The following is a 144,179-nucleotide window of genomic DNA, read 5'->3' on the forward strand; positions in this document are numbered from 1 at the left end:
TGGCATAGCTTTGCATTTTGGATGGTGCTATAGTAGCCAGAATACCAAATGACATAATTGATGTAAAGTGTTTTGCAAACCTTAAATCACTACATAAATGTCATGTAGAATACTAAAATAATTATATACACACATGTATGCATATATGTACATGTTTGTATGCACACACATATATGCACATATGTGTGTTTATGTATATATACACACAGTAGGAAGAATGGGTTATTTGGAATCAAAGGACCCAGGTTTGAATTCTGACTCTCCCACTTACTACTTGTGGTTCCTGGAGCAGGTCACTTAACTCTTCTAGGTCTCAGTTATGGGTAGGGACTAGAACTGGGCTTTCATATTGTAGCAGCAATTTAGATTTGAAGATCTTTCCCACCCATTAACAGGCCATGTGACCTCCTTATGTCACAGGAAGCCTAATTTACATATGGTGGGAGGAGCTTCCTGACAGGAAAAGGAAGTTATGTCACAGGAAATGGGGACGGAGAGAGAGAGAGAGAGAGAGAGAGAGAGAGAGAGAGAGAGAGAGAGAGAGAGAGATATTATGGCTGCTAATGGCCGCCCTTGTGATTGTTAGAACTGAACAGGCTGACTTAGCTGTACTGTGAGTTTGTTTTAGGGAAGACCCCAGCAGGGAGTCGGAGAGGTTTTGGGATGCTTAGGCTCCAGGTTGTGATAGTGTGTGTGGAATGTTTTACTGCTGTGATAGACTGGATAAATGGCTTGTGGGACATGGTTCTCTGGTGTCTGAATAAATGGTTTACTTCTTCGATGTGATACAGAACTACATAGGCATTTTGACAATTATCACCTACATTGTTATTATTGCCTAACTGGTACACCTTTACATAGAGAACTCCCAGATAAAGAAGTTTCCTCTACCAAAGCAAGTCAGCTCCTTTTCTCCAACTCATAACCTTAGAGCAGCAAGAGTTGCCTAGAACACCGAGAAGTTATGGGATGTGCCTGGGGTCTCAGATACAATGTGTCAGAGGCAGCACTAGAACCCAAGACATAGATTCCTGGATATAGAATGGAAAGCGTCATTAGAAGTCAACTAGTCCACCCCCTTACTTTACAGATGAGGGAACTGAGACCTGGAGATGTTAAATAACCTTCTCCAAGTCTTTCAAGTCGTAAATGGCAGAGCCAAAGTTCAAACTCAGATCATCTAATTCCAAATACCCCATTCTTCCTACTTCATCATGCTGTCCCCAAGCTGACTTGAGGTCTCCCTTCTGTCCTCTCATTTATCATTAACACTATTATCACTACTACTACTACTTAACAGAAGTGAACTGCACAGAAAAGGCATAAGGGATCTCATTGGAGATGCATAACCAGAAAAGGAATGAAAGCCAATCATGGTGAGGATGTTGGATAACTGATAGGTTGGCAAAGATACTGGAGTGGTTTGCCATTTCCTTCTCCAGATCATTTTACAAGTGAGGAACTGCGGCAAACACAAGGTTAAGTGACTTGCTCAGGGTCACACAGCTAGTGAGTGTCTGAGAACAGATTTGTACTCAGGAAGATGAGTCTTCCTCACTCCACGTCTGGCACTCTATCCACTGTACCACCTAGCTGCCCATGATCCAGTGAAAGCTGCTGTTAATTTCACCGAACCACCATATTTAATAATTAGAAGTGACCTCAGTGGATCTACTTCTTCAAGAATTGCAGTACTTGATTCAACCAGCAATTTGGAACTGCACCCAAAGGGCTATAAAAGCCATGCATACCCTTTGACCTAGCAATACCAAAGGAAAAAGACCTATGTATACAAAAATATTTATAGCAGCTCTTTTCTGGGGGCAAAGAATTAGAAACCGAGGGGATACCCATCAACTGGGGAATAGTTGAATAAATCATGGTATGTGATTATGATGGAATCCTATTGTACTATAAGAAATGATGAGCAAGATGCTCTCAGAAAAACCTGGACTTATTTACATGATCTGATGCAAAATGAAATGCACTGTGTACAAAGCTACAGCAATATTGTAAGATGATCAGCTGTGAATGACTTAGCTATGCTCAGCAATACAATGATCCAAGACAACTCTGAAGGTCTCATGATAAAAAAAATACTATCCATCCCCAGACAAAGAACTGTTGGTGTCTGGATACAGACTGGAGCATACTTCTTGAGGTTTGTTTTGGTCTATGTTTTCTTTCACGACATGACTATTATGGAAGTGTTTTTCATGTATAACCTATATTGAATACTTGCCTTCTCAGTGGGGTTGGGGTGGAGAGGGAGGAAGGGAGAGAATTTGGAATTCAAGGTTTTAAAAATGAATGTTAAAAATTGCTTTTACATGTACCTGGGGAAAAATAAAACACTAAATAAGTTTTTAAAAAGAATGGCAGTACTCTATAATTTGTAATTGTGTGGCATCACCCAAAGAACATAGATGGGCTTTTTAGAGAAGATTGGTGTAAAATTAACAATGCTATTTTCCCAGAGTTGATTTTCTCCTCCTATACAGTTCTGGGTCCAATTCATTATCCATCAGCAGTATTTCTACAGTTGTCCATCTAACCACATATAACATGGACAATAATCACTCTTCGGTCAATTGGATTTTTCCTCTCATGTGCTTGGTAAGGCCAAACTTTCTAAATAACCTTAACAGATGATTCTGTTATATTCTGGGGCTTAAGCCATCAACACAATGTCATCTACTAATGGGAGTATCTGGAGGGCTTTATCATATAGAGAATTTCTCTTCAATTTATACTTTGCCCTGGATACTCTTCATGATTGTGGCAAATACCTTTGGTAAAAATATCTTGTTTTATTACTCTCTTGATATTAACAATCAAAGGGACATGGGCTCACAAATCTTAAATTTTAAAAATTAAACTTATTTCCATCCACCCACTGGCAAAAAGTATGTTACTGAATTTTCCAGTTAATAGGTTAAATGATTTATCTGGCTAAATCAATCAAAAAACAGTAATTTATTAAGTGCGTATAGTGTGCCTGGTACTATGCTAGGTGCCTGGGAGAAAAAATAAAACAAATCCCTTTTCTCTAGGGCCTTACATTCTAATTGGGGAGAAAATATGTGTGCATATACAGAGTAAAAAGGTACAGAATAAATACAAAACTATACAAGGTAATTAAAGGGAACACTAATAGTATTACCAAGAGTAAGGATGACCCTTATCAATGCATTGAACTTTCACTTAGATGTGCACAGCTGTTCCATCAAATTTTTCAATGATTTTTTTAAGCTTCAGTATTTTATCAACCATAAAACTTCAGTCTAATAAACAAAGCATCAATCTCACCATCCAAGTATTTAGAAAGAGGATTCATATATACAAACTTTACATTCTTTAAGGTAACTTCAGGCATGTAAAACAAACCTAATGGGATAAAATAGTATTTCTTTTCTTCCAAATTTTGCACAGAAAGTAAAAAGCTTCAAAGTCAATGAAAAATAATCATTTGAAAATAAAGCTTTATTAAAAACATAGCTGTTAATCTAATATAAAGAAGCAGTGTATAAAACTATAAACCTCAGTTGTCTCCTAAACTAATAAAGCATAAACTTGGAGAATTAATACATTCTTAAAATATCACAGACCAAAACACCAATTTCCATGGACTAAAAATACAAACTTGGAAAGCAAAATACTTCCCATGTGTTTAAGAAGTGATAGGTAAGGGATTATATAATCCTTAAAGTTTGTTTGTTCTTAAATAACTGGATCCCCTATTTCATGGATTAAGTACGTAACCCTGTCTAGTTCCCTCTGCTTGGCAGAGATCATACCAGTCTGAAGACCACGGGTTTCTCCACAACTTTTTTATGACCCATGATGGCTATTATTAAGGTAAATTCATTCCATAAACTGAATTTTGAAGTTCTTTTTCTTTTTTTATTTGAAGGTTTAGATCGTTGGGTTCTCTGGGTGCTGTCTCTCCATTGCATTTATTACTAACTCCTAGGTTCCCCATAGTGTCTTTCCTTTTACATGAAGACTTCCCCTTGTCCAGGTACCAGTTAGCTGGATTATTTTACTCTGTATCTTCAATATAACCTGGACAACAGATCATCCAATTTAGGAAAACCAAATAGAAAACAGCACCTTTTGAAAAGCTCAAAGCACTTTAATAAGTTTAGAATAACATGATGGAACCAACTCCAACTTCAACAACTGTTTATTATGTGGCTAACAGGTGCAAAGCACCTATTCTCTCCATTTTACAGATGCAAAAATTGAAGCATTATTTTTTGTTCAAGGATGTACAACTGTGACTGATTAAGTGTTGTAGTCGATGATTTTGCCCACTGTATATTTTATTAGATGCCACTACGTCACGCACGAATGTAGAATACAGACAAAACTAGTGTGTTTGAAGTTTGGTATTACTTTATAAAAATACATAACTTAAAGGCAAATAACAATCTCCATTCAAGACATAAACACTTGCTAGATTAAATATTTTTAGGTATTTCATTTCAACAAAAAGCAAAACAGATAAACTCAACCTAAAGACATGAAACAAGGTTATGCATGACATTCACATTTCAAGAGGGAACAATACCAGAAGGGTAGTCATCACAGAAAATGCTATGACTTACTGGAACATGTTCATTTTCCAAAAGAAATAATTTTTATCAATATGGCCTTTATTTGCATGGCTTGAAATTGCAAGTTTGGTTTGCTGGAGACAATTTCATTCGTGAAACATCAGAAACATGAACTCCTTCCCTAGATAAAGTAAGCATCTCTAAATTGGTTTCAAAATATAACTTTAAACTTCTATGAAGTATGAGCTATGCTTTCAAATTCCTATATTTTCCTTTGCAGAAAATTGGTAATGAAAGGCATCTTGCTGGATCCTGTCTGGCTGAGAGTTCCAATATATGATATACTCTGTTTGACAGTGTTGACAACAGTACTGAAATGGAGAAATATTGAGTGTTAAATTACAGTCATAATATCAAGAAAAAAGATCTATAAATGTTAAGGTATTTAGGTATGTTGTTAGATTAATGCAACATCTCTCTTGAGCTTTGTAAACAACTGCTAAAATATTATACCCTTGTGACCTAAGAGGGAATGATTTGTTTTCCAATAAGAACTTCATTAAACTATTATTTTTATCCTTATCCCCTATGAAAGACATCAAGTCCTCTGAAAAATACCCAATCGGCTCAAGAACTCTCACAAGGTTGAACTACTGTATACATATTTTCAGCAGGAGGTTGTCAGATTTATACAAGGAGGTCTGCAGGTTTTCCCAATAGAAAAATAGCTTAATAGCCAGTACTTGACAAACTATTATTTCATAGCAAAACATACTCTGTTGTTCCTTCAAATCCTGCTCAAGGTCCACAGTAGTAACTGCCAGGATCCTGAGCTTAAAATAAAACAACAAAACAAAAAACTCCAAAACATAAAGGGCGCAGAATCTCAGTATGTAGCAGCTACATTTCTGAAGTTGCTAACTGTGGAAAACAAAGCCCTATGGATCAAGATTGAGCTTTAAATCTCAATGAATCACATTTGCATTGAAAAGATAATTGCTGAGATGCTCACTGGAATTCTACCCACCATATTTAATCATTCATGCACTGAAGCTGGGGTAAAGTGACCCATCTATTATTGTATCAAAAATGGTTGCTAAATTTTGCTATTTATACTGTGCCAAAGAATTCAGTATGCTCTATAGATATGGCCAATTGGCAAATGATAGTACTAGAAGACTCCCTTATTCACCTGATTTTAGTTCTTTTTACAAATTCCAACACTATATTTATTTAAATACTATAAAGACATATGAAGTGCATGCCAGGCCCATAAGGACTCTAATTTGGCTAAGGGCCTGTTACATAGGTATACTATGTTGGCGACAAACACGCGTAGCTCAGTGAGCTGAGGTTAGCTACGGGGCCAAAGGAAAACCTCACATGAGTTATTTTAAAAGTGATGAGGCTCTAAAACAGGGACTGAGGACCCTGTAATAAAATCTAACCCTAGCTACCTGAAAGCATATGATATCCAATCATATCAGACCCATAATTGTGGGAGGGAAAAAGTGAGAACAATCTTTAAAGCATCACTAAGATAATGACTTCAGAGGTTGGGAGTGATGCTCTGGGTTAACTAAAAACAAAACAAAATGCAGCCTGATTCTAGCAGCATGAAAATATGACAGCTTTAAGATGGATGATGCCATTAGGCTCTGACAACTTGGTCTGTCTTTCCCCATAGGATGTAAAGCAAGTTCTTCTTGGCAAGTCTAGAGGACTAACTAGTCAAGCTTTTTGTACAATAAATGTGTCTACAGACCTCAAAGGCCAAGTTAAACCATTTTTTAGCAGCAAAAGAATATGAGGCATACTCATAATCAAATGTATTACATAAAATTATATGTGAAAATCTTTATTACTTTGTAGAAGTACTTTGTAAGATGAGGGGGATGCCATGGTGGTGAACATGATGGTATTTCTCTAGGCAAACTTAATGTTTGTTTATTGTTTCTGAATAAATATCAGAAAGCACTTCCCTCCTCTCCTAGCCAGACACAGAATCTCTTTTCCATTACCATCCCAACATTCCCTACCAAACCTTTCAGACTGGTTAAATTGGTTTGGATAGCATGCCTAAACAAGAGGATGGAGAATATAGTAACTAGAAGTACATAAGGGAGAGAGAGGATGGTGGTAGCTGAGGAGAAAAGGAGAACTGTCATGGGAAGGGAAAAGGAGGGGTAGATGGAGAAGAATTTAAGGATGCTTGCCTGCCCTTTCCCCTTTCCACCAATTTGTGGAGGAAAAACTTTCAGGCTCAGTTGGGTATTTCCCCCAAAGGGTTAGAGGACATGCCCTGGGCAAGGTTTGTCTCTCTTGTCTAGAGATGTTGCTGCTACAAAGATGTATGGCCAATGCTTGAGCACTGACACTGAACCTAACCCTGTGTGCATGCTCTTCCATTATCTCTGGCCTGTGGCTTGATCCCTGAACAACCAATCCCATGGTACTCTCTATTGGTATTAACTAACATTGACCAAGAAATGACTGCAGTGGCTATGGTGGAACAGGCAGCTGTTGGCATTCCAAGACTTCAACCTGTCCTGGAAGGCTAGGATTTGTTCCTCTATTGAGTGGCTGGACACACTGAAGGGAGTACAGTCTCCTGAGAAAGAGAGAGCTGCCTTAATTCAGAAGCAAATCAGCCCATTTCACTGAAACCAAAGAGATAGATGGAATTCATTAATTCTAAAATGGCAGCTAAAAATACCACTCAGAATTCCTAAACATTCTCCTTTTACTTTGAGAGTAAAAACAAAGAAATTCCTTCATGATGTCATATCATGAGAGAATGTTCTATTCCCTTTCACATTGAGAAATGACTCTCACCCCTGGGAAGCCAGATGGCCTCACCTGAGTGAAGTGTCTATGAAATGATACTACTACTATGTTTATAAATGAAGAGAAGAGAGTTATCAGACTATTTAAAAATGGGCAAACAAAAATGAGTGATATGAAGCATAGCTCCTCACACCTGAAAACAATAGTGCATTTTTTCCTTCAAAAAGTTCTAAAAAAAATATTGATGGGAATCTGAAACTGTGTATACGCAAATGGACAGAACAACAAGCCTTGGTGAGGTCTTAATTGTTTTTCTCTCTGGGGAAAGGAATTCTCTAGTGGAGACAAGCACTTGTCTGTTTCCTGCTGCATCCTAGGTTATTTGATGTTTTTCAGGAGGGCTGTCCGGGCATTCACAACTGCCTTGAAGGCATCTTCACTGCCAGGAGCCATACACTTGTCCGGGTGGAGAAGCACAGCAAGTTTCCGATAAGCTTTATTCACCTCATCCCTGGGGGAAAAGAAGATAGTTATTTGTTATTAACATGGTGAGCCTTCAACCATTTTATTTTGACTTTCAACATTATTTCTTTCAGTTATATTATTTAATTTAAATCATTACCCTGGATGAAAAAATTTTAAAAAACAAATACGCAACACATAGTAACACGAAAATAATTTCATAATAAAATCATGCAAAGTGATGGTTGGGATGCAAAGTTAGGCAGCATGGGGTAGCAGAAAGGACTAGGAGTAAGAAGACTTGTGTCTGAGACCTGGACTTGCCACAAACTCACTATGTAATTCTGGGAGAAATACTTAATCTTTCTGGACATTAATTTACTTGTGTAAAAAAGTGAGAGAGGTGGTATCTCTAAAGGTGTATGATTAAATAATCAGAGTGGGGCCGAGTTAATCAGGGATGGCTTTGTGGAGCAGGATTCTGAAGTAAGGGAAGTTTATGGATTAGCAAAACGGTAGAGATTTTGCATTTCACTTGGGTTAATAGCAAGTACAAATGTACAGAGGTTAGAATGAATAGATTGTGGGACAGGTCATGCAGATCTATGTTGACAAGCAATGAGAAGTAATGTTGCTCCCCAGAGACACAGCTGGGGGTAGGCAAAGTAGACAGCACCCCAGGGTACAACATGCAGGGCTGCACGGTGAGAAACTCTTCCAAAAGGATTTTGCACAGCTGAGTATGCTTCTAACGCCTGATAATTTCATTCTTCTCTGCACAGAGGCCTTCATTTGTGGAAGGCCAGGCTACACGCTGCAGGAAAGGCTCAAAACCCAGAGTCTGATGACTATGACTGTGAAGCGAAGACAGAGTAGACCCTGTTCTGAACCACCTCGGCCCCTGAGGAGCTGAGGATGTCAGCAGTAGCCATCAAAGCACCAAGGATGCAAAGACAGACTGAGCCAGACAAATGCAGTTTTCCAGCATTCTCTGCATTATGGTGACTGACCTACTTTCTCCCAGGCTCTTAGATTTTGGTGATCTGAAGACATATTGATACTCATTTAGCCTAGTCATCTGATTTACGCCTCCTCTCCCCCCGACTCAGAACTCCTTCATCTACCTTGGGAGATAACCCTGTTGGTGTCTGCCTAATTGTTAGCAGATTTTCACAGTGCAGTATAGCAGAGAATCATACCTAGATTCAGGAAAGACTTGGGTTCAGATCCCACCTTTACCATTTATTAGTTGTCCATAAGCAAGTTACTGAATCTCTTTGAGCCTCAGTTTCCTCCTCTGTAAAATGGGGATAATAATCTTGCACATTTACCCCACAGGATGATTATGAGGAAAGTGCTTGGTAAACGTTAAGGCACCATACAAATGTGGGCTCCTAGTGGAGCCAGGGGCCTAGCCCCAGAGAGCACTGGCACCCCCGGAGTCTGCTCTTAGTTGGCAGAGGACCTACCTGGGTCCTGGGTTCAGTTCGAGTTGTTCAAGGACCTCTCCCACCAGGGACCCTCCACAGCCTCCGACCAGGAGGCCTTGGTCGTGTCTTGCACAGTGAGGCAGACTGTCCACTGAGTCACCTCCTACCTTACTGAAAATAGCTCCTTACTGAACAGTGTGTGTGAAGAAGGGTTTCTTTCGGGAGCTGGAAGGGACTTTTGACATTCCTCTAAGGATGAAAATTGCTGGCCAGATGATATGCTAAAAAGTTAATGTGCATAAAACGTTTTGTAAACCTTAAAGTACCATATAAATGCCAGTTGTTATAACCATTTATTATTATTATGTGCCAGCTCCAGAAAGGACAAGGGACCATGAAAGAATATGCCGGCTCCTTCCGTTCCCTAAGCTGGAACTAGAGATGGAAGACATGATCTGGGTGCATTAGTTCTTGAAATGCTTGGCTATGCCCACATGCAACGAATTAGTCCAGGCAGATGTGAGTACCAATCAATGTGCCTACATTTATTTGATAATATTTGACATCAGGCTCCACATTGTCACGGCAAAGCTAGTCACATGATGGGGGTAAAGGGTATACTTAAAGGTGTCATGTCCAGCCTAGCCTTGCTGCATAGAAATCCATCCTGGTAGGGAGTGAAACATGGAGTAACCTAACTAACCTGCCACTACGGATATGACTCTTTCTATGGCCCTAGAGACTGATATCATCATGTTTCATAATCTACCTATTTCTGACTGTTGAGTTTGAACTGACAGTCCCACAGGTACAGTAAGTCTGAGCTTTGGTGGAGTCTGGAAGCTTCTGCCAACTTTATGGATTTGTTCTTGGTCCAGATATCTGTATTAGCCCACTGTTTTAAAATGATCAGTAGACATCCACTACAGTTTGAACCTGTGACCCAGGAGACTAAATAGATATATTTAGATCTAAATAGAAACCATTTTCAGGTATAACCCATCAACATTATTTCCAGTAGTACTAGGGGTCAGATGGCTAGGAGACTGAGAAGAAGTCAGATGAATAAGAGAACCAGAAGAGAGAAGTGTTATGGAAGTGATGGGAGGAGAAAATGTCCAGGAGTAGGGAGTGGTTAACAGTGTCAAAAGTTGCAGTAAACTCAACCCCCATTCTTGACTGCTAATAAACTGTTAGTGTTGGTGAGTGTAGAGATAGTTCCAGTTGAATGGCAGGAATGGAAGCTAGTTGGCAAGGAATTGAGGAATAAGAGGAGAAAAACTGGAGGCAATGAGGATAAATGCCTTTGTCTGTGAGTTTGGCTGTGAAAGGGAGAAGAGATGCAGGATGATAGCTTAAAGGGACAGGAGGATAAAGTGAAAGTTTTTTAAGAATAGGGGTGAGGTTGGCATATTTGTAGGTCACAGGGAAGGAACCAAGAGATAAAGAGACACTGAAGATGAGAAAGAAATCACCCAATGGTCAAGCTCTCAGAAATATGACAGGATGGGATCAAAGGCACAAAGCAGAAGGGTTGGTCTTGGCAAGGAGAAGTGTCACCTCCTTCTCAGAGACTATGGCAAAAGCAAAGGGTGTACTACATAGAGAGGTGTGGATATACAGTGTTGAGAAGAAAAGGGAGCTCAATTTTCTCAATAAGCAGGTGGTAAAGTCCTGTTAAGAATACAGGAATACGGGTAAAATAGAGAGCATGAGACTGAGGAAAAGAATTAAAATAGCTACTACTTCAGGGAGAGTTACAGAAACTGGGTAGAAAAAGGGATTGCTGTGCAGCAGTTGAGACTAGATCATGTAACTCTGTAGTGGTTTGTGATATCCTCCAATGATAATGAACAGCACACAAGTCAAAGATGAGAAGGCAGGTAGTGAAGATAACCCAGGGTTCAGTTAGTAAGACATAAGGGGCATGAGGACAAGGGGGTGAGGGATTTAAGGGTAGAAGCGCCTGAGTAACTGTGCTGGTCAACTATATGGTCAAGTATTTAAAAGGAGGAAAGTGAAGCTGGAGAAGGATTGATAGAGAGGGAGACAGACCAGGGCAAAGTAGAAGAGCAGGAGGTTATGGTTACAATGAATAGGTTTAGGCAGAGTAAGGCAGAAGCAGAGATGAAAGGGTAAGAGGCTAGTAACTAGAGATAAATATTTCAGAGCTCAAAATTGTGGAAATATCACAGTTCTGGGGGAAAGAGAAGTTTATGGTATGACTGTCTCTGTGGAAGGCCGAGGTAAAGGGAACATATGACATGGAAGTTGAGGAGGCTGATGAACTGGGAAGACAAAGTGTTTGAGAAAATGTCACCACATAGGTATACTGAAGTTTCCACACTTGACAAAAAGGCTGGGGCATAGGAGAAGACTGTTACCAAGGAACCAAAACAAGGATGAAGAATGGCCTGGAGATTGGTATCACAAATAGGACAGGACCACAAATTTAGAACCAGAAACGACCTAAAAGGCCACCTAGTACAATCTCCTCACTTTACATCTGTGGAAAAAGAGGCCTGGCAAGATCAAGTAACATGCCCAAGGTCACACAGGTAGGCAGGACAGAACCCAGGCCCTCTGATCCCAGGGTACATGTTGTTTCTGTGGCTTAGCAGAACATAGCACAGTGCTTGGCACACAGAAGGCACTTAATAAATGTTAGCTGGCTGACTGCAACAAAGATCTAGACAGAATGAACTGCACAGGAGAGCTTGCTGAAAGAAGGAAGTTTTTCATTATGCAGAGTTTTCTCTGCATAAACTGGGTGAAGTACTGGACAAACCTATGATTATGTGACTAGGGCTTCCACTCTCTAGGGCCCTATGATGATAGGGATAGGGAAATGGGGAAGAGAAATGATGTCCATCTGTTCCTTCTGCAAACACCAACAAAGAAGATAACAGGCCTACAGATAGACCAGGTTAGACATCTAGATCAGTTAATAACTACTGATATGGTCCTTAGGAACCTAAATGAATTCACATTTTATACCAATTCCCTCATCTCACTGACCAGTGGCAGGCTATGATGCACACCCAAGAGATACCTTGAAATTGCAACATTAACTAGGCTCCTGGATGGGCCTAGTCTCTGAGTCCCTGGTCCTAAACAAGGTCTGGCAGTGAGAAGGCTGGTGTCTGGATACTTAGCTATATTTATAGAGAGTTACAGCTAAGCAGAGAGAAGTGGCCAGTACCTCCACATTTCACAGCAGGTTTTGTGACATGAAGGCCCTCAAAGGCAGGTAGGAGAATTAAAAGGGCAGTGTCATGAAAACCCAGAGAGCACCCAGGAAGAGAGATGGAACAGTGACAAATGATGCACAGAGACCATGAAGATACAAACTGAGAAGAAGCCAATAGGTTTGGGTAATTAAGAGTAATAGTAACTTTGGAGAGAGAAGTTTCTGCTGAGTAATGAGGTCATAAATTAGATGACAAGAGAATGAGAAGAGAAAAAGTGAAGGCAATGAACACAGACATGCCATAAAGGGATGAACTGATAGAACTAAGGAGATGGAGAATATTTCTATTCTAGTATCTGAAAGACCACCATGTAGAAGAGTGATTGATTTTTTTCTACTTGGCCCTGGAACTAGAAACAAAGGCTCTAAGGGAGGAAGATGTAGCTAGTCTTGATGTAAAGAAAAACTTCAAAGCAGCTAGGTGGCTCAGTGGATAGAGTGCTGGGCCTGAGTTCAAATGTGACTTCAGACACTTTCTAGCTGTATGCCCCTGTGCAAGTCATTTAACTTTGCCTTAGTTTCCTCATCTGGAAAATGAGCTGGAGACGGAAATGGCAAAGCACTTTAATATCACTGCCAAGAAAACCCCCAATGGGGTCACGAGTCAGACATGGCTAAAACAACTGAACAACAGGAAAGAAAAACTTCCTCACTATTAGAGCTAGAAACAGCTTCCTTGGAGAGAATGGGTTCCTTCTTACTAGAAATCTGGACCAGAGGCTGGACAATGACTTGTGGGGGAATGATGGTTAGATGTGGGTTGGACTAGATGGCCTCTCATATGGTTTCTAACTTAGATTCTGTGCTTAATGTTTAATTAGAATTCTCTTACAAATTTGGCCTATAAGTAATACTGACAGACAATGTGGCAGAATGAACAGACAGCAAACTTCAGAGGAAGAAAGACTTGGGTTCAAATTTCACCTCTGATGGTTTGTGTAAACCAGGGGGGGCAAATACCTGACAGAACCTCAGGTAACTCTTTAAGATTCTAAGTTGAAAAATCTTAGTCTGTACTGGTTGAGTTTTCTACACCAGTGAAATCACTGGTCCATCAAAACCCATCCAATATCGAACAGGTTAAGAGCCCCAGGACGGCACCCAACACCAGGGGTCCTTGAATAACCATTTACCTTGTGGCTCCAGGTTTGACTCCCAACATATCCCAGCTATCTTTGCTGTTTCGAATCCTGCGAATGTTATCAGCTTGCTCTTTGGTGAAACTTATGCTGACGTTTGTTACAGGACGTTTCCCACCATTTTCACAAAAATCAACTATGGCCGAATAAAACATCTGTAAACAAAGCATTATAGAATTATCTTCGGAAAACTGGATTTGGCACTAATTTATCATGCTAATGAGTCTTGTTAAAATTGCTAATCATCTTTATAAGTTATGAATGAAGGTGCTAACAGGTATTAAATAAGTATCTAATTCAGAAGCACAGACAGTGGGGGCTTGCCTCTCCAGCCCAGCCCACCAGCAGAAAAAGGTGCTGTAGGGAACCCTTCTCCCCAACTTTTCTGCCAATGTCACTGTTCCCTTTCCTCCTCCCCAGTTATCCTTGGGAGGAGGAGACCAGGGCCTCTGCTTCATTCTGACCCTTAGACTTGCTTTCACTTCTAAATGGCTGTGGGCTGGCTCTTTTGTTGCTGTTGTTCCTTCATGCCTGAAGAGGATCCGTGACATCACGGGGTGATGTCTCGACTTGAGCAGGAATTGGATTTGAGGCAGACCTGTGCAAGTTGTAAGCCTCACTCTTTCCTCTAGAGTCATTGAAGTCCAGCATCAAAACAAATGTCAGGACAACTGGCAATGGCCTGGGATGCAGCAGCCTGGCTTCCCTAGACCTTCCCTGACACCCCCAACATGGCTGCTCAGAATGCTTGGATGAGCAAGGAGTCACCAACTACAATCCTTTTGGCAATATGGAGATTCACTGGGTCTTGCCATCTGCCTTGTACTATACAGTAATGTCCATCAAGCCTTATCATCTGCTCTGTCGTTGCCATTTGATCTGCCAATGGTCTCTAAAGACCACCAGGACTTTCCATCTGCCCTGCACCTACGCCTTTTTGTATGTGTTTCCCCTAATGAGAATGCAAGCTAGAGCTTTTCTCACTTCTTTACTTCTATTCCCAGCACTTGCAGGGCTTGAAACACAATAAGTGCTAAATAAATGTTTTCTTTTTACATGTTAATTTTTGTTATGCTAAAGTTTGCAAACAACATATAAACACGAATATTTCTGTATACAGTGAAGATCAGCAAAAGAATGTATTGGAAGCTGCCTAGTTCTATCAATGCACAGCTGGTGACTTTGGAGTACTTTGTCCCAAAGCTGTCTTGCTTTTCTGTCTCTGACCTTCCTTCTGTTCTCTCCTGTTCATTTAAAAAACAAACGTATGTTTTATTAACAACTTTTTATTCCCCCAGTATCACTATCACTAGTACTCCTCTTCTTCTCCCCCCCCCAAAAAAGCTGTCTTGTGGCAAATAAGAACAGTCAAGCAAAATAAATGCAAACCTTGTCTGTGTCTACAAGTGGGTGCCTTACGCTGTACCTCTATTCCACCCTTCCTCTGTTAGGAGGTGGGCAGCAGGCCTCTCGGTGGTCTTCTGCAGTCAGTCACTGCTCTGACTGTGTCTTTCACACTTGTTTTCTACTATAAAGCTGTGCTCATTGTACACATTGTTCTCCTGGTCCTGCTTACTTCACTCTGCATTGGTTCACACAAATCTTCCCAGAAGTCTCTAAAACCATTCCTTTCAGCATTTCTGTATTCTAATAATACATTCTTATACCATAATTTGTTCACTCACTCCCCAACTGACAGGAATCTCATTTTCCAGTTTTTTGCTACAACAAAAATGCTACTCTTAATATTTTTGAATACAGAAATCTTTCTTTGATCGTTGGGATATAGGTCTAATAGTGATAAAGGGCAAAGGTATGTATAATCTCGTGACTTTTTTGGTATAGTTTCAAACTGATATTTAGAATGTGGCTGGTATAATTCACGTTTCCACTAACAGCACATTAGTGTACCAGAGGTGCTGCTGCAGATGCTGTTGCTTACCTAGAATATTGCAATTGGTTTCCCTGCCTCAGGTCTCTGCACTCCAGTTCATTCTCCACTCTGTCTCCAAGTTTTGAATTCCCTTAAGCATAGGTCTGACCATATCACTTCACTACTCAATAAACTCCAGTGTCTCTCTAATGCCTCTAGGATCAAATATAAACTTCTCTGTTTAGCTTTTAAAGATTTTCACAGCCTGAGCCCAACCTATCTTTCTAGCCTCACTGTAGATATTACTCTCGTCCCCAGATTCTACAACACAGCCAAACTGGCTTTTTCTTTGTTCCTCACACATGAACCTCCATCTCATGTCCACACCTTTGCACAGCCTGTCCATTAGGCCTGGAAAGTATTCCCTCCTCACCTCTGCCTCACAGCAGCTTTCCCTTCCTTCAAGATGCAGCCGAAGCACCTTCTACTTGAAGCCTTTCATGATCACCTCAAAAGGTAGCATCCTTCCTCTCAAATGGTACTGAAGACTTCTTAGTATTTATTTGTATTTAGATGACTAGATGGCACAGTAGATAGAGTGCTGGGGGTCAAGAAGACCTGAGTTCAAATCTAGTCTCTGACATCTGCTAGCTGTATGACCCTGGGCAAGCCATTTAATCTCTCTCAGCTTTGGTTTCTTTAAATGTAAAATGGAAATAACAGCAAAGATTTCACAGGAGTGTGTGTGTGTGTGTGTGTGTATCTTTGCAAACTAAAGTTCCTTGACTATTTATTCTGTATACACTTATATATGTCCTTGTTGTCTTCCCCAGTAGAAAGTAAGTTCCTTGAGAGAAGGTATTGTTTCATTCACCCAATTTGAATGCCCACCATCTAGCACAGGGCCTAGCACATAGTAGGTGCTTAATACTTGTTGAGTGTCTGTCCTCCCACATTCTAAGAAATGTTTTTTTTTTCCCTTTTTTGCCACCTTTGCCAATGTGACAGTGTGAAGAGGAAGCTTAGAGTTGTTTTAATTTGCATTTCTCTTATTACAGACTTAGAACAATTTTTCATATGGCTGTTGGTAGCTTGGATTTCTTCCCTTGAGTCTGCATAATGTATACTTTAACCATTTATCTTTTGGAGAATGGATCTTGTTTTTACATATATGAGTTAGTTCCATCTGTATCTTGGATATCAAAATTCATCGGAAAAACTTTCTGCAAATATTTTCCTCCTCCTCCTCCAACATCCCACTCTTCTTTCTCCTTCTCTCTCCTTCTTCTTTACTGGGTAGAGTCTCAGAGTGAGAAGACCTAGGTTCAAGTCCCACCTCTGACACATGCTGGGTGCATGATCCTGGGCAACTCATTCATTCTCATTCTAGGCAACTCTCATAGAGTGAGCATCCTACGTTAATGAAATCATAGGTTCAATCTGTATCCTTTCTAATTGTAAGTGTATTGATTTTGTTTATGTAAAAACTTTTCAATATTACATAATCAAAATTGTCCATTTTATCTCCTGTGATCCTCTTCTACTCTTGTTTGGTCGAGTACCCTCTTCCTATCCACAGTTGTGAAATTTCCTTTCTTGATCCTCTAATTTGCGGACCTTTTATAATATGAGTGGTGTATCTATTTGCAGCTTATTGTGGCATAAGAAGTTTGTCTAAATCTAATTTCTGCCAGACTGCTTAGAAGTATTCCTAGTAGCTTTTTCTTAAATAGTATAGCTTTATTTCAGCAGATGGGGTCTTTGTCTTTATCAAATACCATACTACCATGTTTGTTCCAGGATCTTGTATACTTAATCTGTTGCCCTGCTCAACTTTTCCATTTTTTGACAAATACCAAATTATTTGGATGATTATTGCTCTGTAGTAGAATGAATCAATGAAAAGAATTTAAGTATTTACTATGTACAAAGTGCCGTGCTAGGCACTGAGGATACAAACAGTAACCTAGCCCCCCTAAATTCACCCCCAATGAGTTCACACTCTGAAGGAGAGAGACAACAATGCAGGAGTTTACAGGTGCATGTCAGATGAAAGACCCAGAGGTCCTTAGGGTACAGTAACATTATTTTTCTGTCATCTTCATCAATCAAACATTTCAGTGTCTGCCACTGAACCATTTCATAGGACCAAGGACTTTGGCGCTGCGAACTTTCTTATCTAGAACTTCAGTATCTGTGGCTGCTGAGGAAGCACAGCTACAGAGGGAGTTAGTTGCCAGGCTGCTTCCTCCTAAGAGTTATACTTCCCCAAAGGATGGCTACTGGGATAGGCCACAGGGGTAGGGAACATTCAAGGCCACATGTGGTCCTCTAGGTTCTCAAGTGTGGCCCTTTGACTTAATCCAAATTTCTTTTTTTAAAATTTATTTAATATATTTAGTTTTCAGCATTGATTTTCACAAGAGTTTGAATTACAAGTTTTCTCCCCATTTCTACCCTCCCACCCACTCCAAGATGGCGTATATTCTGGTTGTCCCATTCCCCAGTCAGTCCTCCCTTCTGTCACCCCACTCCCCTCCCATCCCCCTTTCCCTTCTTCTCTTGTAGGGCAAGATAAATTTCTACACCCCACTGCCTGTGTATCTTACTTCCTAGTTGCATGCCAAAACTTTTTTTTTGTTTTTGAATATCTTTTTTTAAAACTTTGAGTTCCAAATTCTTTCCCCTCTTCCCTCCCCTCCCACCCTCCCTAAGAAGGCAAGCAATTGAACATAGGCCACATGCTTATCATTATGTAAAACCCTTCCACAATACTCATGTTGTGAAAGATTAACTATGTTTTGCTCCTTCCTAAACTATCCCCCTTTATTGAATTTTCTCCCTTGACCTTGTCCCTTTTCGAAAGTATTTGTTTTCGATTGCCTCCTCCCCCTGTCTGCCCTCCCTTCTTTCGTCTTCCCTTTTTTATCTTCTTCCTCCTTCTTTCCTGTGGGGTAAGATACCCAATTGAGTGTGTATGTTATTCCCTTCTCAGGTCAAATCCGATGAGAGCAAGATTCACTCATTCCCGCTCACCTGCCCCCTCTTCCCTTCCTACACAACCGCTTTTCCTTGCCACTTTTATGCGAGATAATTTACCCCATTCTATCTCTCCCTTTCTCCCTCTCAATATATTCCTCTCTTATCCCTTAATTTGATTTTATTTTTTTTAGATATCATCCCTTCATATTCAACTCACCCTGTGCCCTCTGTCTATATATATAATATATATACATACATATATATATACATACACCCACATATATACATACATAGACACACAGATATGTGTATATATATACATACACACACACACACACACACATATATATATATAAGCATATTCCTTTCAGCTACTATGATACTGAGGTCTCATGAATCATATACATCATCTTTCCAAGTAGGAATGTAAACAAAACAGTTCAACTTTAGCAAATCCCTTATGATTTCTCTTTCTTGTTTACCTTTTCATGCTTCTCTTGATTCTTGTGTTTGAAAGAAATATTTTCTTTTCAGCTCTGGTCTTTTCACTGAGAAAGTTTGAAAGTCCTCTATTTTGTTGAAAATCCATATTTTGCCTTGAAACATGATACTCAGTTTTGCTGGGTAGGTGATTCTTGGTTTTAATGCTAGCTCCATTGACCTCTGGAATATCGTATTCCAAGCCCTTCGGTGCCTTAAAGTGGAAGCTGCTAGATCCTGTGTTATCCTGATTGTTTTTCCACAATACTCAAATTGTTTCTTTCTGGCTGCTTGCAGTATTTTCTCCTTGACCTGGGAGCTCTGGAATTTGGCCACAATATTCCTAGGAGTTTTCTTTTGGGGATCTTTTACAAGAGGCGATCTGTGGATTCCTTCAATTTCTAAATTATCTCTCCTGGATCTATTTTCCAGGTCAGTGGTTTTTCCAATGAGATATTTCACATTGTCTTCCACTTATTCATTCCTTTGGTTCTGTTTTATAATATCTTGATTTCTCATAAGGTCACTAGCTTCCACTTGCTCCAATCTAATTTTTAAGGTAGTATTTTCGTCAGTGGTCTTTTGGACCTCCTTTTCCATTTGGCTAATTCTGCCTTTCAAGGCATTCTTCTCCTCATTGGCTTTTTGGAGCTCTTTTGACATTTGAGTTAGCCTATTTTTTAAGGTGTTAATTTTCTTTAATATTTTTTTCAGTATTTTTTTTGGTCTCCTTTAGCAAGTCATTGACTTGTTTTTCATGGTTTTCTCAAATCCTTCTCATTTCTCTTCCCAATTTTTCCTCTACTTCTCTAACTTGAGCTCTTCCATGGCCTGAGACCAGTTCATGTTTTTCTTGGAGGCTTTTGTTGTAGGCTCTTTGACTTTGTTGACTTCTTCTGGCTGTATGTTTTGGTCTTCTTTGTCACCAAAGAAAGATTCCAAAGTCTGAGACTGAATCTGAGTGCATTTTCGCTGCCTGGCCATGTTCCCAGCCAACTTACTTGACCCTTGAGTTTTTCAGCAGGGTATGACTGCTTGTAGAGTAAAGAATACTTTGTTCCAAGCTTGAGGGAATGTGCCATTGATTTCAGAGCTATTTCTATACAGCCAGCTCTGCCACACCAGCACTCCTCCTTCCCCAAGAACCGCCAACCCGGACCTGATGCAAATCTTAAGCAGGCTCTACACTCCTGCTCTGATCTGCCACTTAATTCCTCCCACCAGGTGGGCCTGGAGCCAGAAGCAACTACAGTTGTAGTTCTGTAGCTGCACCACCTCTGCTGTACTCTGGGCGGTGGCTAAACCGAGAACTCTTTTCACTCTGTTCCCCGAAGCTTTTCCCACTAACCTTCTCCGTTGTCTTTGGTGTTTGTGGGTTGAGAAGTCTGGTAACTGCCACAGCTCACTGATTCAGGGCGCTAGGGCCTATTCTGCCAGCTCCTGGTCTGGTTGATCCTGCCGCTGCCCACGCTGAGCTCCACTCCCTGCTGCTCCATGCACGATAGACCTCATCCAGTGACCACCCAGGCTGTCCTGGGCTGGATCCCTGCTTCCCTCTGCTACTCTGTGGGTTCTGCAGTTCTAGAATTTGTTTAGAGCCATTTTTTATAGGTTTTTGGAGGGACCTGGCAGGAAGCTCACGCAAGTCCCTGCTTTCCAGCCACCATCTTGGCTCTGCCCCCCACAATTCCGACTTAATCCAAATTTCACAGAACAAATCCTTAAGGGGCCAGAAGCTAGGTCATTAGAACAGGAGGAGAAGGGAAATTGGCTGTTCCTTTTGGGCTTACCTGCCTGTCACTAGAGGTTAGCTGGCAGAGTTGGTGAGAGGCTCCTTCTTCACAGGAGTTGCTCCCCTAGTTGACTGCTGTGGTAGTCAGGCTAGAAAAAGAGCTGGTGGTCTGGAGGGTGTTGTTGCTCAGGGATCTTGGGCCAACCTGCCTATCACTGACTGTTGGTTGGCAGCCAGTATAGGTGGTAGCAGGGATAGTAGGCCCTTTCCTCCACAGTGGCTGCTGCCCCAAATTGTAAGTGTGGTAGCCAGACTGGAAGCAGAGCTGGTAGTTTGGGGTGCACTGGTGTTCTTGGGGCTCTTAGGCTTGCTTACTTGCCACTGGTAATTGGCTGGCATCTGGTATAGGATGTGGTGGGCCCCTTCTTCACAGAAGCTGTTTTCCTAGGTGACAGCTTTGTTGACAAGGCCGGAAGCAGAGCTGGTGTTACGGAAAGGGCTGCTGTTCCCAAGGCTCCTGAGCTTACCTGTCCTTCCACGACAGTTGGTTGGCAGTTGTTGTTGTTGAGGCAGGTCCTTATCCCATTGGGATTACTCCCTTGGATGATTGCTATAGCAGCCATGCTGGAATATAGCCTTTGGTCTGAAGGGTGCTAGTGTTCTCTGGGCTTTTAGGTTTACTTGTTTGTTCATGGCAAGTGTGCATGGTGGCAGAGATGGCAGGGCCCTTTCTCCATAAGAGTTACTCTCCTGGGTAGGAGCTGGGGAGGTTGGTTGGAAGTGGAGCCAATAGGGGTTGAGATGTGGTACTATGAAGCTTTCTTCCTTCCTACTTTCTTTCATTATTTTCTTTAGGATTCTTGATACTTTTTTAATTTTACTTTTTTTTTTAGTTCTGTAAAGTAAGACTTTTGTAGTTTGACCAAAAACTGATTAAGCAAATTAATTTAGATAGCAATGTCATTTGTATTATATGGTCACAGCCTGACCATGAACAATCAACCTCCTCAAAACTATTTAGGTCTGCATTTCCTTAAACAGTGTTGGATATCTGTATTCATATAATTCCTGTATGTATCTTAGTAGGTGAACTCATATATTTTATGTGTTTTGCAGCAATTCTAAATAGAATTTGTCTCGTCCTGCTGGGTTTTGTTGATAATATACAGAAAAGTTAATGGTTTACATGGTTTATTTCTTCTTTTTTAAAATACACTTTTTAAAAAAATTCTACACTTGACATACATCAATTAACATAAATATTTTCATATAAAAAGAACAGAAAAAGAGGCTTATATAAGGAATGGAGCATTTCCATCACAAACAACTTGTCCTTTTTTAAAAGCATAAGACAAATTCAATATGTTTGAGAAAACTATAATGCTTATGACTTCCTCTAAATTTCCATCTATTTTCTTCCAAGTTTTAAAAAAATTCAACGACTCCTTTCTTTTTCTTTGCATCATTATTTCTCATTCACTCCCCAAATTCCCTCTCCCATTAAAAAAAAACCAACAAAACTAATCCTCCTCTTGTGACAAATAAGGACTGGCAAGCAAAACGAATCTACATGTTAGCTATATTCGAAAATGCTTATCTGATTCTGTGTCTGATTTCTATCACTTCTCTGTTAGGAGGCAGAAAACATGCTTCATCATCAGTCCTTTGGAGTTGTGGCTGACTATTGCACTGATCAGAGTTTTTAAGTCTTTTGAGGTTGTCCTTCTTTAGCCACTGTAAAAATTTTCTACTCACTTTGCTCTGTATGTATCAGGGGGAAGGCCATTTCTTCATTTTTTTTTATGGCACAATAATACTCTATTACATTCATATGTGGTAATTTGTTTAGCCATTCTCCAACTGACAGGCTATCACTTCCCTCCACCCAAAAACAAAAATAAAAAACATCCCATGAGAAGTTTTGGAAACAGCCCTATTTTTAAAGAGTCCCCCTCACAAATAAAGATGCTAACAATTTAAAAAAACTAAAATACTTTTCCATAAATCTGATAAGTAAGCTATTCCTTGCTTTCCCAAATTACTTATAGTATCAGCTTTTACTCCTAAAACATGAACCCATTTTGACTTTATTTTGGTATATGGTGTAAGACATTGATCTATGCCCAGTTTTTGCCCTATCATTTTCCAATTTTCCCAACAGTTTTTGTGAAATAGTGAATTATTAGCCCAGAAGCTGGCCTCTTTGGGTTTATCAAAGAGTAGATTGCTAAACTTGTTGATTTCTCCTACTTGTGTACCTATCCTATTCCACTGATCCACACCCCTGTTTCTTAACCAGTACCAGGCAGTTTTGATGACTGCTGCTCTGTAGTACAGTTTAATATCTGGTATGGCTAAGCCACCTTCTCTAGCATGTCTTTTCATTAATACCCTAGATATTCTAGACCTCTTGTTTTTCCAGATGAATTTTGTTATTATTTTGTCCAGCTCAGTAAAATAATTTTTTGGTAGTTCGATTGGTATGGCACTGAATAGATAGATTAATTTAGGTAAAATTGTCATTTTTATTATATTAGCTCGGCCTAACCACGAGCAACTGATATTTTTCCATTTATTTAGATCTGATTTTATTCGCATGCAAAGTGTTTCATAGTTATGTTCATATAGGCCCTGGGTTTGTCTTGGCAAATAGACTCCCAAATATTTTATAGTGCCTTCAGTAACTTTGAATGGAATTTCTCTTTCTATCTCTTGCTGTTGGGCTTTGTCAGTAATGTATAGGAATGCTGAGGATTTATGTGGGTTTATTTTATATCCTGCAACTTTGCTAAAGTTGTTTATTATTTCAAGTAGTTTTTTACTTGATTCTCTAGGATTCTCTAGATAAATCATCATATCATCTGCAAAAAGTGATAATTTAGTTTCTTCTTTTCCTATTCTAATTCCTTCAATTTCTTTTTCTTCTATTGCTACAGCTAATGTTTCTAGTACCAAATTGAATAATAGGGGTGATAATGGACATCCTTGTTTCACCCCTGATCTTATTGGGAATGCATCTAGCTTATCCCCATTACAAATAATGCTTGTCGATGGTTTTAGGTAGATGCTATTTATAATTTTAAGGAAGACTCCTTTTATTCCTATGCTTTCTAGTGTTTTTAATAGCAATGGGCATTGTATTTTGTCAAAGGCTTTTTCTGCATCTATTGAGATGATCATATGGTTTCTGCTAGTTTTGTTGTTAATATGGTCAATTATACTAATCATTTTCCTAATATTGAACCAGCCTTGCATTCCTGGAATAAATCCTACCTGGTCATAGTGTATTATTCTGGTGATAAGTTGCTGCAATCTTTGTGCTAGTATTTTATTTAAAATTTTTGCATCAATATTCATTAGGGAAATTGGTCTATAATTTTCTTTCTCTGTTTAGACTCTAGCTGGTTTGGGTATTAGTGCCAACAAGAGATAGAGAGCATTACAAAATGCAAAATGGATAATTCTGATTATGTCAAATTGAAATGTTTTTGTACAAAAAAAAAGACAATGCAACAAGAATTAGGAGGGAAGCGGAAAATTGGGAGAAAATCTTTGCAACTAGTATCTCTGATAAAGGCCTCATTTCTAAAATATACAGGGAACTGAGCCAAATATACAGGAATACAAGCCATTCCCCAATTGAGAAACGGTCAAAGGATATGAACAGGCAGCTTTCAGAGGAAGAAATTAAAGTTATCTATAGGCATATGAAAAAATGCTCTGGATCACTACTGATTAGAGAAATGCAAATCAAAACAACTCTTAGATACCACATCTCTCCTGTCAGATTGGCTAAAATAACAAAACAGGAAAATGATAAATGCTGGAAAGGATGTGGGAAAATTGGAACATTGTTACATTGCTGGTGGAGTTGTGAGCTGATCCAGCCATTTTGGAGAGCAATTTGGAACTATGCCCAAAGGGCTATAAAAATGTTCATACCCTTTGACCCAGCAATACCACTTCTAGGGTTGTATCCCAAATCACACAAGCGGGAAAAGGACCCATATGTACAAGGATATTTATAGCAGCTCTTTTTGTGGTAGCCAAGAATTGGAAATCAAAGGGATGTCCATCAATTGGGGAATGGCTGAACAAGCTGTGGTATATGAAGGTGATGGAATACTATTGTGCCATAAGAAATGGGGATGATGCAGACTTCGTAACAACCTGGAAAAACCTACATGACATAATGCTGAGTGAGCAGAGCAGAGCCAGGAGAACGTTGTACACAGCCAGATATATGGATTCTGTGAGGACCAACCCTGACATACTTCGCTCTTCTCAGCAACCTAAGGTGCAAGGACAACTCCAGGGGACTCACGATGGAGAATGCTATCTTCATCCAGAGAAAGAACTGTGAAGTTTGAATACAGATTGAGGCGCACTACATGCTCGCCTTTTTCGCTTCTCTTTTGTTTTTGTTTTTGGGTTGTTTTTTTTTTCTCTGGTTCTGTTTCTTCTTTCTCATGATTCATTCCATTGGTCATAATTCTTCTCCACAACTTGACTAGTGTATAAATTAATTCAATGTGAAGTTATACATGATAGTTATATGAGATTCCATGCCATCTTGGGGAGGGAGGGGGGAGGGAGGGGAGAAAATCTGGAACTCAAAATTATGTAGAACCGTGTGTGGTAAACGAAAAATAAATAAATTAATTAAAAAAAAACTAAAATAAAATAAATGTTATCTTTATGTACCATCTGAAAGGACACAAAATAGATTGGGTTACCTCCTTTTCTTGACAATAGTATTTCTTATGAAATTTTTATCTGTTAGTTTCTGAGAATATTTTCTACCAGATAAGCATAAAATTTACATTGTTAAAGAAGAATTATGGAAGGTTCTAGGACCATATCAATGCTATGAGCTTGAACTACAATGCTTCAAAGCATCTATAGCCACTGCAGGTGGATTATTTCCTGTTAATGTTGGTTTTCAAGATCGTCTGATAGGAATATTGACTATGAAGTCCTCTTCCAGCCCAGTTAATTTGGAATGAGCCTACTGTGGTATATACTAGGACTTTTAAAGACACAAAATAGACACTACTCACTGACATTCATTTAGTTACCAACTTACTAAGAATCAGTGACCCAAAAGAACAGATCGATACAGTAAAGCTTAGCAAATCATCAATGGTTCTGAAACATGAACATCACGGATGTGCTTTAATTCCCACTCTCTAAGGCTGTGATTCTGGGTCCATTTGGGCCCTATGCAGACATTTTCTTTTCTTGTTCAGGGATTTAGAACTGTAGCATTCAGGTACAGAATGTGACAAAGTTCTGTCATCACAGTAATCAGATGCTGCAATTGTTCCATGAAGGGAGAGTGAGCCCCAGAATGCACTTAATTTTGCTAGCTAAACACTCAGGCTGGATGTGCCTACTTTTGTGCCCAACTTAATCTTGCATACCTCCTATATATCAAGGTTCACTATGATTTTGGGGGGAGCCCAAGCCTCTGAAGAATCATACTTCAGAGTAAGGACAAAACTTATAGGGACCTACATCTCATTATCTCTCTTAAAATGCCTATGGATCCACATCTAAACACTACCTACCTTCTCTCCATCTCTATCCACCCCAGTTTATTCATTGTATAATACATTTTCATTCACCCTCTGACTCACACCACTAATAATTCTAAGTATAATACTAACTTTCCATCCTCTCCACATACTCAAACTCTGCTCTCAACAACACACTTAGTGACATTTTTCCAGGAGCCAGTGCTAGAAGTTGCCCTGGGATGAAGAGGATTATCAATAGCCATTATCCACAAGATCTCAGTTTTTAAGGCACATAGATAGTACCCCTTCCTAATATCTCAGTAAGTTGCTAACTGTCCGCTTAGGGGTCAAAGGAAATCTTTTAAAAAAATTCTTGTCTTATTTAATGGTTTATAATAAGTACAGTGAAAGACAGGTAAATACGAAGAAATTTCCTAACTATCATAAAGGAGTTTACTTTCTAGGAACAATGATTCACTCATTCTCTTAGGAAATACATTTTTTTGGTTTGCTGGTGTCTTAGAATTTAAACTAAAACACAACACGATCAGTTCTGGCACATTCCCTATATGACTAAGTTACCTGGAACATCTCGTTAATTCCTTCTCCAGTTTGTGCTGAAGTCTCAAAATACAGGAACCCTCTGCTTTCAGCCCAAAGGCGTCCTTCACTTTCATCTACACAGCGATGCTTGGTGCAGTCAATCTTAAACAAGAAGGAAGAGAGTTCTATTTAATAATTTTTGCATTCCTACAGAGTAGCTTAACCAAATATTTCATCTAAAATAGGTGTCAGGGAAGCTAAATAATGTCCGTAAATGTCATTAGGAGGAATAAAGGGGGGAAAAGGAGGAGGGAAAACGAAAATGAAAAGGTAATGATGAGAAAAAGGAGGAAAGAGAATGAGGAGTACAGTTTATTGAGTAGCAAGCACTGGAAGTGACTGACAGCTGCTTCAGAAACCACTCAATTATAAACATTCTAGTTTACCTACCCTGTGCAAGAATGAACACCAGTAGTTAAGTTACAGAACAACTGTATGATATATGTGAAAAAGAAAAAATAATTATAATTATTGAATTATAGTAACAGAATCAATGATATTAAGAATGATTACAAATATTTTATTCCTCTTGCTAAGCTTTCAGCTAATATACAACTACCTTTCTAATCGAACATTTAAATGGAATGGTCTCTTGTCTCCTGGGAGACATATCACACTACCTACCAACGGATTTCAATGATTAAGTCAATTGTGGAGCCACAACAAACACACCAAAAGCAGTTAACATGCTTTTGTGCTTTCTGGTATGACTCATGTAGGAGTATATGCAGTAATCAACTTCATGCTTTATATGGTCACAACACAAGAACAACACAACAATAATAACAACATTTTTGTAGCACTTTAAAGTTTGCAAGGGAACAGCTAGGTGGCTCCGTGTATAGAGCAGCAGGCCCAAAGTCAGGAAGACTCATCTTCCTGAGTTCAAATCCAGCCCCACAGCTCTAGCTATGTGACTCTGGGCAAGTCACCGAACCCTGTTTGCCTCAGTTCCTCATCTGTAAAATGATCTGGAGAAGGAATGGCAAACCACTCCAGTGTCTTTGCCCAAAAGCCCAAATGGGGTCACGAAGAGCTGGACATGACTGAAACAACTGAACAACAACCAAGTCTGCAGTGCACTTTACATCCATTATCTCACTTAAACCTCACAACCCTGTGAGACAGGCACTCTAGGCATTCTTATTGCTACTCTGTAGATAAAGAGACCAAACCATGCCCCTGAGCAGTTAAACAACTTGTCTGTGGTCACACAGGTAATATGGAACAAGATCTGAACATAGATCTTCTTGTGCTCTATCTACCATATCATACAACTTGAATATTACAAACCTGGGGGCAATGCCATAGTTTTAATACAGGGTTGCATGTCTGTCCTTCAAAAGCAACACTACCTTGCCTTGGATCACATTGCCCACTGTAATGGAAAGGCTAGGAAAGGTAAGTCAAATAGGGCAAAGAAGAAAGTTAAGCTGCTCACAGATAAGCTGTGCTGGACTAGCAGCAGGTAGTGGAGGATTTGGGGTGACTACAATGATGAAATATTAAATAACATAGTGGAGCCTTGTGGCGGTGTGGGTTGCTCACAGAAAGCTACTGTTACTGACCTTGCGACATACTGTCATTGCTGCCTAGCTCTCTCACATATGTTATGCTATATAACTCCACTCATTATTACTGTGCTGTTCCTACTATCGTCTGAAAGAAGTAAAATCTATCTTAATTTTCTAAATCTCTTTCAACTATTAAACTTAAGTTAGCCAAATCAGCTCTATTTTAGTTTTTAAAATATTAACTCCTATATCTCCCAAATGTTTATAAATCAGAATACTGACTTCAGGATTTTCAGCTCCTTTCTTTCCATTTTCCCCTCTGTTCTTGTTTCCTATCTGTTTTTTTTTTAATTGTATTATTTTTATTTTAAAGATACATTTTTCTTCAGTAGAGCTGGGGTCTTCTCCAGGAGAGGCTGGAGGAAGCTTAGGTGTCCTTGGATTCTGGCTAGAAGAGAAGTCAGGACTGGAGAAGAAGTGGGTGTCTCTGAAGAAAAAAGCCCAGGCAGATGTCAGGAGTGCTCTCAGCCCTTTGCTGGCTCCTGCTGCTGTCAGGTAGGGTGACTTTCTGTGACATCAACATCATCATTATGATGCTACAAGGTACATAATGAGTGACCTCACATCACTAAAGTTTACAGCACCAGTTACAGCATCAATGACACCTCCATGTCCTGGAATTCAGTGACTTCCCTGGAATGCATGAGTTCTTATAGCCAGAATTTAAGTATGTCAGAAACATCCATGGGAATGAAGTGCTGGGGAGAGAGCTGCTGTAAGAACTTTGTGAATTCCTGTGCAAAGAGTACCACCAGAGGAAAGAACACATAGTCTAGCTGATTCACAACGCAAGGATTCACATCTTGCCTTCCGTGAACCTGGATGGTAATGAAGTAGCTGCAGACCAGGGCCCAGACACCAAGGGGTGTCTTACTTGCCAGAACAATGCCAATGGAATAGACCTAAATCAAAACTTTCTAGATCTTAACACCTACATGTACTACAATGAGAATAGTGGGGGGCCCAACCACCACATACCTCTTTCAGACAACTGGAGAAATCAGGTGGAACCAAAGATTTAGGCTGTCATGCAGTGGATGGAATCCATCAACTTTGTTCTTTCTGCCAATCTTCATGGATGTGCAGTTGTAGCCAATTACCCATATGACAGGTCCCACAAGCATCGGGTTTGGGGTTTCCATTATACTGCTTATGAATATATCTCACTCCAGATGATAAGCTTTTTTCAGAAAGACTATTCCCTATGCACATGGATGGACGCGCCTGGGCTGGAACTGTGGAGATTACTTTCCTAATGATATCACCATTGGTATTCTGTCAGCAAGGCAATGCAAAACTTCAATTACCTTCATACCAAGTGCTTTGATACCACTCTGGAATTGAATTGCAATAAGTTTCTGTGCCAGGAGGAACTGCAAAAGGGAGTGGCTTGGCAACCGGGATTCACTGATTAGTTTCCTGGAAGAAGTTCACCATGGCATCAAGGGAATGATTATTAATGAAAATAACAATGGCATTGCAGGAACAGTGATTTCTATTAATGGGATTGTTCATGATGTCACTTCAAGTAAGCAAGGTGAATACTTCCGGCTGCTACTACCAGGTACTTACACTGTCAATGCCACAGCACCTGGGTACAGATCAGAAACAACAACTGTGATAATTGGACCTGCAGAGCCAAAGCAGGTTAACTTTCAGCTCAGGAAAGACCCCTAAAGAATCTACTGAGCAAAAAGCCCCTATCAAGGCTATCAGTGGTAAAATCCTCATAAAGAAGATGGCATTCTGAGAAGCTGGTAAAGATACATGGAGAAGCAGGCCCTGATTGTGTAGCAGGGCTCAGGTCCCTCCTGCCTTAAAACCAAAGTTGTCCAGACCAGGACAAGAAAAGAGGCCAGGAGGCACACTTGATGAGAGCCCATTTTTATGCCTGATATTAAATAAGATGAAACTACCTATTTTGTTATTTGTGAGGCATTTAAATACAAAACAAATTCATAAAAAAGATAATATTTTTGTCTTTTGTTTTTATATCACTTAAATTTCTCCATGACCCTCTCTTCCTCCTCCCAGTGAGTCATACCATATCACAAAGAATGTTTTCTAAAACACAGCAAAACTGATCAAAACATTAAAAAAAAACCTAAAAACATGTGCAATGGTTCATGTCTGTGGACTTCAGATTTCTGCAAAGGAATGGGGAGTGTTTTCTCACATCTTTTCTTTAGTGCCATACTTATTCTTTGCCATTTCTCCTGAACCTATTGTCCCACAACCCCTCCAAAAATGACTATTTTTGTCTTTTGTCATCTTTGCCAATTTGCTGGGTTTAAGGCATAAACTTACAATTGTTTTGCTTTGCATTTCTTTTATTATTTGAGATTTAGATCATTCTTTCATATGGTTGTTAATAATTTGTAATTCTTTGGGGAAATGTTTCTTCATATCCTTTGATTATTTATCTATCAGAGAATGACTTTTGGTTGTCTATATTTCTATCAGTTGTCTATATGTAGAAGAACAAACCCTTATCTGAGAAATTTAAAAACAAAGATATTTTTTCCCCATTCAACTGCCTCCCCTCTTCTTCCAAATGCATTTATTTTGTCTGTGCAGATTAATTTCATGTAACCAAAATTAATCTATCTTTTGTAATTGCCTGTCTCCTTTATTTGGTTAAGAAAACATTTCCTATGTAGAACAGGAAAGGGTATATGATCTGCTTCTCATCTAATTTTTTTTATGGTAAGATCTTTAATGTTTAAGTTGTGCTTACATTGTAGAATGTGGTGTAAGATGTTGATCTAAATCTAATTTTTGCTAGAATGCTTTCCAGTTTTCCTAGAAGTTATCAAATAGGGTGTTTTTAAGTAATTTGTTTTCAGGTTTATTGAATGATGTTACAGAGTTCTATATTTCTGATTTCTCCCAAGCATATTCTTAATATAGATTTTGATGACTGCTTTTTATAATACATTTTGATGTCTAAAATTTTAACTGTCACTTCACTGCTAACTTTTTTAGTATTTCATTTAATTAATAAACAAATGGTTTCTCCAAATGAATGTTATTTGGCATCTAGCTCTATACAGTATCCTTTTGGTAATCCGATTAGTAAAGCATTAAACCTGAAATGAATTGGCAGCACTCTGCACGTTTTTGTTTTTAATATAATCATGTCACTTTAATAATTCTGAAACATCTTTGCATTGTGGTATAAATCTAACTTGGTCATAGTGAATGAATCCTTAGCGCAACTGCTGTAGTCTGATGGGATTATATTTAAAATTTTTCAATCCAAATTCATGAGTGCTATTGGTCCTATGGCCCCCTTCTGCTTTTTCTTTCCCTGGGTTTTGGTATTAGGTTCTTATTTGTTTCATAAACAGTATGGTAGAGTGCTTTATTACTCAAATCTGGAAAATAGTGTAGTCTAGTGGTATTGTCATTTAAAAGGCTTATAGAACTCTCCAGACCAGAAGTATGTTTTTTTTTCTTTATGCAGTTCCTTTGCAGCTTTCCTTTTCTGGGACTGGATTAATTAACATTTCTATTTGGCATTTTGTTGGTTTGAGTGTTTTATATTTTCTAAAAGTAATTCTCTACTTTTTTCTGTTTTCAGCCTTGCTATGTAATTGTGCATAGTAGGTTCTGATAATTCTTTTTATTTCTTTTGGTTGGGCTGTGATTTCATCTTGTTCTTTTTCTTTTTTTTAATTTATATTTTTTATTTAATATTTTTAGGTTTCAGCATTGATTTTCACAAGATTTTGAATTACAAATTTTCTCCCCATTTCTACCCTCGCCCCCTCCAAGATGGCATATATTCCGACTGCCCCATTCCCGAGTCAGCCCTCCCTTCTGTCACCCCACTCCCCCCATCCTCTATTCCCTTACTTTCTTGTAGGGCAAGATAGATTTCTATGCCCCATTGTCTGTATATCTTATTTTCCAGTTGCATGCAAAAACCACTTTTTTTGAACATCAGCTTTTAAAACTTTGAGTTTCAAATTCTCTCCCCTCTTCCCTCCCCACCCACCCTCCCTAAAAGGCAAGCAATTCAACATAAATCACATGTGTATCATTATGCAAAACTCTTCCACAATACTCATGTTGTGAAAGACTAACTATATTTTGCTCCCTCCTATCCTTTCCCCTTTTATTCAGTTTTCTCCCTTGACCCTGTCCCTTTTTGAAAGTGTTTGCTTTTGATTACATCCTCACCCTATCTGCCCTCCCTTCTGTCATCCCCCCTTTTATATCTCCTTCTTCCTTCTTTCCTGTGGGGTAAGATACCCAATTGAGTGTGTTTGTTATTCCCTCCTCAGGTCAAATCTGATGAGAACAAGATTCACTCATTCCCCCTCACCTGCCCCCTCTTCCCTTCCTACAGAACTGCTCTGTCTTCCCACTTTTATGTGAGATAATTTACCCCATTCTATCTCTCCCTTTCTCTCTCTCTCAACATATTCCTCTCTCATCCCTTAATTTTATTTTTTTAGATATCATCCCTTCATATTCAACTCCCCCTGTGCACTCTGTCTATATATATATATAATATATATATATATATATGTATATATATACATATATGTATATTCCCTTCAGCTACCCTAATACTGAGGTCTCATGAATTATACACATCATCTTTCCATGTAGGAATGTAAACAAAACAGTTCAACTTTAGGGAGTCCCTTATGATTGCTCTTTCTTGTTTACCTTTTCATGTTTCTCTTGATTCTTGTGTTTGAAAGTCAAATTTTCTATTCAGCTCTGGCCTTTTCACTGAGAAAGCTTGAAAGTCCTCTATTTTATTGAAAATCCATATTTTGTCTTGGAGCATGATACCTCGAGTTTTGCTGGGTAGGTGATTCTTGGTTTTAATCCTAGCTCCATTGACCTATAGAATATTGTATTCCAAGCCCTTCGATCCCTTAATGTAGAAGCTGCTAGATCTTGTGTTATCCTGACTGTGTTTCCACAATACTCAAATTGTTTCTTTCTGGCTGCTTGCAGTATTTTCTCCTTGATCTGGGAGCTCTGGAATTTGGCAACAATATTCCTAGGAGTTTTCTTTTTGGGATCTATTTGAGGAGGCAATTTGTGGATTCCTTCAATTTCTATTTTGCTCTCTGGCTCTAGAATGTCAGGGCAGTTCTCCTTGATAATTTCTTAAAAGATGATATCTAAGCTCTTTTTTTGATCATGGCTTTCAGGTAGTCCAATAATTTTTAAACTATCTCTCCTGGATCTATTTTCCAGGTCAGTGGTTTTTCCAATGAGATATTTCACATTGTCTTCCATTTTTTTCATCCCTTTGGTTCTGCTTTATGATATCTTGATTTCTCCTAAAGTTACTAGCTTCACTTGCTCCAATCTAATTTTTAAGGTAGTATTTTCTTCAGTGGTCTTTTGGACCTCCTTTTCCATTTGGCTAATTCTGCCTTTCAAGGCATTCTTCTCCTCATTGGCTTTTTGGAGTTCTTTTGCCATTTGAGTTAGTTTATTTTTTAAGGTGTTATTTTCTTCAGTATTTTTTGGGTCTCCTTTAGCAAGTCATTGACTTGTTTTTCATGGTTTTCTTCCATCACTCTCATTTCTCTTCCCAATTTTTCCTCTACTTCTCTAACTTGCTTTTCGAAATCCTTTTTGAGCTCTTCCAGGGCCTGAGACCAGTTACTATTCTTCTTGGAGGCTTTTGATGTAGGTTCTTTGACTTTGTTGACTTCTTCTAGCTCTATATTTTGGTCTTTTCACCTAAAAAAGATTCCAAAGTCTGAGTCTGAATCTGAGACCCTTTTTGCTGCCTGTTCATGTTCTCAGCCAACTATTTGGCCCCTGAGCTTTTTGTAGGGGTACAACTGTTTGTAGAGTAGAGAGTACTTTGTCTCAAGCTTGAGGGGCTGCACTGCTGTTTTCAGAGCTACTTCTACACAGCAAACTCTGCCACACTAGCACTCCTTCTTCTCCAAGAACTGCCAACCAGGATTGCAGCCCAGATCCAGGCAGGGCAAAGCAGGTTTTGCACTCCCACTCTAATCCACTGCTTAATTCCTCCCACCAGGTGGGCCTGGGGCTGGAAGCAACTGCAGCTGTAGCTCTGGAAGCAGCCTCAGAGCTGCACAACCTCTGCCACCCCCCCGGGGCGGTGGCGTGGCTGATCTCAAACTCCTTTCACTCTGTTCCAACATCTTTTCCCACTAACCTGCTCTGTTGTCTTTGGTGTTTGTGGTTTGAGAAGTCTGGTAACTGCCACAGCTCACTGATTCAGGGCCCTACGGCCTGTTCGGCCTGGTTGGTCCTGGCGCAGCCCATGCTGGGCTCTGCTCTGCTCTGTTCCCAGCTCCGTGTGATAGACCCTTCCCAGAGACCATCCAGGCTGTCCTGGGCTGGAGCTCTGCTTCCCTCTGCTATTTTGTGGGTTCTGCAGCTCTAGGATTTTTTCAGAGACATTTTTATAGGTTTTTAGAGGGACCTGGGGGAGAGCTTAAGCAAGTCCCTGCTTTCTAGCCGCCATCTTGGCTCCACCCTTCTTGTTCATTTTCCATTTAGTTGGTTTGATTTTCTGCCTTCTTACAAATCAGATTAGCTAAAGTTTATCAGTTTTTGTTATTCTTTTCAATGAGAAGGATTGTAGTTTCATCAGTTCCGTAATTTTTTCAGTTTCAAATTTATCCAAGTTTGCTCTCATTTTAAATATTTCCTCTTTTGTGCTTATTTTTACCTATTTTTTTAATGCACGTTTAGTTCATTTATTCTCTATTTTGCTAATGTATATTTTTAGGAACATAGTTTTTTCCAAGGTCAGCTTTAGTTGAATGCCAGAAATTTTAGTATGGTGTCTCATCTTTATCACTATCTTTTATATAATTACTAATAATGTTACTTTTTCTTTTTTAATTATTTATTCTCCATTTAGATCTGTCTTTGTGTGTGTATATTTGTTTGCCTTATCAGATTTGTATTTTTATAGTTTATGATCTGTAATAGATGAGTTTAGCAATTCTGTCTTTTAATATTTATTTTTAATTTCTCCATGCCAAAATATATGGTCTCCTTTATTAAAGTGCCATATGATGCTAAATAATACGTATATTCTTTAGTGAGCTTATTCAAAAGTTGCCATAAATTTTTTAGCTCTAAACTTTTCCAAAAATTTGTTCAACTTTATATTTTCTCTTTTTTTTTTCCTGCTAGATTGATCCAGTCCAAAGAGGAGCATTAAATTGTGTCTTCTATGTCTTTTACATCTTTATAGAAGGAAGGTACTAGCAATGGGAGGACCGAGTCAGAAAAGTTAGCTTACTGAAGGTGGGATTTGAGCTGAGTTCTTGAAGGAGGGCAGGAAATCCCATGAGATAAAGGTGATGAGACAGAGCATACCAGACCTGGGTAAGAGCCACTAAAAAGATACAGAGTCATGAGATACAGTAAAATATAAGAAGAGTGGAATGATAGAAACGAATCGGGTTTTTAGAGACTTTAAAATGCAAACAGTGTATTTTATACTTGATATTGGAGATAAAAGGGAACTTACTGAAATAGCATGGAAGGAAGGAGAGTGATGTGATCAGAACTGAACTTTACAGAGCAAGGGGAATGACACAGTCAGAACGGAGCTTTAGGTAAATCACTTCGGTAGCTGAGTAGAAGATGGAATGGAATGAGGAAAGACCTGAAGCAGGGAGACAAACAGAACGCTAGTGTAACAGCCCAGGTGTGAGTTGCTAACATACTATACACCAGGATAGTGGCTGTGTGTATAGAAAGGGAACTTAGATCTAAAAGATGTTGTGAAGGTAGAAATAGTAAGATTTGACAACATACTGTATATGTGAGGTGAGTTGAAGTGAGGAGATGAGGATGATACTGAAATTGCAAGCTTGGGTGACTGGGTGGTGTCCTTGACAATAATGGAAAAGTTTGGAAAATAGGGAGGATATGGGGAAAAAAGATAAGATCTGTTTTGTACATAAGTGCATTTGAGATACTTATGGGACATCGAATTCAAGATAATCAATAGGTAGTTTCTGATGTGAGACTGGAGGACAAGAGACACACAAGGGCTAGATAAAAAGATCTGAGAATCATCTGCATAGAGATGATAATTATGAAATAGTATAAAAGAAGAGGAGAGGGCCACAGACAGAGCCTTGAGGGACATCCATAGTTAAAGGGCATGACCTGGAAAAAGACCCAGCAAAAGAAAATGGCAAGGAACAGTCAGACATACAAGAACCAAGAGAAGGCAAGGTCATGAAAATCTAGAGAGGAGCAAGTATCCAGGAGAAGGAGGTAATGGAACTGGCTTCAAAGAGGTCAACAATTATGAGTGTTGAGAATAGAATATGATCCCCAGCTACTGGTGTAAGAACTTACTGTGACAAAAATTGAGAGGAAAACTGGAAAATAGTCAGGAAAACAAACGAAAACTGGAAGAGAGAGCAAACTGGTAAAACTGTATCTCATACCATATACCAAGATAAGGACCAAATGGATACATGACTTAAGACCAATCCCTCCCCTGCCTCCACCAAAAAAAATCAGAGGAGCAAGGAAGAAATTACCTTTCAGATCTATGGCTAGGATTCACATATAATTAAGGAATAAAGAGGATTATGAAAGATAAAATAGACTTTTAATTAAACAAAAAGTAAAAGTTGCATGTGGGTTTGGTTTTGGTTTTTTTGCACAAACAAAACCAATGCAGGTAAAACAAGAAATGGGTAACTGGGGAAAATCTTTAAATAAATTTCACCAATAAAGTCTCATTTCCAGGACATATAACAAACAGATTCAAATTTATAAGAATACAACTGTTCCATAACTAATAAATTAACAAGGGATATAGCAGTTTTCTTTTTCTCATTATTGTAAATAGTTTATTAGAGTACTGCAATGAAATGTTCTTTGATTGATAGAATTCACTTATTAATATATTTGACCTTGGGATTGTTTTTGGAGTTCATTTATGACTTGCTCAATTTCCTTTTCAGATACTGGGTTATTTAAATAATCTATTCCTTTTCTGTTAATCTGGGTATTTTATGTTTTTATAAATATCCATTTCTTCTAAGTTATCATTTATCAACATATAACTGGGCAAAATGGTTTCTAATGATTTCCTTTTTTCCTCTTTAATTGTTGTAAATTATCCTTTTTCATTTTTGAGACAATTTTCTTTTCTCTTTTAAAAAAATCTGGTTTGCCAACTGTGGATTTTAAAAATATATCCTAGTTTATTTAGGAATTCAATTATTGTTTTACTCTCCATTTTATTATTATTTTATTTAATATTCAGAATCTCTACTCTGTTATTTAGTTGGAAATTTTTGATTTGTTGTTCGAGTTTTTTAATTGCACACCCAAATTAATGATTTGTTCTTTCTTTTGTCAATGAAAGTATTTAGTTATAAATTTCCCTCTCAGAATAGCTTTAGCTGCATGTCACAAGTTTTAGTAAGTTTTCTCACTACAGTATTGCCCTTTATTTCTTTTGTTTCTATTATTTCTTCTTTGACCCAACAGTACTTTATAATTATTTGAGCCCCCAAATACTTTAAAAATTCTTTCTTCAAGGGGTTTTTACTGGCTATAATTTTTTGCTGTGTTATGACCAGCACATGATGTGTTTAGTATTTCTGCTTTTGTACATTTTTGGTGAGGTCTTTATGACCCCCAAAATGATCAATTTTTGTAAAAGTGCCATGTATGGCTGGTGGAAAATGGATGTAAATTCCTTTCTATTTCCATTAAGTCATCACCAGAGATCTATAACCCACCTTCTCCAAGGAGACTTTCATGTTAGTTCCTTCCCTCTAAGACTATTTTCAATTTATCCAGAATATATATCTTTTTATCCATAAAATTGTGTACATTAAATATCTGCAGTTTGTATCCTTCATTAGAATGTGAGCTCCTTGAAAGAAGGGACTGGGTTGAAGTTTTTTTAAATGCCTTTTTTTGTAGCCTCGGAAGTTAATAAAGTATTTAGAACCAGGGTGGGGAACCTGTGGCCTTGAGGCCACATGTGGCCCTCTAGGTCCTCAAATGCAGGCTTTTAAATGAATCCAAACTTCACAGAACAAATCCCCTTAATAAAAGGATTTGTTCTATAGAATTTGGACTCACCCAAGGACCTAGAAGGCCACAGGTTCCTCACTCCTGGCTAGAATATAGTAGGTGCTTAATGACTTGACTAAAAAGGATTTCTTTAGTCTATTCTATTCATTAATTCTCTTCCCTTTCTGTCTGTTCTACATTTTTATTATCTGCTTCATAATCTTTATATTTATTTTTTCTTTAGTTTCTTTGTTGTCTTTATAGAAGCTTCTAAAATACCAAGTTTGAGTTCTCGCTTCTAAACAATTTCTATGTTATTTCATCATTCCCCATCCTCATTTTTCCTCTTGTGCCTCATTCTTAGAAATATCAATTCCTCGGGGAGGCAATGGAATAGAATCATTGCCCTATGATAGAAATGCCCCTTTGTGCCAAACAGTGCGGTCTACTTCTACCCCCTGCCCTCTTCCCAATAAGATTTTTTCCCAATTGCCATGCAGTCTTCTCTCTGACTTCATGTCCTCCCACCCTTCTGAATACCAGCTGCCCCTACAAGCTCTGATCTCCCTTTTTCTGAGGCAGGACACTGTCCACAAAGGTACAATACTCTCTCATAGGAAATAGTCTCCTTGAGCAACAAATCCCTGCAGATTAAACTCATGGTAAAGTCCAGGTCTCTTTTTACCAAATATATCTCTCCACCCATGAGACTGTTTTTAAGAGGAACTCTCTCCCACCGATGAATTGAGACCTCTCCCAACTCTTAATTCCTAAATAATTCAGGAATTATTTTCCCTTCATTGTTAATCAAAAACTTGATTACAGTACATCACACATTTCCTCTACTGAATCTCTCCTCCATCTCCTTTTATGCCCTTTCCAATGCAATAGCTCAGTCCCAAAAAATACATTCATTCACCTGTAAAGGGGGAAAAGGTATAGAGTTTAGGTGTTTTAAGCTTGTTTGTCTATTATCACTTCTATTTCTTAAAGGTCTGTTTTCTTCTTTTTCCCCTTTAAATACTCTTTTAGAAAGAGCTCTCTGAATGATCCCTGTTTTTATTTTTTTTTAAATTTCATGGTGTTTTTCTCACATTTCTTTTTCCTTTTAGAGAACTACCTCATCTAGAAATGGGACAATTTATTTTGTTACATATGTTTTCCTTGACAGTTGTATTTACTTACCTTTCTTCTGTTTCTGTTGTTTAGAGTGTTGGCAAGTAGAACAATAAGCTCATGACTGGTATTTTTGCAAGGGAGGGGATAGGAATACTTCAAATGCCTCTGTTATTGAATATTTTGTTGTTCATGATTTGGGTCAGGTTGGTAGAGTATTATTTTGGGTTGCATCTTGAGTTCCTCTGCCTTTTGGAATATGTTGTTCCATACTCTTCTGTAGTTTCTGGTGAGTACAGAATAGTTTCATGGTATTTGAATTTCCCTTCCTTTATATTTGAATGTCCTTCTCCTTGTCACTGGAATTGTTAAATGTATCCACGATGTCTTGGAAGTTTGAGGTATAGGTTTTTGTTTTGATGAAGGTGATTAGTGGATACTTTTGATCCATATTTTGATTTCTGTAACCAGATGATCTGCACAGTTTTAAAAAATCATTTATTTCATATTGTATTCACATTTTTGTCATGTTCTTCTGGGACACCTATGATCCTTAAGGTGTCTCTGTATACTGTCTTTCAGGTTAATGCATTGATCACCCATTCTTTTAACATTAATGTTTTGCTTCTCTTCTTCCAGATTGTCCTTCACTTCAGCATATTTGTATTCCCAATCTGTTGGTTTTTCTTTCACTATTTTGAAGAGATTTGCCACCACGGATTCTATTCTGCTAATTATTTCTGCTGTGCAGGTTACACACTCTTTGTTCCTTTTTAACATCTTTGTTCCCTTTTATTTCTTTCAAGTTCTGGTTTTCCTCTTGGACCAATCAGGAACGTAATATAGTTCCATGTTCTCTTGGGAATCCACAAGGTCCTTCCTGGGTTTAATAATGTATTGGTTAAATTTCCTTTGTCTTGCAAAATATAGATTTTCCTTCCAGTTTTGGTATCTGCTTGTGTGTTACTTTTTAAAATGTTTGCTTTCTCTTGAGATCTTTAGAAGTTATAGTCTTTTTTTCCTTTTATTTCCCTAGCATTCACTTTCTGACTCATTCCTCTTTGATGATGGGGCTTCTGAGGCTAGACCTCAAAGCTGTTTTAGCCTCTTCGGACAATGGGGAATTCATTTTTCATTGGCCTTTACCACTGCCCCAACTAATTTCTGGGGGGAAAGGACTGGCTTCAGCTGGATTCTAATCTCTTTTCCTTCAGGCTTCAAGCAGCTCTGTGTGATGGCACCCTGCATGAGTTCCCTCTATTCTTTAGTCTCTGGACAAGTGATTGTCCCAGGTAGAGCATGGTCCTACACTCCTATGCCTTCCTTTCTTCCTGAAGTGAATGAGAAAGTTGAAGTCCACTACTGTTGCCACGGAATAGTAGGGTAAGGGTTGCAGGCTCCCCACCCCTGGGTTAGGGTGTTCTGGCAGAGACTACAGCAGCAGCTAAGAAATGTCTGAGTAGGCCCCACATGGCAGTAGATCAGGTAGTAAACTCTTCCAGAGTGTGGAGGCTGGTAGAGTAGGGATCAGTGAGCAGGTTAAGAATTAGGGTTTTTCACTGTTAATTCTTAAAGTTATTACCTTGTTTGGCTTCTTCATTTCCTGGTCTATGGAGTCAACTATAGTTGCTCTATATCTAACATATACTTCCTCATTAAAAGAAAAAGCAGTAGAGACTAACTAGAAAAAAAAATCCAGTCCTCCATCTTGTTGGTCATGTAAGTACATATATTTTTATCAATAAATATGGACATATTTTCATGTGTTGTACCTTTTTGTGTAAAGCATAATACATATTTTATTCAAACATCAATCTGATTGTTTCTATTAGAATCAGAAGTTGATATATTTTTTTCCAAACATACATAAGATAATGTATTTTAAATACTTGGCAAACTTTAAATTGTGACAAATAGTATTTATTATTATTGTTGTTAATATTATTCATATTGAAGTCTTAACTATACATTGCAAGAGGCTTAAAACATTATTTTTGGAGCTGCAGCAGTTACCAGACTTCTCAACCCACAAACACCAAAGACAACAGAGAAGGTTAGTGGGAAAAGCTGCTGGGGACAGAGTTTAAAAAGGAGTTCGTGGTTCGGCCACCGCACCAGGGGCAGAGGAGGTGGGGCAGAACAACAGCTGCAGTTGCTTCCGGCCCCAGGGCCACCTGGTGGGAGGAATTAAGTGGCAGATCAGAGCAGGAGGTAAGAGCCTGCTGAAGGTCTAAGTCCAGTCCGGGTTGGGGGTTCTTGGGGAAGGAGGAGTGCTGGTGTGGCAGAGCTGGCACATCCCCCCAGGCTTGGAACATAGTTCTCTTAACTCTACAAGCAGTCATACCCTGCTAAAAAGCTCAAGGGTCAAGTTAGTTGGCTGGGAACATGCCCAGGCAGCGAAAATGCACTCAGATTCAGTCTCAGACTCTGGAATCTTTCTTTGGTGACAAAGAAGACCAAAACTTACAGTCAGAAGAAGTCAACAAAGTCAAAGAGCCTACAACAAAAGCCTCCAAGAAAAACATGAACTGGTCCCAGGCCATGGAAGAGCTCAAAAAGGATTTGGAAAAGCAAGTTAGAGAAGTAGAGGAAAAATTGGGAAGAGAAATGAGAAGGATGTGAGAAAACCATGAAAAACAAGTCAATGACTTGCTAAAGGAGACCAAAAAAAATACTGAAAAATATACTGAAGAAAACAACACCTTAAAAAATAGGCAAACTCAAATGTCAAAAGAGCTCCAAAAAGCCAATGAGGAGAAGAATGCCTTGAAAGGCAGAATTAGCCAAATGGAAAAGGAGGTCCAAAAGACCACTGAAGAAAATACTACCTTAAAAATTAGATTGGAGCAAGTGGAAGCTAGTGACTTTACGAGAAATCAAGATATTATAAAACAGAACCAAAGGAATGAAAAAGTGGAAGACAATGTGAAATATCTCATGGGAAAAACTACTGACCTGGAAAACAGATCCAGGAGAGATAATTTAAAAATTATTGGACTACCTGAAAGCCATGATCAAAAAAAGAGCCTAGATATCATCTTTCAAGAAATTATCAAGGAGAACTGCCCTGATATTCTAGAGCCACAGGGCAAAATAGAAATTGAAAGAATCCACTGATTGCCTCCTCAAATAGATCCCAAAAGAAACCTCCTAGGAATATTGTTGCCAAATTCCAGAGCTCCCAGATCAAGGAGAAAATACTACAAGCAGCCAGAAAGAAACAATTTGAGTATTGTGGAAACACAATCAGAATAACCCAAGATCCAGCAGCTTCTACATTAAGAGATCAAAGGGCTTGGAATACGATATTCCGGAGGTCGATGGAGCTAGGATTAAAACCAAGAATCACCTACCCAGCAAAACTGAGTATCATGCTCCAAGGCAAAATATGGACTTTCAATAAAATAGAGGACTTTCAAGCTTTCTCAGTGAAAAGGCCAGAGCTGAATAGAAAATTTGACTTTCAAACACAAGAATCAAGAGAAGCATGAAAAGGTAATCAAGAAAAAGAACAAGAAAAAGAAATTGCAAGGGACTTACTAAAGTTGAAATGTTTTGTTTACATTCCTACATGGAAAGATGATGTGTACGATTCATGAGACCTCAGTATTAGGGGAGCTGAAGGGAATATGCATATATATATATATATATATATCTTTATATATGTATATGTGAGTGTGTATGTATGTATATATGTATGTGTATGTATATATATATAGAGAGAGAGAGAGAGAGCGCGGGCACAGGGTGAGTTGAAGATGAAGGGAAGGTATCTAAAAGAAATAAAATCAAATTAAGGGATGAGAGAGGAATATATTGAGAGACGCACATAGGGAGAGATAGAATGGGGTAAATTATCTCACATAAAAGTGGCAAGAAAAAGCATTTCTGTAGGAAGAGAAGAGAAGGCAGGTGAGGGGGAATGAGTGAATCTTGCTCTCATCAAATCTGACCTGAGGAGGGAATACCATACATACTCATTTGGGTATCTTACCCCACAGGAAAAAAGGAGGAAGAAGATAAAAAAGGGGGGATGACAGAAGGGAGGGCAGATGGGGGTGAAGGTAATCAAAAACAAACACTTTCGAAAGGGGACAGGGTCAAGAGAGAAAATTCAATAAAGGGGGATAGGTCAGGAAGGAGCAAAATATAGTTAGTCTTTCACAACATGAGTATTGTGGAAGGGTTATACATAATGATAAGCATGTGGCCTATGTTGAATTGCTTGACTTCTTAGGGAGGGTGGGTGGGAAGGGAAGAGGGAAGAGAATTTGGAACTAAAAGTTTTAAAAACAGATGTTCAAAAACAACAAAAAAAAGTTTTTGCATGCAACTAGAAAATAAGATACACAGGCAATGGGGTGTAGAAATTTATCTTGCCCTACAAGAAAGGATGGGAAAAGGGGATGGGAGGGGAGTGGGGTGACAGAAGGGAGAGCTGACTGGGGAACAGGGCAACAAAAAAAAATTAAAAAAAAGAAAAAAAACATTATTTTTTTAAAGAATTTAGCATTCAGATTGCAGTTTTCCCTCAGTTGCTAATGAGGATTTCTTTATTGATTTCTGCTAATAAGTTCCTCAAAGTTTTATCTTTGAAATATATTCTTTAGTTTCAAACAGCATTGTCATTTTTTAGGGAGTTTAATTTTACATTTTAAGACTTTTGCACATTTTTGTCCAGTTTTGTGATTTTTCCTTTGTTGTCCCTAAGAAGTAATTGGTAAGTTTTTTTCCTCCCTCAATGTTCGATACATTTTTATTTGTACATTTTATCTTTGTAATACTACAGTTTTACCATTATGTGCCTTGGAGAATTAGAGTGAGGATTTCTCTGTGCTTAAGTTCATTTTCTCTACTTGCAGAGTGTCACTTACTCTGTCTACTCTCAAAAATTTTCTGTAATGATATTATTGGATATATTTTCCCTCCATTTTTGATGCATTCTTGGATCCCAATTAATCCTATGCTTGTACTTCTTGTTTTGTCTTATTCTGCCCTACATGTCTATTAGTTATTTAAGTTGTTAAATTCTATATATTTCCTCAATTTTGTTTTTATTATCTATTGATCTTTGCTCAACTTCATTTATTTTATTTGCTATATCCAATGATGTTTTTAATTATTTGATATTACTTTGAATTTTCCCCAATTTTCCCTTTGCCAAGTCTTCTTGTGAATTTTTTAAAACTATGTGAAAAGCTCTCCTCTAATTCCTTTATTGTATTTATTATGCAATTAAACTTATCGTTTGGTATTGCAACTCATTCATTAGATATTTCAATTTGTGTTTATGAATAAATTTTATGCTTTGCCTTTTTTGAGCATTGTAAGATTTCTTCATTGTGTTCTATTTTCTATTTAAGAATGGGAGTAGGAAAAAAGGCAAGCAAGACATAGAGGCTTTACCAGTAGGATAAATGATATGAGCAACAAAAGCAATTTTCCCCAAGCCTCAAGGATGGTTTTAGGGGCAGGGAAATGATGGTGACACACTAGGCTCTGGTCAGGCTGTGGGGGGTAAAGGAAGTTGGGAGGCTACCTACAATTTCATGCTAGACTAATCTGACTCTGGTAATCCACACCTCTGGCCAGCCTGAAGGAATTGTATAAGAGTTGGAGAAAATTTGAGGATAAAGACAGGCTTTTTGTGTGTCACAGGGAGAAAATGCTCTTGACTGTGAGCAGAGGAATCCCGAAGATCTTGTCAGGCATACAGTGAGTCATGGAACTTCCTGGGCTCGGTCAAGTTGGATGATTTACGAAAGGGAGAGGTTGCCCTCTACTAGGTGGATACTGTAAGATTCCCCATATCTTCGCTAAGGCTCAGAGGTAAAGGTGTTAGAAGACTCCCAGAATGCTCTGAGTTAAAGCCAGAAAATCTCTGCATGAGAAGAGGCACTTAGGATAAGATGATCCTCTGACTCTATGACTAAGGAGCTAAAGGGTGTTTTTTTTTTGTTTATTTTAAGACATGTTGGGGAATGGTTCACTACTAGAGTATATAAACAGTCTGCTTAATTGTCTGGAACCTACATATAGGTTGTGACAGAAAAGAGACCAGACAAGATAGAGCCATCATTTAGGATAGGAGATGGGGTGCGGAAAGCCATGGCAGAACATGGCCCTAATACCTGTGGAAACATAAAGACCTGAGACTCTGACAATTCTCTAAAACCAAAGGTCATAGTTCAAAGGAAAGCCAACTTTGAAGGTACTGAATACCTATGCTTTTTACAAGACATATTTTCCCACTGTATAATTCCCCTTTTCTGTAAAGCAGAAATAGACTTATTTAAAAACTGAATCCTCTATCAAATCTTCTCTTTTTAGTATGTACATCTTCTGTTAACCAATTACACATTCAAAATTTACTTCCCTAGTTTATACAGTAAAAACTCAATATAGCTTTCCTTGTAATTGTTTGTATTTAATAAGTTGTTCTGCAAGACCTTGATCTAAAATAGAGTGGAACCTATTTCTTCCATATATCCAAACAGGCAAGAAAATGGAGGCGGTAGATACCCCTGCATGGGGTCCAGATAGGTGGAAAATAGGACATAAACTAAAAGGATCACAGTCAATGTAGAATCTTAGACTCCAGAATAGCAGTACCACATTGGCTAAACAGCAGTGGCTAAAACCACGTGATTTTTTTTTGTCTTATTCTTTTTTTTTTTTCCCACTTAGGACAGGACATTTCTATTTCATTACAGAAATCTTGGCAGAACTAGTTGCTTCTTTCTACTCTACCATCTTACCAAAAGTTTTTCATACATTTTATGTAAACTATTATTTCAGAGGATGACATTTTCTGATCTTCTCCCAGATTATGCATGTTTTACCGGTACTCTAGTAGTTTAGATTGATATTAGAACAAAATGACATAGTCATAGCTTATTCAACAATTAACAAAATGAGATTTACTTAGCAATAGCAGGGGAAAGATATTCAGCGAGGATACGGCATGGAAGAAATCACAAATTTGTTTCAGCTGAGCAAAACTCCTCTGCCTATGAGTTATTTGTCCTTGTCTGTGAAGCTCTCTTTGCTTGTTTGGCACTCAGATGACAAGGAAGTGGTGTCAACAGCTTGAACCATGAGCCAATCAAATCTTGAGGACAGTTTTAATATCTTTTAAGAAAAAGCAACCTAACTCACATGAGAGCAAGGGAAGAGGTGAGAATGATATTGTTCCCACCACAATATGTATAAATCCTATTTAAAGTTATCATCTGCCTGTGCAGCTGTCTATGCCTATGTACTAGATTTGGTTTTTATTAGGTTAGGCATAGTCATGGAAAGGTTCTATGAATGAGCTACTAAATGAATGTATTAGGTCTTGGGCATCTCTCACCTCAAAGACCACAAGTTCCAGAGATGGACAAATTAAATGATAAGGAGAGATTTTGTATTAGATGGACTAAAAAGTCTCAAGTTAAAAGTAGGTGACATGGATTTATTCACTACATTCAGGAATACTAAAACTGGCAGGCAACTTGAAGACTGATGGTCAAACAAAAGCAAAAAAAAGTAATAATAATGAATATATAGATTGCAAAGCCCTTTACAAATATATCTCATTTGAGCCTTACAACAACCCTCTGATGTAGGAACTATAGGTATTCTTATCCTCATTAAGAGATGAGAAAACTGAGGATTAGAGATTAATTAACATTAGTTAATTAGGCATTAACATACCTCTAGTCATAGAGCTATGTGTGACAGAAGGCAGGATTTGAATACTGGCCTCACTGATTCGAGATCAGACCATTCAATATGACATTCTGTCTAAAAACTAGACATATGAAGCCTCAGAAAAACAAAAAATACATAATTTCAGAAAAAGCCTCCTTTCCCTATTTTTCTTCACTTCCATATCTCTAGTAGAACCCCAAAACAATATGGCTTAGTAGGAACAGCCACAAATAACTACGCAATGGAACCCTCCAGCGCAAATGCAGTAATCCACTGAGATGGTCTCCAAAGGCAGTCTTTCCCCTCAATGTACTTTGTTACAAAAACCAAAAAGCCTCAGGTCATGATACAATAGCTTACCAATAGCAGCCATCCTGAGAATCTGTTTTGAAATTGTCTCTGATTCTTTAGAACAGTGCTGTCAAAGTCAAACAGAAACTGCATATTGATCTACAAAACCACAAATTAACATTATATTCTATGTATTTTAATTTGTTAATCTTTTCCCAATTATTTAATTTGGTTCCAGGCACCCTGGGAAAGTATGGGGCCACATGCTGTCCTCAGCATTAAAGCCTGACACCTCTGCCCTTGAAGATCTGGGAGTTCACATACTTCTCCTAAATTGCTGTTGCAGCAGTCTTCAGTTCAGAGGATATGCTCAAATTCATATTCTAGCCCATCTACTGACGGTATCTGAAGCTCTCTCCAACTCTGGGCTTGGGGGATGATCAATCCTCAATATGGTGCCCCATCCCAGGAGGCTGTAAGAACCTTCTCATGAGAGTGTGTGAAATGATTGGCACTTGATGTTCAGGACCCATTCTTCCAGCTTAAGAGTCAGTATCACTGTTACCAGCATCCCTCTCCTCTTCAGAACACTGCTAAGTCACTTAAAATGTTCCCAAATCTCTGGGAAAATATCATACTGATATAAATGGTTTTATCTGTACTTGATTATCAAAGCTAAAGGCAATACTCTCAACATATTATATTTAATCCTTTGATATGTTCGGTTCCAATATAATTACCTTATTGGCGCAGACTGTAAATATAACATTGTCCATGTTTCCATGAGGTCCAAGCTCTTGCTTCATTTCTGCCAGCCAGCCATCAAGAGCCTCAAAAGAGTCCTTTTGGCTAACATCATAAACTAGGATGACACCCTGTGTGTCCTTGTAAAACTCATTTCGAACCTATAAAAAGGTAAAGACATATATTTAGGTTTCTAATCTGTTCTAAAATTTTTCATAGGCTTTACACAAATAAAAGCAATGAAATCAGAATAACAAGAAGAGAAACACAACAGGAAAAAGTCAGAAACTGACACAGATCTAGAAAGTAGTGTGGTCAAAAGACACAATAAGCAATTTTGACAGAAGAAACGTGAACTGTCAATAATGATTTGAAAGAATATTCAAAATCCAAGTTTTGAACTAATGTATTCAAGAATAAAGTTCATATAAAAATTGAACTGATAATGAATTAATAATAGAAAATTAATAATAAAACATTTTCCTCATGTTTTATTACAGTTTACACAGCAATTTCCCCACAGGAACCCTCTGAAGTACAGAGAATCATTAAGAACTTCCTCCTTAGATAAAGAAACTAAAACTAAGTCACTTAATTCAGGGTCACTTGGTAAAAAGGCTTAGAGCCTGAACTTCAACCCAAATCTTTTACTCCATGTCAGCTCTTTATGATGCCTCTGTGGCATATTGCTTCAAATATTGTTCATCTTCAATAGAGCTCCATAAAAAATAGGAACAAACCATAGCCAAGTTATTTCCATCTAAGAGGTTTACAGTATTCTTCAATCATGTCTCGAATTGAAATGAATATGTACAAGAAATGAAACATAGCACTAGAGTAACCAATGGTCTCACTGTTTAACTCTTTACACTAATGTATGGCTGAAAATAAACTCAAAAAAGCATGAGAAGTCTTATATGTCCTGATGTAGAAGGAAGAAAGTAGAGCCAAAACGAATCAGAAATTGAGGGGATGCCCATCAGTTGGGGAATGGCTGAACAAGTTGTAGTATATGAATATAATGGAATACTACTGTGCTATAAGAAATGATGAGCAGGCAGACTTCAGAAAAACCTGGAAAGACTTATATGAATTAATGCTCTGTGAAGTGAGCAGAACCAGGAGAACACTGTACACAGTAATAGCCACACTGTGTGATGACTAACTTTGATAGACTTACCTCTTCTTAGCATTGCAAGGATCTAAGACAACTTCAAAAGACTCATGAGGGAAAATGCTGCCCATATCCAGAAAAAGAACTATGCAGTCTGAATGTAGACTGAAGCATATTATTTGCTCTTTCTCTTTTTTTTGTTGTTTCTTCTTTCTTGTGGTTTCTCCCACTGGTTCTAATTCTTCTTTACAATATGACTAATGTGAATGTAGGCTTAATATCAATGTATATGTAAAGTCTATATCAAATTACACACCATCTCGTGGTGAGGGAGGGGAGAAATGGGGACAAAATTTGGAACTCAAAATCTTAGGGGAGTGAATGTTGAAAACTAAAATTAATTAATTAATTAAAAAAAGAAAGAAAATAGAGCCAAGAGGACAACACACATAATGGCTACAATGATATAAATGAAAACACTAAAATTTAGATTAAATGCAACCAGTCTTGGTTTCAGATGATCAACTTAACTAGTTTTCTTTGTATAAAAGCAGTTTTATGGCAAGGTTATCAGGAAGTAAAAGAGGTAGATTATCAGGAAGTAAAAAAAAGGCAGCAATAAAACATTTTTAAAAAGAAAATTAATAGCATTATTAATAAGTTAAGTGAAATATCATGAAATAGTAGATAGAGAGCCCACCTCAAAGCCAGAAGACTTAGGTTCAAAATCCTACCTCTGACAACATACTAATCCTGCTTAATTTAATTAATTTCCTCATCAAGGAGCTTCCTACACTACTGAAACCACAAATTCAGTCCCTATCTCTATCAGTAAATTGCAGAGCAAGCACCCATGTGCAAAAAGCACCACTCATGCCATTTCCAGAAAAAACCTTTTAACCCCAAGCTTGGCATGCTTACTGTATCCTGTTCACAAAAGCAAGGTTGAAGAATGAGAACAGAATTTCAGGTTAGAAGTCTATAAAATCAAGGGGAGGAAGAAACTTTAGCTTCTGGGCCAGGTCTAATTATCAGGTTAATTTGATCTGGCCTGCTGTAATTATCTAAAGTTAAGCATCTGTCAGACAGTGTTAACTCTATCACTAAATTTGATCAATTAAACTGAATGCATATTTGAAAGCAGGTCAGCAATAAGATATGGTACCAAAATTCTCTGGGGAAAGTTTTTCCCTCGGTAAATCCCTCAGGGTGACATTCTAAAAATGGCTTTCTAAGATATTAGGCAGGTGATCAGAAGTAAGTCCTTAGTAAGTGGTTTGGAAAGTAGGAGTAAAGAATCTACTACAGGAAGTAATGACACTGTTAAATCCATCAACTCTCTACTTGGATATTCTATCAGTACCTCCCACTCAGCATGGCCCAAAAGGAAGTTATCACCTTTCTCCCTGAACCTATTCCTCCTCCAAGTGCTATTTCTCTTGAGGGTTCCTCCACCCTTCTAGTCAGTCAGATTTATAACTCAGAATTTTTTTTGAGTCTTCCCTCTCCCTTTGCATTCAATCAGTTGTCAAGATCTGAAAGCTATAACACAATTTCTCTCTTCTCTTTCCCTTTCTCTGCCCTCCCTCAGCACTGCTCTTACTTTAAGCCCCATATTACCACACACCTGGACTACTGCCAATTGTTTAGAAAGGAAGGTCATATACATTAGCTTTGATAGTGTGGTATCAAGATTACCTGTGAGATCTGACCAAGTATTAGTGCCTTTTTGATACTGTTATAGTAACAGTGGGTTTTCTTTTGGTTCTACTTTCTTTAGTCTGTATCACTTCATACAAGTATTCTCATGTTTCTCTGAACGTTTCACATGCATCATGCACACGACACTCATATATTTTGTTCAGCTGTTCTCTAATCATTGAACAAACATTTTGTTTCCAGCTTTTGCTATTACAAAAAATAATGCTGGCACATTTTATAGTGGCAAAGAACTGGAAATAAAGTACATGCTTACTGAATGGAGAATGGACAAACTGTAGTACAATGAATGTAATGTAATATGACTACAGCATAAGAAACGACAAATATGAAGAACTCAGAGCAGCATGGACTTATACAAATTGAGTGAAATGAGCAGAACCAGAAAAACAACATAAAATAACAATATAAAGAAAGAACAAAAAAAGAAACTGAGTACTGTAATTATTAATGACTAAGCTTGACCACAGAGAACAGCTGATTTCTTCTCCTGAGTGCCTCCTTCCCTTCTTTGAAAAGACAGAGGAGAACAGGCATGGAATACTACATATATTGTCTATATGTCTGCTGTTTTAGTTGGTGCTGCTGAACTATTTTTTCCCCCTTTTTTTGTTACAAAGCATGGATCCCTGAGTAAGAGAGAGAGAAGGGATAGACTTGGAAATGTAGGTGATGGAAAAGCTAATGAGATCACTAAAAACTTAAAAACAAAAATAAATATTGCGCTTCATATTTCTGTACATATGTTCTTTTCTTGCTTTTAATAAGCATTCTTGGGTTATGGTTTCAATAGTGGGATCACTGAGTAAAAGGAGGTGAACAATTCAGCAATTTTTCTTACATGATTCCAAATTCTTTTTCCAGAATAAACTAATTCACTTCTGCACCAGCAGTGACTAGCATGCCTCTCTTCCAAAGTCCCTCCTAGAATACGCCTTCTCATTTTTTTATCATCTTTGCTAATTTTACAGGTATATGCTGAAACCTCAGGGATATTTTAATCTGTGTATTTTTTTATTTTTAGTGATTTTGAACAACTTTTATAAATTAATGCTATGAAATTATGTGATAATTTGTATTATTTCTTTTGAAAACTTGTTTACATCCTTTGACTGCTTGTCTCTTAGGAAATGGCTCCTAATTTTCTAGATTTTATAGTAGCACAAAATTGGAAACAAAGTGGGTTCTGAAATTGTTGAGAGAAGACTTTATTTTTATTGTCCCTTTGGCTTCCTACTTTGTCTATAGGTCATGGAGGTAATATGGCTTGAATGATAAGAAAGAAGGAGTCTAATTAAAATGGGTACCTATACACAGGAGAATGCTTTCACAAGTGTGTTACATAAATAGAATGGTTATACTATTTTGCTACAAGAAATGAGTATTAGGAATATGTAGAAACATGAGAGGGCTTATACAAACTAAGAAACAAAAAGGCAAGTCAAGAAGATACATGTTTAAATCCCACCTCAGGTGCTTATTGCTTATATGCTATATAATCCTGGGTATCACTTAACTTTCTTAAAAGTTTTAGTTTCCTCATCTGTAAAATGGGGATAATAAAGTGCTGTTGTAAGGCTCAAAGGAGATGTATTGCAAGAGCTGTTCAAACCTTAAAGCACTACATAAATGTCAGCGGTTAGTATTATTATTATCTGAGGCAGAGTTAAGTAAGTAGAATAGGAAGAAAGATAAGCCACAACAGCTATAATAAAAGGATATGAGTACTACATCCCCAAAAGATACCATTACAGCCCAGCTCAAATCACCAAACCCTGTGTCTTCACTGAATCACGCCTAGGTAGCTGTGGCTTATTTGACTTAAATAGTACCCTTTCTACTCATCTCCACCCTCAGACATTCCTCCTCCTCCTCTCCCTTCCTTTGCTCAGTCCAGCCCCTAAGGGTATATTTTACTTTTACTGCAATAAATTTCCTACACTTCCCTTACTTAATTCAGATAATAACGTGGTTTATAAGACTCATTCTCCTTGCATCTTCTTACTCTTTGGATGACTTTCACCTGAGGTACGCCAATCTCAAGAAACATTAGGTCTCTTCTCCTTCTCTAGGACATTTTTAGTAAGTTTTATTTATTACTTCCACTTTTACATTTTTTTATATCTACATTTCTGGATACATCCCAGGTCCTCTTAATCCAGAGACAGTGTTCTTCAATGTATTATGAATATGCTCCAAGGAGGGGAGGTAGAGGGAAGAGTCATTTTGAGCTCATAAACCTGGAAAATTTGGGTAAGGGAAACCAGGAGTGTTGTTTTCATTTTTTACTGAGAGAGAACTCACATAAAACTTAGGGCAGAAATCAGGAGAGGTCATTTTAGCACCCTGCTAGGAAGGAAGGCTTGAAATTTATGATTCATATTACTGAGTTCCTAAGACCCAGCATGGATCTGATCATCTTGAAACATTTACATTAATTTTAAAGAGTTAGGAACACATATGAAAGGCAATAAAAATATCTGGTTTGCCTATTTATAACATAACCAATGAACCTATTACTAACCCTATTTCAAGGGATGAAGAAACTTGTACAAGTAATTATTTGTAATCAGGTTACAGCTCAGAGGACAAATGACAAATATAATTTAGGTCAACCTAGCTCTATCTATGTAACATAAATACTGCTTGTTTCCAAACAACTTGATTTTCACTGGCTATCCTTCATGCCTGGAATGTTCTCTTGCCTCACCTCTGCCTCTTGGCTTCCTCAAGATTCAGATAATCTGACATTCTGTAGTAGACCTTTCACCCTTCCTCAATCCCCTTAATACTAATGCCTTCCCTTGAAAAGTGGGAAGCCAGGTGGCACAGTGGATAGAGCGCTGGGCCAAGTCAGGAAGATTCCTCTTCCAGAGTTCAAATCTGGCCTCAGACACTTACCAGCTGTGTGACCCATTTGCCTCATTTTTCTCATCTATAAAATAAGTTGGAGAAGGAAATGGAAATCACTCCAGTATCTTTGCCAAGAAAACCCTAAATGGGGTCACAAAGAGTCAGACATGAATGAAATAAATGAACAACAACATCCCTTGGAAAACATCTGCCAGCTGCATTGTATGTTAGATGTATAGTTGTTTGCATTCTGTCTCCCCCACCAGAGAATGAGCTCCTTGAGGGCAGTTTTTGCCTTTCTTTGTATCCTGAGCATTGAGCACAGTGCCTAGCATGTAGTAAGCATTAATAAGTGCCTATTGATGAACTAAAAACAAAAAACCAAAGATCCCACATTAAGGATACTGCATATAAACCTTTGTAAAAAATTTTTTTTATTTCTTACCTCATAGAAGAATGGATGTCCAGCCATATCAAAGATATTAACTTTGACTTCTCTGTCTTTGACACATACTCTGAAATGTCCAAATGTAAATCATTTCAAAAAGAGGCCAAAGTTTGTGTACAGCATTAATAGGACTCTTCAAATTTGCATGTCATTTATAGGTTTTCTTTTTTAAAAAAATTATTTTGTTTTAATTTTTTTTTAAAAGTCTAGATCTCCCTAAACTAACTGAGCTGGGAATGCATGGGCTACTTGCAATCTTTCTGATTGCCTTGGGAGCTTTGACCTGTTTCTTTTCCCACCTGGGCCAGTTAGCCCTTCCTTAGGCAAGTTCTTTCCTCCCCCATTCCCAGGTGTTAAACAAATTAATACTAAATTTAGTGCAGACACCAAATTGGTTTAACCTTCTACAGTTCAGAACTCCCAAGCTCAAGATCCACCAGCTTCAACTTCCCCAGTAATAGAGATTTCAAGTGAGGACCACCATTCCTGGCTACTTACACATTTTCAAAAGCCAAACTTATCTTTAAAAGTACATATTTCTAGATATGGAAGAACATCTTGCACAAATACAAAGAGAAGCTCCAAATGGGTACATGACTTTGGCATAAAGTGTTATATCATAAACAAATCAGAGGACAAAGGAAGAAATTACCTGTCAGAGCTATGGATAAGGGAAGAGTTTATGATCAAACAAAAGAAAGTATAGTAGGAGGTAAAATGGACAATTTTGATCACATAAAAGGTTTTTAAACAAATAAAACCTATGACACAGCTAAAACTGGAAGAGAAGCAGGGAATTTGGGGAAATTTTTTTCTTGTTTCTCTGATAAAGGTTTCATTTCTAAAATATGTGGGACTGATTAAAAGGTATGAAACTATAATAAGAGCCATTCCCTGATTGATAGTCAAAAGATATGAACAGGCACTTTTCAGAGGAAGAAATCTAAGCTATCAAAAGCCCTATGAAAAAAATGCTCTAAGTCACTAATAATTAGATAAATGCAAATTAAAACAACTCTCAGGGTCCACCTCACATCCATCAGATTGACAAAGTAGACAGAAAGGGGAAAATGACCAATGTGAGAAAGGCTGTGGGGAAAAAAGGTAATTAATGCACTTTTGGTGGAGTTGTAAACTGGTTCAGGGTTTCTGGAAAACAATTTGGGAACTATATCTGAAAGGTTATTAGATTGTGCATATCTTTCAATCTAGCAAAAACATTACTCATCCAGATTAGATCTATACTCCAAAAAGAAAGAAGAAAAGGACCCATATGTACAAAAACATCTTTAGCATCTCTTTTTGTGGTGGCAAAGCACTGGAAACCAAGAGGGTTCCCATCAACTGGAGAACAGCAGACCAAGTCATGGTATATGAATATGATGGAGTACTACTGTGTTATAAGAAATCATGAAGGGGACAATTTCAGAGAAACCTAGGAAGGAGAACAATTTACATAATAACAACATTATGGTAAAAGTAAACATCTTAGAAAAACTTTAGAACTCTGATCAATGTAATGACCAATGATAATTTCAGAGGACTCATGATGAAACATGCTACCTACCTCCTACGAGATTCAGTGAATTCCTAATGGATTCTGTGCACATTTGAGACATGTTTTTGGACATGGCTAGTGGGGGAAAATTTATTTTGTTTGACTAAATAGAGATTTTGTTTTTCTTTCTTTCTCAGTGGGAAGAGCAGGGGAGGTTAGGAAATGGGAGAGAGAAAAGGTAGATTTTCATCAATTGAAAAAAAATTTGTTTAAAAAATATATTACATTACATTTCTTTTAAAAGGAAAACTTTGTTTCCAAGAAAACCCAAGAGCCATTGTTCTTTATTAAATCTGACAGATGACTATTGTGGTTTAAATACAGTGACATTCAAGATTAATGAAACACCTGCAGTCGTGGAGGTAAATATTGTACATTACTACCCTCAAATATTCTGCTCTTTATAAAGTACTCTATATACAAATACACATACTTCTACAATAGTAATATCAAAATTGAACTATTAGTAAAGTCTTTAAGACAAATAATTAAGCAAGTAAGCAATCTGTACTTGTGAATAACATTTAATGAAAATTAAATTTTTTCTAAGGTATCTTGTGCTTTTTCTGGGCCCCTGGGAAATTCATCAGCCAAAGAAGTCATTTCTTAATTGTATCCTCAATATTATGAACCCTGATTCTGGTGGTATTTAATACCATTAATTTGGAATAATTATTACCACTAATACAACTTGTATTGATCTCATCAAATCTAAGACCTAAAAGAAGCAGCTTCTATTGATAATCTCCCAAATGCTCCTGCCCTCCCCTGACAATGGAATTTAGCCACACTACTATCTCTAAATCAGCCCATCCCCAAGAGCAGAGCAAATCAATCAACCAGGAAGTTCTGTTTTGTTTTGGTTTTTTCTTTTCTTTTTTCTAGTGCCTTCCAGGTATCCAAAACTGCTGTAGAAGAGAACAAAGATACAAAAGAGCTATAAATCACAGTTCCTTGCAACAAGAAACAAAAATACAACAATGCCTAACAGATAAATAGGTAGATTAAAGAAAGCAACAAGCCACAGCTTTTGCCAGCAGTACCATGAAGGTGGTATTCCTCTTTGGTTACACTGAAAGAAGCAATTAGAAAGGAGAGCAGTTACATGGTGCCATTTATGGCAGGTTCATGGCTAATGTGCATGTAATGAAGACCAGAAGAAATATATATTTGCCTACAGTTTTACTAATCTGGATCAAGAGGCTTGAAACTGAAAATGTAAGAGAGCTGGATTGCCTATTGAACAGGATTATTAAATAAAGAAAATTACCCACATATACCCACCAAACCAGATACTAAAGAGTCCAATGTGAACAGAAAATCAGTGGAAAGGTCCAATAATTCACAGGAGATAAAAGCCAAGATGAGCTACAATTAAACTCACAGCCTCAGATGTCTACACACAAATGCAGAGAGCATAGGTACTCTATAGGTGAACTAGAAATCTTAATGTAAGAAGGCAAATTCAACCTCATAGTTATCACTGAGGCTTTCTGGAACCTAATTCATGGCTAGACTTGAGCTAAAAAGGATATAGCTTATTCAAAAAGAACTAAATAGCAAAAAGTGACAGTGGAATAGAATTAAATCAGGAAGGTATTACTGTGGGGCAATCCACAAATTTAAGTTAAAACATGATAAAGGATCAATAGATGGAGAAAAGCAATTTTGAAGTAAGAGCATACTAGAAAAGAAGGAAAGAGATGAGTTTGGGAACAGATAACAAACCAAAGAGACATGTTAACAACGGAAAATTATGAAGTGCTTTCCATGATTCCAAGCTGCTTGCAGAAACAAAAACCTATCTTTTTTTTAAAACAGATTTTTGTTTCTAAATAGCCTAGATTTACCCTTGAATCCTTCCCCCTCATCCTCTCAGAGGATCATATCTTATAAAAGTTGTTTTTTTTTTAAGAAAGGAAACGAGGAAGAGAAAAAATTTCAGTGAAATTGATCGACACATTGCAGAAGTCAGTCTGTCAGTCAGCAAGCATCTATTAAACTCCTACTTATGGGGCAGGTGCTATTTGAAGCACTAAGGATACCAAAAACAAAAGACAGTCCCTGCATTCCAGCAGCTCACAACCTAATGGGAAGATGAGCGGCAAACAACTATGTACAAACAAGATATACACAGGATAAACTGGAGATAATCAACAGGGACAAGGCCCTAGCATAAAGGGGACTTAGGAAAGGCTGTCTAGAGAAAGTGGGATTATAATTGGAACTTGGAGAAAGCCAGAGAATCAAAGACATTCTAAGCGTGGGGGACAGCCAGTGAAAATACCCAGAGTTAGGAAATGGAGTGTTGCATTTGTGGAACAGCATGGAGGCCAGTGTAACTGGATCACAGAGTATTTAAGAGGAAGTATGGAATAAGAAGACTGGAATGGTAAGAGGGAGCCAGGTTATGAGAGACTTTTAAAAGCCAAACAAAGGCTTTCATATTTGACTCTGGAAGTGATAGGGGATCACTGAAGTTTACTCAATGAGAAGATGGTATGGTCAGACCCGCACTTTGGCAATATCAATTTGGCAGCTGAATGGAGCGGGGGGGTGGGGAGAAGCTTGAGGCAAGGAAAGCAACCAAAAGGCTATTTAATAATCCATGTCAGAGGTCCTAAGAGCCTGCACCAGGATGGTGGTGGGGTCAGAAGAGAGAAGGAGGTATAGATGAGATGTTACAAAGGTAATATCTTTGTTAACAAGGACTTGGCAACAAATTGAATATGGGCGTGGGAGTGAGGAACTGAGCATGATAACTAGGATGTAAGACTGGATGACTAGGAGGATGGTGGTGCCCTTGATAGGGAAGTTGGGGAGACAGGAGGGTGTGGGAGGAAAGAAAGAGTTTGGTGTTGGACATGTTTGAGATGTCTAATGGGTAGCTAGAGATGCAAATCTAGAGGTTAGGGTTCGCTGAGTAGATTTATGAATCATCAGCATAGAGATAATAATTGAATCCACAGATGAGATCATTAAGTGAAATGACAGAGAGGGAGAATAGAAAAGGGCCCAGGACAGAGACCTGGGGTCAACAACCCAACCGGGGTAAATATCCAACAGAGAGTGAGGAGAAATGGTAGCCACAGAAACTTAGAGAGATGACAGTATTAAGGAGAAGAAGGTGACTGATGTTAAAGACTGAAGAGAGGTCTAAAAGGAAGAAGACTGAGAAAAGTCAGTTAGATTTGGCAATTAAGCAATCAGTGGTAACTTTGGAGAGAGCAGTTTTCAGTTGAATGAGGTCAGAAGCCAGAATGTAGAAAGCTTTACATTATATTCAATAAACCTCTTCTTTTCCTTATTCAAAGTGCCCTATGAAGATATTCAAGTTCTAAAAGGACACTTCTTTCTTTATTCTCTGTTAGAATATTAATATTATATCATCATATAGCCCTTTTCAAGGTTGACCTTAGATTTTCTTTGACTCTTGTGTCTGCATTTGAAAGTTCCTACACAGCTCTCGTCTTTGCCTCAGAAATACTTAAAAGTCCTACATTTCCCCCCTTTAGGATTACATCCTCTATCATTTGTTCTTTGGAACATTTGTGTTCCAAAATTTCCTCTCATTTTTAGCAGAAGATTCTAGGTAATTTATGGCACTGACTGTGGATTTTGGGGTTTTAAAATGCTTCCTTCTGGATGCTTGTATTATTTTTCCTTTGATGTGGAAACTCTGGATTAAATAATAGCTAGTGTTTATATAGTATTTTAATATTTATAAAGTACTTCACAATATTATCTCATTTGCTCTTCACAACAACCCAGAGAAGTAGGTTCTATTACTATCTCCATTTTATCGTTGAGGGAACTGAGGGAAACTGAGGTTAAGTGACTTGCTCAGAAACACAGAGCTATTAAGTGCCTAAGGCTGGATTTGAACTCAGATTTTCCTGACTCCAGCCCCAGCACTTTATCTACTGTACCACCTAGCTATGACATTCCTGAGACCTTTCCTTTTGGGTTTCTTTTAGGAGGTGATAGATGTATTCTTTCTATCTTCACTTTGTTTTCTAGTCCTAATAGAATTGGGCAGTTTTCTTTTTTGGTTTCTTGAAATACATTGCTGAGGTTTGTTGGGGTTTTTTTTGTTTGTTTGTTTTGGTCGTGGTTTTCAAGGAATCCAGTGATTCTTAAATTATCTCTTTTTTGACTGGTTTTCAGGTCGGTTGTTTTTAGTATTAGCTATCTCACCGCTCTTCAGTCTTTCATTTTTTTTTTTGCTGTCTCAAAGACACTGATTTCTTTTTGGTCTATTCTAGTTTTCACAGAATTTATTTCTTGGGTATGGTTGACTATTTTCTCTTCTAAGCTATTCATCCTCCTTCCAATTCTTTCTTCCAGAATTTTTATTTCATTTTTTGGAAATCTCTTGCTTCATTTCTTCTCCACTGATGTAATTCTTGAGCAAAGATCATTTATTCCTTTGATTCACTGCCTGCAGTTATTACAGATTTACTCTCTCTTTTGGGTGATCTTTAGATTTATAAAAAATTTTTTATACTAGTAGATGCTTTCTTTGATTTACTTACTTCAGTTTTATTTCCTGAATTGAGGCTTGGCTTGAGGACCAGGCTTCACCTCCTACTGTGCTTCTGGGTGGGGTAGTTGGCTCTACTTGGTCTAATCCTGGGTCCCCTGGATTCCTATGCTGACCTCCCCCTTCCAAGGTTAGGCACCCCTAGACCTTTTGATGGGGTGCTTGTGCTTGGGCCCTAATTCTAACATCACATTTCCTCTTAGCCTCTGCTTGGGTGCCTGTGCCTGTGGCAGAATTCCAATTTCAGAACACATCTAGTTCTCAAAAACATTCGTTCCCAGGCAGCCTTTCTAGCTAAAGGGCAGTGTGCCCCAAAATTATCTCTGTTTCTTCCTTAGTAAGCAGCTATGCCCAATTATAGTTTGATTCCCAGGTGTTGATAACTGACCATATACTGAGTCTAACATGTATCCTAGACATAGTTCAAATGTATACTCCATTACATTAATCTTGACTAACAAGGCACTTGATGGAACCTAGACAGTATCTCCAGCTAGCCCTGAACTCCTAGTGACTTAGTGACGTTTCACAGGCAAAACCACACCTCCTCCTGGCCCCTCTTTGGGCTATTTCCCAGTGAACTCTGGGCAAGATACCTTCGCAGTAGATACAAAAAGTGCATGTTCCTTTAAAAACTGACCAACCCCTAATCATAACCTGACCACTCCCTAATCCCAGCCCAACACACCTGATTGACAGGTTTCATCCCTAACTCTTGTACTTAAACTTTCCCTGTAGCCCTGTATGGTTGCAGGTACCCCAAGAACTCTTGCCTGCTTTATTTACTTACCGTAATAAATCTTTGCCTTCTTGACTTAAAGAATGCTTGGGCCCACGAACTCATTTCAGGCGGCCTTGCCTTGGGAATTTTGGTTTGGGATTTCTACATCCCTGGGTTCATTTCTCCCTCTACAGCACTACTGACAGAGTCTATAACTTCTTATTTACCTGTTGACTGGGCATTGTCTCTTACTGTTTCCTGATAGAAGGAATAATGTTTCATAGGTCTTTTGTATCTCATCTCTCCATACCTGGAAGGCACTCAGTTAGAAAAATTCATCTAGTCCAGCCCCCTCATTTCCCAGTGAGAAAAATGAAGCCCAGCAAAGTAAAGTAAATGCCTGGCCTCTTAATTCTAGCTAATCTCTCAATCATTCAATCAAAAAACACTTCTAAAGCACCTATTAAATGCCAAGCACTGTTCTAGACACTGGGGATACAAACTCAAAGAAACAATCTATCCTTTCAAATGGCTTCACATCTCCTGACTCCAATCAATGCTATTTCTATTACACTCAGCTGCCTCCACCTCAAAGATATCAGGATATCAGACAGGAGTCACAAATGGGTTACAGGAACTATAAGCAAATCTGGGGGAAGGACATTTCTCCTGGTAGAATTTTTAACCTCTACTGCAACCTTCTTTGGATTGCCCACTGGGCTGGGGAGATGACCCTGGGTTCATGACGATTTTGTTGGGTAGGTCAAGCTCTAGGGGCTCATACCAAGTAAAAAAGGAAAATATGGATCAAGTTGTTACAGAGTACATATATTGTTGCCTAAGGACCAATGGAGCTGAGCTCACAGAGCCTGATCGCTCAAAGGTGAGCCATCAGGTAATCAATGCTTTTTGGCCATAGCAACTCATGAAAACCATCTACTAAGAGGCCACCATATGTATTTGTGCAAGGAGCACTCAGGTCAATGAAATCAGAAACTTTTTAAAGTATCAAATAAGAAACAAATTATAAAGTTTTCCATGTGGTATTTTGGCAGTTCAGGAGTAACAAAAATGCTCTGAAGATACACCTGCTGAAAAGATAACACATGGAAATATCTGTGACTTCTTGAAAAGTTCCATCTGGATATGTTTTACTTGATGACAGCATATTTTTTATTACAAGGAAGGACTTTAAATTTGGGGCAATGGGAGTTGAGTGAGTAGTGGATGGGTAGCTATAATTTTACCAAAAAAATGAAGGAAAAAAATCACAGAAAGCATTAATAAAACACTTAAAAATACACAGACATGAACAGGTTCAGAAGAGGATATAGGCAAGCAAGGCAATTTTGGTACTATTGTATTAGATTTAATATGTAATTTGAAAAGAAACTGTACATAACAAAATAATAATTCACAGTTTCACATGCAATTCTCTTTCCATTCTTTGTATATTGAAATGTTTGCATTAACAGAAACTAAATTTTTTTAAAAGTTCTGTCAATTTACACAGTCCCTATATATTTGGAACGAGCTTTTATTCCTATTTCCTTCAATTATATTACCACAGTTCCTACTTAGAGAGTTAAATCTATACTATTAAGTATAAAGAAACAGGATTTCTGATTTCCTGTGCAATTTATAATCTGAAAGAAACAATATACTCACTTTGTAACTCCATAGTCAATTCCTATTGTTGCTAGGTATTTGGGCACAAATCTCTTCTCACAATAACGTTTTATAATACAGCTCTAAAAATAATAAAATACAAACATGTAGTAAATATATACAGGCACATACATAAAAATATAAAAATCAAAATTCATTGTTATGTTCTAGAAAAGAGTTTGATCTTAAAAGGCAATAATAAAAATACTTGAAGCAATCAAGAAATAAAGTGCTTACAAGAAGAATGTTGAAGAATAACTAAAAAGAACTTCTTTCCTGAATATTATGGAAAAGACTTTTTTCCTATAAAACTGGAATGCATAACCAAGAAAAAAAGGGTAAATGTCTGGAAAACAAACTTCCACAATGTAAAGATTTGCAGTGGGATGATAAAGGGATATCTCATTTACACGCAAGTAATTCAAAGTTCCAATAGCACTTAAAAACTTATTTTATTTAATACTCTATTTCCCAAAGGATGAAGTTTGTCAAATTAAACATAGTAACATAAAAGTCAATTAAAATTAATTAAAAACAAAACAGAACAAAACTAATTCAAAGGGGCAGAAAAATCGATTTTTACCAGGTGCCTGGGATAAGTTCATTATAGCAGCTGAGCACTGAAATTACCACTAAGCTTCCTGACAACTAAAGCAGAAAAGGAAACATGATGAGTTACACAGTTCTTATTGTTTGATAAAAGAATCATCAAGTTTGACTGAAAAGAGAAACTTTTTCCTGCCACTGAACTCAAGGAAAAAATTATCACATAGGAGACAGTGGCTAACAGAATGCAGAATGTCTTTGATTATGTTTTTACAAAATACACCAAAATACTGTTTAAGTGAGTATATCTTATAGCTGCCTTCTATAAACAGCTAAATTATAATATTAAATCTTAATTCAGTGAAAACACATCTCATCAGGGAATTGAGATCATACAGTCTTAACATATTGTCTCATGGGGCAATTAGAAAACTCAGAAGAATGGTTTCTACCTTCACATCTCTACTTCACCATCACCAGAAACTTTTCCACCTCGATGATCTCAGAAATTTCCCTAAATACAATCTCTATTTCTTATTATCTTTCTCTCAGCCTTACTTCTGCTAAATATAGCATTCATCATCCAAATCCCAAGTTTTCCTCTATCTTTCTTTCTCTCAGTCCATCATACCTGTTCTGGACTTTCTTTCCTTTGCAGTCTTGGCTCTATAGTTAACCAGCTAATTATTCGTCTTTTTCAAATATCAGATGTCTCTAACAAACCTCTTGAAAATGTTGGTTTGCAATTAATTCATAGTTGAATGCTGTTCAGAACCAGTGGCCTCCATCACTATCCCCTCCTGTGTCCTGCTCCAAGCAACTGATAACGCGAATTAACAAATATTTCCCCAGTCCTAGCAAACTCCTACATCCTGAACTCATAATCTGAATTATTCACAGTCCCCATCTACTAAACTGAAAACCCCTTTCTCCAACCTTTCCTCAGATTCATTCCCATCAGACCTCCTCCCCAATTCTCATCCTCTGCTTTCTGCCCATTCCATTATGCCTTCTAAAAGCATCATTTTATCACTAGCTAATTCCTTTTTGTCCTAGATTTTTTTCGTTACATTCTATCTTCTTGTATTCATAAAAACCTAAGTCACAGTTTTACCATATATAAAATGAAAATAATACTAGTACTACCTATCTCACAAGGTTGCTTTGAAGAGTAAATATTTTATACACACATACGTAAATATTTTGTAACCTTAGAACTGCAGAAATGTAAGCTATTATTAGGTTCAAGTTTGTCATTTCAAACATATTTATTCATTCCAAATAAATAAGTAAAAGCCTTTTACTGTTAAAGGAGTTTAATTATTAATTTTTTAAAATCCTGTAAGTGTGTTGTTGTTATTTTTAAATGAAGAGAACACTCAAAAAAGCTTTTACTGATAAATCTAGGATTGGGAAAGGGAGAAAAAGCTACCTTTATGACAATGCTGGGGAATAGGAGAAGCAAGGCATAACTTACTTACAGAGTAATTACGTATAATTTTATATATAAACTACTGGCCCTAGAGGGCTTCTCTGGAATGAACCATCCTTGCCTCCCTCTCCTCCTTACCAGAAGTCCAACAACTTAGAAAACACTGTGGCACAAACTGAAAAACACTCTAAGAATTAAAGTTCATGGTACTCCTGATTGTTCTACTATGAATAGGCAATATCCACTGCCAAAACCACAGACTCTGAGGGACATTAGGTTTTTATTTCTCCTTACCCTTATGCTGCTTATCTTAGCACAGTGACTTCTGAAAAGGTGCTACAATCAGAAATAATAACAATCAGCAGTGACAGCATCTTACTTAAGATAGAAAAAAGCTTTATTTTTCACTGAATTTGGCTAAGTGCTAGTATCCACATATAATAACTAAATTTTACCCAATGTGGAAGATAAGATCTGGGCGTGAGGGTGGTAGGGGTGTTGATACTGGAAGGGTTCTATTTATAAAGCTTTTAGATCTCTTAAGGCTCTAAGGTCAATGTTTCCACTAAGTTACATGTAACTATGTATAACATAAAATATTTCTAGTTTCTATCTGTTTTTGAAATTAAGAAGTAAACAAAGACTGCATTTGGAGCCCCCATATTTCTTTTTTATTTTTTCTTCTCCTCAGTTAAACTCTCTACTTCAAATCTCTCTCCTCTCCCTATCATCCAATGTCTTCCTGCTACTTAATGATGTTATCCTATCAAGAAAGAAAAGGACCATTCCTACTGATTCTCCCAAGCTTACCTGCATTCTCAAAGAAACACAGAATGCTAGAACTAGAAGGGAACTTAAATGTCATCTTTTCCTGCTGCAAAATTAGTGACCAAAAATTACGACGGTGAAGAGAAAGCAATACAGCTTAAGTACCCCCACAACTCCAACAACAATCTGAGAACACCAGACTAAGAAGTAATTGCGAAATCAAAGAAAAAATTACAATGGGTCATCTTTCCACCCCAAGATCACAAATTCAACTTACAAAATTCAAGCTACAAAATTTGCAAAATTCAATTTTTAGGAAAGTGACCAGGGCAAGAGATACAGAATAAGGGCCACTAAGACCACGGACCCAGTACCCTGCATTCTGAACTAGGCCAACAGCATGGAGATGCCTAGAACCAAGGTCAGATTCAGTCCTCCTCCAACCCCCCACCCCCACTTCTAGTTCAGTGTCTGAAGCATTAACTCAGCTGATTGTGGACCCCTTCTAGGACAGCATCACAGGGGGCTCCTATAAGGGCCAGAATCATAGACTCAGCCTCTAGAGCTCCCAATCAGTCCAGCAATGCTAGATTGCCCAGAACAGACTGCTGGAAGGACAAATTTTTCAAAAAAGAAGAAGAGCTGTTATGAGACCAGGGATACCTAAGACACAAACTCAGGAGAGGAGAATAACTCCAACATACCTACAAGTGAAGCCTCAAAGGAAAAGACAACTTGAGTATAAGTTCAACCAGAATTCCTGCAAGAAATGAAGTAACACTTCTGTTTGTTTTTTTTAAGAGCTAAAAATTATTTTATAAAAGAAATTAGAGCATTAGAGGAAATGATTGGAAAAGAAATGAGAGTTAATGAAAAAAGAATCGGAAATGGAATTAACAGCTTGGCACAAGAAATATAAAACCTTATCCAAGCAAAAAGAAAAAAGGAAGGGCAGCAGAAGTACTCTGATCAACATAATGACCAAATCATTTCAGAGTACTCATGATGAAACATGATATCCACCTAATCATAGAGATGCATGGACTCAGAACTCAGATTGACACAAATATTTTTTGGACATAGCCAAACTAGGAATTTATTTTACTTGCTTATACATGATTACAAAGGGGTTTTGTTTTTCTTTGGGGAGCGGGGAGATGGAGGAGAAGAAAAAGCAGATTTTCATTGACTGAAACAAATTGTATATTTTTTTATCTTAAAAGAAATATGCCCAGATCTCTTAGAACCACAGGACAAAGTAAAAAGAGAAAGAATCCACTGGTCATGTCCTAAAATAAACTCCAAAAGAAAACTCCCAGGAAAGTCATAGCTAAAATCTAGAGCTTCCAGGTAGGAGAAAAAAAATACTGCAAGCATCCAGAAAGTACCAAGGAATGTCAGTCAGGATCCCACAAGATTTAAGTCATCACTATGAAGGAGTGAGAAAGATAGATTATGACTCTAAAAAGCAAAGGATATAGCCTTAAAACTAAGAATTGTTTATTCTGGCTATAAATCTGACTATCATCCTACGGGGAGAAAATGGATTTTTAATAAAATAGAGGACTTCCAATCATTCACAACGGAAAGACTGGAGCTGATATAAACTATGAACTACAAAGTAAAGAGAAGTAAGGAGGAAAAATATAAATACATAAAATATAAAAAGGCAAAGTAAGTAATAATAATAAGCAAGCAATCAGAAAAGACTTTAAAAGAATAAAGTGGTTGAATTCTAATGGGGGCGTGTGTGTGTGTGTGTGTGTGTGTGTGTGTGTGTGTGTGTGTGTGTGTGTGTGTGATACAACCACTTAAGAACAGTGATGTCATCAGGAATCAGAGTCAAATAAGATACTGGGCCTGAAAGTGGTTTTTGTTAGGCTCTCAAGATCTTAAATAAAAAAAGGAAAAGGAAGAGTTGAAGGGAAGGAGGATGTACTAGGGAAGAAATGGGGAAGAGGGGGATAACATCTCTCAAAACTGGGGAGAGCAATAAATAGAAGTCTATACAACTTGCTGGGGACCGGGGGGAGGGACATCACTTCAACCTAATTTTGAACTGAGGCAGAGTGAAGTAAGCAAAAACAAGATAATTTATACTATAACAACATTATAAAAATCAACAGTTTTGAAAGATTTAAGAATTCTGCTCAATGCAATGATCAGTCAAAATTACAGAGGGCTGATGATTTAGAACATACCTACTTTCTGATAAGAAGGTGACAGATATACAAAGTAAGACATCCAATTTTGGGCAAAGTCAATGTGAGAACATGTTTTTCCTGATTATGCATATTTGCTTCAGGGGCTTTTTTTTTTCTTTTGGGGGCTTGAGGAGGACAGAGGAAGGCAGGTATTAATTGAAAAAAATAATTTAAAAATTATGATGACCAAGATTTACCCCAAAGATGAACTATAGGAAGACATCTCCCCTCCTTCTTTGCAGAGGTGGGAGACCATGCATGCAGAACACTACAGATAATACCAGATTTTTTCAATACGTTGGTTAGTTCTATTTAACTGTTTTCTTTCCTTTTTTCCTTCTTTATTATAACAGAGGACTTTCTGGGAGGGACTGGGGAGTGATACAGTGGGAAAAAAGCAGGTCATATAAAAGCAAAAGAAAAGAAATCATATGGTCCAAAACCACCATTTAACTGGGGCCCAGGAAAGTAAAGTGATTTGCCCATGGTCATGCAGCCGGTTCCTAACAAAACTGGGAACAAGATCAAGGTCTCTTTAATCCTGGTCAGTGTTCACTTTATAATCACTAATTAGGGGCAGGAGGCAAGCAAAAACAAACAAACAAACAAACAAACATTTGAGACCGGCCTCTAGGAAACCTACTTTAACTAGTTTAGGGTGGCTGTAAGGAGCAATAGACAAAGGCAGAAGAGGTCATCTGTTACCAATGGTCTCTTAATTATCAAATCTGATGACTATTTCTTAGTCCTTATCCTTCTTGATTTCTCTGTAGCACTTTGACCAACCTCTGCTCACTGGTACTCTTTCCTTTATGGGTTTTATGACCTAGTTCTCTCTTGGTTCCTCTATTGTCTTGAATGCTCTTTTTCAGGGTCTTTTATTAGATCATCTCTTATATCCTGCCCCCTAACTGGATGTAGCCCAAAGCTCTAGATGGGACTGCAAAAATTATCAATGCCAATTTTTTAAAAAGTAGAATAAAAATGGCTGCCAAGAAATGAAACCCAAGAAAGGTGATGAGAAGGTAAGAAAGCACTCTAAACACCCTCAAGTCCTGATGCCTGAACGAACTACATTTCAGAACATGGAATCAATCTGTAAACGTAATTGTTGAGCCAATGTCTGTGATTGTTGAAAAACTGCAAAGAAGGCTGCAGGACTGAAAAGGGGCTAATGTCCTAATTTTCAAAAAGGAGAAGAAGGTGAATTATTCAAATTACAGTCTGCACCAATCTTGATGCTCAAGCCTGAAAAATTTTTCGAATGAATTCCTAAAGGTCTGTAAGAACTTGGAAAGAGCTGGTGATCACTTTAAACTTACATGTATTCATAAAGAATAAGTTATTACAGACTAAACTCATCTTTTTTTGACAGGATTATCATATCCTTAGATGGGGAAAATGCTATGACATAGTATACCTAATTGCAGGGAGCAACTTGTCAGTCTGTCATTAACAGTATCTTGTGGACAAGAAGAGGAGGGATGGATGATGGATGCTAGGTTACAGTTAGATTTAGAACTAATTCTGTTACCAGATCCAAGGGGTAGGCATTAATAACAGATCAACGTCAAACTGGAGATAGGTCTCTAGTGGGGTGCAATAGGGCTCTTTTTTTCCACTAATTCCTTCAATGACTTGAAATGAAGGTAAAAATGGAATTATTCACTGAATCTGCAGATGATGTAAAGCTATGTTACACTTAGTTTGTTTGCAACTGAGCTTGCAATCCACTTAAAGCCTCAATTTCTTTACCTGTAGTCTTCGAAGGCTTGAGTTACTCTGTTAAGGATGCTGCAGAAAGGAATCCTGCTTTGGGTATAGATTGAACTAGATGACCTCTGAGGTCTCTTTCAAGTGTAAAATGTTATGATTTCATGTTTTTATGGTTAAGATATAATGAGGGAAAATAAGTCCTGATGGGGTGAGGTGGTAGGGAAGTGAAAATGGAATCAAGAGGTTCGTGAAGCACTGGTGGCAGATGGAGAGGGAAGAATGAGAGCAGCCTGAGTGAAGTGAGGAGGAGCATTTGGAGGGCAATTGAACCATGAGCTCCTGAGGGAAGGGAAAGAGGGTCCCTGAGAGGAAAGGGAGGTAAAAAGGGAGAGGTACTAGAGCTAACCATCCACGTACTTCAAAATTTTGCGTTAGGACATCCCTGATTTCTTTCGTCATTCTCTTCCCACTTTTTCTCCCCTCTCTTACAACACCCCTCCCCTCTCCATTCCAAACACAGCTTGTCAGGTCCCCAGTGGGCCTAGCCTAATTCTGTCTGAAGTGTCAAGGAAAGAAGTGGGGGAAAAGGAGAGCCAGCCAAAGTGAAGTGACTAAGGTGAAATTTGCCTGAGGAAAATTTCACAAGGATGGACAAAAATAAGATGTGTACATTAAACTGAAAATTTCAACAAGGGCAGCTCTGTGTGCAGCTTGATGGAAATTACGTACCTGCCCCCACCACCAAAGTTTCCCCCTGCTTCATCCAGAGGCCTCTCTCAGGCCAACCAAGCTCTCTAAGGAAACATGGAAATAAACAGGGAAGAGGCTTATTTCATCAACGATTACAAGAAAAATTGCTAAGACACAGTAACAAATCAATCAACAAGCACTTATTAAGTGCCTACTATGGGCCAGGCACAGTGCTAGGTACTGTGGATACAAATACAAAAAATGAACCCCTTTCTACCTTCGAGGCAGTTGTATTTTACTCAAGAGGTACATGATAAGAGAAAAAGTCAAGAAGCATTTATTAAGTGCCTACTATGTACCACTGCACTAAGCTCTGGGGACACACAAAAGAAGGGCCAAAACAAAAACAGTTCCTGCTCTCAAGGAGCTCACAGTACAATGGAGGAGATAACATGCAAAATGCTATGTAGGAACAGGATAAATATGAGATAATCAACAAAAGGAAAGCACTAGTATTAAGGGGAATCAGAAAGACTTTTTTATGAGATGGGAATTTAGCTTGAAGGAAGCCACAGAAGCCAGGAGACTGATGAAAAAAGACAGAATTCCAGGCAAGGGAAACAGCTGGGGAAAATGAAACAAGTTGGGAGATGGATCGTCCTGTCTGAGTAACAGGAAGGAGGCTGGTCTTCCTGGGTCACAGATAATGTGGAAAGGAAGAAGGTATAAGAGGACCAAGAACTCATCTTTCCCCCAAACTCATCCTTCTTATGAGCTCCCCAGTTGTCCTCCCAGTAACCCGGGTTCATAATCTCAGTGTCGTCTCCAACTCGCACTCTCATTCACCTCACATATCCAGCGGACAAATCTTGTCATTCCCATCTCCACGACATCTCTCACGTCTGTGTCCTCTTTTCCACTCACTCAGTTCAACCGCTACTTTTGTTCAAGCTCTCACAAACTCTAGGCTAAACTAGTGCATTGCTTCCTAATTGGTCCCCCTGACTCAAGTCTTTCCCAACTCTAATCTGTCCTCCATGCAGCCACCAAAGTGATTTTTTTAAAGTACAGGTCTGATCATGTTCCCCCCACCCATATTAAAATCCACTGGCCCCTATTAACTTTAGAAACAAATATAAACTCCTGTGTTTGGCATTCAAAGCTCTTCAAAACTTGGCCTTTTCCTAGTTTTCACATATATTAATACCTTCCACAGATTCTTTGGTTCAACCACAGTGACCTATTTATTGTTCCTCACATTGGACTCTCCGACTCTGTGCTTTTGCTTTGGCTGTCCCCCATGCCCGAAACATACTTCTTCCTCACTTCTACCTCACCTGGTTTCTTTGAAGATTCAGCTCAAACGATTGTGCAAGAGGCTTTTCCTGGTAATTGCAGCTGCTAGAGCCTTCCCTCTATCTTTTATATACTTTGTATCGTGTAGCTAACTACATATACATGCTTCCTTCCCCACCAAAATACAAGCTCTTTGAGAGGGGGGACTATTTAATTTTAGTCTTTGTAGAATAACAATAGTAATAGCAAGCACGTATATAGAGCTTGAAGGTTTACAAAATACTTTGCATTTATTCTCTTGTTTTACCCTTATAAGAACCCTGAGAGTTAGGTGCTGTTACTGTCCCCATTTGCAGCTGGGGAACTGAAGCAGACACACAGAGGTTAAGTGAGTTGCCCTGGGTCATACGGTTAGTGAACGTCTGAGGCTAGATTTGAACTTAGGTCTTCCCGCATCCAGGTACACCACTCTGGACTCTGTGCCTCCAGCTGCCTCAAAGATAAAGCCATGTCCAAGTTGCAGCTTTGCCATAATTATGATCTCCATGGTCTCAGTAAGTCACTTCATCCCCTTCAATTTCAATTTCTTCATCCGTTAAACAGAAATAGCTTTTGTGTTACCTCCTTCACAGGGTTATGAGGATCAAATGAAAGAAGAGCTGCAAAGAACTACGCAGAGTTTAAAGTGTTATATTCTTATCAGCAGGTAACTGTGATTTTTATATGTAATGCAAAGATCACTGGACTAGAAGTCAGGTGGCCTGGTTTTAAATCCTGACTGTGGGACCAGGATTAACTATCGAGTGTGACCATGGCCAATCCCTTCCAACTGATTGGAAGTACAGGGAGGATGATTTAGGTTCAGCAGAAGAAGGTACATTCTAATAATCAGAGCTGTTTCAAGATGGAAAGGACTTCCTTTGTCAGGCTGTCACGTAGACAACACTTCTCACTGGTTTGAAAGCAGAGACTGTCAGGGACGATCCCTACATTAGGAGGGAGGTTCGTAAGGTCATAGAGACCATCCTATTCAAGCTCCTCGTTTTGAAGAAGAGGAAACTGAGACTCGGAGAAGTTAATGTTGTCCAGTCAATAAATGATAAAAGTGAGATTAAACCCAGGTTCCCTGACTCCACATCCTGGGCTTTTTACTTTACTTCTGTGGTTGGTTTCCCTGGCTTCCTTCAAGATTCAGATCAAATCCCACCTTCTGCAAGAGGGCTCCTCCTCTCAGACTGCCTTCCATCTATCCTGAAAATATGTTGTATGTGCCTTGTTACTTATATATTGTCTCCTCCATAGGAATATACACTTCCTTGAGGGCAAGAGCTGTCTTCCTTTGAATCCACAGGGCCAGGCACATAATAAGGACTTAAAAAATGCTTCCTGACAATGATCTAAGACAATTCCAAAAGATTTGTGATGGAAAATGCTATCCACATCCAGAGAAAGAACTATGGAGTCTGAATGCAGATCAAAGCATACTATTTTCACTTTTTTTGTTTTTTTCTTTCTCCTGGTTTTTCCTTTTTGTTCTGAATCTTCTTTCACAACCTAATGTGGAAATAAAAATAAATAAATGCTTGCTGTCTGAAGCAAACTGCTTCTAACAAGACCAGGTTGGATGACCTCTAAGATCCCTCCCAAATTTCCAGATTCTAACAATAACTGTAAGTAATAATTATATAAGTAATAATTGTAAGGTGCTTTAAGATTTGAAAAGCTCCTATGTTAACTCATTAGATTGTATGCCAGGAAGCTAGAGAAGAAGGGGTCAGTTCAAGACAAGGAAGAGCAGAGGTCCAATATTGGAATAGTCAGCCTTTAGAAGTAGTGAGTTCCCCATCACTGGGAGTCTTCAAGCAGAGGCTGGCTGACCACTTGTTGGATATTGTCTTTAGGAGCCGATTAGACTGGATAGCCTCTGAGGTCTCTTTCATCTCTGATATCCTAAGATGCTATCCTAAGCCGAGGCAAGTATTTTATCTTTTTGGGGGGCTGTATTTGAGGGGTTGATCAGCTTGGGGCAGTAGAAAGAGCACTGGCAACGGACTAGGTTTCAAATCTGACTCTGCCATCTGCCACCTATGTGACCTTGGACAAGTCGCCTCTCCATCCGGGATTCAGTTTCCTTTCTATATAAAAGGAGGCAGGTTGAACTCAAAGGTCTATTACTAAAGCGCCTAGAGAAGAACCTCTTCGCGTTCCCCAGGTTACCCGCGGGGGGGGGCAAAAGGGCGGATAGGCCTGAAGCCGTTGAGCGGCCGCCGCGGCAGCCAATGGGCGCCGGCTCTGCCGCCCAGTCCCGCCCCTCGCATTGCCCCTCCCCTCCTGGCGCGCGGTACTCACTTTCCCCACTTCTGCGTTGCCCATGGAGATGACTTTGATGCGCAGGGACTTGCCCGGCTCCTTCCGCTTTGGCATACCGGCCTCCATTGCCCTCACGGCCGCGGGGCCAACGAACAGGGCGTAGTCGTTCCTCTTTCGCTAGGCTCGCCCGTCCCTCGGGCCTCCGCCGCCCAATGGGGGAGCCGCCGCAGATGCCGTCGCCGTCACCGTCGCCGCCCCAGTGACACGACCCGCCATAGCGGGCCAGGCTGCCAAGCAGCGGCGCGCCGTGAGTCTTGGGCTCGCGAAGCGTCTCGCGAGGAGACAGGGGAGGGCGTGACGTCACTTCCCCTCCCCCTACGGGTCGTCTCCCTGGGTCCTGATGGGCCGCGGGTGTTGTTCCTTTCGTGGTCCTGCGCGGTCCGAGGACAGCAGTGATTGGCGAGGGCTTTCATTTTCCTTTCATCAGCTTCCCCTGGAGGCTCAGTTATTTGCAGGCCTCTCTGGAACCACCCAAAGGTGGTTCTTTCTAACAAATTAGAAAGATCGGGATCCCTGGGCCTCCTGGGACCCCTCTGTGCCCGCTGAAGGCCCTCATCGTAGTGGGACATGCCGCAGGCAGGGCTCGGCTTTCTGACCCTGTTTCCTGGACAAAATGAGAGTTAGACTAGATGCAGCCGAAGGGCCCTTCTCCATTTAAACCTGGTAACTGTAACAACATTGTCTCTAGCCCCTTCTCGCCCCTTTTTCCAGCTCACTTTTCATTGTTGTCTTTATAAGAATGTAAGTCCCTTGAGCATAGGGACTTCCAGGGCGCATATTGGGAAACCTCTTAATAAATGTTTTGCCTAGCTGCTGAATTGAGTAAAATAGATTTTGTTATGGCAGGCCCAGGGCCCCTAAAATGCATTATAGCAAGGTAATTGTTGTGTCCGCCCCTTCGTGACCCCAGTTTGGGGGGTTTTCTTGGTAAAGATGCTGGAATGGTTTGCCACTTCCTTTTGAACTCAGGTTTATCCTGACTGTACTGACTACCCACCGCTGTATTCACTGAGCCGCCTACCTGCCTCAGGAGCAAGGCAGGCTAAGGCTTAATTTTACACACCAGCAACCCAACCTTCATTTGGAAACCAAGGTGCCTAGTGAGTGCCTTTCCACTATTATGGCCTGTTACTTCATGGCCTCACTGGACTAGACAGCCCAGTACCCCATAAGCAGTGTAAGAAAGAAAGAAAAAAGCAGAGGACTCAAGGTACAAATTAATAATAATAATAACTGGTACTAGTTTAGCCTGTTAAGATTTACAAATGCGTATGGACCGGAGAAGGACTTAATATATCTCATTCAACCCTCACAAATAACCCAGAAAGCAACTATATGAATCTAATTTTAAAATGTTGCAGGAATAGAGTTAAATAGTTGGAGAAACATTAATTGTTGAGGCAATATAATAAAAATGACTACTATCCGAGGTAATTTTCTCAGTGCTGTACCAATTAAACTCCCAAAAGACTGTTTTATGAAACTAGAAAAATAATAAAACATATATGGAAAAATAAAAGGTCCAGAATCTCAAGGGTAAAATGGGGGGGAAAAAAAAGGTGGGAAGGAAGGGGATCTATCAGTACCAGATCTCAAACTGTACTACATAGTAGTAGTCACTAAAAAACTATTCGGAATTAGTTTAAAAAAACAGACATGGATCAACATCCATGGTAGGTAGATATAACATAGAAGCAAACAAAAATGCTAGCATAGTGTTTAATAAACCCAAAGACCCAGGTTCGCAGGGAAGGACTCACAATTTGACTAAAACTTCTGGAAACTGGATAACAAGTCTGTCAGAAATTAGGTTTTGGTCAATACTTTACACCTTGGACCAATTCTCTCCTCTGATACTGCCACTACCCTGGTATAAGGCCCTCATCACTTCATGCTTGGACTGCTATGATAGCCTGCTGGTGGGTCCCGCCTTACCTCAAGTCTCTCCGAACTCCAATTCATCCTCCAGCCACCAAAATGATTTTCCTAAAGCACAGGTTCAACCATGTCACCTTCCTACTCAAATTCCGGTGGCTCCCTATAACCTCCAGGATTAAAAAAAAAAAAGATCCTTCATTTGGCATTTGAAGCCCTTAATAATCTACTCTCCCTCTTCCAAATTTCTTTCACTTTATTCCCTGCCACCTAATCTTCAATCCAGTGACACTGACCTCTTTGCTACTTCACCAGCAGTACATTCCATCTGGGCTCTAGGCATTTTCTCTGTGTTCCCCAAGTCTGGAATGCTTTCCCATCTCATCTCTGCCTCCTGGTTTCCCTGGCTTCCTTCAAGTGCCAACTAAAATCCTGTCTTCCAAAGAAAGCCTTTCCCAACCCTTCTTAATTCTAGAGCCTTCCCACTTAGAATCATGTCCCTTTTTTTCCTGCATATAGCTTGTTTGTACATTATGTGTTTGCTTGTTGTCTCCTTCATTAGCTTGTGAGCTCCTTGAGGGTAGGGACTGTCTTTTGCCTCTGGTTGTATCTCTTGTTTATCGACTGACTGACTTCAAGTTAGACTTGGCTCAGTCACCACCTTCTAAACGAAGCCTTTTCTTATTCTATCCAACTGATAGTACTTCCTCATCACCTTGTAGCTATTTTTGTATCCATTTTGTATATGCTTATATCATATATACCTATTGTACTCTGCATTGTGGATGAGATTGTTCCAAAAAGTTCTTTATTAATTTACAATAATTCTAAATCTAAACATTCTTCTGCCTAGGAAGAGGAAAAACATCCAAGCTGATAAACACCTTCCTTCCCACCCTGCTGCCATGTCCTTGGATATGTAAAATAAATTATTTTGGAGTTACAGTTATAACACTTCTAGACAATAGACAAAAATTCCACAAGTTAAAACTTAATTACAGCACTTAAGGTAAAGTTCTATTAACAATTTGCTTCAATAAACAAAATAATAGTCACTTAATTTTTGGTATATCCTTGGAGAATAATTTTCCTAAAACTCTTCAATCCCTCTTTGACTACTCCCTTGAGGGATTCTCCTTTCCAGCAGGTCAAAACCACCCAAATTTCCATCCATGGAAGTAAAGAGATTTTTTCCTTCTTTTAGGTTATCTTAATCCCTTATGAAGCATCAAATCACTTTTTCTTCCCTAAATTTTATGAAGAACTGTAAAAACTCATCAGGTTTGCTAAGGGCCTTTGATAGAACAATTCAGTTTTCCGCTATTTAAGTAAAAAGGAAGAAGTAGTAACTTCTCTCTCTACCACTAGATGACTCCCTAACTCTACAAAACATTGAAAAAGAAGTCCTGATATAAAGTTAGGAAATCTGTGAGAGAAGAGCTACAAAAAGATTTTGTTTGTTGATATAGTAATGGGCATGGTGTTTCCCATAGCTGGAATACTCTCCTGACTTCTCTTGCCATGCAAAATCCCTTTAAAGCACAGCCCAGGGGCCAACTCCATCATGAGGCATTCCTGGATCCCTTAATTTATTTGTGCCTATGTTGTTCTATCCACTCACCTTGAGGGGAGGGGTTGTTTCAGTTCAGTCTTTTTTGTCTCCAGGACCTAGAAGAGTGCCAGTACATAAAAGGCCCTAACTAAATGCTTACTGAATTGAATTGATGAATTCAATTCCTCTGCTCTCTGGGATTTTGCCACAGGAATGAATACTAGACTCTGTGTGTAGTTAATGGTTTACTGGTTTAGTAAACACTCCCTGTTCTTACCACATATGCATATACCCACTAAAGCCCAATCATGCCTCACTTTTCCCCATCTTTATGCTGGGTAGCATATGGAAAGTAGAAATATAGGCATATTTCTCATTTTAAGAAGATAATGAAACATGAAGGAGTGAGCATATATATTTCCTCAATCCTTCAAATTTTATTTTCTCTATGATTTCATATTCCATGTCATCTGATGCCTTTATTGGTAGAGTTGGGGGTGCAGGAGAGTAGGTCATCTGGTCATGTGAAGATGCCTCAAGTGAGGTAACCCTTTGAGAAAATAATGGTCCAGCTTAGCAATTCTAGAATGGTCAATTGTTTTTACAGATTCTTTGTTATACCTCAGCATACACTACAACTTTTTCCTATTTTCTCTACCCAAGATTTCTAGATGGTAATTTTTCCAACATGTGTATTCTCTGACTTTTGAGTCTACATTTAACTTTGGTTTTGTGCTACCTTATAACCATCATTTCTATGTATTTTATGGTTAATTATAGTCATATCAATATATTTTGATCACTCATCCAAGATATCCTGTACCTACAGGCCAAGAATCATAAACCAAATCTTAAAGCTTTTAATTAGAACAGAATTGCAAAATAAATTTGAAAAGGAAAAGCCAGCAGTAGAATTGGTTTATGATTCTCTCATGTACTTTAAATTACAGTCAAACTGGACTCTTTGCTATTCCCTGTACATGACATCCCATCTCTTGCCTCCATGATTTTGTACAAGCAGTCTCCCATACCTGGGATTCTCTCCTTATTCAGTTACTCTTGGAACCTCTACCTCCTTTTAAAAGTGAGCTCAAGAGCCACCTCTTAAAAGAGCCTTACTGATTCCCCCTACTCTCAATCACATAGTCACAAAATTGGAGATTTGGAAGTTCTCAGTGATTTCTAGTTCAACTCATATGCAAAAAGAACACAACATACCTGTCAAGTAGTTCTCCGACCTCTGATTGAAGACCTTCAAAAAGGAAAACCTTGACTTTGTGAGACAGAGTTCATTTCTACTTCTAGACAGTTCTAATTGTTAGGGAGTTTTCCCCCTTCACATTAAGCCTAAATTAGCTTCTTTGAAACTTCTACCCATTACCCTTGGTTTTGTCCCTCTGGGGTCAAACAGAATAAATCTAATCCTTCCTTCATATGACAGCCCTTCAAATATATGAAGACAAGTATCATATCCATCCCTAAACTTTTCTTCCTCAGGTTACACATGCCCGCTTTCAATTGATTTCATCCTGGTGGCCCTCCTCTGAACACTTTCTAGTTTATTAATTCTCTCAAAGCATGGCACCCAAAACTAAATATAGATGAAGTCTAATGAGAATGAGGGCAAAGTACAGAGAGACCACCAGCTCCCTAACTTTGGAAACTATTCCCCTTTTAATGTAGTCCAAAATTATATTGGCTCTTTTGCTTGCCACATCATACTGCTGATTCATATTGAGATTGTAGTTCACTAATATCTCAAGATCTTTTTCAGAACAGCTGCTATCCATGCCTCCCCCATTTTATACCTGCGAAGTTGATTTTTGTACCCAAGTTCAAGACTTTACTTTCACCTTACTACCTCAATCCAGTGACACTGGAGTCCTGGCAGTTTCACAAATAAGGCACTCTGTCTCTTAGCTCCAGGCATTTTCTCTGGCTATGCATGAGGCCTGGAACACTCTCCCTCCTCTGCTCTTACTACTGACCTCGATGACTTCCTTTCAATGCCAACTAAAATCCCACCTTCTCCTGCAACTCTTCCCTAACTCCTCTTAATTCCAATTCTTTCCCTCTTTTAATTATTTCCTAATTATCCTGCATATAACTTGCTTTCTATGTATTTGTTTGCTTGATATGCCCCCCATTAGATTGTGAACTCCTTGAGGGCAAGGACTATCTTTTGCTTCTTTTTGTAGTAAGCACTTAATAAATGTTTATTGATTGATTGATCCCCATTGAATTTTATCTTATTCAATTCACCCCACTGCAGCCTGTCAATATCTTTTTGTATCCTAATTCTGTCATACAATATATTAGTTCTGGTTCTCAATGTTTTATCATCTGCACATTTGATGAGTGTGCCATCTATGCCTTTATCCAAGTCATTGATAAAAATGTAATATCATACAGGGTCAAACACAGATCCCTGGGGTTCTCCAGTGGAGACGACCTGCCACATGGACATTAAACTATCAACAAATGTCCTTTAAGCCTAGCCATCTAATCAGTTCTGATTCCATATGATAGTACTGTATAATCAATATTTTCCATCTTATTACAAAAATAGTATGAGATACTTTATAAAAAGCTTTGCTGAAATCTAGACAAATCACTGTGTATTTAGTTTGTACATATTTTGATTTTTCTTATTGATATACTTGTTCTTTCCCCCTTAAAGTTAGCTGAAGGAATGGTTCATTTTTGTCTTTGATTCCCATCACCAGCACAGTGCCTGGCAGACAGCAGACGCTTCATTGAATTGTCCTGAATCATTTTTAGCTCCCTTGAAACAAAGGAATAAAGTCACCTCCAGGCTCCTATGCTGGAGAGAAAAGGGCCACTGGACAACACTTGCTCCTGGTGCAGCATGGTATCTAGAACGCCCTTCATTTCTCCCTCTCTGAGAAGCTCACTGCATCTCGCTGCTGCCCATTCTACTCCATCCCAAAGCTGCGGTTCTTCTTTGCTTCTGAAGTGGCTGCGGCGGCCATCATCTCCTGGAGCCATCATCTGCTGCCATTGTTTCTTTTTCCTTTAGAGAGAATGCTCATGTCCTTTTAGACTCTCCAGCCAACATGCCTGGGGATAATTAACATATTTCCTTCTCTTGCTAGCTTCACAGTCATGCCAGGCGTCACACAGAATGGTATCTAAAAAGTTATGCAGATCTGTTTTTTCCACCTCAACTAGTTAACTTTCCCACTTCTTGCTAACTAAACACTCCCATCATATTCTCCACAAGAAGTCTCTCATGTCTCCCTGATAGGTTAAGGCAAGCTAATTCCTCTTAACTCCCATAATGTCCCTTGCACCATGAAAATCACTTTGACATCAATAAGCCTCTTGGCAACACTGGATAGAGTAAGGAACCTTGGCCCTGCATTCTTGCCACTAAGACAAGGTCCCAGTCTCCCTTACACGAGGATTTTGTGCTCTTTTTTGGCTGCTCCATGCCCTACATTTTTTTTCACTTTCTTCCTGGTTCTCTGCTATGATCTAGATAGCTGAGTCCATGGAGGTGAGGCATTAATTATTCTATCAGGTTAACATAGGTATAATCTCTTAATTCACTATAGATGAATTCTGGACATTAGTTGGTTCATGGTTTGTGGACTTTTAATATTTTAAGACAAAAGTCAAAAACAAAAATTAGCAGCCCAATATTCATCCACGCCTTGAGTCAGGAGGGTTCAGTGTGGTCTGATTTTTTTTTTATATTCTTCAGATTTCCTGATGCTATTGCTGTGATAGTTCCTGGTGTCCATGGAAACCGCACAGAAAATGTGGGGAAGAAGAGCAAGGAAGAGGAGAGCAGACAGCAGCCTAAGGAAAGAGCATCTGTGATCTGTACAGGATGCCTCCCCCTCCCTGTACCTTTAACCAGTTCCTTGCTGTCTCCTCCACTCACCTGCTTTCCTAGTTGCCACAAATAACAATGATTCTTTACCCTCTCTACCACCCATGCCCAGGTTACCTTAACTCAGCAGGTCTGGGAGGAGTTGGAAGTTTAGCATGGATACAAAAACCGAAGGGCTTCCTATGAACCTGGGGTAATCCACATTGACTTATCTAGAACTCACTTCTTATTTTATTGAACAGGAAAAATGCATGTCACAAAATCTATGCTTAAAGCTTATTCACTTTACTCATGGGAGTATCCTCAGTCTAGATCCTCACTCAGAGCCTATTTATTGTTACTTGAGATATAATTTTAACAACCTGGGTCATATGAGTGTGAGCATATACAGACACAAAGATAATATATACATACATGTGCATTTTATATATATACATATATATAAATGTATTGTGCATATGTGCATATATATATATACACACATACACATACATGAAAGCGGTGGGGTACATAGTGGATAGAGATCTGTCTTCAAAGTCAGGAAGACTTCGACTGTAGCCTCACCTCTGAAACATACTGTATGTTTGACCCTGAGCAAATCACTCATCTTCTCATTGCTCCAGGAACCTAAGACCATAAAATGCAGAACAGTTGCTCACTTACATTGATAGAGGGAACTTCCTCAGTAGAAATTCCTTACACTGATAAAATGAAGGGTCTGGCACAAGAAAAAAAATTATACTGAAAATTTTAGAGGCAAATTTGAGGGGGTGCATATGTGAGTCTGACTATGTTATGTCTGAGAACCATTCTGGGTCTGTCTAGGCATGAATCTGTGTGAATAACCATGTGGAAGTCTGTGAGCACACCAAAGTGTGTGGTTATGGTATGTGAGAAAGAGAGCATGTGCAGGTTTGAATTTTGTGGCTCTCTCAGTTTGTATGTATACTTACTGTGTATATGGTTATATGAGGGCATCTGTGGATGAGTTTGCCATCTTCTCATATGCTTTGGTGTGATTGGGCATGGAGTGTGTGACTGTGCCTGTGAACTTGTAATCTGTGAGCGTGCATTTTCTGTGACTATATGGGATGTGTTAGAGTGTCCATGATAGAATTTGTTTGAATTTCTGGGTTAGTCTATGTGTTTGAAGGTATATTTCTTGGTCCAAAAGGTCAAGTATGTTTTTGTCATTGGGTCTTCCTGTATCTTTCATAGTTTCCCCGCTTCCTCCTACTTTCCTGCTTCTAACTCTCCTTATCCTGTGTTCCCTGTATAGGGCTTTGCTCTCAGCATGTTGCTGTTTCTTACTGAGGCATCAATTAGTAGTTTATAAAGGTATCACTCCTACCATGATAGGAATTTTAACTCATTTTAAGGTCAATTTCTCCCACAAATAAAGGTCTAAGTTTTTAATACCAATATTTTACCAATGTAGCATGGTGGCTAGCCATTCTTCTCTAAAGAATTCATAATGAGCATTACCCAGAGGCCAGTGGAGAGGCATGTGGTGGATGTGAACAGGCTACAACATATAGTAAATAAATAACTATAGGGAAGAACCAAAGTAAAGGCTGTCATCAAAGATGTCTGATCAGAAAAGAAGATAGGCTGGTCATTCAGTAAGAGCACGAGGTAACAAGGTAGTCCTGGTGTTTCACTGACCTCCTGATGTCCAGAGAAAGATAAGAAGCCCTCAATGTGTTAGCTGGTTTCTCTGTGGTGACTTTATCGTAGGACATGGACAAGAATAGCTCATGATAGGGAGGTGAGGATGGGCTGAGAACTTCACTGTAGGAGGGAACATCTACCTGGAAAGGATCATATATTTGTTTGAGAATAAGGGATGTTGGGAGTCCAGAAACCTTCAAGACTGCAAGGAATGAGTCCCTAATAATGGAATTTCAAAGGGGAATGGAAAATCAAGAGGCGCTGCCTGCTAGTTCCCATACTCCACCATGGAGGTGGCTATCTAGCTTGACAACTTAGAAGGCTGGTCCTGTGCTTATGTGTGGTGCCTGCCTATGTGAACACATTCCTATTATTTATCTGTCTTTCTCAGCAACTAGGGCCTTCTAATTTATATATACATATACATATATACGTATACATATATACATATACACATAAATGTGTATATACACACACATATACAACTATATATGTTTATGTGTACATATACATATACATACCTATAGATGCACATATGACTATTTTTACAAACATCAATTTCTTTTCCATTGTGACTCTAGGAAAAGAAGATATCTTTTATTGAAAGTTGTGCACAAAGCAGTAAGTTAAAAAACATTTATTATGTATACACTGTATGTCTAGCACTGTGCTAAACATTGTGGATACAAAGAAGACCAAAAACAGGGTCTCTGACATCAAAGAGCTCACAGTTTAATGGGGGAGACAGCATACAACTAACTCAGTACGTCAAATAGAAGATAACCTCAGAGGGAAGACTTTGGGGGAACCCAGAAAGGCTTCCTGCAGAAAGCAGGATTTGATCTGAGTCATGAAGGAGGTCAGGGAAGCTGGGAGATGGAGGTGAGGGGAGAAAGCCTTCCAGGCCTGGCAGACAGCCCGTGGAAAGACATAAGGTTTGAAGATACGATGGTATATATGGGGAATTGCAGGCAGGACAGTGTAGTTGGATTGTAGAGGCCTTGGAGGGGAGTAGATTATAAAAACACTGGAAAGGTGGTTGTAAAAGGCTTTAAATGCAAAATAGAGCATTTTATATTTGATCCTAGAGGTAATGGGGGAGGGCACTGGAGTTTATTGACTGGGGGAAGGACATGGTCTAATCTGGACTTCAAGAAAATCACTTTGTCATTCATCACTAATAAGTAGAGAGAATGGATTGGTGTGGGGAGAGACTTGAGGCAAAGAAACCAACCAAAATTATTGTAACACTCAGCAGTGTGAGGTGATGAGGGCCTGCACCAGGGAGATGGCCATGTGATAGCAGCATTTCTGCTTCCTCAGGGCTCTAAGGGAAGCTGCCTGACTCTGACTCTGACCTTGGGCCCAGTGCTCCAAGTTCCAAATCCCAAGGACTGTTACAAGGATAGGAAGAAGCTTAAATTACATTTATTGTCATTGCCTCCACTGCTCCTAATCTAATGGGATCCTAGAGTTTTGAAGTTGAAATGGACCTTACAATCCGTCTAGTACAATCTGTTATCTTATAGCTTATCAAAACCCAGAGAGGTAAAGCAACTAGCTTCTGATCACACAATTGCTATAAGTCAAAAGTAGGACTTGAACACAGGTCTTCCTGACCCCACAGCTAGCTCTCTGTCTACAATACTAAATTGTCTCTTGTGGACATTAAATAAGATAAAAGGTATTTTATAACTATGAAGTGCTATATAAATGTAAGTTTCTACTATTGTCTGTACCATTCCTTTGGCAACTTAATCATATATCTGACATGAACCTGTCTTTGTGATACACACACACATACACAAAACCAGAGAGGTTAAAGATATGCACATGTATCAGATCTATCATAGACTTGGAGTAGAGAGAGAGACAGAGAGACAAGGGTACAGAGCTGGCCAAATGGAAATCTGAAAGCTAATGAGGAGGCGTGTTGTCTTCCTTGAGCGTGTATCTGACACATGCCTGCAAAGACTCATCAAACCCACTAAGTTCTGCCCACTTCTGCTGATTCATATAGGAACAAATAAAAGAAACCTGGGATGTGTCTATAATGACTTTTAAGTCCTAGCTGCCTGAGGGCACAGGTGAAGTTTTCTCCTCTTTTTTCAGTTAAAGGTCCTGACTTCAGAAGAAAAAAAAAAAGCTGAATACATAGTGTTTCCTAATTCAGATAATAAAACAGACCCATGGCCGAGACTTGCAGGGGACTTCAACTATCCATAAATCAAATGGAAGTCAAATTTTCCTCAAAGAAGTTTTTGTTCTTCAGTCGTTTCAGTGGTGTCCGACTCTTCGTGACCCCATTTAGGGTTTTCTTGGCAAAGATACTAGTGTGGTTTGCCATTTCCTTCTCCAGCTCATTTCATGGATGAGGAAACTGAGGCAAACAGGGTTAAGCGATTTGCCCTGGGTCACACAGCTAGTAAGTGTCCGAGGCCAGATTTGAATTTAGGTCTTCCTGACTCCAGGCCTGGCACTCTATCCACTGTGCCACCTAGCTGTCCCAGCTCAAAAAAGAGTATCTAATAAATTCTTGGCAGGTCTTATTAATAATTTCATTTTTCAAAAGCGAAAGAAATCAATAAGGAGACCTACTCTGGATGTGATTATGACTGGCTTTTGATGTGAGACAGATCAAAACCATGCCATCTTGGAATTTATAATAGCAAAGGAAATGAATGTTGAGCATAGACAGATATGTACCCTAGATTTTAGGAAATTAGATTTTAAATATAGGGCAACTCAAAGACTGGAAAGTTTGTTGCTGCCCACTTTTACATGTAAAAAAGAAAAAACGTAGGTCAGGAGAGCAGAGGACAATGATCTTTCCCTCTAACCTTAACTTCTGCACTTGTCCAGATTCATTTATATTGCAATCATTGAACATTTTGCAAGTGAAGTGAGCTCTGTAGCACAGCTCCCATGCAGCTTATTTCTCATATTCCCATGAAATAAGAGTTTTTGGGGTGGGGCACAAGATCTGTGTAAGAAGTTAAATTATAATTACAAGAACTTTCTAACTCTAAGTCAGATAGAAATTTGAGACAGGGGCTTCAATTCTACTAGAAGTAGGAAGCAGAACAAAGAAGGATTAAAATGCCAGTGGGCTCTAATTAGCTGCTTGGATACTCTGTTTTCCAAAAGAGTTTAGTCCCTATGGCTAAGACTCTGGGAATTGTTGGATTTCTCTCCCTATAAAGACTAAGATTCACAAAACTGGAGTCTATGAAGGCTTTCCTTTCTCACTAAAATTTAAGTTTATACTTTGCATGATGTGCCTGCCCCTTCCCCCATACCTCTAGAGTCTAGAAGTCTAGACTATTAAAAAGAAAGACAGTAAAGGCAATTCTTCCTCTTATGGGGACAAGTTAGTGGGTAGCCCCTCATTAGCCTTGTGTGGTAGAAAGAACCCTGGATCTGGAGTCAGAGAACTTGAGTTTAAATCATAGTTTTGCCATCTTTGTAATCTTGACAAGTCGCTTCACCTCTATTGCCCTTGTTTTCCTCAACTGCAAAATAAAGAATTTGGACCAAATGAAGGAACTTTCTATCTCTAAACTACGATCTCCATAGATTAGTAAGTTAGATTGTGTCCAAAGGAAAACAACCAGGATGGTGAAGGTCTTGAATTCATGTTGGATCAATTGAAGGAACTGAGTATAATTATCCAGGAGAAGAAAAGAATCACGAGGACATGATAACATGGGTGGAAATTGAAAAGAGACCCATTTAGGTTTGATGTCAGAAAAAAAATCCTAACAACTGAAGCTGCCTAAGAATAGAATGGATTGCTTTTCAAGATGGTAGGTTCTGTCTTCTTGGAAGTTTGAATGGCCACTTCTTGTGTACGTTACTGGATGTCCTGTAAATATCATAAATATGTCCAAAATTGAACTCATTATCTTTCCCCCAAATTCTTCCCCTCTTCTAATGCCCTTATTGTTAAGGAGGGCTTCACCATCTTCCCAGTTACAATCTCACAACCTGGGAATCAGCCTTGATTCTCTCATCTCCCCCTCCCCCCACATTTAAGGCCTGTTGATTTTACCTTCATAACATCTCTCATATACTTAACTTTCTCTTCTCTGATACTACCACTACCCTAGTACAGGCCTTCATCACCTCACACTGCAACAGTTTACTGGTGGGTCTGCTTGCCACTAATATCTCCCCACTCCAACCTATCATCCACTCAGCTGCCAAAGTGATCTTCCTAAAGTGCAGATATGACCATTTTATGCCCTCATTCAATAAACTCCTCTGCTTGGCATTCAAAGACCTTCATAAACAGCTCCCTGCCACCTTCCTTGTCTTTTTACACCTTATACAATCCCTACCCTCCCATACTCAGAGATCAAATGACTCTAGCCTCTCAAACGACTCTGGCCTCCTTGCTCTTCCCATTTCAAGGCACCCCATCTTTCTCTGACCATTTTCACTGGCTGTCTCCCATACCTGGACCTCTGTTTCTCTCTCCTCACCTCTACCTCCTGGCTTTCCTGGCTTTCTTCAAGACCCAGTTAAAATCTGACCTTCTACAGGAAGCCTTTCCCAATCCCCCTTAACTCTAGCGCCTTCCCTCTGTTGATTATGTCAGTATATGTTGTCTATAGCTTGTATAATTGTTTGCATGTTGTCTCTCCTATTAGACTACAAGCTCCTTGAAGGCAATGGCTCTCTTTTGCCTTTCTTTGTATCCTCAGTACTTAGCACAGTGCCTGGCACACTGTAGGCTTTTAATTATTGACTGACTGACTACATTAGAGTAGGGTTTCCTTTTGTGCGTAGGTTGGACTAAATGTTCATTGAAGTCCCTTCCCATTCTCAAATTCTGTGGTTCTATGATTATTCTGATTCTGATCCTATTATTTACAGGGAAGGCCCAGTAGGTGGCAGTAACAACAAAAGCCCAGTGGAGAGAAAGACTACTGGATATTAGCAAAAGGCAGGCAGTAGGGAGCAGGTTGAGCTAAATGATGTCACCAAAAAGAATCGGTGGCCCTGTAACATCAGAGGTATGAGCATCCCAAATATCTATGTTCTAGACGTGTGTTCACTAAGTATGTGGTCTCTGTATGTGATCCTTCTGTGTTCACTCTTCCCACTTATGTTATTTAAGAGAGAGTACGTCCCAGGCTTATGGAGGGAATGTTCCTTTGCTACTTTTCTTACTATATTATATCAGTAAATGCCTTACTTTGAACTCATCATGTCTTCTGGAAGACTAGTATAGGTAAGCACATCAAAGGGGACTCTTGAGGTATGATTTCGAATGGCTATAGACTCACAGAGTACCTTGAACCTGGGGTTGTTTTTCTAGTGTTGTAGAGATTTTCCTAGGTGAAACAAAAATTTGGAGATGGGCTAGATATGATCTCCTCACTAGAGATAAAAGAGTATATAGCCAAAGGTTAATGGGAAACTATCTAAAGCAAAATTTGAACTATATAACTTCAGATAATCCTGATGAAAAAGAAAAGAAGAAAGCATCTAAGAAACTCTCGTGGCTTCATAGAACTCTCTTATGTGTTCAAATTTTAAAAAGGACACATTCAAAAGATGGTAAAAAGGGTGTATAATACAAAAGAGTGATGGGAGCCTGCAAGAAGAGTACTATAAATTTTAAAGCCTAGAATGAGAGGAAGATTTTCAAAATATGGACAAGAAAAGGTTTTTAAAGCTACATTTGGTTCAAGGAGAAGAACAAAGAAAGGATAGACCCACTGCTGACAGATGGCAGAAAAAAAGAGTAAAACTACTCATCTCCTAATTTTCCTCTCTAATTAAGCAAGGAGTTTCATCTTCAAACAAGGAAGAACAGAAAAATTATACAAAGGAAATTAGTGCCCGAAATAGGTGAAGAGATATTAAGAAAATGTCTTTTCTCTTTCTCTTAAATGATTTAACATCCCTGGGAGTAGACAAATTGTGTCCTTAGATATTGAAAGAGCTTTCAGACATGATTAAAAACAAAACCCAGACTGTAATTTTAGAGAAATGATAGAAAATGGAAACAGTGCCAGAGGACAAGAGATAAGCAAGTGCTGTCCTTATTGTGAAAAGAGGTGAAGCAAACACTATAGAGTAGTAAGTTTGAAGTCAATATCTGGCAGAACTAAATTTTCAGAGCAAAAAATTGACAAGATGATTGGTGAAGTCTTCAAAAAGGAAGTGCAACTATTGTTAGGCAGATGTCCCAAGAACGTAAAAAAGAAAAAAGTCCTGTATTTGTCAAAATATTTATAGCACTTTTGTAGAAGCAAAGAACTAGAAACAAAGTTAATGCCCAGCAAATGAGAAGTTGTTAAACATGTAATAGATTAATGTAATGGAATATTACTTTCAGAAGAAACTGAAAGAAGAATTTAGAGAAACATATGAAGTTACAGGAACTGATGCAGAGCAATGTAAGCAGAACCAGGAAAACAACATGCACAATGACTACAACAATGTAAGTGAAAAGAACCAAAAAAATGATACTGAAAACTATACAATTATAAAGAATAATTTTCCATATGCCCACATGAGAGCAAAGGAGCAAGAAATAGGTGGGGTGGCATCAGGGTAGACATCCAAAAAGAGTGCGCCCACCAGAAGCAGCCTATAATCTTTTAGAACAAGAAGTGTATCCTGTGTGGGGGATCCAGCTAAAGAGAAGCTGCCAAGGTCCTGAAACATCAGACTCAGCTACAAGACACCTGAAGAAGCCATCAATGATATGATAGATATGATAAGACATATCCCTTCACCAGGAAGGTCCTTTTTGAGGAAGGATCTTGTCCAACATGGTGACTTAAGACGAGGCTGCAGAGGATAACTGTCACCCATTATGACTAGCTGCATTATATCTGTAAATATAACTGATTCAACTGCTACAGGGACATGTCATACCCTTGCCCCTCTGCTTCTGAGATATCTAAATTGGCAACAGCATAAACGGTGGTGATGGCCAGCCCCTGAGCAAGATGGTGAGGTTTATTGTGCTATAGCAGATCACTGAAGTAGATGAGACCAAGAAGCAGTTTTGAGTACTTCCTCAAAGCTAGCGATTAGGTAATGGCATGGAACGTTTGGCCTATCCAGTCCAATTGCCTTGTCAATAAAACATCATTCTCTCACAAAAAAATATTATAATGAATAAGCTTGGCTCCAGAGAAGAGTTAAAAATGTACCTCCCTCCATTTTTTGGTTAGGTGGGGGATTGTGGGTGTAAAACACTTACTATATTGTTAGGCATAGTTGACATATTAGTTAGTTTTGCTGAATTGTTTTTTTCTTTATTTCTCTTCCCACCATATCATTCTGCTGTCCAAAGGAAGATAATTGGAATTCTGATATATATATATATATATATATATATATGTATATATATATATATATATATATATATATATAGAGAGAGAGAGAGAGAGAGAGAGAGAGAGAGAGAGAGAGAAAGAAACCCTGTCATATAAGAAACTGACTCTAACAGAATAGACATAGGGAGACATGATTAGCTGTATTAAATATTTGAAAGGCTGTCATGAGAAGAAGAATGAGACATTCTGTGTTGTTCCACAGACAGAGCTAAGGGAAATGGATGAAAGTTAAAGGGAGCAGATTTTTTTCTCAAAATAAGGAAGAATCTGCTCATAATTAGGTCTACGTAGCAATGGAATGACCTGTTTCTCAATGCAGTGAGCTTCCCATGCTTGGAATACTTCAGTAAAGGCAGATGAACCAGCTGTAAAATGCTGTAGAAAATGTCCCCTATCAGGTGAGAATTGGACTCCTTGACCTCTAAGTTCTTTTACAGTTTTAAAGTTTGATGGAATTCTATAATGTGTGTGTATTTGTGTGTGTGTGTGTGTGTGTGTGTGTGTGTGTGTATGTACACACTTGCGCATCTCAAGAAAAACAAAGATCAGCTAGACATATCCGCTACCTTCTAGGACCTTATGACCAATAACACAACATAGCTAAATTCTATAAGAGAAGCACAAAGTTCTATGAGAACATGCAAGAGAGAAAGATTATTTCCAGTCAAAGGCACTGGGGAAGACTTCATGTGGGAGAATGTAGATCCAGAATAGCAAGAATCTTAGAGACCTTTTTAGTCCAACCCTCTCATTTTAGAGTAGAGGCCTACAGAGCTTAAGTGACTTGCTAAGGTCAAATGGAGTGGCAGAATTGGGATTTGAATCCATACCCTCTGATTCTAGAGTTTTTGTATTTTTGCTTCACTTTATCTTCTAATGATATTTTTTTTCCTACAGATGCATAACTGCTTAATTGGCAAGCATATGCAAATTACAATTATGTCACAAAGCATGGCAATATCACTTGTGGGAATATTTCAATTCACCCGGGTGCATTCACTTTGTACTTAATCTCTATTAAGATGTCTATATTAAAATGGATAGGCATATGAGTAATCACAAACAGCATCGATCAGGCAGTCACTTTTCTCCTAGCCCAAGCCCATGAGAAATTGATGTCGGAAACTGCCAAACCCTGAAATTCCATTAATTCTGATTTTTAACTAGATTAGAAGCTGTGGTGACAGGGATGAGAGCATGGTACAGTGGCAGGAGGACTAGATCTGGAGTCAAAAGATCTGGGTTTGAATCCTGGCTCTGCCACTTACTACCTGTATAATATTGGGCTTATGACACTTCACCACTCTGGGCCTCAGTTTCTTCAACTATAAAATGAGAATGTTAGACTAAATGAATTGAGTCAACAAGTCAAATCAATAAGACTTTATTAAGAACCCATCACAGTAGCAGGCACTGTGATAAATTTGAAGATACAAAGAAAGACAAAAAACAGTCCCTGCTCTCATAGCCTGACAAGAAAAACAGTATGCAAACAACCATATGCAAACAAGATATCTACAGGATAAATCAGAGATCACCAACAGAAGGAAGTCACCAAGGTTAAGGGGGACTTTTAAAGGCTTCTTGCAGAAGACTTCTTAAGACTTTAGCTGAGACTTGATGGAACCAAGAGACCAAGATGAGGAGGGAGAGCATTCCAGGCATGGGGAAGAGTTGGTGAAAATGCCCTGACTTGGGATACGGGAAGAGTTCTGTATTTGGAACAACAATAAAGTCAGTGTCACTAGATCACAGAGTATGTGGAGAGGAGTAAGGTGTTAGACTAGGAAGGTAGGAAGGGGTTAAGTTGCGAAGTTTTGAATGCCAGAGAATTTTATATCTGATTCTGGAGGTGATAGCTGCTGGAGTTTATTGAGAAGGTGGGTGGCTTTTAAGGGCCTTTCCAGATCAAAATCTATTATCTTATGTCTTGGATGAAACACAGGGTTTGGAAGTATCCAGCTCATTCAAATTCTAAAATGGATATGTGATTTATCAATGTGTATGTCCCCTCCAAAACCCATCCAAGTTCTCCTCTTGTCTGCTATATTCTGCATCTCTTATTCTGCCTGGTTTCAACTCCAGGGAACAAGATGCACCTTCAAGGTTGAGCTTGTTACCTCTGATCTCATCCCATGCATCCAACTCAAGCCTTGACTGACACAACCTCTGTCAGCCTCCTCTCCCCTCTGATTGGAAGGCTAAAGGGTGGAATACCTACTCCCAAAGCCTTCCTTCGTAGAGGGCAGAAAGTGGATTTTGTTCACTCTACTCTGTATCTGCTTATAGGCCTGGTTTCAAATCCACAGAACAAGATAACCCCGCCCCAGGCCCCCTTGGGTCTTCCCTTTGTCTCCCCCGTTTCCTGTCTCCTTTTATATGTCGTCTTCCCCTCCCCTATTAGAGTGTAAGTTCTTTGAGGGCAAGGACAGTCTTTCTTTTTAGCACTTAGTACAGTGCCTGGCAGCAGTAAGGCACTTAATAAATGTTTGCGGGATTGGATTGTCCATATCCCCAACATGCCTTCTTCACTTTATCTTCAGTAGAGCAAATGGGTTGTCCATCAGTTATCCCTTGGTCTTGTCACATTACCAAGCCATCTTTTTCACTCAAACATTTCTTTTATGATATCTTCTACTGTTTTTTTCATAGTTGCAGTCTACTCACATCCACCATTCACTGCTCCTTTCCCCTCTAAGTATTAAAGTACCAAAATGAATTGAGGAAGAATCTTATAAAGTATTCTGGCTTGTTTAGGGGTAGGAAGGTTGTGATCCCTCATTCCCCAGGGAGGTCCTTTTGTCTGCTATATTCTGCATCTCTTATTCTGCCTGGTTTCAACTCCATTGTACCTTTTGTCACACAACAAGTAAAGCTGTATCTTAATATTCACAATTTATATTTCTATAGGGTTTTTCCATTTCCACTTCTTCCCCTCTCACAATAAGATGTAGCAGGTAGTGAAAATATTTTTATTCCCATTTACAGATGAGGAAATTGAGTCTCAGAGGGGTCAAGTGAATGGCCTATGGTAACACAACTAGTGATGGAGGTAGGATTTGAACTCAGGCGATATCTGTGATAGACTTTAAAGGATGGGTAAATGTTTTGACAGGCAGAGACAGTGGGAAAGGAAATTTTAGGTAGAGCAAACACTACAAGCAAAGGCAAGAAGGCAGGAAAGGGAAAGGTGGACTCAAGGAATGAGGAGTGGTACAGGTTGATTGAAGCATAGTTTGTGAAGGAGAGTGAGAGACAAGGCTTCTAAAGAAAGTTGGGGTCGGTTTACAGAAGTCCTTGAACTGCCATAGATTTCATTCTGTAACCAAAGGGGAACCATCAATTCTACAGGGCTCAGCTTTCCCACAACTATCACAGCCATACATTACTACTGGAAAAACCATAGCTTTAACTATATAGACCTCGTTGGCAAGGTGATGTCTCTGCTTTTTAGTATGCTGTCCAGATCTGCTGTATCTTTCCTTCCAAGAGGAAAGTGTCTTTTAATCTCATGGCTGCATTTGCCATCTGCAGTGATCTTTGGGCCCAAGAATACAAAATCTGACATTGCTTCCATTTCTTCTCCCTCTGTTTGGCAAGGAGTAGTGGTACCAGTTGCCATGATCTTTCTTCTTTTGTCCTCATTAAGAGGTTTCTTAATCCTTCTTCACTTTCTGCTGTCAGAATGGTATTGTCTGCATATCAGAGATTGTTGATATTTCTCCCAGCAACCTTAATTCTGGCTTATATTCCATTCTTGATGCTGATGAGTCTCCAATCTACCTGTCCTGCCACAACCTCTCTGCTTACCTCTAATCTCACATTTACAACTACCTTTCAGACATCTCAAACTGGATGTCCAGTAGCATCTTTAACTCAACATATCCAAAACAGAACTCATTATCTTTCCTCCTATACATTCTCTACTTCCTACCTTCTCTCTTTTTGTAGAGGGCAACACCATCCTTCCAGTCCCTCAGACTTGAACTAGTAGTCATCTTTGACTCCCTGTTATCTCCAACTCCCCCCCCATATAAAATTTGTTGCCAAGACCTGTTGATTTCAGCTTTGTAACATCTCTCCAATATGGCCCCTTCTCTCCTCTGACCCTGCTGCCACTATAGTGCAGGCCCTCATTATATCATACCCAGACTATTGCAATAGCCTGCTGGTGGGTCTGCCTGTCTCAAGTCTCTCACCACTCCAATCTATCTTCTATTCAACTATCAGAGTGATTTTCCTAAAGCACAGGTCCAATCATATCACCTACCTCCCTACACAATAAACTCTAGTGGCTCTATGATTGAATACAAAATGCTTTCATTGACGTTCAAAACCCTTCATAACATAGTCTCCTCCTACCTTTCCAGTTTTCTCATACCTTATTAACTGCTGGGTACTCTTTGATCCAGTGACACTCACCTTCTGGCTGTTCTACAAACAATACATACCATCTTTCTACTCTGGGCATTTTCTCTGGGTGTCCCCCATGCCTGGAATGCTCTCCCTCCTCAACTCTGCCTACTTTATTTTTTTTCTGAGAGTCAATTGGGGTTAAGGGACTTGCCCAGGGTCACACAGCTAGTAAGTGTGAAGTGTCTGATACTGGATTTGAATTCAGGTCCTCCTGACTCCAGGGCTGGTGCTCGATCTACTGTGCCATCTAGCTGCCCCTGCCTATTTGCTTTAAGTTACCACTTTAAACCTCCGCTAAAATCTCATCCTTTATAGATAGCTTTTCCCAACCCCTCTTAATTCTAGTGCCTTCTCCCTTTTATTTCCTATTTATCCTGTACATAGCATATTTGTATATACTTGTTTGTATTTTGTCTCCTCCATTAGATGGTAAATACCTTGACAACAGGAACTGTCTTTTGTATTCTGTGTGTAGCACAGTGCCTGGCACATAGTAGCAGTTTAGTAAATGTTTATTGATTGATTGAAGGGCTTTGAAAACCAAACATGGATTTTATATTTGATTCTGACGGTGATAGGGGGCTACCAGAGTTTATTGAGGAGGGTGGTGACATGGTTAGATTATGTTTTAGAAAGCTTACTTTGACAGCTGAGTAGAGTATAAGCTAAAATGGGGAGAGACTTATGGCAGGGAGACCAACCAGCAGGCTATTGCAATAGTCCAGGCATGAGGTGATGAGGGGCTACAGTAGGGTGGTGGCAGTGTCAGAGGAGAGAAAGAGGAGTATATGATAGATGGTATGAAGGCAAAATAAACAACCTTGTCAGCAGATAGGATATGGATATGTGCATGAGAGAGTCAAGACGTTGCCCCTCTGCAAGGAATAACCTTTCCACTAAGCATTTGACAATGGCTTTTGCCTTTCTTGTTTAAGTGCAAAAATTGCTAGTTACAGCTCAAAATGAGCAGGCCTTGATACATTTAGTACTTTGCTGATTCAGGAGAAATCATGTTCCTAGTCCTCAGGAATTTACAATCCACATAATAGTGAGTTTCCTTTCTGTAATGAGCTGTTCTGTAATGAAGGGTTTGGACTAGATGACCTCGGAGGTCCTTTTCTAGCTCTCTGAGACTGTGATACAGTGATTGCAATGTAGCTTCTCCTTGCAACAGTTATTGACAATTAGTTCTGTCTCACAACAGTGTCAGCCTCCTGGGCTAGAGTTCTGGAGTCTTAGTCCCATTCCAAGCCTTGCTCTGTAATGAAATTCATTGTCATTAAGTGATATAAGCAAGTGAGGGTATGGGGAAAAGAAAAGGGTAATTCTTAGGGGGTGCTAAACATAGATGAATGATCCGATAGTCATGCTAGACTGTGAATTAGGTGATCTCATTCTCTCCTTGCCAGGGCCATGCAATGGAAAAGAGTAAACCACAACTTATTGGAATAAGCCCCAATTGTTTTCCCATATCATTCCTCCTTTTTTCGTCCATCTTTCTTCCCTTTTCTTTCTCCCCTTTCTGTTCTTCCTCTCTTTCCCTCCCTCTTTCCTTCTTTTTCTCTCTCTCTGTGTATGTCTCTGTCTCTCTGTCTCTCTCTCTGTCTCTGTCTGTCTGTCTCTGTGTGTGTGTGTGTGTTTCTCTGTCTCTCTGTCTCTGTCTCTCTGACTCTGATATCCTTAAATACTCTGATTACATAAGGCAGTGTCTGCTGTCTCTCTATGTATTTCTTTGTCTTTCTCCCCCCCCTCCAAACTTTTCTTCTTCTGTCTCTTCCTCCTTTTTCTTCCATTTCTTGCACCCACACAGTTTGAGTCACAATACTGGGTGAGGTTTCCATCTCAATGGCTAGATGCTTAGTCAGAGCTGCTCTAAGAACTTCCCCTTGCTCATTAAGCTGCTCCCTGACTTTCCCTGGTTGTTAAGAAAAGTGTATAATCAGTTCTTGCTTCCTGTTGACATTTGGACCTTTCAAAAAGGCTGCTGGGATTGTTTGAATCATTTTGCTGAAACAGTTTACGTCTCTCCTGGGTTAGTGAAAAATGGGGATCCAAGTGAGACCAAGAACCAGTAGCCGTGACAGGCAGCCACAGTGAAAGGCAGAAACAGCCAAGGACAGAATAGGGAATTACTAGTAATGTGGAGACTGTGGCAATGGATTTTAAGAGTAATGCTGTTGTAATGGAAGGAACAATTTAGGGTGTCAGGTAAAGAACCAGCAGCTGCAAAGATGTGCTGGTAGTCATAATAACATTTAGTAATTTAGGGTTTCCAAAGTTCATTCCTCACAACAATATCCAAAAGTAAGTAGTTCAGTCTTCTAACAGAAGATCACATATTCAGAGCTGAAAAGGATCTCAGGGGTTAACTTGTTCAATCCTTTCATTTTACAGATGAGGAAACTGTGGCTCAGAGGAGTGATGTGCTTAAGGTCACATAGGGAGTAGGCGATAGAGCTGGGTTTTGAACCAAGGTCCTATTATTTCAAATCTCCCACTCTTTCCGACCCTTGCTTTAAATATAAACAAATTGTCTTGATATAGGCTGGCATTCAAATCAATTATTTAAGCAATTAAATTAGCTGATAACTTTCCCGAGAGTGTCACTCCAATTTTTAGGCAGGCACATATTATGTCTAGACTAGCCCATTTGATCTAATTTCCTTTCATTTTGACTCTTATTTCTCTTTTTATTATTTTATTTTCCACTTAATAGTATTTTATTTTTTCCAATCACATGTAAAGATAGTCTTTAACATTTGTTTTTATAAGATTTTGAGTTCCAAATTTTTCTCCCTCCCTCCCGTCCCCTCCCACTCACCAAGAATGGTCTGCAATCTGGTATAGATTATACATGTACAATCATGTTAACATATTTCCACATGAGGTATGTTGTGAAAGAAGAATCAGAGCAAAAGGGAAAACCAAGAGAAAGAAAAAACAACAAAAAAGTGAAAATAGTATGCTTTGATTTGCATTCAGACTCCTTAGTTCTTTCTCTGGATGTGGATAGCACTTTCCATCATGAGTCTTTTGGAATTATCTTAGATCATTGTATTGCTGAGAAGAGCTAAATCTATCACAATTGATCATTGCACAATGCAGCTGTTACTGTGTGCAATAGTCTCCTGGCTTTGCTCACTTCATTCAGCATCAGTTCATGTAAGTCTTTCCAGGTTTTTCTGAAATCTGCTTGCTCATCATTTCTTATGGCACAATAGTATTACATTATATTCATATACCATAACTTGTTTAGCCATTCCCCAGTTGATGAGCATCCCCTCAGTTTCCAATTCTTTGCTACCACAAAAAGAGCTGCTATAAATATTTTTGTACATGTGGGTCCCTTTCCCATTTTTATGATCTCTTTGGGATACAGACCTAGTAGTTGTATCAAAGAGTATGCACAGTTTCATAGCCCATTGGGCATAGTTCCAAATTGCTCTCCAAAGTGGTTGGATCAGTTCACAACTCCACCAACAATGCATTAATGTTCCAATTTCCCCACATCTTCTCCAACATTTATCTTTTTCCTTTTTGGTCATAGTAGCTGATCTGATAGGTGTGAGGTGGTACCTCAGAATTGTTTTAATTTGTGTTTCTCCAATCAATAGTGATTTAGAGCATTTTTTATGACTACAGATAGTTTTAATTTCTTTCTCTAGGATTCTCTAAGTATGCCATCATTATCATCCCAAAGAGTGATAGTTTGTTTCTTCGTTGCCTATTCTAATTTGTTCAATTTCTTTTTTCTCTAACATTTCTTTTTATTTTTCTTAGTTTTCTCTAACATTTCTCTAACATTCTCTAACATTTCTTTTTTATTTTTCTTAGTTTTCAACATTGATTTCCACAAGATTTTGAGTTACAAATTTTCTCCCCATTTCTACCCTCCCCAACCCTAAGATGGTATAAATTCCGATTGCCCTTTTCCCCAGTAAACATTTCTAGTACAATATTGAATAATAGTGGTGATAAGGGGCATCCTAGTTTTACCCCTGATCTTACCAGGAAAGCTTTTAGCTTATCCCTATTACATATGATACTTGCTGATGGTTTTAGATAGACAACACTTATCATTTTTAAGGAAAACTCCATTTATTCCTATGTTCTCTAGTGTTTTTAAAAAGGAATGGATGCTTTATTTTGTTAAAAGCTTTTTCTGCATCCATTAAGATAATCATATGATTTCTATTAGTTTTGTTATTGATATGGTCAATTACACTGATAGTTTTCCTAATATTGAACCAGCCCGTCATTCCTGGTATAAATTCCACATGGTCATAGTGTGTTACCCTCATGATAAATTGCTGTAATCTCTTTGCTAATATTTTATTTAAAATTTTTGCATCAATATTTATTAGGGAAATTTGTCTATAGTTTTCTTTCTCTGTTTTGGCTCTTCTTGGTTTAGGTATCAGCACATATTTGTGTTATAGAAAGAATTTGGTAGGATTCCTTCTTTGCCTATTTTCCCAAATAGTCTATATAGTATTAGAATTAATTTTTTTAAATGTTTGGTAGAATTCACTTGCAAATCCATCTAACTTTGGAGATTTTTTCTTAGGGAGTTCATTGATGGCTTGTTCAATTTCTTTTTCCAAAATGTATTTAAGTATTTTATTTCTTCTTCTGTTCAATCTGGGCAATTTATATTTTTGTGAATATTCATCCATTTCACTTAGATTGTCAGATTTATTGACATACAATTAATTGGGCAAAATGGCTCTCATTATCACTTTAATTCCTCCTCATTGGTGGTGAGTTGATCTTTTTCATTTTTGATACTGGTAATTTAGTTTCCTTTTTTTTTAAAAAAAATCAAATTAACCAAAGGTTTATCTATTTTATTGTTTCTTTCATAAAACTAACTCTTCATTTTATTTATTAGTGAAATAGTTTTCTTACTGTCAATTTTATTTATCTCTCCTTTGGTTTTCAGAATTTCTAATTTGTATTTAATTGGGGATTTTAAATTTGTTCTTTTTCTAGCTTGTTTAGTTGCTTGCCCAATTCATAGATCTCCTCCTTCTCTATTTTATTCATGTAAGCATTTAGAGAGATTAAATTTCCCCTAATTACTGCTTTGGTTGCATCCCATAAATTTTAGTATGTTGTCTCATTATTGTCATTCTCTTTGATGAAATTATTGATTGTTTCTATGATTTTTTGTTTGACCTGCTCATTCTTTAGGGTTAGATTATTTAGTGTCCAATTAATTTTAATCTATCTTTCCATGGCCCTTTATTACATATAATTTTTATTGCATCATGATCTGAAAAGGATGCATTCTGCCTTTCTGCATTTTATTGTGAGGTTTTTAATGCCCTAATTTTTGTGTGGGTGTCATGTGCCACTGAGAAAAAGGTATATTCCTTTCTATCCCCATTCAGTTTTCTTCAGAGATCTATTATATCTAACTTTTCTAAAATTCTGTTCACCTTCTTAACTTCTTTCTTGTCTATTTTGTGGTTAGATTTATTTAGTTCTGAGAGGGGGAGGTTGAGGTCCCCCACTAGTATAGTTTTGTTGTCTATTTCTTCCTGTAATGCGCTTAATTTCTCCTCTAAGAATTTGGATGCTGTACTACTTTATGTATATATGTTTAGTATTGATATTGGTTCATTGTCTATGGTACCTTTCAGCAAGATGTAGTTTCCTTCCTTATCTCTTTTAATTAGATCTATATTTGCTTTTGCTTTGTCTGAGATCAGGATTGCTACCCCTGCTTTTTTTTTTCTTCAGTTGAAACATAATAGATTCTGCTCCAACCTATTACCTTTACTCTGCTTCAGATGTGTTCCTTGTGAACAACACATTGTAGGATTCTTGTTTTTAATCCACTCTGCTATCTGCTTCTGTTTTACGGGAGAGTTCATCCCATTCACATTCACAGTTATGATTACTAACTGTGTATTTCCCCCATCTTATTTCTCCTCTGTTTATACTTTTCTCTCTCTCCTTTCACCCTGTCCCTCCTCACAAGTATTTTGACCTGACCTATGCCTCCCTTAGTCTGCCCTCCCTTCTATCAGCCCCACCTCTTCCTTTTCTTTTCCCTTTTCCCTCCTACTTCCCTATAGGGCAATACAAATTTCTATTCCCAACTGAGTGTTTATGTTATTCCCTCTTTGAGCCAAATCCAATGAGAGTAAGGTTCAAACAATGCTTACCCCCTCCCTTCTTTCCCTCTACTGTTATTTCTCTTTTGTGCCTCTTCATGTGATATAATTTACCCTATTCTGCCTCCCCCTTTCCTCTTCTCCCAGTACAATCCTTTTTTAAAAAATTTTTATATCATCGCATCAAAGTTGACTTATACCTACACCTTCTTTCTATCTATGTGCCTTCTAACTACCCTAATAGAGATACAGTTCTCAGGAGTTACAAGTTTGATTACTTATTTCTCACCTTTACCTCACTATCTTCTATGAAAACAGCACATCTGTGATGATATCTTTTTAGTGAATGCCAGCAGAGATCCTTAGGTACTCTGATTTCATAAGCCAGGATGATTCCAAGAAAGTCTGTCTCTTGAATTTAGGCCTCTGGACAAGAGGGAGAGGGAAGTAATATTCTTTCTTCTGTCTTTTCTTTAACCTCACCAGAGTCCTGCTTGCCCTGTTTGTATGTTACAGTGTTTTCTTCTTCAATCTCATTTCTCTGCTTTCACAGTTCTTTCACCCTAGATATTAAGGAAGCAGAAGATAGGTCAAAGGATATCACAGTCTCAAAAGAATGAAAATTATAAAAGATCCAAAGGGCAAGAGAAAGGAACAATTTTTAGTTTTGTATCCTCAACACCTACCATATGATGCCTGGCACAAAGGAAGCATTTAATAAATGTTTGCTGAAGGAATAAATGAATAATGAGCTTAAGCTACAAGTATGTCATAGAGGATAACTTGTGTATGAGAAGAAGCACAAAATACATTATCAAGGACATGTATCAACAGAAAAGAAAGTGGTCCAGTTCTTCAATGCAATTACCTCATGTAGTTACGTAGTAAGAAAGAAAGACAACCCATGTAGTTCCTTAGAAATTATATATATATATATATATATGTACATATATATATATATATATACATATATATACACACACACATGTGCATAGTATTTATATTGCACTTTAAAGTTTGCAAAGTTGTTTACATGTTACTATCTCATTTGATGTTCATAAGAACCCTCTGAAGTAGGTGCTTTACTGTTCCCATTTTACAAATGAAAAAAACTGCGGCAGACAGAGGTTAAGGGACTTGCCACATAACTAATACACTTCTGAGACCAGAATAAAACCCAGGTTTTCCTGACTTCATGTCCAGTACCATATCTACTATGCCATCTAACTGCCTTGGTGGCATACCTGGTACCACTGGTACTCTCAAAGTTTGAAGAGCAAAAAAAGTAATCCAACCTATTTGGTAGATCCTCTACAGAGGATGTATGGGCAGACATGGACAAAGAGTTGTACAGTGTGAGAAAGTATTGATGGTGGCAGTAGGGGTGGGAATTGGCGGTGGAGATTCATCTGCTTAGATGGGAGGAATACCTATCTGATGAAATCATGGCTTTATATGAAAATGTCCATGTATTCTCAATGAATGTCACCTAGTGAGAGGCAGTTTGGTACAGGAGAAGGAGGGTGGAACATGGATCCAAGATGCCTTTAAGAGTTTTAAATTCAGGTCTGACGTATTCTTTTGAAGTGAGAAATAATATTGCTTGCACTGTCTATCTCACAGGGTAGTGGTGAAGAAATGACAAAGTACTAAGTAACTTTGATTTATTACTGAATTAGAGGTAGATGTTTTAATCAGTACTTCTCAATTCATTCCTTCTTGCACAGATGCTTTTCTCTAAACTTACATGACAATGCACTGACCTCTTGGGAATTCCAAGTTCCATTTCTCCTAACATCCTAATTCATTTATGGCTCACAAATCTCATATCCTGTGTCCCCCTACCACTACCCCCCTCCCCAGGTAGGGCTTTTTCTTGGGCATTATTAGTTTTTTGTGTGTGGAAGTGCAAATCTGTGTGTGTGTGTGTGGTCAAGAGTTGCACTTCTGACTAATTCTGTGGTCAGGGTAGGAATGGGGGAGTGCAAAAGGAGGCACTCGATATCATTCAACAACACCCTTTGATACTATAGTTAGGGTTACAAGTGGAATCCCACTAATGCCGAAAATACCATGCCCAAGCAACTTGACTGTCCCGTCATCCATGACATTGTTAATGCAGTAGGACAATGCTAGGATGCATTTTGGCACCAGCCCCAGGAATTAATGGTCTCTCTTCTCAGAGACCAACCTTGTTTACCAGTTCTCAATCCCAGTATCTTTTCCACATCCATGATAATTGCAACATAACACAAAGCTGTTTACAGTATCAGCAGCAGAGTGGGGTCAATACTGGCCTCAGAAGAGAGTAGACAAGGGGCCCTTTGTGAAGTACAGATGCAAATAGCTCCTACAACAGAAAGAATGGAGAAGCAGGATCCATCTCTGCTCTTTACCTAGAGTCTCTCACAATTTAATTCTGCCGTTCGGCTTCCTCCAAAGGGGCAGAAGCAGAAGTGATAAGAGTAGCATATTACACCCATTTCTCTACATGACAGTTTCCATGAAAGCTTACTCTAGGTGACTGTCAGGGGATAAGCAGAGTAATAGTGTTATTGCTCCAGGATTCTTTGTATTATTTCTCCTTCTCTTGTGTCCAGTTTAAAAGGTAACATAGATCTGGTTAAAATATTCTTCCCCTCAAAATGACTGAATTATCCATAGTTTTTGACTCACAGGTTCTACAGCTAGGCATATATGTATCAGAGAAGTCAATGATTGAAAAAGAAAGAAAGACCTCATGTACACCAAAATATTTATAGCAACTTTTTTGGTAGTAACAAAGAAACTGGAATCAAAGTAGATGCCTGTAAATTGGGAAATGGCTAAATAAGTTATGATACCTATATGTAATGAAATATTACTGTGATGTGAAAAATGACTATTGGGATGACTACAGAGAAGCATGGGAAGATATAAACTGATAACAAGTAAAATAAGCAGAACTAGGGAAACAATATACACAAAACTACAACAATGTAAATGGAAGGAATAAAGTCAACAAAACAAATGAAACCGAATGCTGTCACGTTTTCATGACAATGTTTGACACCCAAGGAAGGGCTTTGCAAAGGTATTGCCCTCCCTTCTAAGCAGAGGTGAGAGACTCTGTGTGTGTGTGTGTGTGTGTGTGTGTAGAAGTAGAATACTACTTTTTGGATATGTTTAATAGTTTTGCTGGACTATTTTTTCATCTTTGATTTTCTGGGAAAGAGAAGGAAGGACACTGAAAAATGATGTCAATAAAATTTTATTTTTGAAAAATCCTTCTACAACATCTCAGCTACTAGGCCTGATTTTTAAAAAAAAAAACACCTAAATTTCATGAAATGTTCGTGTTTGTTTATATTTGTTAAGTAATTTAAGAAAAGAAAAATTTTCCAAAGAGCCTACTGTGTGCAAGTCATCAGTCTTGCCTAAAACCCCTGGCCACTTGATCTTTTGGACTTAGAGCAAAAAAGAAGCAATAGAAGAAATAGTCTTCCCTGATAGTTAAAACCAAGGGCTGGGATATTCTGGCAACTAGTCCTCTCCAGATTGGGTACTAAATCACCCTGTTCTATACAACACTTTTTGTTAATGACTTCAATCTGAAGGCATAGATGGTATGTTGGTCAATCTGCAAAATACATAAAACTAAGAGGGACAATGGATCTTAAAAGTATATTGTCAGGCTAAAAAAAAGGAGTCAAATCTAATAAGATGAAATTTAATGGGAATGAATGTACAGTCCTACATTTGTGTTTTAAAGTTGAAATTCAGGAGGCAGAGCCAAGATGACGGCTGGAAAGCAGGGACTAGCATGAGGTCCCCGCCAAGTCCCTCCAAAAACCTCTAAAAAGTGGCCCTGAACCAATTCTAGAACTGCAGAACCCACAGAGTAGCAGAGGGAAGCAGGGCTCCAGCCCAGGACAGCCTGGATGGTTGCTGGGTGAGACCTTTCGCGCATGGAGCTGGGAGCAGAGCAGAGCCCAGCGTGAGCCGCGTGGACCGACCAGACCAGGAGCCGGGCAGAGCGGGCCCTAGCACCCTGAATCAGTGAGCTGTGGCAGTTGCCAGACTTCTCAACCCACAAACACCAAAGACAACAGAGAAGAACTGCAGAACCCACAAAATAGTGGAGGGAAGCAGGGCTCTAGCCCAGGACAGCCTGGATGGTCTCTGGGTAAGGTCTACCCCGCACAGAGCTGGGAGTGGAGTGGAGTGGAGCAGAGCCCATTGTGGGCAGTGCAAACCAACCAGACCAGGAGCCAGGTGGAGCGTGCCCTAGCGCCCTGAATCAGTGAGCTGCAGCAGTTACCAGACTTCTCAACCCACAAACACCAAAGACAACAGAGAAGGTTAGTGGGAAAAGCTGCTGGGGACAGAGTGAAAGAAGGAGTTCAAGGTTAGGTCACTGCCCTGGGGGCAGGAGGTGGGGCAGCTACAGAAGTACAGCTGCAGTTGCTTCTGGCCCCAGGCCCGCCTGGTGGGAGGAATTAAGTGGCGGATCAGAGCAGGAGTGAAGAGCCTGCTGAAGATCTAAGTCCAGTCCGGGTTGGGGGTTCTTGGGAAAGGAGGAGTGCTGGTGTGGCAGAGCTGGCACATCCCCCCAAGCTTGGAACATAGAACTCTTTACTCTACAAGCAGTCATACCCCACTGAAAAACTCAAGTGTCAAATAAGTTGGCTGGGAACATGGCCAGGCAGCAAAAATGCACCCAGATTCAGTCTCAGACTCTGGAATCTTTCTTTAGTGACAAAGAAGACCAAAACATACAGCCAGAAGAAGTCAACAAAGTCAAAGAGCCTACAACAAAAGCCTCCAAGAAAAACATGAACTGGTCCCAGGCCATGGAAGAGCTCAAAAAGGATTTGGAAAAGCAAGTTAGAGAAGTAGAGGAAAAATTGGGAAGACAAATGAGAAGGATGCGAGAAAACCATGAAAAACAAGTCAATGACTTGCTAAAGGAGACCCAAAAAAATACTGAAAAATATGCTGAAGAAAACAACACCTTAAAAAATAGACTAACTCAAATGGCAAAAGAGCTCCAAAAAGCCAATGAGGAGAAGAATGCCTTGAAAGGCAGAATCAGCCAAATGGAAAAGGAGGTCCAAAAGACCACTGAAGAAAATACTACCTTAAAAATTAGATTGGAGCAAGTGGAAGCTACTATACACCCCATTTGGTGTATAGTATTGTGTTCACTTCTGAGCTTCATGTTCTAGGGATGACAGACAAGTTGTCCAGAAGAGGGCAGCCAGGATGGTCAGAGTATTGGGTTCCATGTCCCATGAAGATGAGAAATCAAGATATTATAAAACAGAAACAAAGGAATGAAAAAATGGAAGACAATGTGAAATATCTCATGGGAAAAACCACTGACCTGGAAAATAGATCCAGGAGAGATAATTTAAAAATTATTGGACTACCAGAAAGCCATGATCATAAAAAGAGCCTAGATATCATCTTTCAAGAAATTATCAAGGAGAACTGTCTTGATATTCTAGAGCCACAGGGCAAAATAGAAATTGAAAGAATCCACAGATCACCTCCTCAAATAGATCCCAAAAAGAAATCTCCTAGGAATATTGTCATCAAATTCCAGAGCTCCCAGGTCAAGGAGAAAATACTGCAAGCACCCAGAAAGAAACAATTTGAGTATTGTGGAAAAACAATCAGGATAGCACAGGATCTGGCAGCTTCTACATTAAGAGATCAAAGGGCTTGGAATACAATATTCTGGAGGTCAATGGAGCTAGGATTAAAACCAAGAATCACCTACCCAGCAAAACTGAGTATCATGCTCCAAGGCAAAATATAGACTATTTCAATAAAATAGAGGCCTTTCAAGCTTTCTCAGTGAAAAGACCAGAGCTGAATAGAAAATTTGACTTTCAAACACAAGAATGAAGAGAAGCATGAAAAGGTAATCAAAAAAAAGAACAAGAAAAAAAATTGCAAGGGACTTCCTAAAGTTGAACTGTTTTGTTTACATTCCTACATGGAAAGATGATGTGTACGATTGATGAGACCTCAGTAATAGGGTAGCTGAAGGGAATATGCATATATATATATGTATATATATATGTGTTTATGTATATATGTGTATATGTGAGTGTGTATGTATGTATGTATGCATGTGGAGAGAGAAAGAGAGAGAGAGAGAGAGAGAGAGAGAGAGAGAGAGAGAGCAGGCACAGGGTGAGTTGAAGATGAAGAGAAGATATCTAAAAGAAATAAAATCAAATTAAGGGATGAGAGAGGAATATATTGAGAGAGGGAGATAGGGAGAGATAGAATGGGGTAAATTATCTTGCGTAAAAGTGGCAAGAAAAAGCAGTTCTGTAGGAAGAGAAGAGAAGGCAGTTGAGGGGGAATGAGTGAATCTTGCTCTCATCAGATTTGACCTTAGGAGGGAATACCATACATACTCAATTGGGTATCTTACCCCACAGGAAAGAAGGAGGAAGAAGATAAAAAAAGGGGGGATGATAGAAGGGAGGGCAGATGGGGGTGGAGGTAATCAAAAACAAACACTTTTGAAAAGGGACAGGGTCAAGGGAGAAAATTCAATAAAGCGGGGTAGATTAGGAAGAAGCAAAATATAGTTAGTCTTTCACAACATGAATATTGTGGAAGAGTTATGCATAATGATACGCATGTGGCCCATATTGAATTGCTTGACTTCTTAGGGAGGGAGGGTAGGAAGGGAAGAGGGGAGAGAATTTGGAACTCAAAGTTTTAAAAACAGATGCTCAAAACCAAAAAAAAAGTTTTTGCATGCAACTAGAAAATAAGATACATAAGCAATGGGGCGTAGAAATTTGTCTTGCCCTACAAGAGAGGAAGGGAAAAGGGGATGGGAGGGGAGTGGGGTGACAGAAGGGAGGGCTGACTGGGGAACAGGGCAACCAGAATATACGCCGTCTTTGAGTGGGGGGTAGGGTAGAAATGAGGAGAAAATTTGTAATTCAAACTCTTGTGAAAATCAATGCTGAAAACTAAATATATTAAATAAAAAATTTAAAAAATAAAGTTGAAATTCAGAAGCATAGATAAAGGAAGTTGGCTAGATGATACTTGAAAAACATTTGGGGATTTTGTTGTTTAGTCATTTTTCAGTCACGCCCGACTTTTTGTGACCCTTTCATGATTTTCTCGGCAAAGATACCAGAGTGGTTCACCATTTTCTTCTCCAGTTCATTTTACAGATGAGAAAACTGAGGCAAACAGAGTTAAGTGACTTGCCCAGTGTCTCACAGCTAATAAGGGTCTAAGGTCAGATTTGAACTCAGGAAGATGAGGCCAATCCACTGCACCACCAAGCTGCCCTAGCTATTGCAGATTTTAGGGGACTATAACTTGAAATTTTAGAGGACTTTAATGGTGTAACATAGCTAAAACAAAACCAAACCTAATGTGATCATGGGCTGCACTGAGAGGCCTAGGGATCAAGGAGAGTAATAATTCTGCAATGTTCTGGCCATACCCCATTTGGTGTATAGTATTGTGTTCACTTCTGAGCTTCATGTTCTAGGGATGACAGACAAGTTGTCCAGAAGAGGGCAGCCAGGATGGTCAGAGTATTGGGTTCCATGTCCCATGAAGATGAGTTAAGGATGGGGATGGTTAGCCTGGAGAAGGCCTAGGGACTGGGCATGAGAATGACAGCTGTGTTAATGTATTTGAAGAGCTGTCATGTGGAAGAGATATTAAAGACACTTATTTTGTTGTTCCCTCTTTCTTCCCCTATCATGAAGTAATGAGTGGAACCTGTAGGAAGTCAGATTTACAGAATGTCAGTGGAATCATCAGGTGTCACTGCAAGGCAAGGCTTGGCAGTGTGGGATGGAGGTTGAGGGAGGGGAGGTTTTCCTTCCCCTTTTTAAATTTGGGAGTTTATGGCCACACCTATTCTCTCTCCAGCCAGGTGGTTCCTATGTTCTAGTTATCACCTTTGACTCAACTTTTGCAGAGAGCAGGGGAGAATAGGAGAAAGATTGGGTGAGGACACATGAACTGACAACCCCAGCCTTGCGCCAGCCAAGAAAAGAAAAAAAACCAGATGCTCTGGTGTATTTTCATCTTAGGGTTAAAATAGTCCCACTTCACATGGATGGCCAATCACTATTACTTGGGAGCTTATAAAAATTTTTAAATAAATATCACAACCATCAAATCCTCTCCATTTCTGCTCAGAGTTGCTAAGTTAGGAAGGATCCACACTACACTGGAACAAGTTGAAGCCTTCTGTCTTGGCTAAATTCTGAATTTTTCCAGCCATTCATTAACAACCTTCATTGAATTTCTTCTGTACACAAGTATTATACAGACATGCATCACAAAGCAGTTAAGGCTGACTGCAGTTTTCACATGAAGAAGAACTAACAAATAGAACTTATGCAGGTTACCCACCCCTGGAAGAAATAGAAATAGTCATATATGAATCACCTGCCAGGGACAGGCACCAAGGAGGGAGCAGAGAAAGGTAAAATCTTTTGCAACTTGCTCTTTATTTTTCTTTTTTAAAATTAAAATTTTTTCAATCAACAAAAATCTACTTTCCTTTCCCCCATCCCCCAATTGAGAAAGAAATAAATATACAACTCTGGCTACAAGCATGTAGTCAAGCAAAACAAATTCCTGAGTTAACAAAGTCCAAAAAAAAGTCTTTCTCTTTCTGCATTTGAGTCCTTCCTCTCTCTATGAGGAAGTGGGTAGCATGCTTCATTATGAGTCCTCTGGAATCCTGGTTGGTCATTAAGAAGATCAGAGTTCCTAGTCTTTCAAAGTTGTTTGAGTTGAGAAAATTATCATGTAAATTGTTCACCTGGTTTTGTTCACGTCACTCTGTATGAGTTCATAACACGTCTTCCTAGTTTTCTCTGAAACCATACCCTTCATTATTTCTAATTTTTAAATTTTTTTAAAAAAACTTTTTTGCAGGGGGGAAGGCAGGGCAATTGGGGTTAAGTGATTTGCCCAAGGTCACACAGCTAGTAAGTGTGTCAAGTATCTGAGGCCAGATTTGAACTCAGGTCCTCCTGACTTCAGGGCCAGTGTTCTACTCACTGCACCACCTAGCTGCCCCCTTTCATTATTTCTTATAGCGCAATGGTATCCTGTCAAATTTATAATTTAGTGGCTAGCATTTATATAGCACTTTAATGTTTACAAAGTGTTTTATATATGTTATCTCATTTGATTCTCACAGCAACCCTCTTAGATGCTATTATTATTCAAATTTTACAGATGAGGAAACTGAGGCTGAGAGAAGTTAAGTGACTTGCCCAGGATCACACAGTATCTGAGGTAGAATTCAAACTCAGGTCTTCCTGATTCCAAGTCCAACATTGTAGCCACTATGCCGCTATATATAACTTAGCTGCATAGGTTATATACTGTGACATGTACAGATAGCCATCCAGTCCCCAATTGATGGGTACCCTCTCCATTTCCAGGTGTGTGTGTGTGTGTGTGTGTGTGTGTGTGTGTGTGTGTGTGTGCAGCTTTCTCAGAAGGGCTAGTCAGCAGTCTCTGAATCCACCTCACAAAATACGAGTAGAGACTTCTCTATTCTTCTCCACCACACCCTTTATGCCACCATCACTGCTTCTACCAACCACTGCCCCTTGCCCCAGCCTTTGTCCACTCTCCTCTGCTGCAGGCTTGTTCTCTTCCTTTTCTGCCACAGTTTCTGTTTTTAAACTCCCCTGGAGCTAGAAGAAAATGCTATCTGTCTGGAACACAAGTCCTAGACTGTGCAATTAGATTTTAGAACTTTTTCCCCTCAATTACTCCCAGGGCTAGGGAAAAAGCAACCTGTCCCTTCAAAACATTGTCCCCTGCTTTTTTCTTCATGGTACAAATCAAAGAGGACATATTTGATCCTCAGGCATCCTCCCGGGTGTGTATTTCTCTTTACCAGAGGAACAGTAATAAAGGTGGCATTTGGATGACATCAGGACAAGCTTCCTAAGAATTAGAACCACCAAAGAGTGGAGTGGGCTGCCATAGGCAGTACTCAGTTCCCCTTCATTAAAGAGTCATAGGATCATAGGGTTATAGATTTAGCGATGGCGGGTCCTTTGAGTCTAACTCCCTCCTTTTATAGGTGAAGAAACTGAGGCACAGAGTGGTTGAGTGACTTGCAAAAAGGTAAAAGAGGAAATGCCATTGAAACCCAGTAGCACCCCTTCCCTGATGCCTTTTGCTCTGTCACCCTGTGATCTAGGACTGTTCTTTGCTGCTTAATCTGTAGCTTTGTCTTCAGGACCACCATTATGTGGACTGAAACTGCTTATTCCTGAAGCTTATTCCTGGAGTGGGAGTGTTTGGGCAGGAAGAGGGAGAGACAGGGACAGTTTGCTCCCTTGAGTCAGACTTGCTTTATAAATTAACAGAAATGCCAGGCCTCCTCCATGCTGTCATGATTATAGAGCTGTCTCCTTTCCCAATCTGAGCCCAGATCAAACACGGCACATAATCCCTGGTGTGTGGCAAGAGGTATGAGATGCATTTTTGGCTCCAGGGAGAAGGCTATTTTTATTACTCTTTACTATGGGGAAATTGCATTCTGTGTGTCGTTGGCCTGTCTGTACAGTGTTTGTGCATACTGAACTCTGTATTTGCATGTATCAGTAAGTGGTTTGTGGACAAGTACTTATGCCCAGGTCTACCACTGGGTTGGAATGATTTGTCCCAGAGGTCGTGGCATAAAAAGGAGTTCCAAAGAGCTGATCATTACAGTCCATTGCTCATAAACAACTTGGACAGAGTAGCCTATTGCTGCTAAAATAAGGAATAGAGTGTGAACTCTGCCAGCCTAATTCTACTGGTATGGACACAGTGCTAGCTGGGGTGGAAAAGTACTGGAAAGGATGATGAAAATGACTGTGATGTGGAAAGGAGGGGATGGTGGCATGGGGAAGAAGGAGAAAGAGAGAAATGAGCAATAATTATTAAATGGTATTTTCTGGAGAGCAAAGGACCCCAAACGAATGGAAAGAACAAAATAAATTACTTTTTTTAAGAAAGGGAGAAAGAGGCACCTAAATGGTACTGTGCATAGAGCACCAGTCCTGGAGTCAGGAGGATCTGAGTTCAAATGTGTGACCCTGGGCAAGTCACTTAATGGGAAGAGGTGGGATATCCTTCCCCCCAGTAATTCTTTTGTAGTGCTCTCCCCTATCAAAACCTATTCTGGATTAGCTGGTGAGCTGGAAAGTGCTACATATTACAAATACATTCAGCTGTGAATGGTTGGTTATAATTTAATGCCTTTTTTGCGCTTTAATAGGGAACTTGCAAAGATAGAATTTCAGGCAACAGCAACAGATATTTCTGGGTGGGGGCCCTTCCCAGAGTCCCTTAACTCCCACCACTCGAAGGAGGTAGAACATTAATTTTACCCTCATTCCAGGGGAGTGAGGCTCCAAGCTGATGCTAGAAAGAGGGCTGTAGGCCTTCCCCTTGGCTTCCTAGTGTAACAGTATCTGATGGATTACTAGGAAGCTACTGTTACAGGTCGGTGCCTGAAGGAATTAGTATCCTCAGGCCAAAGTTGAGAGAAAATAAAGGCAGTCATAAACTCCCCTAAAAGGGGAAAAAGTAGAAGAGAATTTTTTCCTTTACCTTTTCCCTACTGGCTGGCTTTCTCCTTTGATGGCAGTATGCAACAGTGGAAATATTGTGAATTTTTAAATTTTTGACTGACTTGTTTCTCATCATTCATTGGAAGTGGAAGGTGATAGTCTCAGACAATATGTATGAGTCCGTGTGTGTGTGTGTGTGTGTGTGTGTGTGTGTGTGTGTGTGTGTGTGTATTGTAGCCCTGGTACAGGGATGTGTTCTAAAGCTAACCAAGCTTTTGAGTAGAATCTTGATTTAGAGCTGGAAAGGGCCTTAGAGGCCATCTTATCTAACCCCCTTGTTTTGAAGATAAGAGAACTAAGGTCCTGAGGGGTGATTTGTCCAGCTTCGCAGACGTAGTAAGTGCCAGTTAGGATTCAAACCAAGGCTCTCTGACTCTAGAACCGGGGTGCTTTCCAAGGTTTTATTCAGCTTCAAAGAAGGAAGTATCAGTAGCAGAGATATACATCATTTTAATCAAACGATGAAGATACGTGAAATCATGGATTTGAACAAGTTACAATATTATAGTCATTCGTTATTGCTGAGAATAAGAGTGGGAGTGGAATTAAAGATCCCTATTAAAATATATCTATCTTAGATAAAATTCTGCTCTCTCTTCCCAGGCTTCAAGGTATCAACTAGGTAATCTGATAAACAAATACATTCATGACAGATGTGCTTTTTCTCCTGAGTGTGAGCATCACTTTCCATCTATGACAATTGCAGCCCATGCCAGTCTTCTCATTGTCCATTGTCAATGGACTACCCAACACCTTGTAGGTTGTCCTTTGGGGCTTTAATATTTTGGGTAACTAATACAACAGTAGGACTGTGTAGCTCACCTTCTTTTCTTGAATATATATATATATACATATGTATACATGTTTATGTATATATAGATATATACATATTAACCACTTCTTTCTCATAAGTCAAAGTCTTTAATATACTGCTTCCTTCTTACTCCCACCATTCTTCTTTCCATGCTCTTGGGGTCTCTTGAAATTTTGATCATTCTAAGATTGTGTGATTCCATGGTATATAGTCAAATAGCACATCTAGGAGAATATTGGTGTTAAAAAAGGTAGACATTGGTGGAAGCAAGTCAGTTGGGATTGGTTTCTTTTTTCCCCATTTGAAAGATATTTTCATTTATTTTGTTAAATATTTCCCAATTACATGAAAAAAAATTTAATGTTCATTTTAAATTATTTTCAACATTCTTTTCTTTTAAATTTTCAGTTTCAAATTCTCTTCCTCCCTTTAACCCCTCTGACTTTTACTGAGAAGGCAAGCAATATCATATTAATTATAATGTGAAATTATGATGAATATATTTCCATGTTAGCAAAAAAATTTGAAAGCAAGAAAAAAGTGAGAAAATTATGCTCCAGTTTGCACTTACAGTTGCACTCAATTCTCTCCCTAGAGGTAGATGGCATTTTTTTTTTCATCATGAGTCCTTTGGACTTGTCTTGGATCATTGTATTGATTAGAATAGCCAAGTCTTTCACAGTTGATTATTATTACAACATTGCTGTTACTGTGCACAATGATCTCCTGGTTCTTCTCACTTCACATTGCATCAGTTCATATAGGTCTTGCCATGTTTTTCTGAAACAACCCCCCACATCATTTCCCATAGCATGATAGTACTACATCAGAATTATATACCCTAACTTGTTCAATCATTCCTCAAGTGATGAGCATCCCCTCAATTTCCAATTCTTTGCCATCATAAAAAGAGCTGCTATAAATATTTTTGTACACACAGGTCCTTTTCCTTTTCCTTTGATCTATTTGGGATACAGACCTAGTAGTGGCATTGCTTGGTCAAAGTGTATGCAGTTTTATAACTCTTTGGGCCTAGTTCCAAATTGCTCTCCAAAATGGTTGGCCAGTTCACTACTCCACAACAATTCATTAGTATGTCTATTTTCCCCAAACCCCCTGCAGCATTTGTCATTTCTTATAGGGGTGAAGTAGTGACTCAGAGTTGTTTTAATTTGCCTTTATCTAATCAATAGTGATTTAGAGCATTTTTTTCATATGATCATAGATAACTTAGATTTTGTCTTCTGAAATCTGCCTGTTTATATCCTTTGACCATTTATCAATTGGGGAATGGCTCTTATTTTTATAATTTTGACTCATTTCTACACTCAGTATATATTTTAGGAATGAGGCCTTTATCAGAGAAACTTGGTGTGAATTTTTTTGATATTACTGTGATACCTTTTTAGCAAAATGTAGTTTCCCTGACTATCCCTTTTAATTGGGTCTGCTTTTGCTTTTGCTTTGTCTGAGATCAAGATCGCTATTCCTGTCTTTTAAAAATTTAGCTGAAATATATTAGTTCTGCTCCAGCCCTTTATTTTAACTCTGTGTTTTCCTGTTTCAAGTATATTTCTTGTAAAATACATATTGTTAGATTCTGGTTTCTAATCCATTCTGCTATCTGCTTCTGTTTTACGGGTGAACTCAATTCATTCACCTTCAAAGTTATGATTACTAATTGGGTTTTTCTTTCTATGCCATTTTATTCGTTCTTTTCTCTTTTTATCCTGTTCCTCCTTGAAAGTCTCTTTTTTCTTCTAACCACTGCCTCCCTTAATCTGTCCTCCCTTTTATTACCCACTCCCCCACTCCCACCCCCTACTCTTATCCCTTTCCCTATCTTTTCCCCTGTTGAGTAAGTAACATCTCTATACACAACTGAATGTATAGCTACTCTTCTCTCTTTGAACCAATTCCAATGTGAGTGAGGTTCAAGCATTGCCTGCCACCCCACCACCCCATTTCTCCTTCCATTGTAAAAGTTCTTCCTTAATTATCTCTTTTATGGGAGATAATTTTCCTTATTTTACTTCTCCCTTCTCCCAGTGCATCCCTCTTTCTCACCCTTCCATTTTTTTGGTGGGGGGGGGGCGGAGATCTTCCAATATAATTGACTCACATCCATGCCCTCTGTCTATATAAATTCCTTTTAACTTCCCTAATAATGATAAAGGTCTTAAGAGTTACATATATCATCTTCCCATATAGGAATATAAACAGTTTAACATTATTGAGCCTTATGATTACACTTACACGTTTACCTTTTTATGCTGTGTTTGAATGTCAAAATTTCTATTCAGCTCTAGCATTTTCATCAGTAATGCTTGAAATTTCTCTATTTCAATAAATATCCTTTTTTTGCTTGAAGGATTTTACTCAGTTTTGCTGGGTAGGTTATTCTTGGTTATAAATTTAGAACCTTCGCTTTCTAGAATATCATTTCTAAAGACCTCTACTTCTTTAACATGGAAGCCAGTAAATCTTGTGTGATCCTGACTGTGGCTCCACAATATTTGAATTGTTTCTCTCTGGATGCTTGAAGTATTTTCTCTTTGACCTGGGGCCTCTGGAATTTGGCTATGATGTTCATGAGAGTTTTCATCTTGGGTTCTCTTTCACAAGGCAATTGGTGGATTTTTTTCTATTTCTATTTTACCCACTGGATCTAAGATTTTGGGGCATGTTTCCTTAATAACTTCTTGAAATATCATGCCCATGCTCTTTCTCTGATCATGGCCTTCAAGCAGTCCAATAATTCTTAAATTATCTCTCCTTAATATATTTTCTAGGTCAGTTGTTTTTCTGAAAAGATATTTCACATTTTCCATTTTTTCATTCTTTTGACTTTTAAAAATTATTTCTTGATGCCTTTTGGCATCAATAACTTCCCCTTGCCCAATTCTAATTTTTAAGGAATTATTTTTATCAGCAAGATTTTGTACCTCTTTTTCCATTTGGTCAATTCTGGTTTTTTAAGTAGTTCTTTCCTTCAATACTTTTGTGGCTCTTTTATCAAGCTGTTAATTCTATTTTCATAATTTTCTTGTATCACTCTCATTTCTTTTTCCATTTTTTCTTCTGCCACTCCTATTTCTTTCTTGAACGCTTCCAGAAATTCTTGTTGGGGTTACATCCAATTAGCGTTTTTCTTTGAGGCTTTATTTGTATCTGTTTTTACAATGTTGCCTTCTTCTGAGTTTATGTCTTGGTCTTCCCTGTTACCATAGTGGATTTTTATGGTTATATTCTTTTTTTTCTGTTTGCTCATTTTTCCAGCATATTTTTAGACTTTGAACTTTATGATAAAGTTGGGCCCTGCTTACATTGGGATGGGAAGGCAATGTCACAAGGTTTAGGCTTTTTCCATGCTGCTGTTTTCAAAGCTAGTTCTGGGGGTGTGCAAATTTTTGACACTTGGAAGGTGGTATGATCCTTTGAGAGGTGCGGTCACTACTCTCCTGGTCTGCACTCTGGGCTTTACCCAGAGAGGGTCCCTGGTGTCCTGCAGCCACAAACAGTGGCATTCTCTTTGTCTTGAAACTGTGACCCGGGCCCTTGCTTCCTTGTGATCCACATCTAGCACTCTTCCCCACTCTGGAACTGTGACCCAGAACTTCATATGGGCAAGAGAGTTGCCAATCAATGCCAGTTGTACCCTGTGACAGCAAAGGGTCCCCTCTAATCTTTTTCTGACCCCATTACTATCTCTGGGCTGAGAGCCCCTGAAGCTGCTGCTGCACTCACTGTTGCTGCTGATGCAAATGTGGGCTCTAAACAGGCCTCTACCCTGGTGTCATGAATTTCTGCTGACCTCTTAAGCTCCTAAGAAAAATGTCTCTCTCTGACCTTTTGTTGGTTCTGTCTCTCCAAAATTTGATTCAAGGCATTATTTTAAAGTTGTTTGGAAGGGAATGTTAAGAGAGTTCAACTGAGTTGCCTCTAATCTGCCATCTTGGTTCCACTTGAGATTGTTGAAAACACTGTTCACTTTCCAAAATGGGATCCAGCATTCTCTTCTCCTATTTACTGCTAAGCACAGCTCATTATCTATCTACAATACCTGTCTAAAATATGTTATGCTTGACTACTTGAGTAGGTTTTCCATACAATTGAACGTCATAATCTGGGTAATATATATATACATATATATATATATATACATATATATATATACATATATATATATATATATATATAAAATCAGCAACTCACAAAAGTAAGCATCAAGGCTGCACAAATACTGTGTTATCTCCATTTTACTGATGTAGAAACTGTGGTTCAAAGAAGTCAATGACTTGACTATGGTCACAAAACTAATAAGAGTAGGAGTTAGGATTTGAACCTGGTATCCTGACACCAATAGTAGGCACATTCTACCATGTAGCTCTCCCAATACATCTTCCCATATATATTCTTTGGTTGCTTGTTTCTTTCCCAGTATAGACTGCTAGACAAATCTTTTTTGAATGGCTATGGATTACATAGAGGAGATTCCTCAGTTTTTTTGGATGTGAAATAAGCAACATAAAGTCATCTGAAAACAGGAACATCTATGAACCTTTCCATCTCTGTTGAATCTGTCATCTTTGGAGCTGCTTATTCTTTTTTTTTAGGCAATCAGGGTCAAGTGACTTGCCCAGGGTCATACAGCTAGTAAGTGTCTGAGGTCAGATTTAAACTCAGGTCCTCCTAACTCCACAGCCAGTACTCTATCCACTGTATCACCTAGCAGCCCTGGAGCTTCCTATTCTTAATTATTTTTATGAACACCTTTGGCGACTCTACATCTTCCTATTTTATCCCTTGCTCAATTAATATTGATAATCAGAGGACCCTGGAACAAAGTTATCTTGGTGGTTGCGTATCATCTACTATAAAGAATCATTTGTGAAAGTCTACCTGTTCTCTTGTTGTCATCAAGAATACTCTTAATATGTATATAGAAAATGTTCAGAAAGATTTTACTGAGGGAAAAGTATGTTTCAGTAGTTATTGAGATCCCTTTGGTCTCTTTTTAAAAATAATGATATTACCTATGATTTTTCTTTTCTTTTTGAATCATATTTCTCTTTGTGACAGTATTTTTAAAAATCCTTCCATCCCTGTCCCTTTAAAATTTTGTTGCCTTCAGCCCAGAATTTCTTCTGTATCTATTTGTTCAGATCCAAACACTCTCCACTTCATTTTCTTGATTGTTTATTTCCCCCACCTCCTATAGATATTGAGGTGAGAGAGCATAAATGTAGTGGTTACAGTCATCAATGATAAATACAAATTATTACAAAAGTGTTGGTGGATCTGTTTCATTTCACATTCATTTGTCTTTAAGGTTTCTCCTATAAATGCTTTGGGGATAATCTGGCTTAGTTGTATCTTTCACCAAGCTTGTACACTTATTTCCTTTTCTACTGCTTTTCACTGTTTTGTCATGCAATAATACTCATAATCTTCTATTATCTTCTCGAATGTTATCTAGAAGGTCAAATCTGTGTTATAAACTGATGCTGTCCTTGGCTACCTTGTCTCTATTTTCTGAGAGGCAAAGAGATAAGTGTTAATGGCTGAGGCTGAACTTCTTGAAGAAATAAAGATAATGTGATGTTGTTAATATTTTTTTTCTATTTCCTGTGTGCAAGAATCAATAGTTTGTTTATAGGGTGGTGTTGACACTATTGTGATTGCATTTGCACCTTGGGAAATGGACTTACAGTGTGTGAGAAAATGAATGAAAAGGCATTTATTAAGCACTTGCTGTGTGCCAAATACTGTGCTAAGAGCTGGGGATACAAATATAAAAGTCAAGACAGTCCTTGCTTTCAAGGAGTTTATATTCCAATGGGGCAAACAACATATATAGTGGCCAGGACTCATATTTTGGCTTAGAAAGTTGCAAGGATTCACATTATTAACAAATTAGAGAACCAGGATAGGAGATATTTTCACAACTATGCATAGGAGAAGAGTTAGATAAAAAAGGGACAAAGAATATCATAGGAATACAATTTTTTGGCACAATATTAGAAAGCTTTTGCTCAGAAAAAAAACGTTTTAGAAATAGAAGGAAAATATTAATTGTAAAAAAAATCTTTGCAGCTAATCCAGAACTTCATAAGGATACTGTGGGAAAAGAAAGTATATTAACAACTTGTAATACTAGAAGTTGTGGATTGCCTTTGCCACAGGTGTATCTTGAACATGTGTCTCACTACCATTAGACTCTAAGTTTGAGCCTACTTTTCACATGCACTGTGCGTATTTATAGGAGAGTGTGCCCCAGGTTTGGGTAGGGGGGAGTGTTTTTAACAACTGTTCTTGCTATGCCATTTGAATGAATGCCTTTGCAGAATAGCTAACTGAGTCTATTGGCTGATTGTTAGCAGAAAGCACACTGGAGGAGGCTTGAGCTATGGTGTAAGGCTATAGCCCCAAAGGGTTACCCATAGAATGTAAGGTAAGAGCCACTCTGGGTGACTTAATCTTCAAGGAAATGCCACTTTCAGTGAAGGTGCAGGAAGAAAAGAAAGTCACAGGAATGGTATGTGGGAATATAGAGAGCAGATTGACATACCTTCGAGGAGCAATACAGGTACTAATTTGACTGTGGTTCCAAAATTAGAAAGGAAGTGGACAAGGTTTCAAATAAACTCAGGAGCAAGGTACCTGGCATAAAGACAGTGAGGAGTATGGAGAAAAACGAAGTATGCTTTGGACCTCCCTGAAATAGTGAACCTATGGAGTGGGGTGCAGGGGGAGAAAAGCAGGGCCAGAATTCTGGAGCTAAATCAGTTAAGACTTCAAAGGCATGGCCTTAACATGATGAGAGAAAATAAAATGAAGCTAGAACTATTAAATTCTTATATTTCTTCTCTTTTCACTGCCAAGGAGAATTACATTTGGACCTGAAAGGACAGAATAAAAATGGCTAATAGGGAATTAAAACCCAAGATTAAGTAGGGAGATAATAAGAAAGTTTCCAGCTGGTCTTAGATGAGTTCTAGTCATCCAATCTAGATAAACTACTTTCCGGAACAGGATTTATGCCATTGTAAGGGATGCTGTCAATGATCTTTAAAAGATTGTGGAGAATAGGAGAGGAACTTCAGGACCAGGACAAATGTTCTGATTTTTTTTTAATGGAAGAGGGTGCATTCTGTAAATTATATACATTTTGTTAATATTTTCTGAGACTGCCGCCTGAACTAAGAACTCTTCTTTAATCTTGACAATGGAATTTTGCCTATTTTTTGAGAAAATTATAAATTGTGACCATGAAGTGGCTTATGGGAAAGGGATTTTCAAAGGAATGGGGGAACTCTGCCCATTTAATCAGAAATACTTGAAATTAGTTTGATGTAATTGATGAATTGTTTCGGTAGAATTATACCTATAACACAGAACACAGTTGTTTTTGTTGTTGTTGTTGTTTAAACTCAATAGTAGTCATTAATGATTTGACTTCAGTTGGGAAGAAGGTCTCTACTGGAGTGTACCAGAAGTCTATGGTTGACCTTGTGGTGTTTACCAGTGACTTGAGTAAAGGTATCAATAGCATACTCATCACATTCGCAGAAAGCACAAAGCTAGGAGGGATAGCTGACACACTAGGTGAAAGAATCAGGATGCAAAAAGATCTTAACAGGCTTGAACATTGGGTTGACATTAGTAACAGAGACTGAACTTGTCATTTCTTTGGTACTGGAAACTCCTAGATGAGGACGTTCCCTCTACCAATTCAGCTTCTTTGTTATTATTATAAAACATTACAAGTATTGATAATAATAATATACCATGCTACCTCTTGGGCTGACACTAAGATAAAATTTCAAAGGAGTAATAAACATAGAGTCTTACTCTTGGGCTCAAAAAACAATTGTACGTGCTGTGTCAAGTCCCAGAATTGGACCTAGTCCATGTGAGCTTAGAGTCTTGGGTAGCCCTGGGCTAGGGGTAATATAAGTAAATACATAGTATCTCCAAAGTCATGTCAAGATAGGGAGAGAGGGCTAACAACTGGGGGAATCAGGGAGGACTTTATGTAGGAGAGGACACCTGAGCTGTGTGCTTCAAAGGAAGCCAGAGATTCTCTGAGGCAGAGCTGAGAAAGGAGTTCCTCAAGTCCAAGAAGGGGGATGACATGTGTAAAGCTCTGTTTGCTCATTGATTTTCAAGTCCACAAAAACCCCCAGATCTTTTTCAGAAGACTTGCTGCCTACCTATACCTCCTCCATTGAAGCAGTCTGGTATAAGGCAGTGGTTCTCCAATGTTTTGGTCTCAGGACCACTTTATACTCTTGTTTATGTGGGCTATAGCTATCAACATTTATCACATTAGAAATTAAAATGAATAAAATTTTAAAATATTTATCAATTCATTTATAAATAATAAAACCATTATGTTAACCCTAAATGTCAGTTTTATGAAAAGTAACTATATTTTCCAAAACAAACAAAAGTGGGGAGAAGGGCATTGTTTTTCATATTTTTGCAGATTTCTTTAATGTCTGGTTTAATGGAAGACAGTTGGAGTCTCATGTCTGCTTCTGTATTCAATTTGCTGCAATATGTTGTTTTGGTCGAAGTATGTGAAGAAAATCCAGCCTCACCAGATATGTAGTTTAAAAAGGGAAGAATATTTTTTGGAGGGGGGAGGGCAATTGGGGTTAAGTGACTTGCCCAAGGTCACACAGCTAGTAAGTGTGTCAAATGTCTGAGGTCGGATTTGAACTCAGGTTCTCCTTACTCCAGGACTGGTGCTTTACTCACTGTGCTGCTGCCTAGCTGCCCCTTGGGAAGAGTATTTTAAGTAGCCTTAGTATTACATCTTAGTATTCTTATGAAACTAGTTTTCACCTTGAGGAGCCCCTGAAAGGGTTTCAGGGAATTCTGGGAATATGTGGACCCCATTTAGAGAACCTTTGCTATAGTGAATAGAGTGCTATGCTTGGGAATCATGAACGACTGGGTTCAAATCCCACCTCAGACACTTATTAGGCCTGTGACCCTGGGCAAGTTATTTTAACCTCTCTGGGACTCAATTTCCTAGCCCGTAAAATAAGTAGGTTCCACTCGATGATTTCTAAAGTCTCTTTCAACTCTAAATCTGGGGCCCTATCATCTCATATTTGTGAAGCTGATTTCTTGGACCCAAGAGTAAGATAAGACTCTTGGTGTAGGGTACGCTCAGTGGGGAAACTCCCTCTACCAATGCAGATTAGTACCTGCTCTGAAACTTAAAGTCTTAGAGAGTTAATGGGGCATTAAAAGGTTGTATAATTGGACCTGGGGTCAGATAGCCAGTAAGCGACAGAAGTGCGACACGGACCCAAGTTTCTGGACTCTGAAACCTTTATGTCATACCATGCCATGCTACACTGCCATGTCTCTAGCCCTCAAGATATTAAAGTATCTTCTCCCTTAAGGCAAATCTGTGGAAAACTTGCTGATCTGTATTGATAAAGGTGGCCTCCTTACTGGGAATTCTGTAGGCCAGAGGTGTCAAGTGTTGCTCCAACCATTAAAATGTAATTGGGAAATATTTAACAAAGTAAATAAAAACACAACAAAACATAGATAACATTTGTTGTTGTTGTTGTTGAGTCATTTTTTTAGTCATGTCCGGCTCTTTGTGACCTCATTTGGGGCTTTCTTGGCAAAAAATATTGGAGCAGTTTGCCATTTCCTTCTCTAGCTATTTTATAGATAAGGAAACTGAGGCGAACAAGGTTAAGAGACTTGTCCAGGGTCACACAGCTCCTAAGGCTGGATTTGAACTCAGTAAGATGAGTCTTCTGGACTCCAGGTCTGACACTCTATCCATTGCACCACCTAGCTGCCTAGATAATATCACATTTTAAAATTAAATCAATATGCAGATAGAAGGGATCCTTATGTCACATTAGTGGCTCTAATTTCTATTTGAGTTGGATAACATTGCTCTAGGCCAATGAAATCACAGGTCTGGATCAAAACTAAATGAATAAATGAAAAACTTACAATCAAAGGCAGCAAACCCCTTTGATAACTTTCTAGGATCTCAAATTCATGCATGTACAGATGGAAGGGTTCTTAGAGGACATCAAGTCCAACTAACCCTTTCATTTGATGGATGAGTGACTTGCCCAAGGTCAAAAGATGGCACCTGTAAGTGGAAGAGTCAAGTCTCCAGCCCAGACCCTGTAATACCAAGTTTCAGTGCTCATTGTGCCACACTGTCTTATCCCACATTTCTCTTAATAAAAAAGTCAATGTCCTGAGACTGAATTTAACCATAGGAGGAAAGTGCCAAGGGAGAATTATCAGGATCCTTTTAATCAGCCTGTGAACTGTTGGGCCAGGGTAGTATTTAGGGGAGGGAAGGGAAGCTAGTTTAGGGGCATGTTGACAAGGAAACCAGCCCTGGGGCCAAAGGCAGCTTGTTTATGCATATATTCTTGGACAGACATCAATATAGCCTCTTGTGGCAGTGCCAGGCCAGGGCTGGAGGTGGGAGGGCAATTGTGGCTCTGGGCCTGTGTTCCCTGGTACCTAAAAGAAACTAAACCACAAGCATTGCCTTTGGACAAAGAGGTCCAATCAAATGTTACCTCCGCTGTGGTCACATTTGGGGATGGAAGGACGGAGGGAGACACTACATGTCCCAGTACTAGGATACCTGTCCCTGGGCTTCAGTATAATTTTTATGGGTTGTTCCTTCCCTGTGGCATTTGAGAAATAGGTCACCGTAGTGAATTTGCTTTAAGGGAGAATCTTGGGGTTGAGGCCACTCAGCTTAATTGAGAATCTTGAGGTCTGTATCTGGTGCCATTGCTGATAGAACACCTGAGCAGGTCTTTTCCCCAGGACTGAATATGTTTTCTCTGAAGCTATCTCCCTTGCCATGTCAGTTCAGGTAGGTGGAGGTGGGAGGGGAAGGGAGTTAACTCTGAAGTCATTTTGGCCAGCTTAGTGCCTGTGACATATACTGAACAGTGGTCTGAGCTGGGGAACCTAGAAGAATGAAGTCTTAATTGATCGGGCTATATGAGATTGGAGGGTCAGGATACCTGGGTTTTTTAATCAAAGGACAAAACATTTGGGTTATGTAACAATTTAACAAGAATTTATTGTGCCTACTCTGTGCCAGGCACTGGAGAGAGAAAGAGAGAGAGAGAGAGAGAGAGAGAGAGAGAGAGAGAGAGAGAGAGAGAGAGTGCGTGTTTGAATTCCTTGGTGCAGTAAACTACCAGTGAAGAAACTCTCCCTACTGATAGTTAAACAACCATCCTGCGACTCACAGTCTTATAGAGTGGGTGGAAGGAGGCTGGGTTGGACTGAAAGCTGAAGGGATTTGCTCAGGGTCATACATCTAGAATGTGTTAGAGGTGGTAAGACTTGAACCCAGGTCTTCCTGGACTCAGGCCTAGGGTTGCCTTCATTATGCTATGCTGTCTCTCAGTTGGGTTAACAAACACAAAAAGGAAACTGTCCCTGTTTTCAAAGAGCTTCCATTCTACTGGGCCAAAATACACAAAACTCCTGAAGTAGATGATCGTTAATTGAGCTGAGACTCTAAGGGCACGGATGAGAAAGGAGAGCACTCCAAGGATGATAGGCTGCCTCAGAGGCTGGAGATGAGAAAGTAGACTGAGGACTAAAAGAGGAAGCTAGAATCCTGAAGGCTGTGGGATCACAGATGGGTGAATGGGTGACTTCATTTAGCCTTATAAATGTCTTCAAATGTTCTAGTTTCCTTTAGTAGCTCCTTATAAATCTGTCACCCATAAATTTATGTTTTTAACCTATTAACATCTTCAGTCTGTTTCCCAGATTGGGTCAGAGTTGCTAAAATTTTCTACCTGCTGTATAAAATGGTACTTCCTTTTATTTGACCTAAATTTATCTCCCTTGATCTTTGTGGCACATAGAGCTTGAGCCTCATGGAGGTTCAGGAGGCACAAGAGGTTGTCACTTTCCCAAGGTCACATAGTATTAGAGTGGAATGGAACAAGTACTTATGTAACACCTACTTTGTGCCGAGCACCATGCCAAGTGCTTTTTACAAAAATTATCTCATTTGATCCTCACAACAACTGTGAGGGGTAAGTGCTGTTATTATCTTTATTTTAATGTTGAAGAAACTGAGGCACACAGATTAAGTGACTTACCCAGGGTCACACAGCTAGGAAGTGTCTGGGGCCAAATTTGAATTCAAATCTTCCTGCCTCTAGATCCCATGCTCCATTTACTGAGCTCCCTGGCTGTTTTCTACCAAAGGTAATCTCTCAACCTGGAAGAAATATTTCCTGTAAGCCCATGGTGACTAAAACAAACCAAAAAAAAGTTGCAAAGCTTGAGCTGTTGTTGTAAAATTGTAAATGTTGTAAAACTAAGCAAACAAAATTTGTGTCAGAAAATACCTCTTTGATTTCTGTCTGATATAGGTTGAGACATCTAAGTTAGAAATCTAACAAACTTAGGAAAGCAGAAGGTGGGATTAATCTTGGTTTGAAATGGCCCTTGGAGGTATGACTTGTTTCTAGTTTCTCTCTGGTCTTAAGGGCTCCTTCCTGGGGCAGCTAGGTGGCACAGCGGATAGAGGGCCAGCCTGGAGTTAGGAAGACTCATCTTCCTGGAGTCCAAATGTGGCCTTAGACACTTATCGGGTGTGTGACCCTGGGTGAGTTACTGAACCCTGTTTGCCTCAGTTTCCTCACCTGTAAAATGAGCTGGAGAAGGAAATGGCAAACCACTTCAGTATCTTTGCCAAGAAAACCCAGATGGAGTCATGAAGAGTCAGATGTGACTGAACAACAGCCTTTTACAAACCTGGGTTCTCTAAAGAACTTTTTCAGAGTTTTAGATGTGGTGTGGACCAGGCCCAGTGATATGTTTGGTATGAGATTTTCTTTTGCCTCACCCAAATCTCTAGCATAGCTCTAGAACCACACAATTTACTTGGGCTTTTCCCCTTTTGACACAAACTACTTAGAAAACCAGAAAGTATGTCTGGTGAGAATTAAGTTTAGACTAACATTTTAGGATTATAGCTTCATAGATTGAGAACTGGAAGGGATCTTAGAGTTCATAGAATATATCACCCTCATTTCGGAGGCCCAGTAAGATTTGGTGACTTGGCCAGGGTCACAAAGCTAATAATTAGTACCTGAGGCAGGATTTGAACCCACCTCTACCTAACTTCAAGTCCAGTGCTCTCCCCTTTACATTTTACCACATGCCTCAATTAGGTCAAAATCAATATGCAAAAGGACACACTATAAAAACTTTGGAGGAGAACAAGATCAGGTACCTGTCACATCTGTATTTAGAGTATTCTAAACTAAACAAAGGCAAGAGGAGATCATAATAGATAAAACAGACAGTTTTGACTACATAAGATTTAAAAGCTTTATTTTTGTAAGAATAAAAGAAATGAAAATACAAGTAGAAGACATTTGGAAATATATTTGCATAAAACATCACCAATAAAAATCTGATATCCAATATATAAAAGGAACTGAAAAAAAGGAAAGTACACATTATCGAGTGTTTCCCTGTAGATAAGTAGACAAAATATAAGACCAGTTTTCAAAAGAAAAATTGCAACCTATAAATTATTAGATGAAAACCAAGCAGTAAGAATCAGAAAAATGCAAATTAAAACAACTCTGAGGCTTCACTTCATACCATAAAAGTGGGAAAAGATGAAAAATGAAGGGAACTGTCAATATTGAAGGACCTCTAAGCAGATAGGCACATGAGGCAATGTTAGTGTGGCTGTGGAATGACCCAACTGTTTTTACATCAGTTTAGGAATTAGGCAAGAAAAGTGACTAAACTTTCTATAAACTTTGACTTAGCAAGCATACAATTGGGCATATGTCCTGAGGAAGACCAAGACAGAGCAAGAGTCCAAAATCAAAGCAAGATATTATACTGGTGAGTTGTGTCTGACTTTTCATGACTCCATTTGGGATTTTCTTAGCAAAGACATTGGAGTGGTTTGCCATTTCCTTCTCTAGCTCACTTTATGGATGAGGAAACAGGCAGAGTTTAGTGACTTGTCCAGGATCACACAGCTAATAAATGTCGGAGGCCAGATTTGAACTCAGTCTTCTAGATTCTAGGGCTGGTGCTCTCCCCTCTGTACTACCTTGCTGCTCACATACCAACCAGCTGTAGTCCTCTTAGGTAGCAAAGAATTGGAAACAAGGTAGGTGTCCATTGATTGGGGAATGGCTGAAAAAAAAAACCAACATGATGGCATAGAAATGTAATGGAAAATTACTTTGCATGAATAAATGAAACTCAGAGAAATGTGGGAAGATTTGCATAAAGTGACGCACAGCAAAGTAAAGCAGTACCAAGAGAAAGCAATATGCACAATGACTACAATGCAAATGAAAAAAAAAATCACTAGAAGGAAATAGAATCTTGAGTGCCTGAAAAACTGACAATGGTATCGAGAACAGAAAAAGAAGCATCTCTCCCTTCTCAGAGTAGAGAAGCAGATTAGTAGGACAGAATATGGGATACATGGTCACATGCCTTCATTATATTGATGTTTTTGTTTAATTGCTTTTCTGAGCCTTCAGGAAGAGTGCAATGGGAGAAGGGGGTGGAGATAGCATTGAAATGACAGATGGTGGGGGGGTGGGGGGGAAGGCAATAATAAAACATTTTTTTTTTAAACGAAGGGATTGGACAAGATGGTCTCCAAGGTTCTAAATCTATGATACTATTCTATTAGTGGTCTTTCTTCTCTGGCTACGTTTGTTGAAATCCTTCACTTACTGTAAGATAGATCTCAGGTGTCACCTCCTCCATGAAGCCTTTCTTGATTCTCCCAGCTGGAAGTGACCTTTCTCTTCTTGAATCTCTCACAATACTTTGGGTCTCTCCTTTGCAATTATTACCTCCTTATTTGTGTTATGGTTCTAAAGATTTCATCTTCTCCGTTAGATGACACACTAATGGTCAGGAATGGTGTGGTTTCACCTTTGAAAGGTATCGCTGAGGGCGCAGGAATCCACATAGGGCGGAGTAATGCTTGCTGAACTAGATTTATTGTTACTATTATCAACAATAGCTCACCTGTAAATAATGCTCTACATATATTTTCTTATTTGATTTCCAGATTTTCCTTTCCTGATCTGTAAAACAAAGGGGTTGAACTAAATGCCCTTTGAAGCCTTTCGGTCTCAGAACTCGTAGGAGTAAGACTAACAGGAACTGAAGGGGCTGGATGTACTCCCCTCCGCCGTGGGCTAGAAGAGGAAGGGCCATCTTCATTCAGAATTTGGGAGGAGGATGGCAAAGATTTTCAGCAATTATTGGTGCAGTGAAGGAGGATTTTCTGCAGTATTTGGTGCAGTGAGCATGGAAGATTTTTGGTGGCACCCAGAGTAGCAAGGGGGTTGCAAAGCTAGCACCTGGAGATAGAGCTGAGTTTCTGAGTAAGGGAGGGGTTAGTCAGTAGCTTGTACGTCCCAATGCAGCAGTGTTCAGCTTGCTCAGGCAGAAGGGCTGGTGCAATGGTTTGGAAGAGTGTCTGGTTGGGAGCAGTTCTTCCAATTCTTTCCCCATTGCCCAGCTGGCACAGTCTACCCAACCCCTGGGGCCGCTTTCTTCTAGGGCAGCCTTCGTGAACCATACCTCCAGTTTCCCAGTCTCCCCTCCTATTTCTCATTGACACTTGGTGGGAGGGAGGACACGCGCGCGCCGGGGCTTGTATGTGTGTCGGGGTGGGGGTGGGGGGGTGTTTCCGTCAGTGGCTCCTGACCTTGCGAGAGCCTGAACACCCCAGTAGGGAAGAGACAATTCAAGGGCGATGCCCAGAGCTGGCATCGGGGCATCGAGAAAAAAGCCTCTCTTTCTGGCCCTTTCCACTTGGCAAACTCAGTTTGACGTCTGGAGAACCTGCAGCCGGGCGACCTCAGTGCACCAGTCTTAGAAAAAAGGGAAATCTTGGGGGCTTTGGTTTCCAGGCAAGAGCCTGGGGGTGAGCAAGAAGGGGGTGGGGTGGGAATTGGAGACGTCTCCCAGAGGCTGAGCCTGGAGAAGGGGTGGGTCTAGATTAGCATAGCCTCCTCCCTTTCTCCACCTCCTCCTCCAGCCCTTTCCTGAAAGAGGCTGGGGGGAGTGGTGGCGGAGTCTGCTGAATGGCCTCTCGCTTCCCTATTCACTTCTTCTTCTGCTGCCTCTTGCGCTTCTTGGCCGCTGCCGCCGCCATCCCTCCGTTGGTCGGTGAATGAAAGGCAGGGGCTGCGGGAGGCGCTGGTTTAAGAACTGCCCTGCAGACACTGCCGGACCGCCCGGGAGGGAACGAGCCGGAGCCGGAGCCGGAGATGTACGGTAAGAACTGGCCAAGCGGAGCCGGAGAGCTAGGAGTGGGAAGCTCAGCCGCCAGCCCCTCAGGTTCAGCACCCCCGACCAGCCCCCAGCCCCTGCCAGCTAGAGTCTTAGCAAACTTCCAGCAGCCGAGAACCGCGTGGGGGGAAGTGAATGAATCGCTCTTCCCCCCACTAGCTAAGCCCCGAAGGAAATGGGCGAGGGCTCGCTGGCCAGCCTGGAATGCTGTTTGTGTTTGTCGGTGATGCTGTGTAGGGGCGCCCCTAAGGAGCTGGAGACAAAGCTAGCGAATAGAGGGGGAAGGGGGAAGGTATGGACACTTCGAGGGGCGTCTCTGGGTCCCTCTGTCGTGGGCGCGGTTGCCTATTGTTTGGAGATGCTCTGGGGTGGGCCAGCTGAGGACTTCGTTGGCCCTGACCTCTGAGGGATAGCCACGTCTAGTTCCATTGTCAAGGGCTGGAATTTCGTATGTAGGCGGTTTCTATGGGGCAGCTTGGCGTGGTGGTTAGACCCTCGACATCGACTCGGACCTAGGAAGGCTAGGCTTCAGATCTCACCGTTGACACTTAGGGTTGACCCGGAATGGTGCAGCGGGAAGAATGCTGGATTTGGGGTTAAAGGATATGGGTGCGAATTCTGACTCTGCCACTTTTGCCGACCTAGGTGACCTTGGGCAAGTTCCTTAACCTCTCTGGGCCTCAGTTTCCTCAGCTACAAAATGAAGGGGTTAGACCTGGATGAACTAAGAGGTCCTTTCTGTCTCACTTTAATCTTGCTGAGCCTCAGTCTCCTCCTCCAAAAATGGGATTAATAGTACTTACCTCACGGGGTGTTAGAAGTATCAAATAAAGTGATATATGTAAAGCACTTCGGATCAGACGAGAGAACGCCTATAAAGCACTTTGCAAACCTTAAAGCACTATATAAATGCCAGCTATTATTAGGTAAGCTGAGCAGAGAGGAAATGCCTTGCATAGGTAGTGTGACTGAATTTGCAGCGTCCAGGCTGACTAAAGCAGGGCTGGGAGTTAGTGGAGACTATTATTATCCCTCAGGGAGGAGGGTCATGACTATCTGTCCCTTTCCCTACTGCCTTGGTAACCTAAGACCAGGAAGTGGAAGCTGGGTTCTGGCAGGGTTTTGACACTGAGGTCTGATGAATTGACTAGTACTTGGATCTCATTTTACTGCTGGCTGGGCTTTATCTCATCTCTCCAAGGGTTCAAGACTCCATGTCTTTTCAGAACAGCATGCCGTTGCGGAAGAAGTGCTGAACTGAGAGAGAGGACCTGGGTTCAAATCCCAGTTCTACTATCGTGACCTTGGCCAAGTCATGTCCTATTCCAAGCCTCAGTTTCTTCATCCATAAAATGAAGAGGTTTGAGAACTTTTAAGGTTCCTTCCTAAAATCTATCATCAGTTGGTAAAAGTGGGGGGAGAAGCTAAGGGGAGGGTTCCCCACAGTGCTGAGCTTCATCCTATTGCTTATTTGACCCAGCTTCTAGCCTGAGCTTCCCAAACCCTCCCCGCCCCCACAACTTATGTTCAACAGCTGATTTCACACCTGCCCTTGCTCTGCTTTGTAGCCTACCAGCAGGTCCTCTGGCTTTGCTGGAGATCCTGCTTGTCAAGAAAACAAACCTCTTTGGGTTCCACGGTGACAGTGATGCTTCAATAAGTAGAGGGTTGGAAGGGGGCAACGGTTTGGGGGAAAGTCTTGGTCTGGAGATCAGAAGGATTGAGGGGTTAAGATCTCACCTTTGACCTTGGTGCACTATGTAACCATGGCAAATCACTTAAGTTCTCTGACCCTCAGTTGCCTTGTCTGTAAAATGGGTACAATAATGCCACCTACTTCGTAGAGTTGTTATGAAGACCAACATGAGGAAACATATGTAAAGCACCTTTGCAAACCTTAAAGAGATATGTTAATGTTAGCTACTGGTTTTTTTACTATTATTCTTAAGAAATCCAGGCCAGCCTAAGGACCAGGTTCCTTGGACAAAATGGACATCAGATATTGGGAAAATCATCCCTTGACTAAGAGCTGCCCTGAGGAGATTGAGAGGACTCTGGTGGCTTTAAGATGGGGAGGGGGAAGAATGGTTTTATCATTCATCCTCTTTCTCTGGAAGTAGAAACTCAGAGCCTAGGGACTGGGTCCTTGGAGAAGAGCAGATTTCTCTTCTAATTGATCTCCGAGGTCCCATTGCCGTTTCTGCTTTCTTTCCCTCTGAGAAGTAGCTGTGAGTCATAAATTTGGTTGAGGACCTCAGAATGCACAGCAAGGCAATACAATGGAAAGTGTGCTAGTCTTGGAGTCAGAGGACCTGAGTTCAAATGCTGGCTGTTACTCTGTGACCTTGAGCTACTTCCCACCCTTGGATCTCAGTTCCCTCAGTTGGGGAGGGGGTGTTAGATAATATGACTTCTGAGATTCCTTTTGGCCCTAACTGTATGATCCTAGGAACCAGGTGGAATATCCTGGGCAGCTCCTGATGAATTAGAGCCTAGGGTTAAGCATGCAAACTGTCTTAGTGGGAAGAGACTCCACTTAGAAGCTAACCTGGTTTTCTCTCCAACTTTAGCATGCCTCCCTTCCTTACCTGTGTTTCTGAGCTCTAACTGAATCCTAGAAGGTTCCTGAACATATCCCCCACCCACCCACCCACCTCTTGCTATTTTGGTCTTAGGTGATCAAAGCTGGGCTATTTGACCTCTGACATGCTAGATTTTTCTGAGCTGCTAATCAGTGAAGAGAGAGCCTGGAAGGTGAACAACAGCTGTTGTGTGGTCTAACAAGCCCAATGTTTTCTTTCCATGAGTCTCTCTTCTTTTCCCTTCCATCCCCTAGTTGTTCTGCAGAGTAGCCCAAAACTGCAGCTCCTTTGAGGGAGGGCGTGTGACTGCAGGACACCTGCAATGGGAAAACAGCCAGGGCAAGGTCCCATTGGAGCAGGATTGGGGGACCTGAATAAAGTACCATTGTTCAGCCCAGGAAGAGGATAGCTGCAAGGAGAGGTTGGGACCCAGGGCTCCTGGGTTTCTTTCTGCATCTTTACAGCTTGAAGCAAGGCAAGAGATGAGGGTAGAAGAGTAGAGAAGTGGGGGGAACCTAGGAGCCAAGATGTCTGGGTTCTATTTTGGGAGCTGCTACAGAGTCTCTCATCTCCCTGCCATTAGCCTGTTTCCCCAGCTGCAAACAGAAATGATATTCGCACCCAAAGATTATTTTTTTAAAAGATAAGGATGAAGAAAGGCTTGAGAGGGCCATCTTGTGGTCCTCTTGATGGGGAAGGAGCCAGACTAGCAAAACTCCTGCTTGCACATCCTTTGGGAGAGAAATGTTATATGCACCTTGCTTGAATTTCATATTTAGAATAGTTTTGTGGAAAAGGTGCTGGACTGGGGAGCAAGAGATCTGGGGTCTAACAATGACTCCACTGCAACTTAACTGTGTGACCTTAGTTAAATCATTTAACATTTCTGGGCCTTAGTTTCCTCATGTGTAAAAGGAGAGGCTTGGATTAGGTGACCTTTAAGGCTCCCTCTGGTTCTAAATTGAGGCTCTTTTTGATCTACAAAATGAAAGGACTGGAGTAAAATGATCTTCAAGGTTCCTTCAGCCCTGAATCATGAGATGGAGTTAATCTTATAGCCAAAGTTCTAGATTTCTAGTATTTTCCTTTAAAAAAAAAGTTTCATGTGATAATTTTGGCTCTTGGGGATGTAGAGATTGGCAGAAAGTGGCAGTGGGGGATGGGGGAGGGATTATGCAGGGCCTGGTAGAAAATAGAATCTTAAAGTTAATAGGAACCTTTGAGATCACCTAGTCTAACCTTCTTATTTTACAGATGAGGAAACTGAGGTCCAGAGAAGTTGTGACTTGCCCAAGGTCAGGAGGCTATCAGAGCCAGATCTCCTCACTTCCTATTCGCTCTTCTTTATAGCATACCCTACTGCCTCTTGGAAGAAGAGAGGTTTGTAGATTTCCATCAGAAATGGCTTATTGAGCCATGAATACAGCTAAGGGATATTCTTAGCACTAGTGACAATGAATAAAACATTTAGTAGAGGCAAAAGTGTTAGGGCATCTTTGCCACAAGATGATGTGACAGTGACCATGAAAAAGATACAGGATCAGCTTCCTTGAGGTTCTGACCTTGAATTTGTTTTCTTTTGTACTCTTTCCTTTGGAGTACCTTGGCACTGATTGTCCCCATACCTAGATTACAGTCCTTCCTCGGCTGAAGAGCTGCTTCTGCATAAAGTCTTTTCTGTGCCCCCTAGTAACTCCAGTTACTAGGACCTCCCCCACACAATTATCTTACATTCATTGTGTATATACTTGTACACGTGGGCAGCTAGGTGGCACAGTGGATAGAGCGCTGGGCTGGAATTCAGAAAGGCAAGTCTTCCTGAGTTTAAATATGGCCTCAGATACTTACTAGCTGTGTGACCCAGGGCAAGTCACTTAACCCTGTCTGCCTCAGTTTCCTCTTTTGTCAAATGAGGTAGAGAAGGAAATGGCCAACCACTCCAGTGTCTTTGCCAAGAAAACCCCAAATGGAGTCACAAAGTTGGACACAACTGACAAACGACTGAACGATTACATACATACATGTTGTCTCCCGTGATAGACTACAAGTCCCTTAAGGGCAGGGACCAGTTCAGTTATTTTGCCTTGGTATCCCCAACACCTAGGACACAGTGCCTAGCAGAATGGTAAGGCCTTCATAAATGCTTGCTGATTGGGAGACTTGGCAAATCCATTTACTCCCAGGGCTTTAATTAATACCTCTATTCATGTAACTCTCAAATCCAGTAGCTTCAGCCCTGACTTCTCTTTTGTTCTCTAGACTTATATTCCTGGTTACTTACTAGTACCTCAAATGCAACATGTTTAAAACCAAACTCATTGTCTTTCTTAAACCTACTCTTCCAACTGCCTTCACTCTTTCTTTCAATGGCCCCACTACTCACCTGTGTTTGAAAACTCGGTATTACCTTTGACTCATACTGTTCAGCTGCCAAGTCTTATCAACCATATCTCCACTATATTCCGTTATTATCCCCTCTTCCCTATTTCCATTTCTCCCTCCCTGACACAGACTTTTCTTACGTGCTGTCCACCAGGACTATTATAATAGCTCCAGTTCATCCCACCTCCTTTTTCCAGTGCATTCTTTATCATGCTGTCAGATTAATCTTCCTTATGAATAGATCTGGGGATGTCATAGAATCATAGATATAGAGTGAGAAGGGACCTGAGAGGCCACTGAATCCAAAATCCTTTCATTTTATCAAAGAAGCCCATGACCAAGTTTCATTTCCACACTTTATAGGTGCATGGATTTAGAAAGGACATGAAACCAAGAGAACATTGTATACAGTAACAGCAATATTGTTTGAAGAATAACTGTGAACTACTAAGCTATTCTGAGTATTATAAATATTCAAATCAACCACAAAGGACCTCTCAAGGAAGATACTATCCACCTCCAGAAAAAGAACTGATAAATAGAAGTATGCATAGTATTGTTTTACATATATATATACATATTATGGTTTTATATATATGCATACTATGGTTTTACATATATTTATGCATAGTATGGTTTCACATATATTTATGCATAGTATGGTTTCACATATATATGCATAGTGTGGTTTATATATATGCATAGTGTGGTTTTACATATATATAGATATATATTTCTGTGTGTTTATATATATATACATATATATGTAAATGTGCACACACACATATGTCAACTAGTGGTCTTCTCTAATGTGGGGTGGGGAGGAAGGGAGACAACTTGGAACTTAAAATGTAACAAAAAAATAAAATTCTACAAAGAAAAAAAATAAAAGACATGTGATGCCAAAAAAGAAGGGATATGAGAGACCATCTTGTCCAATTTCCTTATTTTATAGGAGGCCCAGAGAGATGAAGAAGTGATGCGATTTTCCCAAGGTCATACAAGGAGAAAGTGGCAGAGGTGGGATTTAAACACAGATTCTTTGACTTTAAAGCCAGGGTTTTCCCCCACTGCTCCGTAATCCCTCCCAAACATCATTTTCCCATTTCTTTCTTGTAGGCAGGATGGTGCCAGGTTCTGTCCATAATGCCCCAGGCCCTCCTATTCACTGATACCTGCAGCTGACTTCTGCCTTCACTTCTGTCTCTTATTGTCCATATAGAGAGGAGTCTCTTAATGCTTTCTCTGCTCTCATTCTGTTGTTGTCCTTGGCTGCTGCATTTGTTCACCACTCCTTCATTTCTGTTATCTTCTTTTGCATTCTGGGTGTCCTAAATAGTGGCGACAGCTGACGTTTCTTTACCTTTTGGTGCATCATTTCTGTTCTGGAGAGGTTGGAGAGGCTGAGGGGATCAGAGAAAATGACGAGTCCTCCATCTCATTGATCACATTTTACAGATGATGAAAGGGAGCCTCATGAAAGTTAAATGGCAGCTTGAGGTCAGAGAGTTGGTATGCATCATTGGTGGGATTTGAACCAACGAATCAGATGAGAGAATCATGGAATCTGAGAATTAGAAAGGCTCTAGTGGCCATCTAGTCCAACCCCTTACATGAAAAGAATCCTTGCTATGGAATAAACCCAAGAAATGGTTGTCTGACCTCTACTTGAAAATCTCTAAGGATGGGGAGCCTCCCACTTCCTGAAGCAGCCTGTTTCATTTTTGGACAGCTCTAATTGTTAGGAAGTTTTTCCTGATATAAAGCCTAAGTTTGGCTTCCTCTTTGCAACTTCCACCCATTTCCTGGTTCTGCCCTCTGAGATCAAACAAAAGGAAATTGAATCCTGCCTCCTCTGACTCTAGAGCCTGTGCACTTTCTATTTTTCTACTAAAATATTTTCGGTATCTCACTGTTGCCCACTGAGCAAAATTCAAAACCCCTTGTATGGCATTCAAGGCCCTCTGTAATATAGAACCACCTTCCTTAACCTTTTCAGATTCTCCTGATGGTCCTCTCTGTGGACTCTGAGGTCCAGGTAGATGTGACTATATCTGTCACCTGAACTCAGTTGTACCTGACAACTGCCATACCTTTGCTCATAGTGTTCCCTATGGAACATCTCTCACCTCATCTTTGCCCATTGACTTCTTCCTCATTCTTTAAAGCCCATCTCAATTGCTACTTCTTCCATGTAGTCCTCCCTATTTTCCTCTGTTGAGAGCAACCTTCCATGGACCTTATAATATAGCATTATGTCACATCTCTGATATTCATAATGTAGAGTTAGATGTGCTTTGTGTCTGATCCCCAAAAGACTATAAGTTTCATGAGAGCAGGTACCTGTATCTTTTTAGACTCTGTCTCTCTCTTAGGGTCTTACATAGTGCTCTGCAGAAAGCTATCTTCACTTAATAATGCCTGTTGAATTTTTGAAGACTGTATTCTCCAAGGCAGATTGCCAACATCCTTCTATTATTCCACACGTACAAAACCCTTTGGGCTAGCAGTGGCACTGTAATAGTATGTGGGTGGAGGGGGAGGGACTGGGAAAGAGTGGAAAAATTGAACTATTCCAGTGTCTGAATCCTGGTGGAATTAGTCAAGGGTGGTATGAGGTTAGGGCATAATTTGCTGTTTTGATTCTGCTTCTCCCCTCCCCCTCCCATCACTTTATGTCTCCCAGTATGCTTTTGTATTCTCTGCATTTATCACTCTTTATGGTGTAAAGCATTCCATCACTTTCATGTGGCACAACTGATTTGGCCATTCCCAATCACTGGGCATGTAGGTTGTTTCCCGATTTTTCTTTGCTATTACCGATAATGCTGCTATCAATATTCTTGTACAGATGGGTCCTATCTTCTTTTTGCTAACATCTTTAAGATAGAAACCTAAAAAATGGGAGTCCTGGATCAAAGGGTATGAGCATTTTTGTAACTTATCATGTAATTCCATATTGTTTTCTAAATAGTTGAATCAATTCACAGTTCCACTAGTTGTGAGTCATCGTATCTGTTTCCCTACATTTCTGCCAGCATTGAATTTTGTCCTTTATTATCGTATTTTGATAAAATATTTAAATAAACCTTATTTAAACACATTTAAGATATTGATAAGTTTGATAGCATTACCATATTTTGCTGTTTGGATAAGTGTGAGGTAGTACTTCAAAGTTCTAATTAATGTTTCTCTGATTAGTAATGATTTTGAGTACTTTTTCACATTATTGTCAATGATTTGTGATCCTTTCAAAAACTACCTATTCATATCCTCTGACTACTAATTTATTTCGGAATGGCTTTTATTACTATAGCTTTGTGTCATGTCATAGATTCTTGTGACTTTTGTGTTATATTTAACTTATATAAGTTTTTACTTGTCCATCTGTCTGACCAACTAGATTATAATCTCTTACAGGGCAGGGATGTATACTTTTCTGAATATAGCACCTAGCTCAGTGCATTGCATATAGTAGGCATTCAGTCATGATCTGTTGATTGGGAATTTGTGTAATTCCACTTCAAAATTTATTTGAATGGATTTTAATGGGGGGAGGGGGAGACACAAAAACATTCTGGAACCTCTCTTTCCCATTTCTGTCTATTGAAATCCTTCTTTTTCTTCAAGGCCCACGTAGATGCTACCTTCTTGAAGCTTGTCCTGACCCCTAGGTGAAAGTGATTTCTTCTTCCTCAGATTTCTTATAGCATTTTTCTTTGGGTCTAGAAGTTATGGAGTATGGTGGAAAGAGGGTTAAATGAGGAAAGACCTGGATTCAAATACCACCTCTGCTTCTCACTACCTGTGTCCTTAGACATAGCTGTTAACCTCTCAGACCCTGGATTTTCTCTTCTTTAAAATGAAGAATTTGACCTAAATGTCCTCTCTGGTTCCTTTCTAGTTCAAAATGTATGATATCTTCTTTGAGCTTATCTCACTCTCCCTTGTTTCATAATTATCTTGTCTAATTGTACACACATAACTGCTCAATTTAAAAAAAAGTTTCTTGGGAACAGGGTATATGTTGTAGCTATTTTCACATCCATAGCACCCAACATGAATGTGTTGTTTTACATTATAGGCAATAAATAGGCCACTCTCTTGCTCGAATTCTCTCATAGCTCCTCATTGCTCGTGGGATAAAACACAAATTCCTCAGCTTGGCAATTGTGGCTCTTTGGAAGGGTACAGGGAGTCAGATTACAAAACCTTATTTCATACTATTCCCCTTCATGAACTCTATGCTACAGCCAAGTTTGACTGCTGGCCATTCCTCAAATCTGTTACTCTTATCTCCCACCTCTTCTCACTTGCTCAAAGTAGTTTTCCATGTCTGGAATATACTCTCCCTTCTCCTTTGCCTCTCAAGAGTCCTTGTCTCTGCCTTTTAGGCTGAGCTCAAGGACCATTCCTCCATGCAACTTCTTCAATCTTCCTCTCTTCTCACTTGTTACTGCAGGGTCCCTCTGCTATTTTTTGTGCTTGTTTGTACGTGTTGTTTCTTTCCAGTAGAACGTAGGCTTCTTGAGGGCAAGGACCATGTAATTCCTCACATATAATAGTTAATGGTTGTTTTAGTAAATTGATTGAGTGGAACAAGTTAAGAAGCAAAGTAGCACCAGATGCTCTGCTTATGCAGTGCGTCATCATGATATAGTGTGCCTACTATGTGCCAGGCACTCTGCTAAGTACTTTGCAAATATTATCTCATTTGATCCTTGTGACAACTTTGCTATTATTATCCCCATTTTACAGATGAGGAAAATCTGACACAGAGGTCATAGGACCCTATGCCTAGGGTCATAAAGTTATTGTCTGAGTCTGGATTTGAACCCAAGCCTAAGCTCTACACTCTGCCCCACCGAGGTGCTCCGATAAACTGATCAAGGATGCTCATCATGGAGGTTGCCTCAGCTTTGCCCCTCATACTCCATCAGTACCCTTAGTTGCTTCTGCCTCTCTGATTAGAGGGCTGGAGACTAGAGCAAAAAACTGTTCCCATAGGCTCCTTTTATAGAAGGCTCAAAATGTCAGCCGTCTCTTCATTTGCCACCAGCTGCCCTGCTTGGTTTCTGCTCAATCATCATCCACCATACCCCTGGGGCTAGCACCCCTTGGTACCCCTCCACCCTTTTCCAATTCATTTTGTTTATTGTCTTTCCTCATTAGAAGATAATTCCTTGAGAGTAAGGACTGTCTTCCCTTTTTCTTATTTGAACCCCAGCGCTCACCATGGTCCCTGGCACAAAGTAGGCACTTAATAAATGTTTATTGTATGGTATATGGGATTATGGGGTTAGCTGGAGAAGGGAGTAATTAGATTATTGTATAGGAAAACAGTTTGGCAAGGAAAGATAAGATAGCAGTTAGAGAGTGCAGTGGAACTCATTGGAAGGCTCATCATACTTTTTTATTAAGAAAGAAGAAATCTATATATGTTAGAAGAAGGGAGGGAAGAATTGAAGATGTTGGAGAAATTTTGGAAAAAATCAAAGGAGGATATTCTAGAGGAGGCAGGAAGGATATGTTGAAGATGTAGAGGTGTTAGGCTTGGGGGAAAAAAGGAGAAACACCTGTTCTTTGAGACAGAAAGGAAAGAAGAAAAAAATGGTATCAGAGACAGATTTATAGTCAGAGGGAACTTGAGGTATTATCTAGTCAAAAGCCCTCATTTTACAGTGAGAATATTCAATCCAGGAGAAGCTAAGTGACCCACCCAAAGTTACAAAGCTAGGATTTGAATCCAAGTTCTCTGACTTTCAAATTGAACCCATTTTCTACTGAATCTTGATGTTCCCTAATGTGGGAAGGAAGATGGGTATCAAGATGATGTAATGTGATGTAATAAATAGAGTGCAGGGTCTGAAGCCAGGAAGACTTGAGTTCAAGTCCAGCCTCAAACACTTTCTAGCCACGTGACACTGGGCACATCACTTAACCTCTGTTTGCCTCAGTTTCCTTACATATAAAATGGGGATAATAACAGAATCTACCATCCCAGAATTGTTGTAAGGATTGAATGAGTTAATATTTGTAAAGGGCTTAGCCTAGTGCCCGATACTATGTAAATGTTGGCTATCACTATCATGAGGGAGTATGTGTTTGATGGTTTCAATCTTTTGATTTAAGTAGGGTGAAGAAGCCTTGAGAGAACTGGAATTGGAGGCCAGTGGAGAGTGAAGAATGTTAACAATTACCACTGTAGGGAGTGTGTAAAGGAATATATAAGAAATGAATAAAATTATTTCAGAGCAGTGGTGAGGAGCTGATTGAAATTATGTAGCATGAATTTATGATGTGATAAGTCAACATGGTTATATAGCTTTCTTTTTTCTACGTGTTGTATAGTCGGGATGTAGGAACAGAGAAAGCAGAATTAGGAGCAATTCAGGCTTCTGGGGGATCAGTGGAAGTAGTGGAAAGTTAAATGATTAAGGCTATGTTTATGGTGCTGGTGAGTGGCTTTCTGAGGAGGCTATGACCATGAAGCCTCTAGTGGTAAGAAGTCAAGTGTAGTCAGAAGGAAGTTGAGGGACTGGGAAGCAAAGGAATGATTATAAAGCCTAGGTAGGGGTGGTGAGGCAATTCTGTGGGAGAGGTTCAAGGAAAGGAGAATGAAGGGACGAGGGAAACTCCAACTTGAAGATGAAGCAAATGTAGGATGTGAGAATTGTAAAGATTTAGAAAAAAGGGGAGTTTGCCAATAGTGGTAGGATAGCAGATCTGAGCCGAGAGAGGGCCTAGAGGCCATCAAGTCCAACTTCTTCACTTTATAGATGAGGATACTAAGGCACCGAGGTGAAGTGACTTACCAAAGGAGCAGGGTTCACATTTGAACCCAGGTCCTTTGGTTCCGGATCTAACTCTTTTTCCTCTGAACCATGCTACAGCCCTCCACAAGGCACAGGGGAAGGATGGAATAAGTGGGGAACAAAGAAAAATATCATAAGATACGGCAAGGATAGGCCCACTAAGGCATCCATGCCTAGAATGTCTGTCTGTTTTGGATAATAAAATGTAAGTAAGTAAGCTTCTTGAGAGCAGGGTCTCTTTCCTTTTTGTCCTTGTAGCCCCAGCACCTGCCACATAACAGACAATTAATTACCACAATGCATAGCAAATAACAAGGGCTGATTAGTTCAGTATCTGGCATATATTGAACACAATAAATGCTTGTTGACTGACTGGCACAAATGTTTTTCCAGTTAAACTGGATTCATTTGGGTGTCTTGGGAAATATGTTTGGGTTGGGCCCAAGGGTAAGTTGGTCTTCACAGAGAATTTCTAGTGGAGAGGAGATGTCTTGAGCAAACCTCAACATTGGGCTAGATATAATTAAACATAAATATTGGTAACCTTCATAAAACCTTTCTCTGAAGTGCCCCACAGCTCCCAAAGAACCTACATGAAAGCTTCCATCTATCTCGTTTGCCTTTAAACCTGTTTTTCCTTAAGCGCAAGCATTAAAAATAAATAAAAACTTTCATATTTGATTTTAGTGTTCATTTTGCTGAACATAGCAACTAGCATAGCAACAGTGTTGCTTTATACTATTTTTCATTGCAAATGCACAGTATTTCAGGTGCTTTGTGGGTTAAATTGACTGTTGTGAGTTAGCCTGGAAGCATAACCACCATTTATAACATCTTAGCTGCTGGAAGATGCATTCTGTGTTCCAAGCAACTAATTGAATTGGAGACGCCTGTATAGCTCCATTTCAAGCCCTAGTTGTATTTGTTTAAATGTTTTAAAGTGCTCAGAAAGAAAATAATCTGGCCCTTTTAAATAACAAGAAGAAAATATGGAAACGACTATGGCAAATGGACAATCTATTAATATTGGAGGCAAATTGGAAATATATATGGGTTTATGACCTCAGAGGGCAGGGAGCTGAGTAAGGGAAGAAAAGTAAAGCAGAGAGTAATCTCCTGATTGGAAAAGACCCTAAATTGGTTTTATCAAGCCCTGGGGAGTCAGTCTATGGCATTGGTTCCTCTCCTCTCTTTTGTCTTTGCCTTGAATAGAAAAAATAAAGAAATCAGAAAAAGTCTTTACCCAGATGCATGTGTGGCAGGGGTAGAGGGGTGGGGTGGGGTGGGACATACTAAGTTCTAGCTAATAGAATAAGATGCATATGAAAAAAAACAGGTCTTCTGTAAAGAGTTCTGAGCGAAGCTAGGTGGTGCAGTGGATAGAGCACTGGGCTTGGAATCAGGAAGACTCATCTTCCTGAGTTCACATCTGGCATCCCTTACTAGCTGTGTGACTCTGAACAAGTCACTTAACCCTGTTTGCCTCAGTTCCTTATCTGTAAAATGAGCTGGAGAAGGAAATGGCAAAGCACTCTAGTATTTTTTGACAAGAAAACCTCAAATGGGATCATGAAGAGTCGGATATGACTGAAATAACTGAACAACAACAAAAAAGAGCCTTGATATCTAGCTGCTCTAAAGCCTTCAGGCACTAGTCCCAGAACTGGAACTATATGCAACCTAAAAGACTTTTGTCTCTAAGAAAAGACTTAGTGAATTGAAGAGTTTTTTATGCTTTTGCCTAGGAGATAAAAACTTGTCAGATTGTATTATAATTGGTAATGACTGAAAATTTGCAATATGATATTTGTCTATACCCAGACATTTTTAGTTCTTTAAATTTTGTTCCAAGTTGCATGTCCTTTTGTTTAAAATTAGCAGTTAGTTTAGTTGTTATCCTCTGTTAATTTAATAAAGAGTCACATGTTAATAAGGATACTGATGAGATAGGAAACTTATTCAGCAGAGAAGCATCTCCAATGACTGGGAGGATGAAAGGGCTCAACCAGTTAAAGGATCTGGGCATGTTTAGCCTAGAAAAGACTGGAGGCATTGGTGGGGGAGGGATATAAGATCCTTTTTCACACAGGAAGGGCTGTCATTTGGAAAAGAGATTAAGCTTTTTTCTCCTTAGTCCCTCATGTCAGAACTAGGAGTAATGGGTATAAATTGTAAGGAGGAAGAGCTCAACTCATTGTGAGGAAATCTTCCTATTTACTAGATCAGTCCAAAAGCAGATAGATTGCCTTGAGGGGTATCAAGTTAACAAGTCTTCAAGTGGTTTTGGTGTTCAGTCATTTTCAGTCGTGTCTGACTTTCTGTGACCCCATTTGGGGTTTCCTTGGCAAAGATGCTGGGGTGATTTGCCATTTCCTTCTCCAGCTCATTTTACAGATGAGGAAACTGAGGCAGACAGGGTTAGGTGACTTGCCCAGGGTCGCCCAGCTAGTGTCTGAGGCCAGATTTGAACTTAGGGAGATGAGTCTTCTTGATTCCAGGACATTCCATGCACTATGGCGCCACCTAGCTGCCCCTTCAAATGTTACCTAGATGATTACAGAGCAGAGCTAGAAGACCTTAGGACCTCTTAGTCTGATCCCTTCCTCTTACTGGTGATAAAACTAAGATCCAGGGAAGTAAGTAATAAGATCGCACAAGTAATAAGTGGAAGAAAAGGGATTTGGACCCAGGTCTTCTGACTCAGGGCTGCTAGATGGTGCAATGGATAGAGTACTAGGCTTGGAATCTGGAAGACTCATCTTTCTGAGTTCAAATCTGGCTTCACTTCCTAGCTGTGTGACCCTGGGCAAGTCACTTAACCCTGTTTGCTTCAATTTCCTCA

At 39.3% G+C, this 144,179-nt stretch overlaps 1 protein-coding gene across 1 annotated transcript; it reads right to left on the reverse strand.

Moving 5' to 3' along the window:
* Positions 1-4,168: 4,168 nt before the first annotated feature.
* Positions 4,169-74,221, reverse strand: DNAJC27 (DnaJ heat shock protein family (Hsp40) member C27). Its single transcript, XM_036751258.1, has 7 exons — positions 73,885-74,221; positions 62,884-62,966; positions 54,391-54,460; positions 48,256-48,420; positions 26,796-26,918; positions 13,622-13,782; positions 4,169-7,857 (listed from the first exon to the last, which is right to left on the reverse strand). The coding sequence occupies exons 1-7, from the start codon at positions 73,969-73,971 to the stop codon at positions 7,725-7,727; spliced, it is 822 nt and encodes a 273-aa protein (XP_036607153.1). The 5' UTR covers positions 73,972-74,221; the 3' UTR covers positions 4,169-7,724.
* Between the last annotated feature and the right edge of the window lie 69,958 nt (positions 74,222-144,179).

This window comes from Trichosurus vulpecula, chromosome 3, assembly GCF_011100635.1.
Source record: "Trichosurus vulpecula isolate mTriVul1 chromosome 3, mTriVul1.pri, whole genome shotgun sequence".
NCBI classification, from domain to species: Eukaryota; Metazoa; Chordata; class Mammalia; order Diprotodontia; family Phalangeridae; genus Trichosurus; species Trichosurus vulpecula.

Coding starts and splice junctions, on each gene's coding strand:
- DNAJC27 (XM_036751258.1), bottom strand. CDS start 73,971: ATGGAGGCCGGTATGCCAAAGCGGAAGGAGCCGGGCAAGTCCCTGCGC. Junction 54,461..62,883: donor ATTGACTATGGAGTTACAAA/GTGAGTATATTG, acceptor TGGACATTTCAG/AGTATGTGTCAAAGACAGAG. Junction 26,919..48,255: donor TTACAGTCTGCGCCAATAAG/GTAATTATATTG, acceptor TTCTTGTTTAAG/ATTGACTGCACCAAGCATCG.